The sequence below is a fragment of the Manacus candei genome, unplaced genomic scaffold, assembly GCF_025592945.1.
Source record: "Manacus candei isolate 608988 ecotype Guabito, Panama unplaced genomic scaffold, ASM2559294v1 h1tg000128l, whole genome shotgun sequence".
Classification (NCBI taxonomy): Eukaryota; Metazoa; Chordata; class Aves; order Passeriformes; family Pipridae; genus Manacus; species Manacus candei.
This window is the reverse complement of record NW_026138176.1, coordinates 58,450-175,186: the sequence shown is the minus strand read 5'-3', so window position 1 is coordinate 175,186 and position 116,737 is coordinate 58,450. Positions and strand designations below refer to the sequence as shown.

The following is a 116,737-nucleotide window of genomic DNA, read 5'->3' as shown; positions in this document are numbered from 1 at the left end:
AGGAGGAGCTGGAGCTCCGCAGGCCCCCCTGGCTGGGAGTTAATTCCCGCGGGATGGAGGTCAGGGATGCGCTTTTTTTGGGGGGAAAAAGATATAAAATCTGATAATAAAGGGCCTCGTGGTGGCTGGAAGAGCCGGAGCAGAGACTCCTCCGGCCCGGCCGCTCCTTGGGGCAGGGAATTCACCTGCCCTTCCCTTCGGAAGCACTTCCAAAAAAACAAGGGGAAGGCACTCAAATTAATTCTGTTTCTGGTGAACGGGCAGAGAAATTCCTTCCCCTCCATCCCCCCCTCGGGCCCCCACCGGAGCGGGGCCGGCTCCTTCCGTGGCCACCTTGGAACGAGGAGATCCGGCGGCCGCTTCCCAAGGGGGTCTGGAACCTGCCGGGAGGCTCCAGATGAACATCCCGGATAAATATCCCGCTGATTGTTGTTGTGGTTGGCACAGATGGGCCTTCACGGCCCGCCGGAGATCCCGGCCCGCCCCCGGTGCTCCGACGGCGACATCCCGGCTCAGCCCGTGCCAGACCTGGCTCAGCCCGTGCCAGGCCCGGCTCCGGAGCTCCGGGTGCTGATCCCAGCTCCACATCCTCAGGGCTGGAGGGATGTGATCCCCTCCAGCTCCTGGATCCGGCTGTTTCCCCTCCCGGGAAGGGAATGGGGTTGGGGATCTGCCGTGGCCCACGGGGGCACATCCGACGTGTCCCGACGCCGGAATGACGGACCCGAGGCCGGGGTTGGGGGCAGAGTCCGGGATAACGGGCCTGGCACTGGGATAACGGAGCCAATTCCAGGATAATGGACCCAAGGCTGGGGTTGGGGGCAGAGTCCGGGATAACGGGCCTGGCACTGGGATAACGGACCCAATTCCAGGATAACGGGCCTGGCACTGGGATAACGGAGCCAATTCCAGGATAATGGACCCAAGACTGGGATAACGGACCCAATTCCAGGATAATGGACCCAACACTGGGATAACGGGCCAAACTCTGGGATAATGGGCCTGGCACTGGGATAATGGAGCCAATTCCAGGGTGATGGACCCAAGGCTGGGATAATGGGCCAAACTCCAGGATAATGGGCCTGGCACTGGGATAACGGACCCAATTCCAGGATAATGGACCTGGCACTGGGATAATGGAGCCAATTCCAGGATGATGGACCTGAGAGCAGAATGATGGACCCGATGCTGGGATAATGGGCCAAACTCCAGGATAATGGACCCAATTCCAGGATGATGGACCCAAGGCTGGGATGATGGACCCAAGGCTGGGATGATGGACCCAAGAGCAGGATGATGGACCCAGCACTGGGATAAAGGGCCGGACACCGGGATAAAGGGCCTGCTGCTGGGATGATGGATCCAACACCAGGATTATGGGCCTAACACCGGGATAATGAGTCTGACGCCGGGCTGAGGGGCCCAACACCAGGATAATGAGTCTGACCCCGGGATGAGGGGCCCAACACTGGGATTACGGGTCTGACTCCAGGATTAGGGGCCTGACAGCGGGATAACGGGCCCAGCACGGAGCTGGCCGGGCCGTGGTGGCTTTGCCCCCGGCTTTTCCCAGGTTTTGGGGGTCCCCACGGCCTCTCCCAGCCCCCCTGGAGCCCCATCCCCGGCTGCTCCCGCTCCCGAGCGCGGGCACGGCGGCTTTTCCCTCTCCTGCCGTCAGCAAATTCCTCCCTGACCTCTCTCCCTGCTCCACAAACTCCCTCGTATTTCCCTCCTCCTCACATTCCTGGGAGCGGGGGCAGCTCTGCGGGGCCCTGGGGACCCTCCAGCGCCGAGGGAAGAGTTCGGGTGGGTCGGGAGCCGAGCCCGCGGCGATGCCCGGGAATATCCACCCCGGCCCCGGCTTCCCCCGCGGGCGCTTCCCAACCCGGGAATATCCACCCCGGCCCCGGCTTCCCCCGCGGGCGCTTCCCAGCCCGACCCGCGGGACTTGGGTTTAATAAACATCCTTTTATTTTCGTCCCTCCTTATTGCAAACCATCCATCTCGGCTCCTTCGGCCGGCAGGAAGCTCCCGGTGCTTCCAGGATCTGCCAGGGGGGGAATTTTAGAATCCCGGGAGTTGGGAGGTCCCCCCAGAGAAGGTCCAGCTGGAGGAAGGCTCCGAGGAAGAAGAGGGAGCCTAAAACACCCCCTCCGGAGCCCGGAGCCCCGCACGTGGCACACCAGGGACACTGGGAATGTGCCAACCTGCAACCGCTGGGATAAGGGAGGGAAAAAAACCATTTGGAAATCCCCGGGAGAGCCTAAAAAATCGGGAGAGGGGAGGAGGCTCGGCGGGCTCTGATCCCAAAAAATCGGGAGAGGGGAGGGCTCGGCGGCCTCTGATCCCGCCCCGGAGCCGCCGCTCCCCGACCCCCTTGGCAGGGCCGGGATGTGGAGCAGGGTCGGGATGGGGAGCGGGGCCGGGCCCGACTCCGGCGCCGCTTCCCGGTTTTTCCACGTTTCCTCCGAGTCCCTCCGGGCTGGAAATTCTATTTGAGATTAAATAATAAAAAAAAAAAAAAATAAAGGAATAAAATGAAAAAGAAAAGGAGGAGGGAGGGAAAAAGGAGAAGGGAAGCAAAAAGAAGCACTGAAAAACAAACCCCAAAGCCAAGCCCTGGCAGTGCAGAGCTGGAGGATCTCACACGGGCACACACACACGACACGCGTCAACACGCGTGTGGAGACGGGCACACATGACACACGGATGGGCACACACACCCCAACACACATGTGGACACCCCAACACACATGTCTGCAGCCCCACACACACGTGTGCACACACCAACACGCATGTGCACACCCCAACACGCTTGTGCACACCCCAACACGTATGTCCACACCCCAACACACACACACACACGTGCACACACCCACCACACACGCACGCCCGCACAACCCCACGCATGACACGTCCCCTCCCTCCCTCCCCTCCCTCCCCCCCGCACACGCAGAGCCCTCCCTCACCCCCTTCCCCTCCCTCCCTCCCTCCCCCCGCACACGCAGAGCCCTCCCTCACCCCCCACCCTTCTCACCCCCTTCCCCTCCCTCACCCCCCTCCCCTCCCTCCCTCCCTCCCTCCCTCCCGTCCCGCCCCCCTCCCGCCCCTCCCCTCCCGCGGCGCTCTCGGGGCTCGGCTCGGAGCGGAGCCGGCGGAGCTCGTGGCCCTTCCCGGCCCCTGCCCGGCCCCGGCCCGGCCCGGGCCATGCTTTAGCCGTGCCGGTGCCGGTACCGGGGCGAGGGGCCGAGCGGGGCGGCGACCACCCCCCGCGGGCCCTGCCCGGAGCGCGGCCGGCACGGGACGGGAGCATGCGGAGCCTCCTCCTCCTCCTCCTCTGCCTGCTGACTCTCGCCGGGACCCGCGGGCAAGGTGGGCACCGGGCACCGGGCACCGGGCACCGGGGAGGGGGCGCGGAGCGTCGGGGAGGGAGCGGGGATGGGGCGGCGGGTTCCGGAGCGCCGGGCACCGCCGGGCACCGCCGGGCATCGCGCACCGGGGAGCGGGCACCGGGTGCTGGGGACCGGGGATCGAGGGTCGGGGAGCGGGGATCGAGGGTCGGGGACCGGGGATCGGGGACCGGGGACCGGGCGGCGGCAACGCGGGGCCGCCCGGAGCGCGATTCCCAACTCCTCGGGCAGCGCTCCAGCCCAGCTCGGCTCGGTCCCGCCCGGCCCCGCCGGGATGAGCGCGGATCCGGCCGGGAGCGGATCCCGGGAGCCGGAGGGATCGGCCCCAAGAGCAGGAGGGATCAGACCCGGGGAGACGGAGGGATCGGATCCCGGGAACCGGAGGAATCAATCCCGGGAACCGGAGGGCTCAGACCCCGGGAACCGGAGGGATCGGATCCCGGGAGCCGGAGGGATCGGCCCCAAGAGCTGGAGTGATCAGACCCGGGGAGCTGGAGGGATCGTTCCCCGGGAACCGGAGGGATCAGACCCCGGGAACCGGAGGGATCAGACCCCCGGAACCGGCGGATCGCTCCTCTGGGGGCGATCCCGGGGGGTTTGGGGTCCCCTTCCCCCCGTTAGTGCCACCCCGGAGGGGCTCCCGCCCGGCCGCGCTGCCCCCGGGGCTGCTCCTCGTGGTCCCCCCTCCCGGCCCGGGGGGTCCCGATGGGATCGGGGCCGGTTCTCTCCCCCCCCCCCCCGGGGCCGGTCTGTTCCCCCGGGTCTGTCCTGTCGGATACTCCGCTCTGGGGTCAAGGTTTTATCTCCCCCCCCGGCTCCGATCCGGATCTCGGGCCCCCCATCCCGGTCCCGCGGGGTTCCCAGGCCGCAGAGTCGGGGGGTTGGGGGTCCGGGGGGGACACCCCGGGATCGGAGGGTGCCCGGCAGCGGGGCCTCGGCCCTGGGCACCCACCGTGGGGGGCGAGGGCGATGGGGGGACCCGGCCTGGCCATGGCGGGAAGCGAGGAGGGGGCTGCTGTCCGTCCGTCCGTCCGTCCGTCCATCTGCGGGGAGTGGAAGGGACATCTCCGGGGTGGGGGGGGGACAACCGGGACCCCCGGCTCTCGGAAGAGGCACCGTGGGGAGCGCGGGCCCCCTTTTTCCCCCCCACATTCCCCCCCCCAAGGGCTCCCAGCCGGAAAGAGGGGGAAGGAGGGGGGGGCACAACCCGATGCCCCCCTTCCCACGTCCCTGCGCGACCCCCCCGGTGCCCTCCCGGGGCAACTGAGGCGCCGGGAATGGCTCTGCCAAGGTCACGAGGAGGGAGAGGAGCGGGGGGGGGGGTCCGGCCCCGCTGTCCCCCCTCCTCCCCAGGGCCTTCCGTGCCCCCCCCGCAGCAGTTTGCGGGGTCCGAGCCGGGCACTGCCCCGCGCCCGCCCGGGCGGCCCCTGCGCGGCCTCCGGGCTCCTTCCCGAGCTGCAAAAATCCAATCTAATTTTTAATTAAGGGGGCGGCGTTGCTAAGATGCCAAGAGGAAGGCGGGAGGGGGGGGGGGGGAAGAAAAAAAACCCATAAAAAAAAAATCGAGTCGGCTCGGGGGGTTAAAAAGGAGCGTGCAAAGCCTCTTAGGGGCCGGGGGGGCAGGGCTTGGACCCCCCCCTCTCCCCGCGCTGGGCTGGGGGAAGCGCCGGGGGCTCCTCTGCCCTCCCGGGAACAAAAGCTGCCGCTCTCCCGCCCCGGTGCCATGTGGATCCCGGCGGCCGGAGGGGCCCCGGCGCTTCCCTGGATCCGCCCGGATGGATCCCTCGGGATGAGGAGGGGGGGGGGGTCGCACCCCTGGGTGACAAACCGGTGACCCCCCCGGTCCCTCCCACCCTCCAAGTTTCTCCGTGGCCTCCAAACCGAGGTGCCGGGGGGGTTCCCGCCGCTGTGGGAGGGGGGCAAAATTTGGGGTTCCTTCCCCCTGGAAGGTGTTGGGGGGTGACTTTTGGGTTCCTTCTCCGTCGAGCCGGGGCCGTGCTGGTGGGTCTGGAGGGGGGGTGGTTGGTTGGTGCCATTCATGTCCTTGCACACAAAGATGTTGAATGGGTTTCATCACTCTTCATTTCTCACTAAATAATTTTCTGTATCTTATCTAAATGAAACCCATTATTCTTCCCCCCGTTTCAATCACTCGCCGTGATTGCGCCTCAAATTGAAATATTTATTCATTTTCTGGGCGATTCTTTTTCTCTCTGTGCTGGTTTTTGGTGTTGTTTTTATTTTTTATCCCCCCCCCCCCCCACTTTCTTTTCCCAAAGCTGCAAAAACTGAAGCAGCAGAGGAGAGGTGGGGGCCGATGGGGACTCGTCCCGGGGGGGGGTCAGGGGGGGTTTGTGCCAGTCCCCTGAGGCTCCTGGGCCACCCCAGCGTGGCTCTGAGACCCGGCAAACTCGCTGCACGTCCCGTGGGAGCTGGGGTGGTGTGGGGGACGAGGTGGCACCGGTGTGGGAGACGAGGTGGCACCGGTGTGGGAGACGAGGTGGCACCGGGGGGTTCGAGGTCAGGGCTGGTCCCTGTGCTGGTGATGTCTGAGGGAGGGCTGGGATGGGGCTGGGATGGAGCTGGGATGGGGCTGGGATAGAGCGGGGATGGAGCTGGGATGGGGCTGGAATGGGGCTGGGATGGGGCTGGGATGGGGCTGGGATGGGGCTGGGATGGAGGGATGTGGCTCCTTGACCCCGAATTTCCTGCTGGAGCAGGAGGGATGGAGCTGGGATGGATCTGGGATAGAGCTGAGATGGGGCTGGAATGGGGCTGGGATGGATCTGGGATGGGGTTGGGATGGATCTGGGATGGAGGGATGTGGCCCCATGACCCCAAATTTCCTGCTGGGGTGGGAGGGACGGGGCTGGAGCAGGAGGGCTGGATCTGGGATGGGGCTGGGCTGGATCTGGGCTGGATCTGGGATGGAGGGATGTGGCCCCATGACCCCAAATTTCCTGCTGGGGTGGGAGGGACGGGGCTGGAGCAGGAGGGCTGGATCTGGGATGGGGCTGGGCTGGATCTGGGCTGGATCTGGGAGGGAGGGATGTGGCCCCGTGACCCCAGACCCGGCGCTGGCACGGGAGGGACGGTGCCAGGGCACGAGGCCACCCTGGCTGGCCCCGGGCCAGGCTGTTGATGCTCTCAGTGACTCCCGGAGGGGGAAGGAGGCGAAGGAAGGTCCTGCTGGTCTCAGCAGAGCCCAAGAGATGCCGGGAATGGCAGCGGGCACCTGCCCAGCCTCCCGCCGGCACCATCCGGGCTCCCCACGGGGCCAGTTTGGGGTGCCAGGAGGGGGTTTGGGGTGCCTGGACGGGGTTTGGGATGCCTGGATGGGGTTTGGGATGCCAGGACAGGGTTTGGGGTGCCAGGACAGGATTTGGGATGCCAGGATGGGGTCTGGGATGCCTGGATGGGATTTGGGATACCAGGATGGGGTTTGGGGTGCCTGGACGGGGTTTGGGGTGCCTGGATGGGGTTTGGGGTGCCTGGACGGGGTTTGGGGTGCCTGGACGGGGTTTGGGATGCCTGGATGGGATCTGGGATGCCAGGAGGGGGTCTGGGATGCCAGGATGGGGTCTGGGATGCCCGTGGGCTGCTGCAGGGTAAGAAGAGCCCCTGGGGGCTCAGGGAGGGAGGACAGCAGCCCTCAACCCCTCCCCAGGCCCGGGGGCTGTGCTGGAGCCAGGGGTGGTTTGGGGTCGTGCTCTGCCCGGGGGGGGTTCGGGGACCTTTGGCCGTGTCGGTGGCCCCGGAATTTTCCCGATCCAGGGGGGCTCCCCGGGCTCCCTGCGGGCTCTTGCCCGGGATGACCCCGCGGTGCACGTGGAGCCCTCGCTCTGGAGCTGCTCTCTGGGGTGAATTGATCCATCCCTGCCTCTGTTTTGACTCCATCTCTGGCTCCGGCCTGACCTCACCGTGTCCGTGGCGGCTTTTCCCTCTTCCCTGTGCCTTTCCCTGTTCCCTGTGCCTTTCCCTCTTCCCTGTCCTTTTCCCTGTTCCCTGTGCCTTTCCCTCTTCCCTGTGTTTTTCCCTGTGCCTTTCCCTCTTCCCTGTGCCTTTCCCTCTTCCCTGTGCCTTTCCCTGTTCCCTGTGCCTTTCCCTGTCCCCTGTGCTTTTCCCTGTTCCCTGTGCCAGCCACCCCCGTGTCCCCCCCCCCAGCAGGAACCCCACAGCCCCCAGGACCCCCAAAACCCCTGGGTGGGAGGGGCAGAGCCGTGACAGGTCCCTGCAGCCCCGGAGTCACCCTTGGAGAAACCATTTTGGCGACCGGAACCGGCGCTCGTGGCTTCAAGGGGGGATTTTCCGATGCTTTTCCCTCCTCCAGGGTGGGTTCCATCCCTTTCCCACCCTCCAGTTTTCCGTGGGGGAGCGAGGGACACGTGGCAGCCCCCTCCCAGGAGCTGGGGCCGGGGTCCAGGAGCTTTTTGGGGCCGGCAGGAAGGGCCCTGCCACGGCAGCCACGGGGCCGTGCCGGGACTTGCCCGGGCATCCTGTGCCAGGGCTGAATCACCCCCGGGGTGCCAGGGCCTGTTTCTCCGTCAGGGAGCCCCCAGAAGCTTCTCCCTGTTCCCTGCAGGGCCTGGAGCCATCCAGGCACCTCTGGCATCCCAAACACCCCCAGGTGACACCAGGGAGGTGACCCCGGGGGTCGTGGGGCATCTCTCTCCCACCTCCCAGAGCCCAGTGGCACTGGTTGTATCCCCATCCTTTCACTCAGGACTGGTTTAATCCCAGCTTTCCAGCTTTCCTCCTGGCCTAGATCCTACCTGGATCCTGCTGCCCGGCTCGCCGGGGTGCAAACCCATCCCGGGGATCCACGGCGTCCGTGGGTCCATCCCGGGGCCGTCCCTGCATCCCGGGGCCCCCCTGCCGCGTGGGCGACGCCGGGATTAGAGCTAACTCCCCATAAAGATTCCCCTAATTGCTCGCCTTACCTCAGGTTTTATCATCAAAGCATCCGTTATTCCCTCTCTAGCCTCCTTTTCTTTTTATTATCTCTTAATTAATCACTCCAGCTTTCACACTTAGCAGATAATTACAGTCTCCTGGGCACGAGGCTCATTTTCATAACCTCCTGCTCCCAGCCAGGAGCGGGCACGGGCGCGGGAGGAGGAGGAGGAGGAGGAGGAGGAGGAGGCGAGTGGGAGACACGGAGGGACCGTCCCGGCGCTGCCAGGGGCGGCCACGGGCACTTCCCTCGGCCCTCACCCTCTGCAGGGGCGAGTGGGCAGCGCTGGGAACCAGCCCAGGGGGTGAGGAGCCCCCCGGGGATCAGCCCAGGGGGTGAAGAGCCCCCCAGGATCATCCCACGGGGTGAGGAGCCCCCCAGTACCAGCCCAGGGGGTAAGGAGCCCCCCAGTACCAGCCTAAGGGGCAAGGAGCCCCCCAGGATCAGCCTATGGGGTGAGGAGCCCCCCAGGACCAGCCCAAGGGGTTGAGGAGCCCCCAGGACCAGCCCAGGGGGTGAGGAGCCCCCCAGTATCAGCCCAGGAGCAAGGAGCCCCCCAGGACCAGCCTATGGGGTGAGAAGCCCCCCAGGACCAGCCCAGGGGGCAAGGAGCCCCCAGGACCAGTTCATGGGGTTGAGGAGCCCCCCAGGACCAGCCCACATGGAGGATGATCCAAGAGGAGCCCCCCAGTACCAGTTCATGGGTTGAGGAGCCCCCCAGGACCAGCCCAGGGGGTGAAGAGCCCCCCAGGACCAGCCTATGGGGTGAGGAGCCCCCCAGGATCAGCCCAGGAGCAAGGAGCCCCCCAGGACCAGCCTATGGGGTGAGAAGCCCCCCAGTACCAGCCCAGGGGTGAGGAGCCCCCCAGTACCAGCCCAAGGGGTTGAGGAGCCCCCCAGGACCAGCCCAAGGGGTTGAGGAGCCCCCCAGGACCAGCCCACACGGAGGATGCTCCGAGAGGAGCCCCCCAGGACCAGCCCACATGGAGGATGATCCAAGAGGAGCCCCCCAGTACCAGCCCAAGGGGTTGAGGAGCCCCCCAGGACCAGCCCACACGGAGGATGCTCCGAGAGGCCCCCCTGGGTACCAACCCACGGGGAGGATGCCCGGGGAGAAGCCCCCCAGTCCCAGCCCAGGGGTGGGCGAGGAGCCCCCCTGGCACCCTCCGGGGCACAAGAACCCCCCCAGGAGTGAAGAAGCCCCCCCAGGAGTGAAGAAGCCCCCCCAGGCCCCGGCCCCCCCAGGGGGAGGCACGACCAGGAGCCAAAAGAGCGTTTTGGGGGGAAAAAAAAAATAAAAAAAGGGATGGTCTGGGAAAAAAAAACAACAACAAAAAAAAAAAAGCCGTGATCCGGATTGCAGGCTGGAGTTCTCCGGGGTGCATCCAGCGGGGCCGGGAGCTGGGAAAGCAGCTCCTTTTCCACCAACCCCCCCCTCCTTCCTCCTCCTCCTCCTCCTCCTCCTCCTCCTCCTCCCGGCGCAGTCGGTGACGCCAGGCCCCGGTGCCGCGCGAGGGGATGGAGGGATGGCAGGGAAGGAGGGATTTAAGGAGCGAAACCCGCTTGGGGAAGGGAAGGGAAGGCGCAGGGAAGGGAAAAAAAAGAAGGGGAGAGAGAGAGAGAGAGAGAGATTGAGAGAGGGAGAGAGAGGGAGAGAGAGGGAGAGAGGGAGAGAGAGGGAGAGAGAGGGAGAGAGAGGGAGAGAGAGGCCTTTTTCTGCAAGGGCTGGGACATAAAGGGCTGCCAGCGCTGCCATGGCAACGGGCGGATTATGATCCAAATGGAAATCAAAATAAGGGGGGGGGGGGGCTGGAGGAGAGGGAGAGGAGAAGCGAAAGAGTGGAGTAAAGGAGGAGGGGAGGGGAAAAAACAACTTTTATTTCCAATCGGAGAGCGGGTTGTGCGCGCCTTGGAGGGGTTGCCATGGGAACGGCGAGGGGGGGGGAAAGAGGGAACGGGGAAGGGTTTGTGGGTGTGCGAGGGGGGGGGGGGATGAAGGACCCCCCTCCCGGGCACGTGGGTGTGCAAAGGGGGGGTGAAGGACCCCCCTCCCGGGCACGTGGGTGTGCAAAGGGGGGGTGAAGGACCCCCCTCCCGGGCACGTGGGTGTGCAAAGGGGGGGAGAGGCAGAGGAGCGGGAGGGAGGAAGGATGAGGCCTCATCCTTGGGGGGTCTCCCCGGGGAAAACGCGGCGGGGTTGGGGGGCACGCGGGTTGCCCCCCATGCCCGGGGGGCTCACAGGTTGTGTGTACCCCCCCCGTGCCCGGGGGCGGGACACCCATCCCGTCCCTCCCGGCAGGGCAGGGGAGCAGCGCGGGGCTGGGAATGGGAACATCCCGGCCTCGGGAACATCCCGGCCTTGGGAATATCCCGGGGTCGGGAACGGCCCGGGGAGCCGCTTCCAGGACCCTTCTCGCTTCCTCCCTTTCCCCGTTTTTGATGGGGTTTAATTAATATATATATATAAATATATTTTTAAAAGCCCTTCCAAGTGGATTCGAGTTAAATTTCCAGTGGAAAAGGGGGATTTCCCGCCCGCCGCCGCTGCCAGACGGGGTTTGGGGCGGGCAAAGCTCCGTCGTGTGGCCCCGGGGGGGGCCGGGGGGGCTCGTGATGGGCTGGGGGGGCTCGTGATGGGCCGGGGGGGCTCAGGGAGGCTCAGGGAGGGGGTGGGAGAAGCTCCCCTGGGAAACTGAGGCACGGAGCGCTTCGCTTTCCCCACCGACACGGGCGATCCCGGGCTCTCCCGCTGCCCCCGATCCCCCCAAAAAATTTGGGGAGCGCCCAGAACAAGTCCCCAAAATCGAACACCCGCCCCCCCCGGCCCCTGGCGGGGAACGGAGGGTTAAAAGCTCTGCGTTTTCTTTCTCTCCCCTCGTCTTTCCAGAGGGAGCCTTGGCAGGAAATTCCTCAAATTCCAGGCGTGTGGGATCATTGCTGGGCTCCGACCGCAGGACGGGGAGCGGGAGAGCCGGGGCTGCTCCTCCTCAGCGGGACCCGCCGGGGAGGGAGGGCTCCGCGCCCCCAAAAACGAGGGCACCCCGCTCTGGGGGGGTCCCCCGTGAGCGCAGACCCCCCCCATTGAGAGAAGGGACCCCCCAGTCCCCGCTTTGGGGTGACCCGGCCGCTGTTCGGGATCGAACTTCCAGAGGGTGGCTTTCCAAGGAAGGGTCACCCCCAAATCCTAAATCTGCTCGGGGGGGGGGCCAAAAGGGGGTGAGGGGGGCGGCTCTCGGGGGGCTCCCACCCCCTCCCACCCCTCCAGCTCCGCGTTTGGGCGATGGCCGGGCAGGAAGGAGCCAAAATTCCTGCCGCGTTCTGCCTTGGGAAGCGGAGGGGGAAGGGAGAGCCCGGGATTGGGGGGACAACGAGGGGTCCCCCCGAGCTCGGGGTGGTCCCAGCAGCCGGAGGGGGACACCAGTTTGAAGCCCCCCCCCCCCCCTCCGAACCCGTTTCCTCCCGGATTAGGAGGGTTTATTTTTTTTTACGAAATCCTGTTTGCCAGGGGATGGAAATATGGAAACGAGCTGCCAACTCCACGGAAAGTGTGGAATTAGTGTGGAATTCGCCCTCCTCTCCTTAAAAACCCTCCTTTCCTCGGGAAGCTGAGGCTCGGGCGCTCCCTGTCCCTGCAGGGACGGCTCAGCCCAGCCCGGTATCCGCGGGGAAACCGAGGCACGGCGGGTCCATCCCGTCCCCTCTGGAAGCAGCCGGGGCCGGGGCTGCTCCTCTCCCTCATCCCCGGGCTCGCGGAAGGCTGGAATTGGAGCCTCCCTGTTTCCCCCAGCTGCTTGTCCCGGGCTTCAGGACCAATAATCCCATTATTAGGCGATGTCTCATTAAGGCATCTGTAACGAGGGCGCTCACCAGCAGCTCGGGGAGGGGGGAAGGATGCCAGAGCTCTTTCCATAGTCTTGTTTTTGGGGTTTTTTTTTTTATCCTCCCCCTCATTAACGATTTGGGATTTTTATTTTCCTTCTCCCCCCCCCCCCCCCCGCCCTTTTCCCAAAGAAAAATCTTCTCTCCCACCCCCCCTCCCCCCCCCCCACCGCGTGCAACACACAAACAAAAGTCTTAATTAGACATTGTTCCTACCAGGGATATTACACAAATTAATTAAACTCGAGCCAATAAACAGCGGCTGCTCCAGAATTCCGACAGCCCAAGGAATGAAGAGGGAATAACAAGGGGGGAGAGGCTGTGCCAGCTCCTGCCGGGGGGGGGGGCTCAGGCTGGGGGGGGGCTCTGGTTTTTTGGGGGGCTCTGGTCGATTTTGGGGGGGCTCTGGTGGGTTTTTGGGGGGGTTCCGAGCTGGGGATGTGGGATGAGGGGTTAGGATGTGCTGGGTGGGCACCCCCGGGCCGGGCAGAACCCCAGAGAGGGGGGTTATTTGGGGGGGGGGTGTGGGGGTGTGAGCGGGAGACCCCGGGAATCCCAGGCAGGAGCAACATCTGGAGCGTCCCAAACATCTGCACCCCCCAAACATCTGCAGTCCAGGCCTTTGTTTGGCAGCGTTGGGGGGGGGCAGGAGGGGGGGGAGGAGGAGCCCCCTGTGCCCCCCTCCAGCCCCCCGTGCCCCCCTCAGCCCCCCGAGCCCCCCTCAGCCCCCATTGCTCCCCACAAGCCCCCCGTGCCCCCCACAGCCCCTTGTGCCCCCCTCAGCCCCCCGTGCCCCCACCCCAGCCCCGCCGGGGCCCCGCGGAGCCCTTTTGTGTTTCTGCCTCGCTGCCCCCTTTCAGCACAAAAGGGGCCGCGATTCCACCGATTTGGGGCATCCCGGGGGCCTTCCCCGGCCCTGGGGGGGTGGGACCGGGACAAAGACCCTCCCCCAGACCCCCCCTTCCCATCACAGGGCCCTCAGACCCCTCCCCGGGGGGGAGTTTTTGGGGTCTAAGGTTCCCTCCCCCTGCCCGGACTCCCTCGGGCGTCCCTGGGGACATTCCCTGAGCTCCTTGGGGACATTCCCTGAGCTCCCTGGGGACATTCCCGGAGCTCCCACCAGTGTCCCCGGGGGGGGGTCCCACCCCCCTGTTTCGCTTCCCCCCCCCAAACCCATTGGCAGCTCATTTATTTGCTGCCAGTTTATGTTTTATTGGCACTTTCACATCTCTGAAAGTCCCATAATTATGAGGGGGGGGGATTTATGTGTTGGGAGTTCGTTTTTTTTAAATATTATTATTATTATTATTATTATTATTATTATTATTATTATTATTATTATTATTATTATTACTACTACTATTATTATTACTGGGTAGGGAATATTTCAGGCTCCTGGGGAAGCCAAACCAGAACCCAATTCCAGCCCTTCACTCCCCGGGTGTTTTATGGCCCTTCCCGGCCGGGTTTTAATTGAAAATGGGTTTGTGTCGTCCCCGCCTCGTGTGTTCTTCACCCCGACCACGACCTGGCTGCTCAGGTGGAAAATTGGGGGATGAGCTGGGAATGGGAATGGGAATGTTGGCGTCGGAGGGGGTGGACCTGACAGAAGGGGGGAGCCGGGGGGGGTCAGGGGAACAAAGTGTCAAGGAACGAGGGACAGGAGGAGGGGGAACGGCCTCAAGCTGTGCCAGGGGAGGGTCAGGTTGGACACCAGGAGGAATTTCCCCCTGGAAAGGGTGGTGAGGCCTTGGCAGGGGCTGCCCAGGGGGGTTTGGAGTGCCCAGCCCTGGAGGTGCCCAGGGCAGGACTGGCTGTGCCAAGGTGGGGATGGGTCACCCCTCCCACATTCGCGTGCCATGGAAGGGATGGAGACCCCCCCCCCCGGTGCCAGTGGGCACCAATCCCACATCCCAGTGGCACCGGGATGGAGCTCCAGAGTCCCTGTGGATCCCACGGAAGGGATGGACCCCCCTGCTCCGGGTGCCCCCCCATCCCACCTCCCCGGGGGTGGCACAGCCGAGGTGACCCCGGCCCGGGCCCGGGGAGTTGTTTTTGGGGAGGGGCAGTGCCCAGAGCGGGGTTTTGGGGGGGTGAGGAGAGGCGGCGGAGCCGGGGGAGGGGAACCAATCTCCTCCTCATTTGTTTTTATAATTTTGCCTTTTAAAAAATGAGAAAATAACTGGAGCATCCTTTCCCCGGAGAGCTTCGCTTCCACCGGCTCCGGGAGCGGGGAGAGGAGAGAGAGGGGGGGAGAGGAGCGGGGAGCGGGCCCCCCCAGCACCCCCGGGGACACCCCGGTGTCCCCAACCCCGGGGGAACCCGGACACGGCCGTGGGGAGATCCAGGGGCGGGTTTGGGGGGGCTCCTGTGCCCCCCACCCTCGGATTTCCCTCTCGGGAGGAGGGTTCGGGTTAAAACAACCCCGGTCCCGGTGGCACTTGGGGACGCTCTGAGGGGCCAAGTGACACCCCCGGGATGGAGGGGGGTGTCCAGGCTGGATGTGGCCCCATCCCGGTGCCTCCCGGGGCCCGGGCACTGGGAATTTGCCAGCCATGCGTTGGCATCATGTGATGGTGGTGAAATACTTTCCGTTGCTGCCGGGCCAGGGAGGAGCAGGGAGAGGGGCCGGGGAGGAGAGTCCGGAGGAGACGGGATGGGGATGGGATTGGGGTAGGGATGGGGCAGGGATGGGGATGGGGCAGGGATGGGGACGGGATGGGGACGGGATGGGGAGAGGGACAGGGATGGGGATGGGGAGAGGGATGGGGATGGGGACAGGGACAGGAATGGGGACAGGGATGAGGACAGAGATGAGGACAGGGACAGGGACAACAGGTCACTGAGGATGCTGGGATGGCAGGGATGGGGACAGGGATGGGGACAGCCAGTCTGTGAGGTTGCTGGCACACGGGGATGGGGACAGGGGTGGGGACAGGAATGGGGACAGGGATGAGGACAGGGATGGGGACAGGGATGGGGACAGCCAGTCTCTGGGGCTGCTGGGATGGCAGGGATGGGGACAGGGATGGGGACAGTCAGTCTCTGGGGCTGCTGGCACACGGGGATGGGGACAGGGACAACTGGCACAGTGGGGGCGTGGCCATTTCCCCCCAGATCGTGGATTCAGGCGGCAGGATTCAATTAATAAGGAATTAAAGGCTGGTAATATTTAATTAATGTCGATGCAGGAGGGATTATGGGAGAGAGGTTTTGGCCAAACGGGGTCGGTGGCTCTGCGGTGAGGAGGCCGCTGGGAGTGGGGGGGACACGGAGCCGGGACCCCCAAATGCCACCAGGATGGAACCCCGGCATCCAGCACCTCTGGGGTCACCATCCTGGTGGTCATGGAGAGACTGGAAATCCGGGATCACCATCCCAGCCTTCATGGAATGACTGGAAATCTGGGATCACCATCCCAGCCTTCATGGAATGACTGGAAATCTGGGATCACCATCCCAGCCTTCATGGAATGACTGGAAATCTGGGATCACCATCCCAGCCTTCATGGAATGACTGGAAGTCCGGGATCACCATCCCAGCCTTCATGGAATGACTGGAAATCTGGGATCACCATCCCAGCCTTCATGGAATGACTGGAAATCTGGGATCACCATCCCAGCCTCCATGGAATGACCGGCCGGGGTTGACAGGGCGGTGACCAAAGGTCGGGCTCGATGGGCTCAGAGGCCTTTTCCCAGCTTGGTGATCCCAGAATTCCATGATCCCAGGATTCCGTGATCCCAGGCCTCCTCCCGGAGCTGCTCCAGCGTTTCCATCCCTGTCAGAGCCACAAAGCCAAGGGGGAAAGAGGAGGGAATAGAATAGAAGAGGGCAGAGTGACTCCCAACGGGAGCAGGAGCTGCTCCTTCTTCCCGAGCTCCTTCCCGTGCTCCTTCCCGAGCTCCTTCCCGAGCTCCTTCCCGAGCTCCCGGCCCTGCCCCTCCCCGGGGCCGGCGCTGTCACCGCGGGGTTGGCGTGGAAAAGGAGGATCATGAATTGTTGATGGCAAGAGGGACCTTCCCGGGAAACATCAGCCCGGGAGCTGCTCTGGTGCATCCCCGCCGTGCCGGGGGGGGGGGGGGTGTTTGGGGAGGTCAGAGCATCCCAAAATTAAGGCTCCTCATCCCAACGGGTCCAATTAAGGTCCAGTTAAGGACCCTCGGGTTGTGCTGCCAACCCCGGGGCAGTACCCTCGGGGATGGACACGGGGGGGGGCTCAGCGGCCTCGTGTGTGTGTCCCCCCCTCACCCCGCAGCCCAGGCCGGGTTTTAGCGCTGAAAGCCCCGAATCGGCGGCTCCCAAAATAGCCCCTGACGGCGGCGGGAGCGGCGGGGGAGGGCGCTGGATGTGCCAGGGCTCATCACGTCTCGGCGCCGGCACATCCCGCCGGCGACACTCGGGCAGCGCCGCGGCAGCGCCCGGAGAGGGACGGGACCCCCCACCCGTCCCGGGCCTCGCTTTTCCCCCCCGGAGCCGCCGACAGCTCCACGAGGTTATTCCACGAGGTTGTTCCACGAGGTTATTTCGTGAGGTTATTCCACGAGGTTGTTCCACGAGGTTATTTCGTGAGGTTATTCCGTGAGATTATTCCACGAGGTTATTCCGTGAGGTTGTTCCGTGCGGTTGTTGCAGGGTGACGGGTGGCCCCGGGGGTGGTGGCAGCGCTGGGGACAGCGACAGCTCCGGGGACAGCGCCAGCTCCGGGGACAGCGACAGCTCCGGGGACAGCGCCAGCGCCCTGCCCTGTCTGCAGGACCCGGACCCGGCCTCATCCCGCCCTTCTCTCCCATCCTTCCGCTCCGCCGGGCAGGGCCCCAAGGAAGCCAAATCCTCTTTTCTCTCTCCCTCGGAATAAAACCAGCAGAGAGAGAGAGAGAGAGAGGGTATTTTTATTTTTTTTTTTTCCCTTCCCCTCCCTGCCTATTTTGTTGGGTTTTTTTTAATTTTTTCCCCCCGTATAAATAGAAACTTGGAAAGAGGGAAGAGGGAAAAAGAGGGGGGGGAAAGGCTTAAATTTAAAGGAGAAGAGGGAAGGGGGAGGAGGGAGAGAAAAAATAATAAAAAATTAAAAAAAAAAAAAAAAAAAAAAAAAAATAAAAAACCAAGGGGAGGAAAGAAAAAAAATCCTCCAGCGCGGAGAGAGATTTGGCTCCATCTGAAAGCTGTCAGCGCGAATAAAAAGCTTTTCTTTGAACCCGGAGTTTAATAGCGAGAGGAGAGGGAGGGGCCGCGGCTCCGGCCCCGGGGCTTAATCAGCCCCGCGCTGGATAAATACAGGGAGACAGCCCGGGAAGGGGCTGCGGAGCCGGGAGAGGGGGCACGGGGGGGCCGCGCCGAGCCACGGGAAGCCCTGCAGGGAACACGCGTGTTCCCTGGAACATGGAACATCCCGGGGGTGCAGGCGTGTTCTCTTGTACACACGTGTGTTCTCTGGAACATGGAACATCCCAGGGGTGCAGGCGTGTTCTCTTGCACATACGTGTGTTCCCTGGAACATGGAGCATCCCAGGGGTGCAGGCGTGTTCTCCTGCACACACGTGTGTTCTCTGGAACATGGAACATCCCAGGGGTGCAGGTGTGTTCTCCTGCGCACACGTGTGTTCCCTGGAACATCCCAGGGGCACAGGTGTGTTCTCCTGCACACATGTATGTTCCCTGGAACATCCCATGGGTTCCCATGTGCACACGTGTGTTCCCTGGAACATGGAACATCCCAGGGGCACAGGCGTGTTCCCATCGAGGGGAGGCACGGTGACAAGGGGGGGGACACGGTGACAAGGGGGGGCACGGTGGTGAGGGAGCAATGGTGGCAAGGGGGGGACACGGTGCCAAGGGGGACAGGATAGCAAGGGTGGCACCGTGCCAAGCAGGGCAGGGTGACGGGGGACGCAGCAACGAGGGGCGGGGGGCTGGCTCTCCTTTCCCGCTCCCCCCCCCCGCCCCGGGGACGCGGCCGTGCCCCCGGCGCGGTGTCGGGGGGGGCCCCGCGACACGAAAAGCCTTTCAGCGCTCGCCGCCAGCGCCGCTCGGCTCTGCCTCCCCCGCACCCGGCGCGGCCCCGCCAGACTAAACAGCCCCTTCGGCCCGGCAGGACGGGCACCGGGGGGGGCGCAGGGGCGGGGGGCGGCACCCGAACCCCCCCGTCCCGCTGCTTTTGGAGGGTGGGATGTGGCCCTGGAGCGCCGGCGGGTCCCGCGCTCCAAAAAACCGCTGGCGCCCACCCGGCTGGCACGGGGAAGGGGGGGGGCTTGGCACCCACCGGGGAGACCCCCGGGGCGCGGGTGGGCGGTGTTTGGGTGGCTGGGGACGCGGGCACGGGAGGGTCGCGCGCCCCGTGGGCACCGCGGGCATCCTCGCCCTCATCCCGCCCTTCCCGAGGAGATACCCGGGATCGGCAGCCGGGGGGAGCGGGGGGAGCATCCCTGGCAGTGCCGGCGGAGCGGGCGGCCCGTCGGCACCTTTATCTGCCCAAAAATACCCGCGCCGGGCCGTCCCAGCCCGGCGCTGTGCCAGCCCGGTGCCACCCCCGAGGGCTGCGGGTCCCCCCCTCCCCTCCCCGGCTCTCCCTGCTCCTCCTCCCACCTGTCTCGCCCCCCCCCTTTCCCTGCTCTGATCTTCCCTCCCACCTCCCTCTCTCCCGGCACCTTCCTCTTTGATCTCCCGCTCCGCTTTTTATTCCTTCCCCCCTTCCCTCCCCATCCCTGCTCCATCCCCCGCCTCTGGATCGCTCCTTCCCTTTATCTTCCCCCTTCCCTGGATCCCTGCTCGGTTTTCCCTCCCTCCCGGGGGGGGGCACGGGGCTGGCAGGCGTGGGCTGGGGAGGGGGGAGTGGCACCGGGTCCCCCCCGGCTGGGCTGGGGTGGGGACTGTCCCCAAATCGAGGGGTGCAGGTCCCCGGAGCACGAGGCCCCTTTGCTGCTGGGGGGCCCCATCCCGGGGATCCGGGGGTGTCCTGTCCCAGGGATCCCTGGGCACCCCATCCCAGGGATCCTGAGGTGCCACATCCTGAGGATCCTGGGGTACAGGTCCCAGGGATATGGGGATGTACCTGGGCACCCGATCCTAGGAATTCCAGGGTGCCTGATCCAGGGGTGTCCTATCCCAGAGATCCCTGGGCACCCCATCCCAGGGATCCTGAGGTGCCCTGCCCTGAGGATCCTGAGGTCCCAGAGATGCCGGGGTGCCGGGAATGCCATCCCATGCCATCCCATGCCATCCCATGCCATCCCATGCCATTCCAGGCCCACCCAGGCCAGGCAGGCAGAGCCCGTGTGGGGCCTGAGCCGCTCCGTTATCCCCCAAAGGGATTTGTTCCTCCCTCTCTCCCGCTCCAACGAGCCGTTAGAATATTCCAGAAAAAAAAAAAAAGGGGGCTTTTCGCCGGGAGAAGCGGCTCCTCCGGGGCGACGCCCCTCTCCCAGTGCCCCCCCGGGGGTCCCGCTGCCCCGGGGGCGTCACCACCACCCACGTGTCGGGCACAGCCCGTCCCTCCCTCCCTCCCTCCCTCCCTCCGTCCCCATCCCGGGGATCGATTCCCGCGGGGCCGCGTGATGGGACACAGGGATCGATCCCCGGGGCTGCTGCTGCTGCTGCCACACGGGCTCGGGGGCACCTCCGGCCTGGTTTGGGGGTCCCGCACCCCCGGCAGCCCCTCGGAAGCTCCCGGGGATGATGGAGCAGGGAATGCCGGCGTGCCCGGCGCCCCAACCCCAATCCCAACCCTTGGCACTGCCCGCAGTGGTGCAGACGCGGTTCGTGGAGGAGCCCGAGGACCAGACGGTGGTGGCGGGGCAGAGGATCGTCCTCTCCTGCGTCGTCCTCAACTACTCCGGGATCGTGCAATGGACCAAGGACGGGCTGGCCCTGGGCATGGGGCAGGGCCTCAAAGGTACCCGTGGCGGCTCCGGCAGGGCCGGGAATGTCTGGGAATGCCGGGAATGCCACCGTCAGGGGCCACGGGGGGCAGAGGGTGGCACTGCAGGGGACAGGGGTGGCACCACAGGGGGCAGAGGTTTCCCTCCACCCTGGTTCCCAGATCCCTGTGCAGCATTCCCGGCTTTGGGATGGTGCCCTGTGTCGGCTCCTTCCAGTCCCTGCGGGCACCGAGCATCCTGAGGGGAGCTGGGATCACCCTCGTGCCAGGGATCCCACGTGTGCCAGAGATCCCACGTGTGCCAGGGATCTCACAGTGCCAGGGATCCCACAGTGCCAGGGATCCCACATGTGCCAGGGATCCCATGTGTGTCAGGGATCCCACATGTGCCAGGGATCCCACAGCGCCAGGGATCCCACACGTGCCAGGGATCCCACAGCACCAGGGATCCCACACGTGCCAGGGATCCCACAGCGCCAGGGCCCCACTAACTGTCCCCATCCCCACCGGTGCCACCGGGCACCATCAAGGCCCCCCCTGGCACCGCCCAAACCACCCCCAGAGGGGCAGGAGCTGCTTCCCCCCGAACAGGGGGTTCCCTCACAGGTGGGCCCTGGAGAGTTGGGGTGTCCCCCTCCCCGTGTGACCCTCTGTGCCCCCCCAGCCTGGCCCCGGTACCGCATCGTGGGCACGGCGGACTCGGGGCAGTACAACCTGGAGATCAGCGACGCCGAGCTCTCCGATGACGCCGCCTACGAGTGCCAGGCCACCGAGGCCGCGCTGCGCTCGCGCCGGGCCAGGCTCACCGTGCTCAGTAAGGGCGCCCGTGGGTCCCCCCGGGGGCATCCTGGGTCCCCTCATTGCATCCTGGGTCCCCTCATTGCATCCCGTGTCCTCTGGGGTCATCCCCGGTCCCCTCACTGCATCCTGGGCCCCCCGGGGGCATCCCGGGTCCCCTTTCCACATCCTGGGTCCCCTCACCACATCCTGGGTCCCCTCACTGCATCCCGTGTCCCCTCATTGCACCCCGTGTCCCCCGGGGGCATCCTGGGTCCCCTCACCACACCCTGGGTCCCCTCACCACATCCTGGGTTCCCTCACTGCACCCTGTGTCCCCCACAGCCCCCCAAGTCCCCTCACCATCCCCTGTGTCCCCCACACCCTGTGTCCCCCACAGCCCCCCAAGTCCCCTCACCATCCCGTGTCCCCCACACCCCCCTGTGTCCCCCACAGCCCCCCGAGTCCCCTCACCATCCTTGTGGGTCTGTTCCCACTCTTGAATTTAGAGATTCTCCAGGTCAGGAGCGAGACTTCAGCTCTGGCTCCATGAGAGGATTAACCCTCAGCTCCCCGGGCGATCCCACCCCTGCCCCTGCTCCCCCCCCCTCCATCGGAGCACCCCCAATTTTCCAGTAGATCCCACCCCTGCCCCTGCTCCCCCTCCCTCCATCGGAGCACCCCCAATTTTCCAGCAGATCCCACCCCTGCCCCTGCTCCCCCTCCCTCCATCGGAGCACCCCCAATTTTCCAGCAGATCCCACCCCTGCCCCTGCTCCCCCTCCCTCCATCGGAGCACCCCCAATTTTCCAGCATCGCCTGGAGCGGGGTGGGATCCGTGGGCAGGAATCCCACACCCACCCGGCGTCCCCTGTGCCCTCCACAGTCCCCCCCGAGGACCCCACGATCGACGGAGCCCCCGAGATCCTGCTGCGGGCGGGGACCCCCTACAACCTGACGTGCCGGGCCCGCAGCGCCAAACCCGCCGCCACCATCGTGTGGTTCCGGGACGGGCTCCAGCAGGATGGAGCCGTCACCACCACGGTACGGGGACACTCCTGTCCCATGTCCGCCCCTCGGGGCGTCCCCAGAGCCGGCAGAGACCGTCCCATGTCCCCCCCAGGAGGTGCTGGCCGACGGCAAGAGGGAGACGACCACCAGCCTGCTGGCCATCAACCCCACCGACCTGGACATCGGCAGGGTCTTCTCCTGCCGCAGCTCCAACGAGGCCATCCCGGCCGGCAAGGAGACCTTCGTCAAGCTCAACGTCCACCGTGAGTCGGGATGGGGGCGGGGGGGGCACCAGGAGGGAGACAAAGGGGAGTTTTGGGGGGGTTTGGGCTCCGGGGGGGGACGGGGGATGTGCCCGCGGGGGATTCGCTGGGTCCCGGCTGAGGGAGGCGGGAGGAGGAGGCTGGGCTGGGAGTCAGGGTGGACAACGAGCTCCGGTGGTGGATTTGGAGCTCTGGGGATGGATGTGGAGCTCTGGGGATGGATGTGGAGCTCTGGTGGTGGACACTGACCTCCGGTGGTGGATATGGAGGTCTGGTGATGGATATGGAGCTCCAGTGGTGAACACTGACCTCCGGTGGTGAATACGGAGCTCCGGTGTTGGATATGGAGCTCTGCTGTTGAACACCGACCTCCAGTGGTGGATATGGAGCTCCGGTGTTGGATATGGAGCTCTGCTGTTGGATATGGAGCTCTGCTGTTGAACACCGACCTCCAGTGGCTGCCGCGGGAAGGCTCGGCCCCGCCGCACCGGCCTCGCCAAAGCGCCACGAGGGAGGGAGGGATGCAGAGAGGGACGGGCAGGGGTGGTGGGTACCCAGGCCAGGGACGGTGGGTATCCGTGCCAGGGGGAATCCCGGGTGCCAGGGACACTGGGGACCCACACTGGGAAGGGATTTGGGGTGCCCACCATGAGCACCCACCAGGGACGGGGGTGCTGGGTGCCCACAGGGATCACCAGCGCTTTGGGCACCTTCTGGGCCACCCTGAGCCCGTGGCAGCTCCGTCCTCCCTCCCCGCAGATCCCCCGACCGTCACCTTGTCCATCCAGCCCCAGACGGTGCAGGAGGGGGAGAGGGTCGTGTTCACCTGCCTGGCCACCGCCAACCCCGAGATCAAAGGCTACAGGTGAGAGTCCCCCCAGCCCCCGGAGGTCCTCGTGGGACCTGATGGGTCCTGGTGGGTCCTGGATCTGCCGGGAGGTGGGAAGGGGTCAAACAGGGCCCCTGAAGGTCCTCGTGGGACCTGGTGGGTCCTGGCTGTGCCAGGAGGTGGGAAGGGATCAAACAGGGCCCCTGAAGGTCCTTGTAGGATCTGGTGGGTCCTGGCTCTGCAGGGAGGTGGGAAGGGGTCAAACAGGGCCCCCGAAGGTCCTTGTGGGACCTGCTGGGTCCTGGCTGTGCCAGGAGGTGGGAAGGGATCAAACAGGGCCCCTGAAGGTCCTCATGGGACCTGGTGGGTTCTGGCTGTGCCAGGAGGTGGGAAGGGGTCAAACAGGGCCTCCGATCGTGCCCATCCTCGGCTCTGTGCCCCCCCCCAGGTGGGCCAAGGGGGGGGTGATCATCGAGGAGGCCAAGGAGAACAGGTACGACACGCAGGTGGACTACACCTTCTTCACGGAGCCCGTGTCCTGCGAGGTGCACAACGACATCGGCAGCACCAACGTCAGCACGCTGGTGGACGTGCACTGTGAGTGGGGGCAGACCCCTCCCCGCTCCCAGACACCCCCTCCCCGCTCGGCTCTGCCCCTCACTCCCTTCTCCCCCAGTCGCCCCCTCGCATCGTGGTGGACCCCAAGCCCACGGTGACCGACATCGGCTCCGACGTGACGCTGACGTGCGTGTGGTCGGGCAACCCCCCGCTGACCCTCACCTGGACCAAGAAGGAGTCCAACATGGTAGGGCCCCACGAGCTGAGCTGCTGGGGGGTGGCCCGGGGAGCCCCGTGACCCCTCCCTGATGCCCCCCTACCGCTGGCACCCCAGGTCCTGAGCAACAGCAACCAGCTGTACCTCAAGTCGGTGACGCAGGCGGACGCGGGGCAGTACGTCTGCAAAGCCATCGTGCCCCGCATCGGGGTGGGAGAGAGGGAGGTCACGCTCTTTGTCAACGGTGAGTGACCCCCACGGGACCAGGGACACCCCCCTTGTGCCCCCCCCCACACCTCCTGGGGGCTGTTGGGTCGAGCTCCCCGTGGTGGGTGGAGCAGGAACCCCCCAAAGCCGCTCCGTCACCCCCCTTCTCGGAGGGACAGAGCAAAACACCCCGAAGGTTCCCGAGCTCAGGTCGCTCCCTGAGCACCTTCCCGGGCAGGACAGGCCCCGGTGGGGGCTGTTCCCCACATTTTCCCCCCCCTGCAGGGCCCCCCATCATCTCGAGCGAGGCGGTGCAGTACGCCGTGCGCGGCGACCGCGGCAAGGTGGAGTGTTTCATCGGCAGCACCCCGCCCCCAGACCGCATCGTGAGTGCCACCAGCACCCCGGGGGCGAGGGGGGGGGGTCCCGGGGGCGCTGCTGAGCCCTCCAGGGGCTCACCCACCCATCCCTCCCCTCTGCCACCCCCTCCCCAAGGCGTGGGCGTGGAAGGAGAACATCCTGGAGGCGGGCACGCTGGAGAGGTACACGGTGGAGAGGACGAACACGGGCAGCGGGGTCCTGTCCACCCTCACCATCAACAACGTCATGGACGCCGACTTCCAGACCCGCTACAACTGCACGGCCTGGAACAGCTTCGGGCCGGGCACCGCCATCATCCAGCTGGAGGAGAGAGGTGGGAGCGCCGGGGGAAGAGCTGGGAAACCCCCAGCCCGGCCATTCCCATTCCCTGGGCCTTGATTTTTGGGGCCAGCCCTCCCTCCCGGGCCGGCTCCACCTCCTCCCCTTCCCTATCCCCACAGCCCCCTCGGGGCTGCTCCCAGGGGGTGTCCCGGTGGTCTCAGGGGACCGGGATGGGGGGTTTGGGGGATTTGGGGCTCGGAGCCGCTCCCGGGGGTGTCCCAGTGGTCTCAGGGGACCAGGATGGGGGGTTTGGGGGATTGGGAGCCCTCCATACGCACACTCATTCCCATCACACTCATTCCCATCACACTCATTCCCATCACACCCATTCCCATCACACTCATTCCCACGGGAAGGGCAGAGGTGGGAATCCCACCCAGACCCCTCCTCTCCGGGCTGTCACCTCGTCCCCAAGGTCAGGGACAGGGCGGGGGGGTCCCTTTTGTGAATGTACAGACAATAGGGGGGAAAAAAGGGGGGGCAGAGCCCGCCCAGCCCCTGCCCCGCATTCCCAGAGCGCTCCCAAGGATCCAAACCCCATCGGGATCGGGAGCTCCAGGGACTGGGAGACACCGGGACCCCCGAATCCACTGCCGGAGAGCCCCGCGAGGCCTCTGGGGTGTGGCACGGCTTTGGCGAGGCCTGGCCCCTCAGAGAACACCCCCCCTGTCTCCCACAGAGGTCCTGCCCGTGGGCATCATCGCGGGGGCCACCATCGGCGCCAGCATCCTCCTCGTCACCTTCCTCGTGGCGCTCGCCTGCTTCCTCTACCGGCGCCGCAAAGGAAGTGAGTGGGGGGTCCCGGGGGGTCCTGGGGGTCCCCAGCCACGTCAGAGGGCACCAGGGAGGTTGTGGCCCCCGGTGCCACCTCCGTGCCCGGTGCCACGTGTCCCCCCAGGCCGCAAGGACGTGACCCTGCGGAAACTGGACATCAAGGTGGAGACGGTGAACCGGGAGCCGCTGACGCTGCACTCGGACCGGGAGGAGGACACGGCCAGCGTGTCCACGGCCACCCGGGTCATGAAGGCCATCTACTCGGTGAGGGGCACCCCCCCCAGAGCCCACCCCACACCCCTGAGTGGGCTCAGTTCATCCCTCCCAGCTCGGCCTTCCCAGCTGAGGGAGCCGGCGAGAGACGCGGAGAGGGACTCGTGGCAAGAGCTTGGACAAAGGGGGAGTGGGCTCAGACTGAGGGAAAGGAGGGGTAGATGGGATTTGAGGAGGAAGTGAGGGTGGGGAGGGCATGGCACGGGTTGCCCAGAGGAGCTGTGGCTGCCCCTGGATCCCCGGGAGTGTCCAAGGCCAGGCTGGACGGGGCTTGGAGCAACCTGGGCTGGCAGGAGGTGTCCCTGCCCACGGGAGGTGTCCCTGCCCGTGGCAGGGGGTGGAACGAGGTGATCTTTAAGGTCCTCCCAGCCCAGACCGTCCCGTGACCCCTCAATTCTCCCCCCTGTCCCGCAGTCGTTCAAGGATGACGTGGACTTGAAGCAGGACCTTCGCTGCGACACCATCGACACCCGCGAGGAGTACGAGCTCAAGGTCTGCCCTGGGGGGGGCAGAAGGAGAGGGGCAGGTCCCAATTCTGCCCCAGGCTGGGAGGAGGAGGAGGGTGGCTTGGTCTGCTCAGCCTGGAGAGGAAGGGGAGACCTCGGGGGGCTGCGGCTTCCTCAGGAGGGGCAGCTCCGGTCCCTGCTCTGGTGGGATCAGGGACAGGAGCCAGGGAAGGGCTGGAGCTGTGCCAGGGCAGGGGTGGGATGGATCTCAGGAAAATTCTTCCCCCAGAGGGTGGTTGGCACTGACCAGGCTCCCCAGGGCAGTGGGCACGGCCCCAAGGCTGCCAGAGCTCCAGGAGGGTTTGGACAACGCTCTGAGGGACAGGGTGGGATCGTTGGGGTGTCTGTGCAGGGCCAGGGGTCGGATGGATGGTCCTGGTGGGTCCCTTCCAATCAGGATATTGCATGATTGATTCTATGAGATGCAGCTCCCAGGCCCTCCCACTCAGTCCCATCGAGTCCATCCACGGACTCAATCCCATCAATTCTGTCCATGGACTCAATCCCATCAGATCCATCCATGGATTCAGTCCCATCAGATCCCTCCATGGACTCAACCCCATCAGGTCCATCCATGGACTCAATGCCATCAATTCCATGGACTCAATCCCATCCAGTCCATCCATGGACTCAATCCCATCAAGTCCACTCATGGACTCAATCCCATCAAGTCCATCCACGGCCTGGGTGACCCCCTTTGAGCCCCTCCCCACCAGGACACCCCTCAACTCCCTGATTCCCACTCCCCTCAATGCTCCCCTCCAACAGGACCCCACCAACGGCTACTACAACGTCCGTGCCCACGAGGACCGCCCGTCCTCCCGCTCCGTCCTCTACGCCGACTACCGCGCGCCCGGCCCGGCGCGCTACGACGCCCGCCCTCCCTCCCGCCTCTCCCACTCCAGCGGCTACGCCCAGCTCAGCACCTACGCCCGGGGGGGCCCCGAATACGGCTCCGAGGCCCCCCCGGGCCCCGCCGGCCCCGCTCCCGGCACGGCCCCCGGCGGGGACACCGCCAGCCAACTGTCCTACGAGAACTACGCCGGCCACGCCGCCGCCTTCCCGGCCGGCCCCGGCTACGCCACCACGGCCGCCACGTACCGCCTGGGCTACGGGAACCCCCCCCCGGGCCTGGACAGGGGGCCCTACGACGCCTACGAGGCCATGGGGAAGTTCGCCAGCGCCGCCAGGTTCTCCTACACCTCCCAGCACTCGGACTACGGGCAGCGCTTCCAGCAGCGGATGCAGACGCACGTGTAGGGCCGCGGGGCCCCCAGGAATTTTTTTGGGGGGGGGGGGGGGTTGAGTGGGGGGAAGGGGGATAGTCCCACCCTGCAGGTACCTCACGACTGTCCCCTGATATTCAGGGGCTCATCCCCGACCCTCCTGCCCGGGTTTTTTCTCCCCCCCGACCCCCCCCCCCCCCCCCCCCCCCCGAGTGTCTTGGAGCTTCCACTCATTCCGTTCTTTTTTTTTTCCGGTACCTTCCTGGAGGAGGGAGAGGGTTGGGATGGGGGCAGGAAGGACCCACCCTGTGCCCCCCCCATTCCCATGCTCCCCCCCTCCCCTTCCCAGTTTTCCAGCCCCCCCCCCCCGAGCTCCACAGGGCCGGATCCTTCTCCCCAGCACCCCCCTGGAATCCCACGGGATGGAGGTCGGGGGGGCTCCGTGTCCGTGAATCCCTACGGACACACCAGGCTTGTTCCCGCCAGGAAAAGCCCCATCCCGGCCATTCCCATTCCCTGTGCCTTGATTTTTGGGGCCAGCCCTCCCTCCCGGGCCGGCTCCGCCCCCTCCCCTTCCCTATCCCCACAGCCCCCTCGGAGCCGCTCCCGGGGGTGTCCCGGTGGTCTCAGGGGGTGTTTGGGGGGATTTGGGGCTCTGAGCCGCTCCCGGGGGGTGTCCCGGTGGTCTCAGGGGACCGGGATGGGGGGTTTGGGGGATTTGGAGCCCTCCATACGCACACCCATTCCCATCACACTCGTTCCCACGGGAAGGGCAGGGATGGGAATCCCACCCAGCCCCCTCCTCTCCGGGCTGTCACCTCGTCCCCAAGGTCAGGGACAGGGCGGGGGGTCCCTTTTGTGAATGTACAGACAATAGAGGGGAAAAAAGGGGGGGCAGAGCCCGCCCAGCCCCCGGCCTGCATTCCCAGAGCGCTCCCAAGGAACGTTGGGAGCCGGGAGGATCCAAACCCCGTCGGGGTCGGGAGCTCCAGGGACTGGGAGACACCGGGACCCCCGAATTCACTGCCTGGAGCGACGTCTTCCCCCCCCCCAGGAGTGGGGGGACGAGGTGGGGGATCCTGGATGAGTTTGGAGGGAAGGCAAAGAATTCCCGGGTTATCCCAGCCCCGATTCCCAAAGTGGATTAGGATCAGGATTTAGGATTAGGTACGAAACATCCCCCCCACACACACCCTGGGGGGGGGGGTCTGTCTGTCCTGGGGATGGGGGGGACACATTTTACCACCCCCCTCCCATCCAGCCCCCCCAAATCCTGATCCCAGTGGGATGGATCCCGTGTCCCCACGGTTTGGGGGTGTCCCCGTGGTTTGGGGGTGTCCCCACGTGTTTGGGGTGCCCCGGTGACCCCCCCCCCGTGTCCCCCCAGGCTGGCAACGTGTACCTGGTGGACTATGGGGTGTGGGGGGGGGTCCCAGGGTTTGGGGGTCTCAGATTTGGGATTTCTGGATTTGGGGGTCCCCAGATTTGGGATCTCAGGGCTTGGGGGTCCCAGGGCTTGGGGGTCTCAGATTTGGGATCTCAGGGTTTGGGGGTCCCAGGGTTTGGGGGGTCTCAAATTTGGGATCTCAAGGTTTGGGGGTCCCCAGATTTGGGGGTCCCAAGGTTTGGGGGTCTCAGATTTGGGATCTCAGGGTTTGGAGGTCTCAGATTTGGGATCTCAGGGTTTGGGGGTCCCTGGATTTGGGATCTCAGGGTTTGGCATCTCAGAGTTTGGGGGTCCCAGGGTTTGGGGGTCCCCGGATTTGGGATCTCAGAGTTTGGGGGTCCCACCAGGAGCAGGTACGACACTGGGAGGGGCTGGGAAGGGTCTCCCGCCCCCCCCCCCCCTTTTCCCAGGATTTCCCCCCCTCTCCCACCCCCCCCAAAAAAGTACTGCCAGGCCAGGCCAGAAAAGCCTGGAAAGGTGCTGAGCCAGGACCATTCCCGAGGTGCCTGATCGACCCCCCCCATCCCAACAACCCCCCCCCCCCCCGGCTCTGAGGGTGGGGGTCCCTCTCCAGGTGCTGCCCCCCCACACCAATAGCAATATCCCACGGGAAGGGGGGATCCCTCCCCACCCACCCCCCCAAACTTCCCCCCCCAGGCACCGGGAAAGCTTTAAATTCCAAAATTCCCAAAATTCCAACCCCTTCCGGGGGGGGGGAGGGGCTGAAAACGGGGGGGCCCCCTCCCCCAGCACGGGCTGGTTCAGACCCTCTCCCCCCTCCCCAATTTCTCTGACCTCCCCCCCCTCCCCAACCTTCCCATTTTTTTTTTTACGTTCCGTTTTTACTTTTTTTTGGTTTCGTTTTGTTTTTTAAATATTCTGTACTATATTTTTAGTCTTAAACACGATATATTATATATATTTAATTTTTTTATATATATATATATATAAATATAAACGGTTAAAAAAAAAAATCAAAAAAACACCGAAATAAAAAGGGGGTTGAGGGTTTTTTTTTTTTATGTTCCTGTGGGAGCCTCGGGAAAGGGGGGGGGGGGGAACCTGCAGTGACCTCCCCCAAATTCCCACCTGGAGCGTTTATCCTGAGCCAGGAGGAGCAGGGGAGGCTTCCTGACCCTTCCAGGCTTTATTTGATATCCATATTTGGGGATTTTTTTCCCAGAATTCCCTGCAAACGGGGAGTTTTATTCCCCTTTTATTCCTCGGGGGGTTTGTTATGGATGAACCCAGGGAATTCCTGCTGCTCCCAGGGCTCATCCTTAACACCACAGAGGGGCTTTGTCATTCCTAAAGTGGGGCTTTGTCATTCCAAATGGCTCTCCTGGAGCTGGGATCCAGGGATGGAGGGACACAGAGGGAGGGATTTCTCCTTCTCCATCCATAACTCCTCTAATTCCAAAGGATCTGCTCCTCTCTCAAATCCCGGCCCCGGAGGAGCCTCTGCCTCAATTCCCAGGGAAACAAACCTCCCATCCCTGGCATCCAGATAATTTATTATCCCTGGGATGTGTCATGGATTATTCGTGGGATATATTCTAATTTATTCCCGGGATATATTCCAATTTATTCCCGGGATACGTTCTAATTTATTCCCCAGGAATATTCACCCTCCTCTCCCTCCCTGGCTTTTGTCCTTCCTCCCATTCCCTCCTTCTTCTTTCTCCCTTTCCCTTCCTTCTTTTTTCCCCTTCTTCTTCCTCCCCTTCCCTTCCCTTCCCTTCCCTTCCCTCCCCTCCCCTTCCCTTCCCTTTCCTTCCCTTCCCTTCCCAAACCTTCCCTTCCCAAACCTTCCCTTCCCAAATCTTCCCTTCCCAAATCTTCCCAAACCTTCCCTTCCCAAACCTTCCCTTCCCAAACCTTCCCTTCCCAAACCTTCCCTTCCCTTCCCAAACCTTCCCTTCCCTTCCCAAACCTTTCCTTCCCTTCCCAAACCTTCCCTTCCCTTCCCTTCCCAAACCTTCCCTTCCCAAACCTTCCCTTCCCAAACCTTCCCTTCCCTTCCCAAACCTTCCCTTCCTTTCCCTTCCCAAAGCTTCCCTTCCCTCCTCTCCTTCCTCCTCCCATTTTCCTTCCCGCCTTTTCCCCTCCTTCTTCCCAAACTCCGGGTGCTGGGCATGGCCGGAATTCCAACCCAGAGGCCCCGGGAGTGGGGATGGGACACAAAAAAGGCTGGAAAACCCCCCCCCTGATTCCCACCATTCCCACCTTCCAACCACCCGGAGCCGGCGGGAGCGGAGGCAGACGATGGAGTTTTATAGGAAAACAGGGAATAAAACCGGGAATAAAACGGAATAAAACAGGGAATAAAACCGGGAATAAAACAGGGAATAAAACCGGGAATAAAACCAAGGAATAAAACAGGGAATAAAACCGGCTCCAGGGGGGAGCTGGGCTGGTGTTTCCCGGGTCAAACGTGGGATGGGCAGTCCTGGGCCGCATTCCCGGGAATGCTGGGGGGGGGGGAGCAGCAGCCTGTGCCCCTCTCCACATCCTCGGGAGACACCAATAATTTATTGGAAATAAATACAGGGAATCGGGCCCCCAACGGCCTCGGGGGGGGGGGTGGGTCTGAACTGGGAGGGGAAAGCGCGGGAAGAGGCGGATTTTTGGGAAGGGCGAGATTTTGGGAAGGGCGAGGCTCTGCCGGGTCCGGGTGGGGGCTGGAGGTGGGAGGTGGGAGGCTCCCGACTCCTGGGGGGAAGGAGGGATTTCCTTTGGGAGGGAGAATCTTTGCCTTTGGAGAGTTTTCAAACCCAAAAGTGACGGATAAATCTCCCAGGGTTTATCCGGAGTGGGGGGGGCTCTGCTGGGACACCCGGGGACGGCGAATCCGCCTCGTCCACGCCAAAGGGGGGGGGGGATTATCCCAAAAGGAGGGGGGTTATCCCGACTTCCAGGCCCGGGAGCTGGGCTGGGATCCCGCAGGAACGCTTCCCAAACCTCCTTTCCTCGCGCCGGGAGCGCCCTGGGGCTCCGCCCGCCCTCGGCTGCTCCCGCAGCGGCTCCGGGAGGGTCCCGAGGCCGGAGCACGAGAGCCAAGCGGGGAAATCCGGAGCCAGCCGTGCCAAGGGGAAGAGTCCAAGCTCGGCCCGGCCCTGGGGAATCAGGTCTCCACCACCCGGATCAGAGGCAGCGGTTTGGGGCCCGTCAGCCTCTTGCTGCGGGGGGAAAAGGGGGGGGTTTTCAGCTGGATGAAGGAAAAAAATGTGGGAAAAGGGTCTTGGGGGGGCGTGGGGGGTCCCCCCCTTAGAAAGGGGTTTCGGCTGCCATGGGCTGTGCTGAGGGAGGGGTGAGGGAATGGAGACGTGGGAAAAAACGGGGTGTGCTTCCCAAGGGTGTCCTCAGATCCATTGGAGCACCCCTGCTATCCAAGAGCATCCTCAGATCCAGAGGAGCATCCCTGCTTCCCAAGAGCATCCCCAGATCCATTGGAGCATCCCCAATTCATGGAAAGCCTCCCTGCTTCCCAAGAGCATCCCCAGATCCATTGGAGCATCCCTGCTTCCAGAAGAGCACCCTCAAATCCAGAGAAGCCTCCCTGCTTCCCAAGAGCATCCCAAAATCCAAAGAAGCCTCCCTGCTATCCAAGAGCATCCCCAAATCCAGAGGAGCCTCCCTGCTTCCCAAGAGCATCCCCAGATTCATTAGAGCATCCCTCCTATCCAAGAGCATTCCTTGATCCATTAGAGCATCCCTGCTATCCAAGAGCACCCTCAGATCCAGAGGAGCATCCCCAGATCCAGAGGAGCCTCCCTCCTATCCAAGAGCATCCCCAAATCCAGAGGACCATCCCTGCTATCCAAGAGCATCCCCAATTCATGGAGAGCATCCCTGCTTCCCAAGAGCACCCCCAAGCCCAGAAGAGCATCCTTGCTATCCAAGAGCATCCCCAAATCCAGAGGACCATCCCTGCTACCCAAGAGCACCCCCCAGCCCAGAAGAGCCTCCCCAAACCCAGCACTGCCTCCCAGCCAGGCCGTGGACCCGCGGGGCAGCCCCTTCCCGGCCGGAATTCCGCGTCCCCCCCGTACCTGCTGACGTATTCCGACTTGGAGCGGGCCCTGGCGCTGTGCCCGCCCCGGCTGACCTGCTTCTCGATCAGGTGCTCGATCCGGTCGTGCATCTCCAGGTTCTGCAGGGGAAGGGGCAGGAATTGGGAGCAGGAGTTGGGAACAGGGAGGTTTTCCAGCCCCGGGGAGCGGGGAAGGGATTGTCCCTCCGGGCTGGGGACGGGTGGGGTCACACCTCCCATTCCAGGGGGGAATTTTGGGAGCACTTCACAATGCTGAGGGGCTGGAGCGTGTCCAGAGGGATGGAGCAGCTGGAGAAGGGGCTGGAGAACTCCTGAGGGAGCTGGGGGGGCTCATCCCAAAGAAAAGGAGGCTCAGGGGGGACCTTCTGGCTCTGGAATTCCCTGGCAGGAGGGGGGAGCCGGGGGGGGTCGGGCTCTGCTCCCAGGGAACAAGGGACAGGAGGAGGGGGAACGGCCTCAGGCTGTGCCAGGGGAGGGTCAGGTTAGAAATCAGGAGGAATTTCCCCATGGAAAGGGTGTTCAGGCATGGAAAGGAGCTCAGATCTGACCCCCCCCAGAACCCCCTGGGACCCACCTCAGCCTCCAGGTAGGAGACCCTCTCCTTCAGCTCCTGGATCGTGGAATCCTTGGCCTGGATCACCGTCTTGGAATTCTGGAGCTGCGAGGGGGCAAGTTCGGGAGGGCTCTTGGGAACCCCTTCCCATGGACTGAAGGGCTCTTGGGAACCCCTTCCCGTGGACTGAAGGGCTCTTGGGAACCCCTTCCCGTGGACTGAAGGGCTCTTGGGAACCCCTTCCCGTGGACTGAAGGGCTCTTGGGAACCCCTTCCCGTGGACTGAAGGGCTCTTGGGAACCCCTTCCCGTGGACTGAAGGGCTCTTGGGAACCCCTTCCCATGGACTGAAGGGCTCTTGGGAACCCCTTCCCGTGGACTGACAGGTTCTTGGGAACCCCTTCCCATGGACTGAAGGGCTCTTGGGAACCCCTTCCCATGGACTGACGGGGCCGGAGAAGCTCCCAGGGAGCTTTTCCCTGTTTTGGGAAGCCCCTTCCCGGCCCTCCCCTGGTCCCTCCCCCCTCACCTGCTCGATCATCTGCCGCACTTTGCGCTGCTGGCTCTTCAACATGTCATCCAGGTGGTGGATCTTCTCCCTCAGCGTGGCCACCTCCTTCTCCAGCTGGGCCACCCTGGGACAGGGGACACGGGGACAAACCTCGGGGAGCGGCCCCGGACGGGCGGGAACACCCACACCCCAAAAACATCCACCCCCAAAAACACCCACACCCCAAAAACACCCACCCCCAAAAACACCCACCCCAAAAACACCCACCCCAAAAACACCCACCCCAAAAACACCCACCCCCAAAAACACCCACCCCCAAAAACACCCACCCCCAAAAACACCCACCCCCAAAAACACCCACCCCCAAAAACACCCACCCCCAAAAACACCCACCCCCAAAAACTCAGCCTGTGGGAACAACCACACCCCAAAAACACCCACCCCAAAAACTGCAGCCTGTGGGAACACCCACACCCCAAAAACATCTACCCCCAAAAACACAGCCTGTGGGAACACCCACCCCCAAACTGCAGCCTGTGGGAACACCCACCCCAAAAACACCCACCCCAAAAACTGCAGCCCTGTGGGAACACCCACACCCCAAAACTGCAGCCTGTGAGAACACCTACCCCAAAAACACCCACCCCAAAAACACCCACCCCAAAAACACCCACCCCAAAAACACCCACCCCAAAAACACCCACCCCAAAAACACCCACCCCAAAAACACCCACCCCAAAAACACCCACCCCAAAAACACCCACCCCAAAAACTCAGCCCTGTGGGAACACCCACCCTAAAAACACCCATCCCAAAACTGCAGCCCTGTAGGAACAACCACCCCCAAAAAACACCCACCCCAAAAACACCCACCCCAAAACCTGCAGCCCTGTGGTCTCTCCTCTCCAACCTCGGGATTTTTTGGGGCTGAGCAGAAGGGCAGAGCCAGACAAACCCTACCCCAGGAGAGCCACAGAGCCTGGAACCCACAGGAAGAACAGGAAGAGCCACCCCACAAACCCCCGAGGGCTCCCAGGGAACAACCACCCCGGCCCCAACGAGCCCCTGGAGCAGCAGGGCCGGGCGGGGTCGGAGCCTCCCGGGGCTCCCAAACCTCCGGGATCTCCGGGAGCCAGGCAGAACTCCAGGGGGTTTATTTTTTGGGGGGGGGGGATGAATCACCCCCGGGGGTGCAGGGAGGGTGTTTGGCAAGGCCAGGCAGGGCCAGCACGCCCTGCCCTGCCCAGGAATGTGCCAGGGCACGGAGCTCTGTGTGGGGTGTGAGCCTGTGAGTGGCACCCCGACCCGGGGCGGCTCCGGCAGGATTCCCAAACTGGCAGAATTCCCGGGAGAGAGGAGCTGGCACAATTCCAGGGGGGCCTGGGGGGGACTCACCGTTCCTGCTGGGCCAGCTTGTCCCCTTCCAGGCTCCGCAGCCGCCCCAGCTCGGCCTCCCCGTCCCGCAGCTCGGCCAGCAGAGCCCGGCGCTCCTGGGGAGAGCCAGCGGGTGATCCCAAAGGGAAAACACCGGGATAGGCACGGCGGGGGGGGGGCAAAAACGGGAGCACAGACAGAGGGATGGACACAGAGGGATGGACAGAGGGATGGACAGAGGGATGGACGGACAGAGGGACGGATGGACACAGAGGGATGGACAGACAGAGGGATGGACATAGAGGGATGGACAGAGGGATGGACACAGAGGGATGGACGGAGGGATGGACGGAGGGATGGACAGAGGGATGGACGGAGGGATGGACAGAGGGATGGACAGAGGGATGGACGGAGGGATGGACGGAGGGATGGACGGAGGGATGGACGGAGGGATGGACACAGAGGGATGGACGGAGGGATGGACGGAGGGATGGACACAGAGGGATGGACGGACAGAGGGATGGACGGACGGAGGGACGGACGGACGGAGGGACGGACGGAGGGACGGACGGAGGGACGGACGGAGGGACGGACGGAGGGACGGACGGACAGAGGGATGGACGGACAGAGGGATGGACGGAGGGATGGACACAGAGGGATGGACACAGAGGGATGGACGGACAGAGGGATGGACGGACAGAGGGATGGACGGACAGAGGGATGGATGGACAGAGGGATGTCCCGCTGCTTTCCCTCCCTCCAAGGATATGGGATGAGCCCAGCCCCGGATCCATGACAGGGATGTGGGATATCCCCGTTTGGAGGGATCAGGGAAGGAGAGGATCACTGAGGTTGGGAAAGAGCTGCAAGATCACCCCCAGTCCCAGCTCTGATCACCCAATTCCACCTCTGATCAATCCCACCTCTGATCACCAAAACCCAGCTCTGATTCCCCAATCCCACCTCTGATCCCCAAATCCCAGCTCTGATTCCCCAATCCCACCTCTGATCTCCCACATTGTCACATTTAGGACTTGAATCGTGTCATGAGCTCCAAAAACAACAGGGTAATGCTGGAAGTTGTGGGAATGCCCCACGAGCAGAACTGTCTAGACGGCGCTGCCGCTTCCAGGAGACCTGGAAGAGCCTGCACGGACCAACCAGCCCTTCTGGACCTGGGAAAGGCCCCTTCCCATCCCAGCAGGGGGATCCCAGCAGCTGGATATCGGGTTAGACCTGGTTGGGAAGTCGAGCCCTGCGGGGAGAGTCTGGTTCCTGGGCTGGTTCCTGGGATGGTTCCCTGGGATGGTTCCCGAGTCTGGTTCCCTGGGCTGATTCCCTGGGCTGGTTCCCTGGGTTTGATTCCCTGGGTCTGGTTCCCTGGGATGGTTCCTGGGCTGGTTGCCTGGGATGGTTCCTGGGCTGGTTCCCTGGGCTGATTCCCTGGGATGGTTTCCTGGGATGGTTCCTGGGGCTGATACCCAGGTCTGGTTCCCTGGGCTGGTTCCTGGGGCTGGATCCTGGATCTGGATCCCTGGGTCTGATTCCTGGGCTGATACCCAGATCTGGTTCCCTGGGTCTGGTTCCCTGGGCTGATTCCTGGGTCTGATTCCTGGGTCTGATACCCAGGTCTGGTTCCCTGGGTTGATTCCTGGGCTGGTTCCCTGGTCTGATTCCTGGGCTGGTTCCCTGGTCTGATTCCTGGGCTGGTTCCCAGGCCTGGCTCCACTAATCCCACCCCCCTGAAGGCTCCTGGTACCTTTTCCATCCCGGTCAGGAGCCTCTGGAGCTCGTCCACCTGCCCCTCCTTCTGCTCCACGTCCCTCTCCGCTCTCCGGAGGGCAGAGCTCGCCCGCTCCGCTTCCTCCTGGTACTGGGCCACCTTCCTCTGGAAAAAAGGGGATGGGAAAGGCTTTACTTGGAATACCAGAGCCCTTGGGGGACGTTCCCAAGCCTCGGGGGGGCTCCCAGGGGTTTTGTTGAAGGCACCAACACCCCGACGGTGCCTTGGGGATGAGGAGCCCTTCGGAAGGTTCTCGGGCTTCAAAGCACTTCTCAAAGGGCAGGGAGCAGCTCCAGGAGCTCCAGGGGGTTCTCAGGCTCCTCTGGGACCACCTGCCCACGGGGCCACCAGCCCCAGGTTGGGATGTGGCCACTTCCTCCAGCCCCAGGACTTGGGAGAGCTCCGGGGGCTCAGAGGGGACAGGGACGGGGTCACCAGCCCCAGGGGTGACATTGGCCACCATCAGGAACTCAGAGGGGACAAGGGTGGGTCACCAGCCCCAGGGGTGACCTTGGCCACCATCAGGAGCTCAGAGGGGACAGGGATGGGGTCACCAGCCCCAGGGGTGACCTCACACCCCCACCAACATCTCAGCAGCTCAGAGGGGACCAAGGTGCCCCCGTGGGTCCCCCCAGCAGCTGCAGAGCGGGTCCAACACGTGGCAGGATCAAAGGACCCCTGGAACACCCCCCCTGGGGTGGAGATGTCACCCCCCGGGTGACCAAAGCCCCCGAAATGCCACCAAACCCACCCCACTTCCTACGGGGAAGGACAGACATCCCCAGGGTAGCCCCTGTCACCCCTCAAACCCACTTCCTGGGGATGCCCAGGACCAGTTTGGCCTGTGGGACGGGACTGGGAGCGGGGGAGTCACCGCTGTCACCCACCCTGGGGTGACACAGCCCGGCCCTGTGGGGTGACACAGCCCGGCCCTGCCCATCCGGGCCGTGAGCAGGCACCAAAAAACACCCCGAAGGGGACAATTAACCCCCTTAATTGGGGAGCAGGAAGGGAGGGGAGCAGCAGCAGCAGGAGGAGGAGGAGGTGGACACCTCCAGCAGCCCCGACGTGTCCCTCAGGGCTCCCGGGAAGCTTCGGGAAAGCACCAAAATCAGATTAAACCCCCCGTTTTTCGGTCACCTCGAAGGCTTTCCTCTCCAACTGATGGCGCTTCTCGGCCTCCTGCAGCCTCCTGAGGAGCCTCCTGGCCGTCTCCTGCAGCGTCCCCACGTCCTGGCTGGAGCAGTTCTCCTCCTCCTGGGCAGGGATGAGGCGGGAGGCACAGAAGGGTCCCCCACCCCGGCGTGGGTGACACCCCGGTGACAGCCCTGCCCCGCTCCCTCCTCGCCTCCCACGCTCCAGCTGCAGCTCCCAGCCCTCCTCGGCATCCCCGGGGCCTTCCCAGCCCTTGTTTGTGGAGGAGGAGGAGGAGGAGGCCACTTGGGCAACCTGAAACCCGAGAGCGGGCCCAGCCCCAAAAAAATCCCGGCCCCAAAAATCCCGGCCCCAAAAATCCCGGCCCCAAAAAAATCCCGGCCCCAAAAAAATCCCAGCCCCAAAAAAATCCCGGCCCCAAAAAAATCCCAGTCCCAAAAATCCCAGCCCCAAAAAAATCCCGGCCCCAAAAAAATCCCGGCCCCAAAAAAATCCCAGCCCCAAAAATCCCAGCCCCCAAAAAATCCCACCCTAAAATTCCAGCCCCAAAAATCCCAGCCCCCAAAAAATCCCACCCTAAAATTCCAGCCCCAAAAATCCCGGCCCCAAAAATCCCAGCCTCAAAAATCCCAGCCCCAAAAATCCCAGGCCAAAAAAATCCCAACCCCAAAAAAATCTCAGCCCAAAAATCCCAGCCCCAAAAATCCCAGCCCCAAAAAATCCCAGCCCAAAGACTCTGGCTTGGACTGGCTGATCCCCAAAGGTCTTTTTCCAAGCCCAAGGACTCCGTGGCTCCGTGACCTCCCCCTGGAAGAGCCCGAGGGACATCCAGGGAGGTTCCTGTTACCCCCTGGGGCTCAAAACCTCCGGGATGCTTTTTAAGGAGGGGTCAAACCCCCAAAAAGTGCATTTTTATCCATGGAATTGAGCCTCTCTCCATCTCCAACCCGACCCTGTTTGCTGGGGGATCAGGCTCAGCCTCAAAACCAGGATGAAAACCTCAAATTAAACTGACTTTTCCTAAACTCACGGAATATTTGGCGGGAAGGGGCTTTTCCCAGGTCACTGATCCCATCTCCCACCCGACCCTGAACATTCTTGAGGCTGAAATTCCCCAAATCCCCCCTTTTCCCCCCCTTACCTGCTCCTCCCAGGAGTCCCCCCGGAGCCTCTCGGGGCCCTTCCAGCTCCCGTTGTGCTGCTCCAGCACCACCTGCACAATTCCAAGGACACGGAGACGTCGGGATCCCGCATTCTGGCCGGGATAAAGGAGTTTCCCAGAGCTCCTGGAGCTCGTGGATCAACAACCAGCTGGATAGAGGCATTCCCAGGGATTTTCCCCCACCTGGATGCCAACAAAAACCGGTGCCACCACCTCGACTTTTAACTGGTTGGGCTCTTCCTCTCCTGTTTTCCACGGGCAAAAAAAATCGACTCTTCCAGCTGTTCCAAGTCGGGAAAATCCCAAAATCCCGCTCGACTCGTCCTAAACCGGCCCTTTTCAACCCAATTCCTGCTTCTCCAGCCCTTTTCAACCCAATTCCTGCTCCTCCAGCCCTTTTCAACCCAATTCCTGCTCCTCCAGCCCTTTTCAACCCAATTCCTGCTCCTCCAGCCCTTTTCAACCCAATTCCTGCTCCTCCAGCCCTTTTCAACCCAATTCCTGCTCCTCCAGCCCTTTTCAACCCAATTCCTGCTTCTCCAGCCCTTTTCAACCCAATTCCTGTGCTTGAAAACTCGGGATTGGAGGAGCTGAAGCCCCAAAAGCCCCGGGAATGGGAAGGCTCAGGGATAAAAAGCAGGTGAGATAAAGGCTGGGTGGCAACACCCCGGAGCAGCCCCGGGCAGGAACAGGCTGTTTTCTCTCGGATTAGGGAAAAAAAAAAATCCAGTTTTTTGGCAGAGGAGTCGGAAGGATGAGTAAAAAATCCGGAGACGCCCTCCCGGATCAACCCCCGGGGCTCAGAAAGGCTCTGACAGGACTTTAAATTGAATTTAAATTGATTTATTTCCCTCCTTTTCCCCCTCTTTTTTTAAGGCCAAACTGCCCAGCCCAGGACATTCTCCTCCTTCCAAATTTAAATTGATTTATTTCCCCTTTTTCCCACACATTTAAGGCCAAACTGCCCATCCCAGGACCTGCTCCCACATTCCAATTTAAATTGATTTATTTCCCCTTTTTCCCACACATTTAAGGCCAAACTGCCCATCCCAGGACCTGCTCCCACATTCCAATTTAAATTGATTTATTTCCCACGTTTTTAAGGTCGATCCCATCCCGGGACACTTCCCCCTCTTCCCAAAACCATTCCCAGTAGGAACTCAGGAAAGGGTTAAAATTCCCAGGGCCTCCTCCTCCTCCTCCAGTTCCCTTTGAGACATTCCAAGGAAACATTCCAAGGAAACTGCCCTTTAACCGTTGGGTGGGGCCCAGATCACCCTGGGGGGGAAAGGGCACCACAATTCCAGAGCAATTCCTGAACAATTCCCAAACAATTCCCAACAATTCCCGGCCAATTCCGCCCCGGAGCCGAGCAATTAGTCAGGCGGGGACTAATTGATGGCCTTGATTAGAGCGGGGCCTTGGAGAGGAGACAAACTGTTCCCAAGGGATGTTCCCAAGGGAATTGGGACATTCCGGACACCATCAGATGGGAATTACCTCGGGATGATCCCAAGGGAATTGGGGAATCTTGGATCCCCTCAGGTGGGAATTAGTTTGGGATGCTCCCAAGGGAATTGGGGCATCCTGGACACCCTGGGATGGGAATTACCTCGGGATGATCCCAAGGGAATCAGGGTATCCTGGGCACCATCAGATGGGAATTACCTCGGGATGATCCCAAGGGAATCGGGGAATCTTGGACCCCCTCAGGTGGGAATTAGCTTGGGATGCTCCTGAGGGAATTGGGGCATCCTGGACACCCTCAGATGGGAATTACCTCAGGAACTGGGGTATCCTGGACATCCTGGAATGGGAATTACCTCCTGGATGCTCCCAAGGGAAAAGGGGCATCTTGGACCCCCTGGGATGGGAATTACCCCAGGAATTGGGGCATCCTGGACACCCTCAGATGGGAATTACCTCCTGGATGCTCCCAAGGGAACAGGAGCATCCCAGACACCCTTTGGATGGGAATTCCCCCTCCTTTGCTGGGAATTCCCCCTCCTTTGCTGGGAATTACCTCCTGGATGTACCGGACTTCGCTCTTGAGCTGGGTCACCTTCTCCTCGTGGTTTGTGCTGCCCTCGCCTCGGGCCTTGAGATAAACCTGCCCAGAGAGGCCCAGACTGAGATAAAAACCCTCCCAGACCATCCCAAATCCACCCTGGGAATGGCACAAGGATCCCACCCCATCCCAAAGCACCTTCCCCGCGCGTTTTCCCTCAGGATTTAAAACATCCCCGGGGTTCTCAGAGCTGTTCCCCCTCCTGTGTGACCCCCAGACTTCGTTTCAAGCTTAAAGTTAAGCTTGATTTTAAGCTCCCTCAAAGTCTTTTTCCAGGTTGTCCATCACGTGGGGTTTAGTTTGAATTTTAGTTTTAATTTTAATTCAATTCCCCAAATCCACTCTCCATCCTCCCAAATCCACACTGAAAATCCACACTCCCTCCCCCCAAATCCACACTCCATCCCCCCCAAATCCACACTCCATCCCCCAAATCCACACTCCATCCCCCAAATCCACTCTCCATCCCCTCAAATCCACTCTCCATCCCCCAAATCCACACACTCCATCCTCCCAAATCCACTCTCCATCCCCCAAACCCACTCTCCATCCCCCAAACCCACTCTCCATCCCCCAAACCCACTCTCCATCGCCCCAAATCCCCACTCCACCCCCCCCACCCTCTTCCACCCCAACTCCTCTCCTCCCCACCCGACCCTGGGACCCTTTTTCCTGGATAAAACCCCTCTTTTCCCAGCCCCAACCCCCTCCCCATCCCCATCCCCTCGGGATCCACCCCGGCACCTTGATGATCTCCTCGTCCCCCTCGTTGGACTTGACGCACTCCGAGGCCAGGGAGTGCCCGTTGCTGGACCTGTTGGCCACCATGGCGAAGGCTTTGCCCACTGGCTGCAAAGGGGGGGGGAATTTCCCGATGAGTAAATCCCCCCAAAATCCCGGGAATCCCTCCCCGGGGCCGGGATTGCACCCACCTTCTGCTTGGCCTGCTCGCGCCGCTCGCCCGGCAGCTCCTGGGGCAGCGTCAGCCGCAGCACCCTCACGCTGTCCTGCGGCAGAAACCGGGCTCAGTCCCACCTCACGGGCGGTTCCGGGCTCAGCTTCGGCCTCCCCGGGGGTCTTTTGCCCAGTTTTAAATTTAAGGTTTAAGTTTAAAGCGTAAAATTGGAGTTTTGGGGCTCCCCGGAAGGCTTGGCCCGGGTTGGTCCGGACAGACCAGGAGCTCCTCCCTCACCTGGGATTGAGGGAGTGGGTCCTGATGGGATTAAAGGGGTGGACCCTGCTGGGATTAAAGGGGTGGGTAGTGATGGGATTGAACAAGCAAATCCTGCTGGGATCAGAGTGAATCCTGCTGGGATCAGAGTGAATCCTGCTGGGATTAAAGGAGTGGATCCTGCTGGAACTGAACAAACAAATCCTGCTGGGATTGAACAAGCAAATCCTGCTGGGATCAGAGTGAATATTGCTGGGATTTAAGGAGTGGATCCTGCTGGGATCAGAGTGAATATTGCTGGGATTTAAGGAGTGGATCCTGATGGAATTAGACAAGCAAATCCTGCCGGGATCAGAGTGAATACTTCTGGGAGTAAAGGAGTGGATCCTGATGGAATTAGACAAGCAAATCCTGCTGGGATTGAACAAGCAAATCCTGCTGGGGTCAGAGTGAATCCTGCTGGGATTTAAGGAGTGGATCCCACTGGGATCAAAGGAGTGATCCAGGACAAGGCCACGGATCCAACCCCTCGGGACTGGAGGATCCACTGAGCTGATCCAAGGCCGGGATCAGGGTTTGGAGTGACCTCCTCCCGTGGAAGGTGTCCCTGGCAGGGGGGGTGGGACTGGGAGGGCTTTAAGGCCCTTCCAACCCACCCCATTCCACGATCCCACAATCCCAGGAGGTGTGCCACGATCCCAAGAGGTGCTCCACACCCAGGGGGTTCACCCAAAAAACCTCGACGTCCTTCTCCCGGACGGATCCTCGGGAAGGATCCCGAATCCCGGAGCTGCTCCGTGGCCCGCGGGCTCTCCGGAGGCAGCTCCACGGATGGATCCCTCCCCTGGGATCCCGCCCGGGCCACGCCCTGGGCCACGCCCTGGGCCACGTCACCCTCCTCCCCAGGCCCCGGCGGGGTGTTCCCACCTCCTCCCGCTTCCAGAGGCTCTCTCCAAGTCCCAACAAGCCGAGTTTGTTGCCCAAATACTCCGTGTGAACTCCCACAGATCCTCGGGGATCCGCTCTCGTGGATCCCACGCCCACCCCGGGGCCAGATCCCCTAAAATCCCTCTGTTCCATCCCAGGAAAGCTCCGCTCGGGATCCGCTCCCGCCCGTCAACATCGATTGTTTAACCGGATGCTCCCCAGGGAGATTCTTCCTCCAGGGAATGTTTTCCTCGGCAAAGTTTGGAAAATTCCGCCAGGAAGCCTCGGGAGCAGCCGGATTCAGCAGGCTCTGGGGGTTTGGGGGGGGTATTTTGGGATTTGGGGGGGTTTTAGGGAAGGCAAAGGGCTCACGGCGGCGTCGGAATCCAACGGGATCCAGGGAAAGGCCTCCCCCAAACATCCTCACTGCCAGCTTTGTTTACAAGCACCAGGATCATTCCCAATCCCATCATTCCCAATCCCATCGAGCTGCCAAGGAATCCTCTCTCCCAGGGGAAGATCCACCCCGAGGAGGAGGAACGAGCACGGAGCGATTTCCATCCCTGCAGCCAAAACTTCCGCACGTGGACACTTCCCATCCCCCCAAAAAAAACACCATCACCACCAAACCTGCTCCTGGATGAAACCCACCACGGAGCCCAGAGCTAAACCAGCACTAAATCAGTGCTAAATGAGCACTAAACCAGCACTAAACCAGCACTAAACCAGCACTAAACCAGCACTAAACCAGCACTAAACCAGCACTAAACCAGCACTAAACCAGCACTAAACCTGCACTAAACCTGCACTAAACCAGCATTGGCACTTCCAAATCCCGGCTCCTCCAAGCAGGAAACCAGCCCATGCAAATCCCAGCTCCGTCAGGGAGGGTGGGACACGAGTTTCCCTGTTTTGAGGGACACTCCCTGGACCACCAGGGATGAAATCTGGCTTTTTTGGGGGGCGCAGGGAATGTTTTTTTAGGGAAGCTGAGGCAGGTGCAGGAGGCCAGGATGGAGCTGATCCCTTCCTGCCTCGGCTCCGGTGAGGAAGGATGGAGGAGAGGAGCAGAAACACCTAATTTGGGGATTTTTGGGGCTTTCCCAAAGTTTTAGTGGCTCCTCACCGGGGTGGGTTCAGGAGAAGCAGCTCCTCCAGGGCCAAGCTGGAGCTCTGAGGTCCCAAATCCTGCCGGGATCGGATCCACAGGGACTCCCTGCCCTGCTCCTGTCCCTGAAATCCAACTCCCACCTCCTGCTTCCAGCCCTGGAGCTGAGGGAGGTGGATTTGGGGCCTCCTCCATTATTTTCCAGGGAAAGCAGGAGGCTTTTCCAAGACAATGGAGAGCCCCACGCTCGGCTCCAGCTCGGAAAAAAACCCGCCTGGGACAGAAAATCCTTCTTTAACCCCCACCCCCAGCTGAGCATCCCGGGGGTTATTCCAGCCTGGCCCTCTGTGTTTACGGCTTTTCCTTGGGAATGAACCGGGATGGGAAGAGTTTGGCCGGGTCTGGGCTGCAGGGAAGCTCCAGCAGTTGGAGGTTTTTGGGCAGGAAGCTCGTCTGAGGAGTCATTCCCAAAATCCCCGGTGGCCCCGTGGGTCCAAACACCCCCGAGAGCCGAATCCCTGCGGAAACGAGGACAACCGGGAGGGGGATTTCAGGAATTCCGAAGCCAATTTTAAAACATTTTGCACCGTCCAACCCGTTCCGGAGGGAGGAGGCTCCGGGGAAGGGGGAACCACACGAACCCCAACCACATCCGAGGGCCCCGCGGCCGCCGATCCCGACGTTTTGCAACCCTCGGGAAGGTCCGTCCGTCTGTCTGTCTGTCTGTCTGTCCCGCCCGGGAACAGGCCTGACCTGAGCCAAGGTGTGTGTGTGGGGGGGGGTATCAGCGAGGATCAGCAGCCGGAATTTTGGGGATCGCCGGCGCTGGAGCCGCTTATCTGCCCCAACCCCATTAACCGACGAGCCCAAACGCCGCGATCGCTCCTTATAAGGCTGGAAAAGCCGCCGGGAATGAGGAGACTCTCCCCGAGGAGACTCAGAGCTGAGTCACCCCGCAGCCGGCATGGGGCAAAAAAAGGCGGCCCGACTCTTATTTTTTTGGGGAGGGATCCCTCCGGCCCCCCAAAAAAGCCTCGAGCCGAGCCGGGCCGGGCTCTCCCGGGCAGCGCCGGCGGCTTCGCCCCATTGCCGGGACTCCGGGGCGCCAGGACGGCGCGGGGCCGGTTTTTGGGGCGCCGCCAGCCCCACCCAGGGCCCGGCCCGGCCGCGGACGGCGCCGGGGAAAACCCGAGGAGACGAGGAAGAGAAAAGAAATCGGGACGATTCGCTCAAATTCCGGGGGGGGGGGAAGGAAGGAGCCGCTGCCCGGTTGTTCCCGTCGCCCCCCAACCCTTCCTTCCTAACCGAGGGGCGCGTTACCCCCCCCCCCCAAAGCCACGTTTTTGGGGGCGGCCCGATGGCTCCGCGGCACCATGTGCCGGCCGGCATTCCCGGGATCCCTCGGGAAGCGCCTTCCCGGGATCTGCGGGGCACGGGGGGAGCCCAAAGCCGACGCCGGGGGGTCCCTCGGGGGTCGCTCTGTGGATGGCGGGCGCGACCCCGACCCCCCCCCGGGGGAAGGCGCGGCCGCAGAGCCCCCCGGGGACAACCCGGAGCCCCCCCAGAGCCCCCCGGGGACCCCCCGAAGCTCCGCGGGGCGAGAGGGGAGGGTCGGGCAGCGCTCCCCGGGCCGGGGGGGCCCGTCCCCCTCCCCACGGCGGGGTCCCGGGGGGGGGGTCGCGGGACACGAGGGGTGACGGGGAGGGGTCCGGGGGGGTCCTCACCGGGCTCTCGCCGTGGGGCCGCACGTCCAGCACCGCGCACCAGCCCTTCAGCCCGTTCATGGCCCCGCCGAGACTGCCCGGGCGCGACCCACCGCCCGCCCGCCTATACGGGCCACGCCCGCCAGCAGGGGACACGCCCACCCGCGGGGCCACGCCCAGCGCCACGCCCAGCACAGGTACCCGCCGGGGAGGTGGCCACGCCCCAGGGTTGGGTCACGCCCACCCGGGGTGGCCACGCCCATCGCCTCCCCAGGTGACAAAGGCGGGTCCGGGTGCGCCAAAGCCGCGCGGAAACGGTGCCAAAACCGGGCTGAAACCGCGCCAAAACTGTGCCAGAGCCGCGCCAAAACTGTGCCAAGGCAAAGTCTGGCGACGCCAAAACCGTGCCCAGCTGTGCCAAAGCTGTGCCAAGCTCTGCCATGTCCTGATCAGCCAAACCCAGCCGTGCCAAAGCCACGTTCAGCCAGGCCCAGCCGTGCCAAATTCATCTCGAGCCGCGTCAAAGCTGTGCCAAAGCCCTGTCCGGCTGTTCCAAAGCTGTGCTGAGCCGCGGCAAAGCCGTGCCCGGCCGTGCCAGTGCTGTGCCAGCCATTCCAGAGCCGTGACAAAGCTGTGCTGAGCCACGTCAAAGCCATGCCAAAGCCGTGCCAAGCCAAACCCAGATGTGCCAAAGCCACACTGAGCCACGTCAAAGCCGTGCCCGGCCATGCCAGAGCCGTGCCAAGCCATGCTCAGACACACCCAGCCGTGCCAAAGCCGTGCCAAGCCAAACCCAGACGTACCCAGCCGTGCCAAAGCTGTGCCAGCCCACCCCAAGCCCCTCCACCCCCCCCCCCGTCCAGCCTCACCAAACGGAGCCGTGCGAGCCGTGGTGATGCCAAGGCCGTGCCAAACCGCGCCCAGCCGTGCCAGGGGGCCCCAAACCGTGCCAGGGACCAGCCCCCCGTGCCCAGGGGCCGTTTGGCACCGGGGGTCCCGCCCGGCGGGGTCGGCGGCCACATCCCTGCCCGTGTCCCTGCCCGTGTCCCCGTGCCGCGTGGGTGGCCCGGGAGTGTCACCCCGTCCCGGCCCTAATTGCCGCGGGTGGCCCGGGAGTGTCACCCTGTCCCTAATTGCATTCCCGCATTCCCGCGGGATGAGCTCAGCCAGCCCCGGGCTCGGCCGGGCCGGGGCCACGTTCCGGGGCCACGTTCCAGCCCCGTGCGGTCACCGGGGCCACGCTCCGGAGCCCCGGGGCCGGGACACGCCGGGGACAGCCCGGCCCCGGGCCCGGCGGGGTTTGGGAAGAGGGATTCCCTGTGGGATGGAGGATGTGGCTCCCTCGGGGCCGGTAAAGTCCAGAACTTGGCAAACTCCGGCCCTGGGAGTGCTGAAACTGTGCCAGCTGCTCCCTGTGGGCACCCCAGAGCCCCCCAAACCTCTGCAGTGCCCACGGGGGACACTGAGGCACGGGGGGGGACACCGAGGGCTGACCTGGAGGGGTTTGGGAAGTAGGATTCCCTGTGGGATGGAGGACGTGGCTCCCTCACAGTCAGGGCCACGGTGGGAGTTGGCACCCTGAGCCCCCCCCCCCCCCGAGCTCTGCAGGGCCCAGGGGGGAAACTGAGGCACGGGGGGACCCCGAGGCAGAGGGTGTGGCCCGGGGGTGACCCCGTCCCTGCCACGTGTGGCCGGGAGGAGCCGAGGGCAGGACTGGTCGTGCCGGTCCTGGCAGAACCACAAGGTCCTGGCAGAACCACAACGGGGCCGCCGCGGGCACGGCCCTGGGCGGGGGGGGGGGGGACGCGGTGACACGGCCAGCGCCGGGGGGTGGCACCGGTGGCACCGTGTCCTTCCCCGCCGGACGCATCCCGGGGGAACAGCCCCGGGATTTTGGGAAGGGAAACTGAGGCAGCAGCGCCGGGTTTGGCGGGGTGGGGTGTCCCCCCCCCCCCCCGGGTGCCAGCTCGGCCCCGCTCGAGGCCACGAGGGGAACTGCGGGAAGAACCTGCCAATCAGCCGCTAATTAGCGACTGGCAGGGCTCCCGCGCGCGTTAATTAGCGATAACGAGGGTTTATCTCCAGGCCAGAGGCAGCGGAACACGCGGCGCTCCCCCGGCGCTGAAATGGGAGGGTTTATTTAAAACAGCGCTCGGAGGGGCAAGGAGGGGCTGCATAGAAAAATAACCCGGGGGGGGGGTCCCCAGACACCCCCACGGGACCCTGAACCACCGACGGCGAGTGGGTCCCCCCCCCAGGGGACACCGGCGTGGCCAGCAGGTCCCCCCGGCCCCAAACCACGGGGCAAACACGCCCTGAGACCCGTGGGAAGATACAGAGCTGAGAACAGAGGCCGGGGGAGTCCCCAAGGGTTCCCAGGGGGTTCCCAGGGGGTTCCCAGGAGGTCCCCAGGAGGTTCCCAGGAGGTCCCCACCCTTCCTTCATTCCTTCATGTCCTCGGAAGTGTTTTTGTTTTCCTCGAGCAGCAGCAGCAGCATCCGAAGGGGGAACTGGCCCCACTCCAGGGGGAACTGGCCCCGCTCGGGTGTGTCAGCAGGAGCTGGTCTGGAGGTTGGGCTCGTTGAGCAGGGAGGCGATGGAGGACGGGCCGTAGGCGCTGTCGAACTCCTCGTCCGAGCTCAGCTGCTCGTCCTGCAGCGACGAGTCGGCGACCGCCGAGCGCGCGGCTTTGCGCCTGGGGACGGGAAACCCTCCCCCTGTCAGGGACCCAGGACCCCCTGTCAGGGACCCAGGACCTCCCTGGACCCCCCAGGACCCCCTACCAGGCCTCCTTCTCCAGCGCCTTGACGCGGTTCTGCAGCTGCTCGTTGAGCTCGTGCTGCTCCTCCAGCTCCCGCTGCGCCTTCTTCCGCGCGCCCTCCAGGCGCTCGATCTCCTCCTCCGCCTCGTCCACCTGCCGCTTCAGGGCCTTCACCCGCAGGCTCAGCTGCAATTCCATGGGATTAGGGCCGGGAAGGGTCCCCCAGAGCCCCCTCTGAGGGTCCCATCCCCACCCTACCTGGTCCTTCTGGTTGCTGACGTTCTGCCGCTCGTCGTCGATCTGGATGGTGAGCTCCTTCACCTTCCTCTCCAGCTTGCGGTTGGAGGAGAGCAGGACGTTCTTCTCCCTGTGGAAGAGACACAGAGGGGACTGTGGGACCCCCACCCAGGCAGGGAAGGCACCCCCTGAAACCCGGGGATCCCCAGGGTACCTCTCCTCGGCCTGCAGCTGGTCCTGCAGCTCCTCCAGCCGCGCTTCCAGCTGGGACACGGTGCTGCTGGGCCGGTGCTGCCCCTCCGAGCTGGCCAGGCGGTTCTTCAGCTCCTTGTTCTGCAAAATCACCCCCACACACACAAAATTATCCTTGTCACCCTCCCCACTCCTGCAAAATCCCCTCCCCAAAATTTTATCCCTGTCACCCCTCCCCACTTCTGCAAAATCCCCCCAAAATTTTGTCCCTGTCACCCCTCCCCACTTCTGCAAAATCCCCTCCCCAAAATTATATCCCTGCCACCCCTCCCCAGTTCTGCAAAATCCCCCCAAAATTTTCCCCCTGTCCCCCCCCCACCCCCGGGGCTCTGGGCTGGGCGGGGAAGGTCCCAGGCCTGGCTTATGTAAAGCTGGTGGTGAGTCAGGGCCCAGAAAGCCTTTTCCGAGGAGGAGCCGGGTTATATAACAGCAATTAACGTGTTGGCACCGGCCTGGGCACGAGGAGAGGCCGGAGGGGACTGGGATACACTGGGATACACTGGGATACACTGGGATACACTGGGAACACCGAGTGTGACAGCCCCCCGATGCTCGTCCCCCTTCACCTCCCCAATTCCTGCTCCTGAATCCCTTTGTGGGCCAAAAAATTCCCCTCCAGGTGTCAAGAGGAGCCCCCATGTTTTCCTTGGAAGTGGCAATCCCAGAGTGGGAACAATGGAAGTGGCAATTCCAGAGTGGGAACAATGGAAATGGCAATTCCAGAGTGGGAACAAGCCCAGCTCGGGGAGGTCGGTTCCCATCGATCCGGCTCGTTAGGAGCCGGCTCGTTAAGGGACGAAGGGCTGGGAGAGCACGGTGGGAATCACGAGGGAAAAGGGGGGAATTCCACGGGGAAAGGCGCCCTGGGAGGTGGCAGAGGGCTCCAGGGATGGGGAATGGGAGTGGTGGGATGGATCCGGAGCACGGGGCAGGAAGGATCTGGCAGCAGGAACTCCTCGGGAACGCGGCCTCGCTCCCAAGGGATGCTCCAGGAGGCTTTTCCCCGAGTGCCTCGCCGGGCAGAGGGCCCATCCCGCTGCCCCCGGGACACGGGGATGTGGTGGTGGATCCAGCTGGACCCGTCCCTGCCCCAGCTCATCCCTACCTGCCGCTCCAGGGACACCTTGTCGCATTCCAGGTCCTGCCGGCTGGAGCGTTCCTGGAGCAGCTCCGCCCGCAGCTGCTCGATCTGGGAACGAGGAACACGGCTCCGGGTTGGGATTCGGCCTTTGCCAGGGGGTGGTGGGACAACGGGAGCCGCCGGAATTCCCACCAGAATTCCCACCGGAATTCCCGCCGGGAAAGCGGCGCCGCAGAGCCCGGGCGGGCTCGGGTGTCCCATCCCACCAAAAACCTTTTGGGACACCAAAACCCTCCACCGAGAGGATTTTCGGGTCCTTCCCAAACCAAATCCCACGAGCAGCCCGGAGAGCTCCGGGGCTGGAGTTTCCCACCGGAGGGTTCCAACTGGTTGAACTGGGATTTGGGGACTCGGGGGGGGGGGCGGGAATGGGTTTGATCCAGGGATGGAACGAACCAGAACTGCCTCAGGCACGTCCAGGGGTTGCGGGAAAAGCATCCCCCGGGGTGTTTCCCGGATGGAAAAGTGGGAAACCCACCCCATTTTGGCCCCCTTGTCAGAGCCTAAGGGGAGGGAATTCCCTTTCCAAGCCCCAGGCTGGATCCCTGTGGGGCAGGAGGGGGAGGCCAATCCCGGGATCCTGGTGAATCCCAGGAGGCTCCATTGGGATCCTGGTGAATCCCAGGAGGCTCCAACAGCTCCAGCTTTGAGGGAATGACCAGGTGGGGTCAGATGGAGGGAAGAGTCCGGGATTTAAGAGGATTTCAGCCCCCAAATTCCCACCCCAACCCCAAATCTCGCCCCGTAAATTCCCGGGAATTTCTTTTGGGTTTTTTTTATCTTTCTTCCCTAAACTCACGTAATTCCCATTCATGCCCAGACTTTTCCAACACCACAATTCCCACTGTCATTCCCAGTGTATTTAGTGAGGGAGCTGCTCGTTAGGGAGTCGTTAGTGTGGTGTTGATTCCAGGATTCCCGAGTTCTCCCGGGTTCTCCCGGCTCCCACCTGGTCCCTGCTCCGGTTGACCCGCTCCGTCAGCAGCTCCACCGTGCTCCTCTCCTCGTCCAGCTCCACTTCCAGCCGCTTGGACTTCTCCTGCAAAAGATTTGGGACGAGAAAGGTCGGTCCCAGCCGCGGGAGGGGGGTGGGATGAACGATGGGAAGCGGGAAAGGCGCGGGAATTCCAGAGGAGACGGATCCGCTCCCCAAAGCCGGGAAGCTCCGGCGCATCCCGGGATTCGGGAGGGGATGGGAAATGCTGGGATATGACCCACCACCCCCGGGGGGGGAGAGGCCCCTACTGAGCCCTGGAGAGGCACCGGGAAAAGCCGGGAAGAGCCGGGAAGAGCGGCCGCGCTGGCAACCAATAAAATCGGGAATCTGATCCCATCCCAGCAATTCCAGGCGTTGGGAATGACAGGCAGGCTCTGCCCCTTGCTGTCAGCACCAGGCACTGCAGGGCCGGGGAGAGGGAGGGGTTTTTTTGGGAGAGGGAGGGGTTTTTTTGGAAGAGGGAGGGGTTTTTTTTGGGATGGCATTCCCACCTCCAGCGTTTTGAGGTGCCGGGATCGATCGTCCTGGGAGCGCTTCCGGGCGTCCATGTCCTGCTCCAGGTTGTGCAGGCGCTGCAGCAGCACCTCCTTATCCAGCAGGACGTTCTCCCGCTCGGCCTGGCTCTCCTGCAGAGCCTGCTTCAGCCGGGACACCTGCGGGAAGGGCCCTTCCAGCTGGGAAGTGTCTCAGGGAAGGGGCGTTTCCAGGTGGGAAGTGTCCCAAGGGAAGGGGCATTTCCAGGTGGGAAGTGTCCCCAGGGAAGGGCCTTTCCAGGTGGGAAGTGTCCCCAGGGAAGGGCCTTTCCAGGTGGGAAGTGTCCCAGGGAAGGGGCATTTCCAGGTGGGAAGTGTCCCCAGGAAGCAGGGAAGGGACTTTCCAGGTGGGAATTGTCCCCAGGGAAGAGGGAAGGGGCGTTTCCAGGTGGGAAGTGCCCCCAGGAAGCAGGGAAGGGCATTTCCAGGTGGGAAGTTTCCCCAGGAAGCAGGGAAGGGGCGTTTCCAGGTGGGAATGTCCCCAGGAAGCAGGGAAGGGGCGTTTCCAGGTGGGAAGTGTCCCCAGGGAAGAGGGAAGGGGTGTTTCCAGCTGGGAAGTGTCCCCAGGAAGAGGGAAGGGCCATCCCAGCCCCCCCGAACCTCGTCCTGCAGCCTCCCGAGGCTGAACTGCATCTTCTCCACCTCGGCCCCGCGGTCCTTGGCCTGCTTCTGGGAATCCGTGATCTCCCGCCGGGATTTCTCCCTGAACTCCTCCAGCTGCGCCCTCAGGGAGCTCAGGGAGCTCTGGGATTCCGCTGTCATCTGCTCCAGCTGCGGGAGGGGGGAGGCGGGTCGGGAATCCCAGCGGGAATCCCACCGGGAGCGGGTGGGAGGCTCCGGGGGGGGGAGAGAATCCCATGGGAATGGGGCAGGGCTTGGGATGATCCCAGGCACTGGGAGAGGGAAGGGAAGGGAAGGGAAGGGAAGGGAAGGGAAGGGAAGGGAAGGGAAGGGAAGGGAAGGGAAGGGAAGGGAAGGGAAGGGAAGGGAAGGGAAGGGAAGGGAAGGGAAGGGAAGGGAAGGGAAGGGAAGGGAAGGGAAGGGAAGGGAAGGGAAGGGAAGGGAAGGGAAGGGAAGGGAAGGGAAGGGAAGGGAAGGGAAGGGAGTTCCCAGCCCCGACCTCTCTGTTGAGCTTCTCGGTGGTGCGATCCAGGAGCCGTTTCTGCTCCTCCAGCTCGTTCTTGGAGCGCTTGAGCTGCTCCTTCTGCCGCTGCTCCTCCTGCAGGGACAGGCTCAGGTCCTGCTGCTCCTGGGCCAGCCGGGCCAGGCCCCTCTCGGCCTCCTCCAGCCGCGTCTCCAGGGCCCTCTTGGCCAACAGCAGCTCCTGCTCCCGCTCCGTGGCCTCTCCCAGCGACTCCTCCGCGTGCCTGCGCTCTGCCTGCGGGGAAGGAGCTCTTCCAACCCCTTCCCCGAGCTCGGGAAGAGCTCTGGGAAGCTCAGGGGGACGCTCCCAGTACCTCCAGTTTGGCGACCTTGTCCTTGAGCCGGGCCTGGGAGCCCTCCCAGTTCTCCCCCAGGCGCTCATACTCCTTCAGCTTCGTCTCCAGGCCCAGGAATCTCCTCCTCAGGTCGTCGTTCTGCTCCTGCACTTCCCTCAGGCTCGACTCCACCGCCCGCCTCGCCTGCTCCGACGCCTCCCGGGCGCTCTCCAGGGAGGCCTTTGCCTGGATGGGATCACCCAGGGGTTCACTTGGGCTGCAGCCACTGGGATGAGCCAACAGTTCCCAAAGCTTCCCCTTCCCTGGTGCCTGGGATCACCCAGGGGTTCACTTGGGCTGCATCCACTGGGATAAGCCAACAATTCCCAAACCTTCCCCTTCCCTGGTGCCTGGGATCATCCAGGGGTTCACTTGGGCTGTGTCCACCAGGATAAGCCAACAATTCCCAAAGCTTCCCCTTCCCTGGTGCCTGGGATCATCCAGGGGTTCACTTGGGCTGTGTCCATCGGGATAAGCCAACAGTTCCCAAAGATTCCCTTCCCTGGTGCCTTGGATCATCCAGGGGATTCACTTAGGCTGTGTCTACCAGGATAAGCCAACAGTTCCCAAACCTTCTCCTTTCCCAAACCTTCCCCTTCCCTGGTGCCTGGGATCATCCAGGGGTTCACTTGGGCTGCATCCACTGGGATAAGCCAACAATTCCCAAAGCTTCCCCTTTCCCAAACCTTCCCCTCCCCTGTGCCTGGGATCATCCATGGCAGGTCTGGGGGCTGCAGCTTTGTCCCACCACCCCGTGGCCACGAAACCTGGGAAGGACCGAAGGAATCCCACCTCTGGAATCCCTCTGGGCGTCTCTTCCCGGCTCTCACCTCGGCCGCCTCGTCCCGCTCCTGCCGGAGCCGCTGCAGGTCCCTTTGGAGCTGCTCCAGCTCCCCATCCCGGCCGGATTCCTTGTCCCTCAGGGCCCCCCTCAGCGCCAGCAGCTCCCGCTCCCGCTCCCGCAGCCGCTCCTCCCGCTCCTGCCGCTCCTCCGCCAGCTCCCGCCGCGCCTCCCGCGCCTCCCGCAGCTCCTGCCGCGGGATCAGGGGGGATCAGGGGGATCAGGGGGGATCAGGGGGGATCAGGGGGGATCAGGGGGGATCAGGGGGGATCAGAGATGCTGGGCATGGCCCCTGGGGTGGGGGGATCTCCTCCCTTCATCCCTCACCTTCCTGAGGGCCTCCAGCTCGCCGGGATCCACGGCGCTGCTCCGGGCCTGATCCGCCTCTTCGCGGGCGGCCTGGAAGCGCTCCCGGAGCTCCCGCAGCTCCTCCTCGAACTCCTCCCGCTCCAGCTTCGCCTGCAGCAGCCTGGGGAGGGGCAGGGTGGGGCCACCAGAGCCAGCCCCGTGGCCCAAAACCCCCCCCCAGGTCCCGGGGATGGCAGCGGGAATGGCATTGGGAATGGCATTGGGAATGGCAGCGGGAATGGCAGCGGGAATGGCATTGGGAAGGCTCCAAACCTGACACTCCAGAGGGTCCCCCATTGCAGGGGGAGAGGTGAGACCCCCCTGGGGATCCCCCTCCAGCCCTTGTCTGGAGGCTGGTTTGGGGAGAAACGGGGAAAAAAATTGGATACATTGGGGAATATTTGGGACAAAATGGGAAAAAAGTGGGGGGGAAATGAGGGAAATGGGGGAAAAATAAAAAGCGGGAGGGAAAGAGGAAAAAAATGGGGGGAATGGGGAAAAATGAGGGGGAAATGGAAAAAATGGGAGAAGTGGGGAAAAATGAGGGGGAAATGGAAAAAATGGGGGGGAAATGGGGAAAAAATGGGGGGGAAATGGGGAAAAAATGGGGGGGAAATGGGGAAAAAATGGGGGGGAAATGGGGAAAAATTGGAAGGAACGGGGAAAAAAAGGGGGAACTTCGGACAAGATGGGGGGAAATGGAAAAAAAATGGGGGAAATGGAAAAAAATGGAGGAAACGGTGGGAAAAAAAATAGGGGAAAACTGGGGAAGATTGGGAAAATGGGATTGTTCCTTTTCCCGGTGGCAGAGAACGGTGATGGATCAGTGGGAATTCAGGGAAGGGAGGAAGAGGAGGAGGAGGAGGAGGAGGAGAACCAGCCCCATCCCCACTCCCGACCCGTTTTAACGGGATTTAGAGTGAAATCACTGGACAATCCCAAGCAGCTGGACCTTCCCAAGGGCTCCTGGCGGCCTCTGGCTCAGCCACAGCCCCGACACTTACTCCTGCTTGGTGTTCCTGAGCTCGTCCTTGTTCTTCTGGAACATGTCCCGCCAGTGCCCCGTCTCCTCCGCGCTCTCCTCCAGCTCCCGCTGCAGGTTCCTCACCACCGCGCCCACCTTCTGCCTCTCCGACTCCAGGTCGGCTTTATCCTGCAGGGAAGCAGCACCACGGGATGCTCCAGCCACGCTGAGGTCCTGCCTGGCTGGGACAGGACCCGGGGGAGCCCCAAAAACTCCACAAACCATCCGGGATCCCCCTCCCGGCACCTCCATCCCGGAGCAGGTGGATTCTCTGATGGGGTGAGTTTGGGGTGGGACACAGACCCCAAACTGTTTAAAAGGGGGAATTCAGGGGCTCCCAGACCCTCCCCAGCACCTCCAGCCAGGGGAGCCCACAAAGGAGTCCAGGGAGCCCCAAAACCTCCACAAACCATCCGGGATCCCCCTCCCAGCACCTCCATCCCGGAGCAGGTGGATTCTCTGATGGGGTGAGTTTGGGGGCAGGACACAGACCCCAAACTGTTTAAAAGGGGGAATTCAGGGGCTCCCAGACCCTCCCCAGCACCTCCAGCCAGGGGAGCCCACAAAGGAGTCCAGGGAGCCCCAAAACCTCCACAAACCATCCGGGATCCCCCTCCCGGCACCTCCAGCCAGGGCAGGGGGATTCTCTGATGGGGTGAGTTTGGGGGCAGGACACAGACCCCAAACTGTTTAAAAGGGGGAATTCAGGGGCTCCCAGACCCTCCCCAGCACCTCCAGCCAGGGGAGCCCACAAAGGAGTCCAGGGAGCCCCAAAACCTCCACAAACCATCCGGGATCCCCCTCCCGGCACCTCCAGCCAGGGCAGGGGGATTCTCTGATGGGGTGAGTTTGGGGTGGGACACAGACCCTCTTTCCAGCTCTGGGCCGTTTAAAAGGGGGAATTTCGGGGCTCCCAGACCCTCCCCAGCACCTCCAGCCAGGGGAGGCACCAGCCAGGGCAGGTGGACAGATGGAATTCGGGGCAGGACACAAACCCTGTTTCCGGCTCATTGAAAGGGGGGGTTTGGGGACACCCACCCCCCTCCCCAGCCACCCCCAGCCCCCCAGACCTGCGAGATGCCCTCCATGCTCCTCCTCAGCTGGTCCATGTCGCTCTGGCACTGCTGCCTGACCCTCTCCAGCTCCTTGTCGTGGGTGGCCACCTCCTCCTTGAGGGCCCCCTTGAGCGCCGTCAGCTCCCGCTCCCGCAGCCGCAGCTGCTCCTCCTGCCTCTGCCGGGAGCTCAGGGCCTCCTCCAGCTCCTCCCGGGCCTCCAGCAGCTCCTGCAGGGACGGGGTGAGGCACGGGGTGGTGGCACAGCGGGACAGTCCCCCCCTGGGGCCACCAGCAGGCCCCTACCTTGTAGAGGGACTCGGTGTCTGGGGAAGCTCCGGAGCTCTGGCGCAGCCGCTCGAGCTCCCGGCGCGTGGCCAGGAGCTGCTCCTCGCAGTCCCCCAGCCGGCTCTCCACCTGCTCCTTGGAGGATTTCACCTCCTTCAGCCTGGGAAGAGGTGTGGGAATCCCTCGGGGACCTGCTGCCTGCCCTGGACCCCTGTCCACGGGCACCGACACCCGCGGGCAGCTGATCCCGGGATGACCCCACGTCAGCATTCCCACCCCTGGGACGGACAGACCCCCCCACAGATGTCCCAGCACCCTGGGGCAGCTCTTACTCCTGCAGACTCCTCTGTAGCTCCAGGTTTTTCTTCTCCAGAGCCCCCCGGAGCCGCTGGGTCTCCGCTTCAGCCTCGCGGAGCCGGGCGGGGCCCCCGGGCAGCTCCAGCTTCTGGCGGAGCTGTGGGACAAGGGGACAAGGGGACACCGGTGACACCCCCTCCTTGAGAGGGCCCCTGACCCCCCTCCCCGCCCCAGGAAGGACACCTGCACCCCAACATCCCCCAGAGCACCCAGCAGGGAAATCGGACTCAGCCTCAGAGCAGGGTCAGAGCAGGGACCTGCTGTGCCTCCCCTCCCCCAGGGGTGTAATTTGGGGACCCCAAAACCCCCCCCTCAACCTGCTCGGCCTCACCTTGGTCTCCTCATCGAGCTTCTCCTGCAGCTCCTCCACCTTCCTGGCCAGTTCCCTGTGCTGGGGTTGGGAACACGCCCCGTCCTTGGGGGGCACCTGGAGAGACACCCTGGGGTTCACTGGGCGGGTTTGGGGTCCTGCAACCCCCCCAGAACCACGGGGATCCCCCCCCGGGATGTCAGGACACGGTGCTGGGAAGGCAGGAGCCCCCAGGGGGGATTGGGGGATCCCTGGGAATGGGGCAGCCCCGGGATGGCCTCGACTCACCACCAGCTCCTGCATCTTCTCCAGCAGCCGGGAGGTTTTCCTCCTCAGGGAGGTCTCGCTCTCGCTGCTCCTGGGGGGGTTGGATTTGTGGGAAGCAGTTGGGAATGGTGGGAGGGGGCACGGAATGGGGGGTGCAAACACCCCAGTGCTTTGCTGTTCAGCTCCCCCCCCCCAAAATCCTGAGCTCAGGGACATCCCTGCTCCCAAACCACCCCCCTAAAATCCATCCCTGCTCCCAAAGCATCCCCCCAAAATCCTGAGCTCAGAGACATCCCTGTTCCCAAACCATCCCCCCAAAATCCTGAGCTTGAGGACACCTCTGCTCCCAAACCATCCCCCCAAAATCCTGAGCTTGAGGACATCCCTGCTCCCAAATCATCCCCCTAAAATCCTGAGCTCAGGGACATCCCTGCTCCCAAATCACCCCCCCAAAATCCACACTCCACCCCCCCAAATCCATCCCTGCTCCCAAACCACCCCCCAAAATCCATCCCTGCTCCCAAACCACCCCCCCCAGCATCCCAGCCCCGGCCAGGGGGACTTTGGGAAAGGGGCAGGGAACGATGGGGCACTCGGGGGGCACTCGGGGGGCTCTGAGGGGGCCCTGGGGGGCTCACCCCTCCTTCAGGATGCTGTAGATGAGCTCCTTGGGGTGTTCACTGCCGCCAGGCTGGGCCACCTCCCGCTGATCCCGCAGCAGGTCCGGGGTGGATTTGAGCTGCCGGGAGGGATGAAAAGCTCAGCTCCAGCCGGGATACGAGTGCCCCCCTCGTGCCCCCCTCGGTTAAGGGACCCCAGCGGGATCCAGAGCCCCCCCCCTCATACCTGCAGCTCTGCCCGGGCTTTGCTTTGCTCCTCCGTGGCCCGAACTCCCCGCTGGACCTTCATCCCCCCTCCCTCCATCCCCCCGGACCCACGCGGGGGGCTGCGGCTGCCGGCGGGTCCCGAGGGCTGGGGGCGAGTCCCGCGGCCGTCCGGGACATCCCGGTGGGACACGCGGCCGTCCAGGACATCCCGGTGGGACACGCGGCCGTCCAGGCTCTGGGATCGCTTCCTCTCTGCCGAGGGGATGCGGCCCCTCCTGACGGCCCTTCCCCGCTGCTGCTGCTGCCCCTTCCCGTCGAATTTGCTGATCAGGGAATCCACTGAGGACAGCGGCTTGGTGTCCACGTCCCCCCCGGCCGCCTCCGGGTCCGAGGACGGCTCCTCGCCCGCGGCCCCGGCGGGTTTGTGCCCCGGGGCGATGCTCGAGGCGCTGCCGCTCTTCCCACCGTTCGGGGCCCGGCGCTGCTGCTGCTGCTGCCGCCGCTGGATCCCGGGAATGCCGCGGGCCGGGGGCTCCTCCGCGGCGGCGCCGAGCAGGTCCCCGTGGGACTGTGTCCTCCGCAGCTCCTCGCCCGCCGCGGGCTGGGGGTCCCGCCGGGAGCCCCCCGGAGCCTCCTCGTCCGAGGTGCTGTAGGAGCCGTGCCGGCGCTGCCGCCCCGCGTAGGGGTTCTCAGGCAGGTCCGAGTCGGAGCTGACGGAGCCCGAGGGCCACGGGGGGGTCGGGTAGGACCCGTCGCTCTTGATCTGCACCCCGAAGGAGTCGCCGCCCTTGTCGCCGCTGTTGAGGACCACGAAGGGCTGCCCGGCGATGCCCTGGACCCGCACGGCCACGCCGTAGGAGCCGGGTTTGCCCCGCGTTTTCGGGGGTCTGCGGGGCTCCTGGAGGTCGTTGATGAAGCGGATCTGGACGCCGTAATCCACCGGGCTCTGCTTCTCCATCCCCGCCGGCCGCTCCATCGCCGCGGGCTCGGCGGTGCTGGGGGGACGCAGAGAGGGAGGGAGGGGAGGGGTGGGTGAGTATCCCCGAATCAGAGGAGGGTCCGGCGGCGCCTTCCCGGCGGGACGGGAGCCAGAGGACACGCGGTGCCAGCGCTGCGGCGTCCCCAGGACACAGGACGGGGACGAGGATTTGCTGTGCCAGCACCGGCAGCGCTTCGGCCGCTCGCGGGGGGGACTCTGGGGACGGAGAAACCCCCGCACCGCACCCGCAGCATCCCCGGCGGAGCCTTCACCCCCCTCCCCGCGCGTCCTGCCCTTGGCGGGGGGATGCGGGGGGATGCGGGGGGATGCGGGGGGATGCGGGGGGAAGCGGCGCTCCCGCGGGCTCCGCAGCCCGGGCTCGGCCGCCGCCGCCGCCGCATTCCCGGTTTTTTTTCCTGCGGAAACGCCGCCGCAGCCCTGGCCGCGGCTCCGGGGGCCCCTCAGCATCACCCCCAGCGCCCGGCGGGCCCCCTCGTCCCGTGGGGAGGGGACAGATATGAGCAGTGACATATTGGGAACAGCGTGATGGAACCCTCCCCCTCGGTCCCGGGGCGATGCCGGCCCGACAGGGAGCGGAGGAAGCGGGGGGGGCTGCCCTATGAGCACCGGAGAGGGGGGGATAAGTGATGGAAAAGCCCCAAATCGCCCCCCCCGGCACCGCGCGTCCCCCGCCCCGAGCCCCGGGAGCAGCCGCAGCTCCTTTCTCTCTGTGCCGCAAATAAACCGGGAGCTACACGAGCCCCGGTGCTGGAAAGCGGAGAAAAACCAAAAAGCAGCCCCCAAACCACACGCCGGGAGCCACACGCACACACACACATCCAGCTCGGAGACAGGGATGGAGCGGGGATGCGGATGGAGCAGCGGGATCCCAGCGCGGGGATGGCATCTCGTGTCCTTGCATCGCCCCCGAGCCCGGGACTCCTCCTGTGCCCACCCCGGGGAGGAAGACGGGGCTGGAGCCGCGGGACGCGGCGTTTTCCAGGGAGTCGGGTCGGGAGCAGAGCCGGGAAGGACGAGCTGTTGGCCGGCCCGGGCTCTGCCGGGTCCCCACCGCCCCTCTCTGCTCACAAACCCCGGCCGAACTCGGCAGGGGCAGCTCGGGCGGCTCCCCCGGGGTCTGGAATCAACACGAGCCCGTCGGGGGTCCCGAATCCCTCCCCAGCCCCAGGAGCTGCAGGTGAAGGATCCCTGGAGCCCCAAGAACGGCAGGTGAAGGATCCCTGGAGCCCCAAGAGCTGCAGGTGAAGGATCCCTGGAGCCCCAGGAGCTGCAGGTGAAGGATCCCTGGAGCCCCAGGAGCTGCAGGTGAAGGATCCCTGGAGCCCCAGGAACGGCAGGTGAAGGATCCCTGGAGCCCCAGGAGCTGCAGGTGAAGGATCCCTGGAGCCAGCACAGGGGTTGGGAGCAGAGTCCTTGTCTCTTAAGCTCATTATCCCTCGCCCGGTGTCGGAATAACGAGATCAGGAACTGACACCAGACTGGAAACCACCCCCCCCCCGAGCCCCTAAATCCCATCAGGGTCCCCTAAATCCCATCAGGAGCCCCTAAATCCCATCGGCGCCGTCCCTCCGGGAGCCGCCGCAGCCCCTCCGGGCGCGGGGGGTTGGGAGGAGCAGCACGGGCACCCACCTGCAGCCGGGAACCGAGGCCGGGGAAGCGGCTTTGGCACCGAATTCGGGATATTCCATGGCCGCCGGCGTCCAAAGTGCAGCCGGTGACGAGCCCCGGGCCCGGCCCCTCTCACCTGGATCTGGGTGGGAACGGCGAGCTCTGGGCGCAGCTCCCGGCTCGGGGAGACCTTTGGATGGGCGGCGAGGGCCGGCAGGGCATCATCATCCCAGGGCCGGGACGTGCCAGCACCACCGAGGGACAGGGCACCGTCCCCACCATCCGGCCTGGCACGGGCGGGGAGCAGGTGGTGGAAAACCGCGGGGGCTCGGACGCGGCCGGGGCTGGCACCGGGCTCGATCCCAGCCGGGCCGGGAAGAGGATCCTGCTTTTTTTGCCAAGCTCAGAAACCAGGGAGAGGCTTCGCCCTTCCCACCCCGGCTCTGCTCCCGTTCGGGGGGCTCTGGCAGCGTTTTGGGGTGTGGGGGGAGAGAGCCGGGAGGAAGCAGGTGAGCCAGGCCCGGCTGGGTAATCTCCCAGGAATGCCTCCCTCCTTCTGGAAAGGCTCCAAGCTCGCAGATAAAGGGGCTGGAGCCGGGATCACATTCCTGTGTGGGAAAGCAACACCCAAGCCGGGCTGGAAACACGGCCCCGGGAGGGGATTTCACCGCAAACCACAGGGAAGGAGCGGGGCTAAAAATAGGCCGGGTTTTGTCCCCGGGGCCACAAAACACCCGGGTCCTGCCCCGGGCCGGGCCGGCACAGGGATGGGGGTACCCGGGCACGGCCGGGGGCGGTGGGAGAGCCCGTCCCGCACCTCTGGAATCGCAGAGCCGGGATGGCCCGGGGCCAGCGGCGCTCTCGCAGCGCGGCACAATGAGCCCTTTGTGCCGCCGACAGTAACCCAGAAAGCTGTTTTGCAATTCGCGGGCGGGCGCTGGAAAAGGCCGGAGCTGGCCCGGCCTCTCCCCCCCACCCAGGGCCGCTGGGAAGGGCGGTGGGAGCAGGGTCGGGCTGGTCCTGAGCCGTGCCCAAGGCAGGGAATTGGACCAGGGGCCAAACCCAAAACCCGGCAGAAACCGCTGGATTATCCCAAACCACTTCCACACCGGCTGGTTTGGGCTCCTGGTACTGCTCAGGCTGTTTACATCACCCCAAACCAGCTGGTTTGGGCTCCTGGCACCACTGGGGCTGCTTCCATCACCCCAAACCACTTCCACACCGGCTGGTTTGGGCTCCTGGCACTGCTCAGGCTGTTTCCATCACCCCAAACCACTTCCACACCAGCCAGTTTGGGCTCCTGGCACTGCTCAGGCTGTTTCCATCACCCCAAACCAGCTGGTTTGGTCTCCTGGCACCACTGGGGCTGTTTCCATCACCCCAAACCACTCACAGCTGGTTTGGGCTCCTGGCACCACTGGGGCTGTTTCCATCACCCCAAACCACTTCCACACCAGCTGGTTTGGGCTCCTGGCACTGCTCAGGCTGTTTCCATCACCCCAAACCACTTCCACACCAGCTGGTTTGGTCTCCTGGCACCACTGGGGCTGTTTCCATCACCCCAAACCACTCACAGCTGGTTTGGGCTCCTGGCACCACTGGGGCTGTTTCCATCACCCCAAACCACTTCCACACCAGCTGGTTTGGGCTCCTGGCACTGCTCAGGCTGTTTCCATCACCCCAAACCACTTCCACACCAGCTGGTTTGGGCTCCTGGCACCACTGGGGCTGTTTCCATCACCCCAAACCACTTCCACACCGGCAGGTTTTTGGCACCGTTTGGGTTGTTTCCATCGAGGTTTTCCCAAAGCTCTGCCCCACCTCGGTCCAAGCTGAGCCAAAGTCGGGCAGCAAAGGCTGCTGGATTATCCCAAACCACTCCCAGCCCGGCTGGTTTTGGCTCCAGGCTGTTTTCCACCAGGACTTCCCCAAATTCCAGCCCCGTCCCAGCACCTCTGGCTCCCTGTGTTTGCCCACGGGCTCAAAGTCCAGGATTTTGGGCAGAGGCAGCTCCAGCCATGCCTGGCACCGACACCAACCGGCCCTTCCTGCTCTGCCACAGCCTCCAGAGCCCGAAATTCCCAATAAACACACGTGATCCAGGCCGGAGGAACCCGAAACCGGGGCACCTGCGTCACCCCAGGGCCGGGTGACAACGGGATCAGGGTGACAACGGGGTGACAACAATGGGATCATGGTGACAACGGGGTGACAACGGCGTGCTGGCACCGCCCCAGGGGCTGGGAGAGGGACATCCAGCTGGGATTGGGGCTGGGAGAGGGATATCCAACAGGGATTGGGGCTGGGAGAGGGATATCCAACAGGGATTGGGGCTGGGAGAGGGATATCCAACAGGGATTGGGGCTGGGAGAGGGATATCCAGCTGAGATAAGGGTTGGAAGAAGGGCATCCACACAAGATAAGGGTTGCCAGAGGGACATCCAGATGGGATAAGGGTTGTCAGAGGGACATCCAGTTGGGATTGGGGTGGGAGAGGGACATCCAGATGGGATTGGGGTGGGAGAGGGACATCCAGCCGGGACAAGGGCCGTCCCGCAGGCCATGTCCATGTCCCCCGGGGCTCCCTCTGACCCGATAAGAGCCGAATTCCTCCGCATCCCGCCGGCCGCAGGCAGAGCCCTCGGGTTAATCATCAACCCGGAGACTGGAAAATCCCGTTCCTGCCGCTCCCAGGGAAAACAAAAGCCTCGTCCCGTCCTTCAGGGGTCAGAGCCGTCACCGACCCGCCCCTCCCGGCGCAGGTCTCGGGTTCTCCGCGGCACCCACGCGATCGATTTACACTTTCCGAGCCTTTGGAAACCGGAGTTTCTTTGGGAGCCGGGAAGGGGAGCCGGGAACGGCCCCGGGGGGATAACGGGGAGCAGCCGCAGCTCCCCGGGGCCGCGGGGATCTGCTTTCACCCCAAATCCTGTCCCGGGGCGATGCCGCTCCCACCCCAAAAAGGTGCTGGGAGGAGGTCCCGTGGGACCCCCGCGGCGGGCGAGGGGCTGCGCTGGCAAACCCTTTATCGGGAGATGGAAACGCGGCTCCCCCCCCCCAAAAAAAAAACAAACCAGTTCGACCGGTCGGGGCGGTGGGAGGGGAGAGCGAACCACAAACAACCACAAACACCCTCCCGAACAAAAGCCGGCGGCGAAGGACGAGGACGGGGACACGCGAGCGAGTTCCTGGGGGGGTGGGTGGTGGGATCCGGGCACCCCCAAAGGATCCCGATGGATCAGGACGGCCCCCAAAGCCCTGGATTTTTCCATCTTATTTAAACGAGCTGCTAAAAATACGGCCCCGGGAGCGCGGCAAAGTAGGGCAGCTCCGCACGGCAAAGCTGCGGCTTTCGGGGGGGGTTGGAATGGAATTCCAGGGGGTCCCAGAATTCCAGGAGGGCTCCTGCCAGGTCCCAAAGGCTCTTCCCTCCCTCCCGGGATCCGCATCCGAGGAGAAGCAGCGGCGGGTCCCCTATAGAGGGAGGTGTAGGGGACCTCCCCAAAACCGGGAGCACCCGCAGGGACAATTCCCACAGGGAAAGGCGGGTCCCGCATGGAATGACAGTGCCTGGAAGGGACAGGGAACGGCGGGTCCTGCAGGGGCTGTAGGGTCCAGGGAGAGCTCACCTGGGGGGTCCCTATAGGGCGAGAAGACCCCTATGGGGGCAGCTATAGGGCAAGGACAGGGACAAGGTGGCACCTGTAGAGTCTCTACAGGGCACGGTGGCCCCAAAAGGAGGTTCCTGTCAGGCCCAGCCCCTGTAGGGTCTGCTGTAGGGCAGGACACACGTGGGATAACAGCCCCTATAGGGTCTGCTATAGGGCAGGACACACCCGGGATAACAGCCCCTATAGGGTCTGCTATAGGGCAGGACACACCCGGGATAACAGCCCCTGTAGGATCTGCTATAGGGCAGGACACACGTGAGCTCACAGCCCCTATAGGATCTGCTTTAGGGGCAGGACACACCCTGAGCTCACAGCCCCTATAGGATCTGCTATAGGACAGGTCACACCCTGAGCTCACAGCCCCTATAGGATCTGCTTTAGGGGCAGGACACACGTGGGAAAACAGCCCCTATAGGATCTGCTATAGGGCAGGACACACCCCTGAGCTCACAGCCCCTATAGGATCTGCTTTAGGGGCAGGACACACGTGGGAAAACAGCCCCTATAGGCTCTGCTATAGGGCAGGACACACCCCTGAGCTCACAGCTCCTGCAGGATCTGCTTTAGGGGCAGGACACACGTGGGATAACAGCCCCTATAAGCTCTGTTCTAGGACAGGTCACACCCTGAGCTCACAGCCCCTCTGGCACCAGCCCCTTCCACAGGACAGGGCACGTCCCAGGAAGGACAACCCCTCCAGCCTCCATGGGCTCTGCCCGGGGCAGGGCACACACCCCACAGAACAGACCCTGTGCCGAGGGGCAGCACCCCCTGCCATGGGGCAGGATCCCCTCCCATGGAGCGGGACCCTCTCCTGGACCAACAGGACCCCCCTGCCATGGGTCAGGACCCCCCTGCCATGGGTCAAGACACGCTCCCATGGGGCAGGACCCTCTTCTGGACCAACAGGACCCCCCTCCCATGGGTCAAGACCCCACTCCCATGGGTCAAGACCCCCTCCCATGGGTCAGAACCCCCCTCCCATGGGGCAGGACCCTCTCCCGAACCAACAGGACCCCCCTTCCATGGGTCAAGACCCCCTCCCATGGGTCAGGACCCTCTCCCGAACCAACAGGACCCCCCTTCCATGGGTCATGACCCCCTCTCCGCGGGTCAGGACCAGCTCCCGGTGGGTCAGCAGGGTCATGGCCCCCTGCCCAGGGTCAGGCCCCCCTCCCCTGTCCGTGACCCCCCCTGACCCCCCTCCCCGGTCCCCCCCCCACTCACCTCCCGCCGCTCCCGCCGCCGCCACCGCAACCTGTTACCTTCGCTCAGGCCCCGCCCACCCCGCGCCCATTGGTCCGCGCCGCGCCGGGCCCCGCCCCCTGGACGCGGCCACAGCCACCGACCCGCGCCTATGACCACGCCCCCCCGGCGTCACGTGGCTCACCTGGCGCGGGCGCCGCCACCTTGGGGAGGGACCCGCGGAAAGGGGAAGCGCCGCCACGCACAAGATGGCGCCAGGGCCACGCCCCCCTCCCTACGGCGGCCGGGAGCGGCCGCGCTTCTCCCGCCGCGCACGCGCAGAGGCGCCGTGACTAAGATGGAGGGGTTGAAGCCGCAATTGTCGTTGTCGGGCTCGTCGGCCCCGCCGTTTTGGGCCGGGGGTCCCGCCCCGGGGCAAACCTACATCCCCGGCGGCACCGGGATAGGGCCCTGCGCCGGGACACTGCCCTTCGCCCGCACGCTGTGAGAGCGGGCCGGGGGGGGCCGGGGATGGGGCTGGGGGGGGTCACTGGGATTCGGGGGGGAGCAAACTGGGGGGACTGGGGGGGCTGAGGGGGCTGGGGAGGGGATGGGGGGCTCTGGGGAAGGGGCTGAGGGAGATCGGGGGAAGGGGAGGGTCCCTGGGGGTTGGAGGGGGGCAGGCTGGGGGGGCTGGGGGGGATCTGAGGGTGGGAGGAAGGGGGAGATGGAAGGAGAAGGTCTGTGGAGGTTCCTGGGGTTCTGGGGGGAGATGAGGAGGGGGGAGATGGGGCTGGAGGGAGATGGGGAGGGGGGACATGGAAGGAGAAGGTCTGTGAAGGTTCCTGGGGTCTGGGCTGACTGGGATAACTGGGAGCAGGGATGAGGAGCATCCCAAAGCAGGGGAGTGCTGGGATGGTGCCAGGGGGGCTGGAGGAGCCCGGGGGGGTCTGAGGAGGGGTCTCAAGGAGGGGAGCTGTGGGGATGGTGCCAGGGGGGCTGCAGGAGCCCGGGGGGGTCTGAGGAGGGGTCTCAAGCAGGGGAGTTGTGGGGACGGTGCCAGGGGGGCTGGAGGAGCCCGGGGGGGTCTCATCCCCGCTGTCTGTGCCCCCCCAGGAGCCCGATGGTGACGGGCACGTCGGTGCTGGGGGTGAGCTTCGAGGGGGGGGTGATGCTGGCCGCGGACACCGTGGGCTCCTACGGGTCCCTGGCCCGGTTCCGGGGCATCTCCCGCCTGCTCAGGGTCAACGACTGCACCGTGCTGGGCGCCTCGGGGGACTACGCCGACTTCCAGTACCTGCAGCAGGTCATCGACCAGATGGTGTAAGGGAGTCGGGGATTTTGGGGGGGGAAACAGGGATTTGGGGGGGAAAAAAAGGGATTTGGGGGGGAAAAATAGGGATTTGGGGGGGAAAAATAGGGATTTGGGGGCGGTTGGGGGGGAAAAACAGGGATTTGGGGGGGGTTGGGGGGGGAAATAGAGGGGGTTGGGGGGGAAAATAGGGATTTTTTGGGGAAAAATAGGGATTTTGGGGGAAAAAAAGGGATTTTGGGGGGGAAAATAGGGATTTTTGGGAGGGTTGGGTGGAAAAATAGGGATTTTGGGGGGTCAGGGGGGGAAAATAGGGATTTTGGAGGGAGGAAATAGGGATTTTTTGGGGGGGAAAATAGGGATTTGGGGGGGTCGGGGGGGGAAAAATAGGGATTTTGGAGGGGGAAAATAGGGATTTTGGGGGGGGAAATAGGGATTTGGGGGGGTTGGGTGGGAAAAATAGGGCTTTGGGGCTGTCTCAGGTGGAGGGTGAGGCCACCAGGCCTGGTTTTGGTGGCCCATGGAGCCCACCCCGTGCCCCCCTCAGTGCCCAGCCGGGGCTCTCAGTCCCTCCTGGAGCACCAATTCCCGGTTTTTGGGGGTTTTTCCCCACTCAGGATCGACGAGGAGCTGCTGGGGGACGGGCACACCTACAGCCCCCGGGCCATCCACTCCTGGCTCACCAGGGTCATGTACAACCGGCGCTCCAAGATCAACCCCCTCTGGAACACCGTCGTCATCGGGGGCTGCTCCGGAGGCAGGGGGTGAGGGGGCCGGGCTGGGAGCCAGGGATCAGGGATCAGGGAACCAGGGAATCATGGAATTATAGAATCAGGGAGTCAGGGAATGAGGGATCAGGGAGTCAGGGAATGAGGGATCAGGGAATCAGGGAATGAGGGATCAGGGAATGAGGGATCAGGGAATGAGGGAATGAGGGATCAGGGAGTCAGGGAATCATGGAATTATAGAATCATGGAATTATAGAAGTATAGAATCATAGAATCATGGAATTATAGAATCAAAGAATTATAGAATTATAGAATCATAGAATTATAGAATCATAGAATCATGGAATTATAGAATCATAGAATCACAAAATCATAGAATCATAGAATCACAGAATCATGGAATCACATAATCATGGAATCAGGGAATCATGGAATCAGCTGGGTTGGAAGGGACCTCCGAGATCATCAAGTGGGAATGGGATCCTGTGGGAACACAGAGGGGTTGGGAACAGGGGAGGCTCAGGGGAGCAGGATCCTGCCGGGAGAGCAGGGTCTGGAATTCCCCCATCCCCGAAGGATCCAGAGCCTCCCAAACCTCTTCCCTGCCCTTTCCCAGAGCTCCCTTTCCCCCAGGATTGCCCCTTTTCCCACCTTGCTGCCCCTTTTCCCCTGGGATTGCCCCTTTTCCCACCTTGCTGCCCCTTTTCCCTGAGATTGCCCCTTTTCCCTGGGATTGCCCCTTTTCCCACCTTGCTGCATGATCTCCACGATCTGCACCACCCTGTCCATGTGTTTCCTGGCTGCAATCAGCCCCTGCAGCATCAGCATCTTGTAGTAGTTGAACATGTCCCCGTCCAGGCCCCCCATCACCTGTTGGGAGAGGGAGAAAAACCCGGGAATAGGGTGGGAATTCCATCCCAAAATCCCCCCATAGAATCCCAGAATGAGCTGGGTTGGAAGGGACCCCCCAGACCATCCAGCCCAACCCTTGATCCAACCCCGCCGTGGTTCCCAGCCCGTGGCACTGATGCCACATCCAGTCTGTCCTTAAACACCCCCAGGGCTGGAGAATCCCCCCCCTCCCTGGGCAGCCCATTCCAAGGGCTGAGCACCCTCTTCCTTCCCTGTGCCCTCAGGTTCCTGGGATACGTGGACATGCTGGGAGTGGCCTACGAGGCACCGACGTTGGCCACGGGTTTTGGGGCCTACCTGGCTCAGGTGGGCTCTGGGTTTATTTTATTTTACTTTAGGCTATTTTATGCTGTTATTTATTTTGTTTTTCGAAGTTTATATTTAACTGTGTTTTGTTGTCTCAATAATTAATTCCCGTGGTTTTATTTCACTCCTTTCCCCCTCCCCAGCCCCTGATGAGGGAGGTCCTGGAGAAGAAGCAGAGCCTGACCCAGGAGGAGGCCCGGGACCTCCTGGAGCGCTGCCTGCGGATCCTCTACTACAGGGACGCCAGATCCTTCAACAGGGTCCGTGGCCTTCCCCCCTGGAGACACCTCCCTGAGCCCAGGAACCCCTGGAGACACCTCCCTGAGCCCACAGACCCGGGGGAACCTCCTGGAGACACATCCTTGATCCCAGAAACCCGAGGGTCCCTCCTGGAGACACCTCCCTGAGCCCAGGAATCCCCCCTGGAGACACCTCCCTGATCCCAGGAATCCCTCCTGCAGACACATCCCTGATCCCCTCACATGGATACACCTCTCCTGATCCCAGGAATCCCCCCTGGAGACACCTCCCTGATCCCAAAAACCCAGGGGTCCCTCCTGGAGACACATCCCTGATCCCAGGAATCCCTCCTGCAGACACCTCCCTGATCTCAGGAATCCCCCCTGGAGACACCTCCCTGATCCCCTCACCTGGATACACCCATCCTGATCCCAGGAAAAATCCCTTTCCCAGCCCCACCTCCCTGATCCCAGGAGAAGGGGCAGGGTGGGAGATGAGGAGATCCCGAGGATCTCAGGATCCCCCTTTGGGGGGATTTCCTTGGAAAACTGTCCCGTCCCTGCAGCTCTGCCCTCCAGAGGCTCCAGTCCTTCCCCTTGGGAATCCTTCCCCACCATCCCCCCCATCAAACCCAAACCCTTTTTTGGGGGACAGTCCCCCTAATCGGGGCATCCCCAGGGCCCACCTGGCTCCGGGTGTGGAATTCCAGGCCCACCTGGCTCCAGGTGTGGAATTCCAAGGATTCATTCCCACGTTCTCTCCCCTCAGTATGAACTCGCCACCGTGACGGAGAAGGGGGTGCAGGTGGAGGGACCCCTGACCCTGGAAGCCAACTGGGACATCGCCCACGTGGTCAGGTAACGCTCCCGGGGTCGGGGGGACAAGCTGGGGACATCCAGGGGACATCCAGGTCTTCCAGGGGACATCCAGGTGTCCAGGGGACATCCAGGGGACATCCAGGGGACATCCAGGAGCCCCAGGAGACATCCAGGTGCTCCAGGGGACACCCATGAGCCCCAGGAGACATCCAGGTGTCCCAGGGGACATTCCAGGTGCTCCAGGGGACATTCAGGTGTTCCAGGGACATCCAGGTGCTCCAGGGGACATCCAGGTGTTCCAGGGGACATCCAGGTGTTCCAGGGGACATCCAGGAGCCCCAGGGCACATCCAGGTGTTCTAGGGGACATCCAGGTGTCCCAGGGGACATTCCAGGAGCCCCAGGGTGACATTCCAGGTGTTCCAGGGTGACATTCCAGGTGTAGGAATCGTCCTGACCTTCCCCATCCCTTTTCTTGCAGCGGCTTCGAGTGAACCCCGGGAGCTGCTCCAGGTCGTCGTGTCCTTTGTATCCCACCCTTTGTGTCCTCGTCCCTCTGGAATGTCCCATCCGTGGTTTTGGGAATAAAAAACAAGACCTTTTAAGACCTGGCTCTGTGTTTGTGCCGCGCTGGGGACCCTCCAAAAAAATTTGGGATCCTCCCAAACCTGGGACTTGAGGGGGAAGGGGGGTCTTGGAGTTCCAGGTGAAGCTGCAAGTCCTTGTTTTTGTTGGGATCTTGGGATTGCTGAGGTTGGAGAAGCCCCCCTGGGATCGTGGAGTCCGAGGCCACCCTTAAATCCTGTCCCCAGGGGCCACATCCCCACGTTCCTTGGGCATTCCAGGGTGGGGATTCCGGGATTTTCCCAAATATCCCACCCAAAACCCCCCCTGGAGCAGCCTCAGGCCAGCCCCGGGCTCCAGGATCAGCCCCCAAAATAGCCCAGATTTGCCCCAAATCAAGACTTACACAGAGCAGGTCCTGCCTTATTCCAGCTGGGAATCCAAGGGAATTCCAGGAAGGCACAAAGGCTCAATAATCCACCTTAAGGAGTCACCTGTGGATGGAAGGAAAACACGTCTGGGAAGAGATTTTTTTGTTAAAAATCACGTTTTTTGGGAGGTTCAAAATGACCTCAGGGAGAGGGAGTGGGTTTCCTGGGAGGGATGGGGCTGGATCCAGGAAAAAAACAGGGATAAAGGGCTGGATTGGGGCATTTTCAGGTTTTTTACAGGAAAGAAATGAAGAATAAAATAAATATTTGCTGAACCTTAAGTTTAAAAAAAGGAAATATTTCAGTAAAATAAGGAAACAGTAAAAGGAGACACTTCAAAATATGAAACTCTGTAAAATATGGAACTGTTTCGGTGGAATATCGAAATATTTCAGCAAAATAAGGACATAAATCAACATGAAAGTGGTATTTTTACCAGCACAGAGAACCACCAGCGAATACATTTCTTCAGGAAGAGTTTTATTGACATTTTTATCCAACTTTTATTTATTTAAAAAGAGAAGGGAAATCTCTCAGTGGGGAAAGAGTCAGTCGTGGCACTGAACCTTCCTGGAAAAAAAAAGGGGGGGGAAATTAAATTAAAACTTAAATTAAAACCCCATCTCTGGGTTCTCCAGGACACGGGAAGGACTCAGGAGGGCAGGAGGGGGTGGGAACAAACCCCTTTGGGAATTTTCCAAGAGTGGGGTCGGGGAATAAAAACACGTGTTTAGAAAAAAAACTCCATTTCCCTGGTTTTATTCAACGTTTCCACGGCTGTACAATTCCAAGCTGAACCATTTACAGGGCTGCACATGCTGCTTCCTGCTTTCCTTAGGGAAGAGAGAAGGGAAAGGGGAGGAGGGAAAGGCTCACAAAAAAAAATAAACCAACCTATGGAAACAGAAAGGTGCAGGTGCCTCCGGATTTCTGGGATCAGAAACCCAGGCAGAGTTAAAAAAACCCCTCCAAACATGCAAATCGTAGAAAAACCTCGAAGCTGGCAGTGAAAAATAAAAACAAACAGCTCTTTGTTTGTCGTGGTTGTTTGTGAAAGTCACAGTTTGGTTCCCAAATCCCATTTTTTCTTTGTTTTTTTTCCCTAATCCTAAGGGACCGGATGGATCTAAAAGCGGGTCTGTCACTATTGGGAATTCAAGGGCAACGTTTTGTGGGCGCTGGGAGGGAGATCCCAGAGCAATTTGGGGTTTTTCTCCTCGTCCCAGTGCCCTCTGTGGGGAATTCTTTGGAGCAAAGGTGGGGGCCGGGTGGTTTTCCAGGGAAAAATCACCGGGAAAAACGAGAGGGGTTTTTTTTTTGGGGGGGGGGGTTCTGCCCCTAAAAAGCTGCTCCCGACCCCAAATCTGCTGGCACTGAACAGGAAAACCAGGGTGGTTTCACCCCCTGGCCAAATTCATAACCAAAAAAACCCCCAAAAAGACCCAAAGCAACCCCAAAGATCTCCCTGGGCCAATCCGAAGGTTCCCAGGAATTCCACAGGAATGGAACTTCCCCGGGGTCGAGTGTCACAAAACCAAGGATCAAAAAAGAACCTGGTTTGGGGGTTTTTTTGTTTTAAAAACAACCCCTAAAAAGTTTTGAGAACTGGTTTTTCCAGAGCTACATATGCTTTTTTTTTTTTTTTTTTTTCCTCTCCTTCCTTTTTTTCCCCCCTGAAATGGTCACAAATTGACAAATGTCCAATTGGGAATAAAAAAAAAATCCACATTTCTGCACGATAAAAAACCCAGAAACTCTTGATACAAGTGAGGTAAAACAGCCACCCACGAGATATTTTTCAGGAAAAATACCAAAAACGGTGATTTTTTTTTTTTTCCTTCTTTAAAAAACCCCAAAAAAAAACAACCCCAAAAAAAAAAACCAACAAAAAAAACACACCAAAAAAATCCAAACAAACAAAAAAAAGAAACAAAAAAAAAAACCAAAAAAGGGGGAAAAAAAGAAACGAAAAGCACGAAAAAACTCCCGAAATGAACCAGCAGAAATGGCTATTTTTTTTTTCTGTTTGTTTGTTTGTTTGTTTGTTTTGTTTGAATCTCGAGCGATCGCCTACGAAAACTCCTAAAACCCCACAAATCCACAGGGAAGTGTCATGGTCTCAATCCAACGTTTATTCTCAAAAAAATAACCCCCTTTTTTTTTTTTTTTCTGTTCTTTTTGTGCCTCTCCTGGCTCAGATCTCCTCCTCCAGCAGCCCCAGCTCGGCGTCCTCGAAGCCGTAGAAGGACTCGGTCTCGCTCTCTCCCTCGAAGAGCCGGTGGAGGATCTCGGGATCCGCCGCTTCCTCGGGATGGGTCTCCCCCTCCTGGGGCTCGGGGGGCTCCTCCTCGCCCCGGCCCAGCTTGAGCTGCTCCTCCAGCGAGGCGATGAGCTCCTCCTGCATGTCCCCGTTGCGCGCCGGCGAGTTGGCCGTGCCGTCGGGGCCGGGCAGGACGCTGGCCACCAGGAAGGATTGCTGCACCAGCTCCGGCGAGTCCCCGATGACCTCCAGCGCCTCGGCCAGCCAGCACAAGACCAGCTGCAGGAGGATGTCCGAGTCGCACGAGGAGTCCTCCGCCATCTCCTTGGCCTGCTCCTTCCACTTTTTGTGCAAGAAGTTTTTCACGGTCCTCTTGACGCAAACGTCCAGGGGCTGGATTTTGGAGCTGCAGCCGGCGGGCACCACGGCGGGCAGGGTGCTGGAGGAGCTGAGCACGGCCAGCACCTCCTCGCTCAGGTGGGTCCGGTGGCAGTCCAGCACCAGCATGCCCTTGCCGCTCTGGCAGGCCACGTGCTCGTGCCACACGCGCGACGCCCACAGCTCCATCACCTCGTCGTCGCTGTAGCCGCCCTCGCGGGCCTCCAGCAGGATGGACTCGGGCACGTTGGCGGGCGCCCGCACGTGGCCCCGGTAGAGCACCAGGGCGGGCAGCACGGTGCCGTCGGCCAGGATGGCCAGCACCACGTCGCACCAGGGCTCGCCGTTGCCCACGGTCTGCAGGGCGCTCTCCCTGCGGTCGTCGCCGCCGCCGCCCAGCACCTCGGCGTCCAGGAACAGGGAGATCTCGTCCACGGCGGCGATCATGGACAGCGGCAGGTCCTGCGTGTGGATCTGGCGCTGCACGAACTCGATGAAGGAGCCGGCGCTGTCCTCCACGCCCTTGGGCAGCGGCTGGGCCACGGCCCGGCGCGTGTGGGTGCTCAGGTGGTGCCTCAGCATGAACCTCACGGCCCACTCGTAGGAGATCTTGAAGCCCCCGTCCAGCGAGCGCCCGATCTTGGTGGCCTTCTGGAAGAGGGTCTCCTCGTTGACGGGCAGCTGCTGCTCCCGCTGGGTCAGCACCCACTCCGCCAGCTTCTCCTCGGCCTCCAGGCTCAGGTACTTCCCCTCCAGGTTCTCCTCCTGGGACGCCTGCGGGGGCAGAGGGAAAGATTCCTGCCTTGGAGTGGGAAAGGCGGCAAAAAAAACCTCAGGGAACAAAAAAGGAAGGGTTTGGTCGGCGTGTAGGGTGCGGCCTCAGGCTGAGCTCTTTGGGGGGAAAAGACATTTCCCTTTGGAATGGGATGGGGTGGGATGGATGGGATGGGATGGGATGAAGAGGACATTTCCCTGTGGAATGGGATGGGATGAAGAGGACACTTCCCTTTGGGATGGGATGGGATGAAGAGGACACTTCCCTGTGGGATGGGATGGGATGAGGAGGACACTTCCCTGTGGAATGGGATGGGATAGGAGGACACTTCCCTTTGGGATGGGATGGGATGAAGAGGACACTTCCCTGTGGAATGGGATGGAGAGGACATTTCCCTTTGGGATGGGATGAAGAGGACATTTCCCTGTGGGATGGGCTGGGCTGGGAGGACACTTCCCTTTGGGATGGGATGGGATGAGGAGGACATTTCCCTGTGGGATGGGCTGGGCTGGGAGGACATTTCCCTGTGGAATGGGATGGGATGAGGACATTTCCCTGTGGAATGGGCTGGGCTGGGAGGCCATTCCCCCCCTCCTACCTGGACCCTGCGGAGCCAGCGGCGGATGCGGCGCGGGGGGTTCCTGAAGTGCTCGGCCGCCTGCTCGGTGTCGGAGCAGAGGGCGAAAAGCACCACCCGCAGCTTCTTCACCGACAGCTGCTCCTTCCTGCTGCCCTCGGGCTCCCTCGGGGGCTGCTCGGCCTCCCCCAGGCCGGGATCACCGGGATTCTCCTCCTCCTGCCGCGCCGGGGCGGGATCGGGGTCGGGGTCGGGGTCGGCGTCGCCTCGGGAAGGAGCCGCGGGCTGGGCTGGGACGGAGCTGGGAGGGCTGGGGGGCTGCGGGCTCGGGGCCTGGCCCTGGAGGTGCCTGGGAGGGAGGGAAACACGGAATTCCTGGGAAATCCCTCCTGGGAAATCCTTCCTGGGATTCCCAGGCAAGTCCTGGGAAATCCGGGAAAAACCCGGCCCCGAGCCGGGAGGGGGAAAATGGGAGTTCACAGGAAGGGTTTACCTGGAATGTGAGATCCAAGGGGGGCCTGGAAGGGAAACACAAACGGTTGGAGCTCAGTAAATAAAATACTGAAGCAAATAAACACCAAATCGGGGCAATTAACGCAAAATAAACACGAAATGAGTGCAAATAAACACTGAATCAGTGCAAATAAACATGAAATCAGTGCAAATTAACACCAAATCGGTGCAAATAAACACGAAATTGGTGCAAATAAACACCAAATCGGTGCAGGGGTTTTTTTTCAGGTTTTTTGCAGGGTTTATTCAGGTTTTTTGCAGAGTTTTTTCAGAGTTCATTCAGGTGTTTTTTTCAGGTTTTTTTCAGAGTTTATTCAGGTTTTTTTTCAGGGTTTATTCAGTTTATTCAGGGTTTTTTCCAGTTTTTTTTTCAGGGTTTATTCAGCTTTTTTTCCAGTTTTTTTTTCAGGGTTTATTCAGCTTTTTTTTCAGGGTTTATTCAGAGTTTATTCACGTTTTTTTTCAGGTTTTTTTCCCGGTTTATTCAGGGTTTATTCTGGGTTTCTCCAGGGTTTATTCGGGGTTTGTTCAGGTTTTTTTCAGTTTATTCAGGGTTTTTTTCAGGGTTTATGCAGCTTTTTTTTCAGGGTTTTTTCAGAGTTTATTCAGGGTTTTTTCCAGGTTTCTTTCCCAGTTTATCCCGGGTTTATTCCGGGTTTCTCCAGGGTTTATTGGGGTTTGTTCAGGGTCTCTGGCAGCTGCCCATCCCTCGGGGTGTCACCTCGGGGTGTCCCTGGGACACAAAGATATCCCTGAGGAGCAGAGGGAGTGTTGGAGCCCTTGGCATTGTGGATCCATGGGAAGATCCCAAAGATCCCAGAGATCCCAAAGATCCCAGAGATCCCGGGGTTTAACTGCCCCTCTCCATGACAATAAAGGCCCATTCAGGTCCCACCCAAACCCACACAAAGGTCTGTGAATGGAGGGATTATGTCCCGAATAATCCCTTTTTTTTTGGTTTTCCCAGGTTTTCTGGGGGTTCTCACCTTGGAGGATGATGTTGCTGGACTCGTGGGAGGGGTTGAAGACGAGGTGCTTGGCCATGGAGTCCCCCTCGGAGGTGACAAAGAGGCAGGAGGAACAGGAGAGCTTCACCCCGCTGGGGGGGAACAGGGGAGGGGAGAAAAAGGGGGGGGAGAGAAATAAAAATACAGCATTAAAAATAGGGAAATAAAAATACACCACAATAAAAAACAGAAATAAATAAAAATACACCGTAATAGAAAAGAGAAATAAATAAAAATATACCAGAATAAAAAAGAGAAATAAATAAAAATATACCAGAATAAAAAAGAGAAATAAAAATATACCAGAATAGAAAAGAGAAATAAAAATACACCAGAATAGAAAAGAGAAATAAAAATACACCAGAATAGAAAAGAGAAATGAAAATACACCAGAATAGAAAAGAGAAATGAAAATACACCGTAATTAAAAAGAGAAATGAAAATACACCATAATAGAAAAGAGAAATAAAAAAAAATACACCATAATAGAAAAGAGAAATAAATAAAAATAGACCGTAATTAAAAAGAGAAATAAAAATACACCAGAATAGAAAAGAGAAATAAAAATACATAATAGAAAAGAGAAATAAAAATACACCAGAATAAAAAAGAGGAATAAAAATACAGCCATAATTAAAAAACAGAAATAAAAATACAGCCATAAAAATATACCCCTTTTCTCATTAATAATTAAACATGTCACCCCCCGAAAAATGAACCCCCTCTGGAATCCAACAAGATCCCAAGATTTACCCCTCCCAAAATCCCTAAAGCCATAAGTTAATTATTATTAATTATTATTAATAAGTTAATTTATTTTCCTGTGTGGTAAAAAAATAAATAAATAAAACCAAAATAACCAACAGCTCCTTCCAGGTGCTGGAGATCAGAAAAGGGAGTGAGTGAGTGCCCAGGGGATTCCCAGGGGGATTAAAGGAATTAAACCCGGGTTTAACAAAGCCCAGCTCTGCATTACCAGGCAGTGTAGTTCTTGAACAAAGCCAAGTATTTGGGGCTCTTCCGAGGGACGTGGTTGCTGCAAGAGAAAAAAAAAAGAGTTTAGGGAGTCATAATTGCTCTGACAAAGACAAAAAAAAGAGTTTAGAAAGTCATAATTGCTCTGGACAAAGACAAAAAAAAGAGTTTAGAAAGTCATAATTGCTCTGGACAATGATAAAAAAGAGTCCACAAAAGTCACAATTGCTCTGGACAAAGACAAAAAACAAGAGATTAGAAAGTCACAATTGCTCTGGACAAAGACAAAAAAAGAGTTTAGAAAGTCACAATTGCTCTGGACAAAGACAAAAAAAGAGTTTAGAGAGTCATAATTGCTCTGGACAAAAAACCACACAAAAGTCACAATTGCTCTGGACAAAGTGGCTGTAAAACCACCTCAACCCCACATTTCCAGGCCCAACCCCCGGGTTAATGACATTTAATGACATTTTGTCTGCTTGTCTTGTGTCCCAGGAGGTTAAACCCGGGCCTAAGTGCTAAAAACCGGCACCAAATCCTATCAAAACACCCGGATCTGGCAATAATTCCGGGGGATTTTTGGGAATGCCGGACTTCTTCTCCTCTTTGAAAAAACAGTGACCCCCAGAGCCGCTCGGGGAGGTGGAACTGCCCCCAAATCCCGGTTTTATTCCCGTTTTCCCCCTCACTTGATCATGTGGTTGGCGTAGGCCCGGGAGCAGCAGGTGCTGTAGCGACACAGGGAGCAGTGCACGTAGGTCGGGAAGTGGTTGGGGAAGTCTGGGATCTCAAAGCTGCATTCCAGGCACGTCTGCCTGCCCAGGACACTCCTGCAAGAGGGGAGGGAGAGCTCTGTTAGCCTTGGGATCGTGGAATTAGGGCCATTGTTGGGGGGAAAAGTGGATTTAAGGCCTTGTGTCGGTGTTTCCCGCTCCCTGGAAATCGTTTGGAAGTGGGTAATAAATGGGGAAATGACAAGAAATAATAATTCCAGGTACGTCTGTCTGCCCAGGACGCTCCTGCAAGAGGGGAGGGAGAGCTTTGTTAGCCTTGGGATCGTGGGATGTGCATGGAATTATGGCCATTGTTGGGAGAAAAGCGGATTTAAGGGTTTGAGGAACTCCCTCGTTCCTCGGTGTTGGTGTTTCCCACTCCCTATAAATCATTTGGAAGTGGGTAATAAATGGGAAAATGACAAGAAATAACAATCCTGAGGACGAGGCAGCAGCTACAGGAGAGGGATTTTGTACAAGGGGTGGAGTGACAGGACAAGGGGGGCAGGGTCAGGCTGAAACAGGGAAATTTAGGGTGGATGTGGGGAAGAAATCCTTCCCTGGGAGGGTGGGGAGGCCCTGGCACAGGTTATTCCATGGATTCCCCAGCCCTGGGAGTGTCCAAGGCCAGGAGCAGGTCTAGTGGATGATCTTTCAGTCCCTTCCCACCCAAACCATTCCGTGACCCTTCGGGGTGGGCAGGACTCCCTCCCCTGCTGGAATTCCACTGTCAGCTCACTCTGGATTTCAGCCTCACCTCAAGAGCTTTCCCAGCACAATCCTGGTTCTGTGGGAAGCCAAACTCATGGAATAAACCCCTCCTTGGCACAGGATCAGGTGCTCCCCACCCCCCTTGGCACCGGAACAACCCACGGCAGCCCCTCGGAAACCTTCAAAAATTCAGAATTCAGCCCCAAAAAGGAGCTCTCACATTTTTTTGACGGCTCTTTTCTGGACGTTCCTCTGGACAGGAGGGTACAGGAAGATGGGCTGGGGGTCTGAGGAGGAGGACAGAGGAGCTGTGTCCTGTCCCAGGCCCTGGGACATGTCGTTGGAAGAGACCGGCAACGTCCGCGGTTGTCCCCTGGAAGCCCTGATTGTCACCTGGAGGGAGCAGAGACACCAAAAAAAGGGGCAGGAATGAGCTGGGAATGGTCAACCCGGAGAGGAGAAGGTTTTGTGGAGACCTCAGAGCCCCTTCAGGTCCTGGAAGGGAACAGGGAAGGTGGAGAGGGGCTGTTCATCAGGAACTGGGGTGACAGGACAAGGGGGGTGGGTTCACACTGAAATAGGGAAATTTAGGGTGGATATTGGGAAGAAATCCTTCCCTGGGAGGGTGGGGAGGCACTTTGGAGGTTATTCCATGGATGTTCTACCCCTGGAAGTGTCCAAGGGCAGGTTAGAGCAACCTGGGCTCATGGAAGGTGTCCCTGCCCATGGTCTGGATGATCCCTCAGGTCCTTTCCCACCCAAACCACTCTGGGATCCTCTGCAGCCAAATTCAGGCTCAGGAGCTCCAGGGACACAGGATTTGAGCAACCTGGGCCAGTGGAAGGTGCCCCTGCCCATGGTCTGGATGATCCCTCAGCTCCTTTCCCACCCAAACCACTCTGGAATCCTCTGCAGCCAAATTCAGGCTCAGGAGCTCCAGGGACACGACTCAGCCCCCCCCAGGACACAGGATCTGAGCCCCAAAAGTGCCTGTTTGTCCCTAAAAAATTACAGAGCACGTCCAGACAGCTCAGGCAGCTCCTCCAGAGGTGAGTTCAACCTCTGCCACCTCCTCTCTCTCACTCCCTCCCTCCCTGAATCACCCAATTAACCAATTACACTGTGGTTTAGGCAAAACCAGCCTGGTTTTTACAACACCAGTGAACACAAAACACTCCAGAGGTGTTCCCTGAGGGAGCCCAGAGCCTGGGATTCCTCAGCAAACCCGGGATTCCTCACCTTGGTGCCAGGTTTTAACCCTTCCAGCTGCTTGGGCTTGCGGAAGGTTTTGTGGTGCTGCAGCTTGTGCTCGATTTTGTCCTTGGCAAAGAGGAACTGGAGCCTGCACTTGTTGCAGTGATAAACACTCTTCTTCTAAAGCAAAGGGGGAAGAAATGCAGCTGAGAGGAAGAGGAGTTTCCCCCCCACACACACACACACAGCAGGGTTTGGGTTTAAAAATGAAAGAAAATAAAAGCTCCAAACCCCCCCAGGTTCCCCCTCTTGGAAAGCAAAGGTGGCCCCGTTTTCCTCCTGCACGGCCCTGGTTGGTGGGTTGGTTTAAATTGGTTTAAGTTTTTAATTAAAATCGTGATGTTCTGCAGAGACACCACACCTGGAAGTGCCACAGAACAGGTCCTGGGGCAACATTCCCTCAGGAGCTGCCTCTCAGGGGAGTCCAGCAGAGGATTTTGGGGCAAATCATTTCAGGCACTTTTAGAATTCCCAAATTCTCCCTACCAAGATCTCATTTTCCACCCCCAGACAGGTGATTCCTGGTGTACCTGGTGCCTCATTCCCTCAAGAGCTGCCTTCCCTTTGCCCCTCAGGAGAGTCCAGGAGAGGATCTGGGGGGCAAATTCCTAAATTCCACCTACCAAGAGCTCATTTTCCACCCCTAGACAGGTGATTCCTGGGGTACCTTTTGCCTCATTCCCTCAAGAGCTGCCTTCTCTTTGCCTCTCAGGGGAGTCCAGCAGAGCATTTTGGGGCAAATCATGTGGTAAAATCCCTGAATTCCCAAATTCCACCTACCAGGAGCTCATTTTCCCTCCCCAGCCAGGAGACTCGTGGTGTACCTGGTGCCTCATGAAGTGCTGCTGGAAAGCATTGCCATTTTTGAAGACCTTGAGGCAGTAGGGGCAGAGCAGGTGCCGGGTGTCCTCGTGGATCATCCGGAAGTGACTGTCCACCTCCGAGTAGAGGGAGGAGCGGTACTGGCACACCTGGGAAAATGGGGGGAAAATCCCAATTAATGGAGAAATAATGCAGGGATTTGGCTCCTGCTCCTCGCCAGGATGTGGAGATCCCAACAGCACATTCCCAGGAATACCAGGAATGCTGGGATAGCCTGAGCTGGGCACACAGGGCTCGTCCAAGCCCAGCTCCTGGGAGCTTGGAATTAGATCCTGGTTCGGGAATTAAGAGTTCAGGAGTTCAGGAATTAGATCCTGGTTATTCCTGGGAGGTGGTGAATCAAACAACTGCTCAGAGGAGTCTGGAGAGATTTCAACCCCCCTTTTGTGAAAGGGAAGTGACAATTCCAGCTCCAAATCCAAGGGAGAAAGGGAAAAGTTAAGAAGGGAGAGAGAGCCAGTCAGTGCAGAGCAGTGGGAATTCATTAGGGAGAATTCATTAATGGGATTCATTAAGAATTCATTAATGGGATTCATTAATGGAATTCATTAAGGAGAATTCATTGAGGGAGAATTTGGAGCAAAATCTGGTTGAACACAACTTGGTTTGGAAGTTTCTTCCCCTGTTTTTAATTCATGGAGCTCTCCTGGCCTGGGGCAAAAAACACAACTGGGCTCCCCAGGACCCCTAATTGGGATGGAAAATCCCAGATTTCCTCTTTTTCTCTGCTATGTGAGAGTGAAATCCAGCTCCCAAACCCCTTTTTCCCCACCTGGCACACGTAGGGCATCTCCCCAGGCTTGTGGGTGTCCTTCATGTGCTGCAGGAACATGGGCTCGCTCTCGAAGGCCCACTCACAGATCTTGCACTTGGCTGCAAAAAGAAGAGGGAAAAGCAGGTCAAAATTGGGGGGAAAAAGTCAAATTTCAGGTTTCTTTGGTCAGATATATTATCAGTGTTCTCCTGTGGAAAAAGGGGACAAATCCTTCTTTGGGATCCACTGGATTTGGGAATACCAGGAGTAACACAAAAGACCTGTGATTGTGTGGGAACATCTCTAAGATTTCCTTAAGACAAAATTTAAAAATTAAAAGGAAATTTCAACATTCTGAGCAGAACTGGCAAACCACAAAACCAAGGCTCAAATGATTTTAAATTATCCAATGACTAAACGGAGCAGGAAATCAAAGAGTGACTTTCTGCCCCAAACTGAAGTGGGTTTTGACTTTGTGACACTCGTGGGGCTCCACTTCACCTGCTGATGTTTTGAGTCAGGGGAGAGCAAAACCAGCAGCATCTGGAGAGGGTTTGGGTGTTTTTTCCAGCAAAACAGAACAATTCCCTGCATTAAAATGGAGTAAAACTGAGCCCATCACCCAGGGATGTTCTCACCTGGGCCACCCTAAGAACTGGTTCTACTTGTCGGCTTTAAAGACAAGCCCCAAGTTTTTTGGGGATTTCCTGCAAGATTTGTGATTTACCACCAGATAAACCCCCAGTTTAAGGTTGCAAAGGCTCACTGGTGGACTCGTAGGGGCTGTGGACGTTCTCCAGGTGGCACTGGAGCTGGAAGGGGGTGGAGAACTGCCTGTAGCAGTGCTGGCAGATGGTGTGCACGTCCACCTCGCCGTTCTGCTGGTCCAGCTCCACGTGGTGCTTCATGTGGTTCATGAACCTGCAAGAGGGAGGGACACAAATCCAGATTTTCTGCACCTCTGACCCCAAACCCCTCGGTCTGAGCCCTTCTTGACCCCGATTTGGTGCCTCCTTGCTGGCAAAACACAGCTCAGCACGGTGGGATCAAAGAGGGGCTCGCCCAGAAAACGCCATTTCAGCAGAATATTTCCTCTTCCTGGTGAAAAATCGATGCAGAAAGATGAGGAGGAGAATTATTGTCCTTCAGGAATTATTATTTCTGGTCATCCAGCCATGAGCAAAGGAGACTGACCCGGAAAATGGGGCTGCTCAGGTTGGTTTCTATTCACCCCCCAAAGCTCTGCAGCACCACTGGTGCTCCCAGTTCAACTCCAACCCTCCAAACTGGGGCTGCCCAGGCTGGTTTTTACCCACTGTAACTCTGCAGCACCACTGGTGCTCCCAGTTCAACTCTAACCCTCCAAACTGGGACTGTTCAGGCTGCTTTTATTATATATACCCCCTGTAACTCTGCAGGTCATTCCTAACCCTGGGAACTGGGGCTGTTCAGGCTGGTTCCTATTCCCACCCCATAACTCTGCAGCACCACTGGTGCTCCCAGCTCCACTCTAACCCTCCAAACTGGGGCTGCCCAGGCTGGTTTTTACCCACTGTAACTCTGCAGCACCACTGGTGCTCCCAGTTCAACTCTAACCCTCCAAACTGGGGCTGTTCAGGCTGGTTCCTATTCCCACCCCACAACTCTGCAGCACCACTGGTGCTCCCAGCTCCACTCCAACCCTCCAACCCGTGGCTGCCCAGGCCCTGTGCCCCCTCCTTGTGCCCCTTCTGCTCACCTGATGTTGTTCTTGAGCCTCTTGGTGCAGTGTGGGCAGCGGAAGGACGTGGGCACCTTGGGGAAGGGCAGCAGCTGGGCGCCCTTGCCCCCGTCCCGGCCGTAGTAGAAATCATCCACCAGCATGATGAGCTTGCTCTGGGCAGAGTCTGGGCCCCCCTCGCCCCCCTCAGGGCCCTTGGCACAGGGGGACAGGGCTGGCACCGCCGGGCACGGGGCAGGGGGGGCTCCTGCCGGGGGTTTCTCTGGGGAAGGGGGTTTGGGGGACTGCAGGGGGGGCTCTGAATCCAGGGATTTCCTCTTCTTCAGGAACTCCACCATCTCGGGGCAGCAGTACTGAGAGGGGGGAAGAGCACAGGGGGTTAATCAGCAGGGAACTGTGCCCAGGGAGAGAGAAAACCACCCCAGTGTGGAACTGAGTCTAGAAATGAGTGAGCCCCGTGTTAAATTGTGTCTGGAAATCATTAACTCCCACACTGAGCTGGATCTAGAACTGCTAAGCCACCCTTAAACTGAATCTAGAACTACTAACCCCCCTAAACTGAACCTAGAACTGCTAATCTCCCCCTAAACTGAATCTAGAATTAAGTCCCACACATTAAACTGTATCTAGAACTGCTAATCCCCCCTAAACTGAATCTTAAACTGCTAATCCTCCTTAAACTGAACCTAGAACTAATTAAACCCCACGCATCAAACTGAATCTAGAAACCATTAAATCCCTCACATGGAACTGTGTCCAGGAATAATTAAGGTGTAAATCTACCCCAGAAAATCCCTTGGGAATGGCCACTCACACACATGTGTCCTCTCAAAGCCTCAGTGACCCGGAACTGGGCGTCGCAGCGGGGACAAACCTTCCTGCCACCGTCTTGCAGGTCGAAGGTGGGAATAGGGGATGAGCTGACTGTGACAAGAGAAACCCCAAAATGAAACAAGCAGGGTGAAATCCCCACAGTTTTTAAAACATTTGTTTAAAATGGAATGCCCCTTAAACCAGCTTTGGGCTCCCAGTGCCATGAAATGTCCTCTAAATCCAGTTTGGGTTCCCAAGGCCATCAAATGTCCTTTAAACCCAGTTTGGGCTCCCAAGGCCATGAAATGTCCTTTAAATCCAGTTTGGGCTCCCAAGGCCATCAAATGTCCTTTAAACCCAGTTTGGGCTCCCAAGGCCATGAAATGTCCTTTAAATCCAGTTTGGGCTCCCAAGGCCATCAAATGTCCTTTAAATCCAGTTTGGGCTCCCAAGGCCATGAAATGTCCTTTAAATCACCTTTTGGCTCCCAAGGCCATGAAATGTCCTTTAAACCCAGCTTGGATTCCCAATGCCCTGCAATGCCCCTCGATTTTGGGCTCCCACCCCCTCTGGAAGGGGTTTTCTTTGGGAGGGGCCGCCCGTTACCTTTGAGGGAGGAGGAGGAGGACGAGGATTCCGACACGCTGGACCTCTGGGACCCGGGGCTGCTGTTGGACACCACGAGGGGGCCGGGGCTCTGCCCCAGGGAGGGGACAGTGTTGAGGGTGTTCACCAGCTTGGCCACCTCGTTGCTGTTCTCCCCCGTCACCCCGGGCCTCTTCACGGTCACGAAGCTGGCGATGCTCACTGGGAGGGAGGGACAACACAATTCCAGCCGGGAATCCGCTGGGAACCCCGACCCCTCTGAGCCTTCCCAGGAGCTGGCTGAGCTGGGATTATCCCACTGGGAATGGGGAGGCTCAGGGGGGACCTTCTCAGTCCCTACAGCCCCTGGCAGGACATGGGAGCCAGGCCAGGCTGTGCTTAAACTGTATCTGGAACTAATTAAGCTCCACACATCAAACTGTATCTAGAACTGCTAATCCCCCTTAAACTCAATCCAGAACTAATTAAGCCCCATATATTAAACTGTATCTAGAACTAATTAAGCTCCACACATTAAACTGTACCTAGCACTGCTAATCCTCCTTAAACTGAATCTAGAACCAATTAAGACCCATATATTAAACTGTATCTAGAACTAATGAAGCTCCACACATTAAACTGTATCTAGAACTAATTAAGCTCCATATATTAAACTGTATCTAAAACTAATTAAGCCCCATATATTAAACTGTATCTAGAACTAATTAAGATCCACACATTAAACTGTACCTAGTACTGCTAATCCTCCTTAAACTGAATCTAGAACTAACTAAGCCCCACACATTAAGCTGTTAATGGGGAGCAGCAGCAGGAGCAGAGGGAAGGGCAGGTTCAGACTGGACCTGCCTGGAAAGGGCTGTCCAGCCCAGGGAGGGGGGTTCTGGAGGGGCAGGACTTACTCTGCTGCGGGGCCTGGGCCTGGGGCACGGTGCTGCGCAGGGTCAGCGTGGCCGGGATCACCGTGGTGAAGGTGTTGGCGGCGGGTCTGACGGGCAGGGGGGCCCCTGCCCTCACCTGGGCCACGGGGGAGAACACCTGGGGCACCCCCACGGCCGGCTTCACAAACTGGGTACCTGGGGCTGCAAAGAGCAGGGATCACAGAGACAGGCCTGCACCAGGAACCTCAGCCCAGGCCCAGATCAGAGATCACAGAGACAGGCCTGCACCAGGAACCTCAGCCCAGGCCCAGATCAGTGATCACAGAGACAGGCCTGCACCAGGAACCTCAGCCCAGGCCTAGACCAGGGATCCCAGCCCAGGCCTAGATCAGTGATCCCAGGCCTGCACCAGGAACCTCAGCCCAGGCCTAGATCAGAAATCCCAGCCCAGGCCTGCATCAAGAATCCCATCCCAGACTTGGATCAACTCATTCCATCCCAGGCCTGGATCAATTAATCCAATCCCAGTCCTTGCTTAGGAAAAACACAACCCTCCTCCCACCACTGCTGAGCTCCCAGAATTCCCAGTGGGAGTTTTCCTTTCCCTTCCCAAGCAGACTCAGCCTGACTTTGGATGCAGATCCCTGCATTCCCAGCTTTTCCCAGGGATGGAAACTCAGGGGATCCTCCAGCTCCAAATTCATTTGGACAGGAGGCTTTGGAGACTCATTTTTGGGGACAGTGGCCACGAGTTTGGTCCTTCAGAGGTTCCACAGCAGAAAGGAGTGTTATTAAAAATTCCCATCCCAGAGCTGAACCTCCCCCTGGGAAACACGAGTTGGAAATGTCATTTTTGGTGGGTTTAGCCCTAAAAAGGAGCCCTTACCTGGCACGAGGGTGATGGGTCTCACTGTCTGCCCTTGCTGGACGTTGAGCACGATCCCCACCTGGTTCATGGTGTTCTGGACGGGCCTCACGTTCCTCACGGGAAACCCCTGGGATCCAACAGCCCCCTTACCACACAGAGCATTCCCAATCCCAAGTTTTACACCCCAAAAAGCCAATAAAGGGATAAAAACAACCCACCCCACAGTGTCAGCACCCAGAGGAGAGTTGGGCTGTGAGGTGCCTTCCTTACACTTGGCAATATCCCACAAACAGCCTCTGCTCATCCCTCTTCCCAAAGCACCCAAAAACCTTCTCCCTGAAAAATCCTCCTCCTTCAAAAACCTCCTTTTTTCCCCAAAACCTCCTCTTTCAACACTCTCCTTTTTCCCAAAACCTCCTCCTTCAAAAACCTCCTTTTTCCCAAAACCTCCTCCTTCAAAACTCTCCTTTTTCCTAAAACTTCCTCCTCCAAAAACCTCCTTTTTCCCAAAACCTCCTCCTTCAACACTCTCCTTTTTTCCAAAACTTCCTCCTTCAAAAACTTCCTTTTCCCCAAAATCTCCTCCTTCAAAAATTTCCTTTTTCCCCAAAATCTCCTCCTTCAAAAATTTCCTTTTTCCCCAAACCTTCTCCTTCAAAAATCTCCTTTTCCCCAAAACCTCCTCCTTCAAAAATCTCCTTTTCCCCAAAACCTCCTCCTTCAAAAATTTCATTTTTCCCCAAACCTTCTCCTTCAAAGATCTTCTTTTTCCCCAAACCTCCTCCCTCCCAAACCCCTCCTTGTTGACCAACTTGGTCCAACCAACCCAAGCATTGGCCAACCCCAAACCCCCCGAGGGTTCTTGGCGCGACGTCCCTCAAACCACACGAGGAACCTGGATCATTCCCGCTGGTTTTCCCGGGATTTCCCAGCTCCTGGAGCTCACCTGGGTGGTGATGAAGATGGGCTGGCTGGTCACGGGGGGGGTGGGCACGTGGTTGGCGTTCTGCATGATCTGCACCGGCCGCAGCAGGGGCTGGGTCACCACGGCCCCCAGCGCGGGCGTGGGGCTCTGGGTCAGCAGCAGGGACTGGCCCCCGGGAGGGACCACGGCATTCCCGCCTGGAAAACAGGGATAGAACACAGGGAATGAGCTCCTGGAGGTACCACGGCATTCCCGCCTGGAAAACACAGGGATAGAACACAGGGAATGAGTTGGGAGCAGGGATTGTCCTCCTGGAGGGACCACGGCATTCCCGCCTGGAAAACACAGGGAGACAGCACAGGGAATGAGCTGGGGGCAAGGATTGTCCTCCTGGAGGTATCACGGCATTCCCGCCTGGAAAACACAGGGAGACAGCACAGGGAATGAGCTGGGGGCAAGGATTGTCCTCCTGGAGGTATCACGGCATTCCCGCCTGGAAAACAGAGGGATACAACACAGGGAATGGGATAAGGTGGGTCAGCAGCAGGGACTGTGCTCCTGGAGGTACCATGGCATTCCTGTCTGGAAAACACAGGGATACAGCACATGCTGGGGGAAGCTTGGGATGACTCCAGACGGGATTTTGGGAACATTCCGCCCATTCCCAACTCCAGCTGGGACGAGACTCCCCCATCTCCGGGCATGGATGTGACCCTTGGTCATCCCAAATCCCCCCTGGGATCAGGGCAAGGAGGATTCCCTCGGTCACAGCCATTCCCATTCCCACTGAACTCCTGGAAGAGGAGCAATTCCCAAGGAATGAATCACCTGGGGCAGTTTTATCCACGGAGTTATAATCCTCCACCACGGAGTCCTCGATGACATCGCTGATCTTCTGCCACGGCTCCAGCTCCTCCTCCTCACATTCCATGAAAAGATCCGTGTCCGCCATCCTGGGAAAAAGGGTGGGAAAAGCGGGATTAGAAAAAACCGGGATTAGAAATCCGGGATGGGTTTGGTCAGGCAGAGGAATCCTTCCCGAGGAGGAACGCTGGGAAAAGGGCTGGGAAGGGCTGGAAGGGACGTGGCCAGCCCTGGATGGGGCACAAGGGAGCCTCTGGAATTCCCTGGATTGGCACTGGCAGGGAAATGGGAGCCTCCAGGTGTTCCCAGTCACGTTCCCACTGGAATGAAGCTCTGCCTTGCAGCTTAAACCCACCTTCCAAACCATTTTTCCGGGATAACTCAGCCCAAAACCCTGTTCCCAGACATTCCCATTCCAAAGGGGCTCATCCATCCACGTCCAAACCCTTTGCTGGCTCCATCCCTTGGGATAACTCAGCCCAAAACCCTGTTCCCAGACATTCCCATTCCATCCATCCACGTCCAAACCCTTTGCTGGCTCCATCCCTTGGGATAACTCAGCTTAAAATCCTGTTCCCAGACATTCCCAGTCCAGGGAATTCCACAGGGGCTCATCCATCCACGTCCAAACCCTTTGCTGGCTCCATCCCTTGGGATAACTCAGCCCAAAACCCTGTTCCCAGACATTCCCATTCCATCCATCCACATCCAAACCCTTTCCTGGCTCCACCACTTGCATCCAGACGTTCTGGGTGGCAAAAAAGTGTTAATTTTTGTCTGAAAGCCACAAAAAAAAAGCTGATGGGAAAAGCCTGGAGAAAAACCAGCCCAAATAAACAGCTTGGCAGGGGGGAAAAGCAGGAAAATCGTCCAATTTGGGCACAAAAACGGGTGGTTTTTAATGGTTTTTATTTAATTTTACCCACTCGCTGTCAAAAACCAGGAATTAAGAGCTGGATTAAGTAATGAGCTTAAATAATATAAGATTTATTATCTGGGGCTGCCCTTTTTATCCCCACACAGCCAGGATTGTGGCCAAATTGATGCTGAAAACCTGCTCTAATTCCAGGTTTTTTAAATGGATCTGGGATTTCCAGGAGTGGCTTCAACCCCTCTTCGTTCTGCTTTTGAAGCACAAGAAAATATTCATTTTTAAGAACACAAAATGCTCTTTCACACCATCCAGGATTCCAAATTTTCTGTATTTCCAGCACAGAATCTTCCCTAATTCAAATATTTTTGACCTGGATGAAATTGGGGTTTTTTTTCCCTTTATGGAGGTTTTTGTTGGTTTTTTTGTTTGGTTTTTTTTAAGGAGGTCCAAAGCCCCCAAAGCCCAACCCAGCTCCCAAAAAACTTCCTCCTTCCCGGGATTAGTTGGTCCAACTTCCTTTTGGGGAACCCAAAGGAGCTGCTGGAATTGGGGAAGCCAAAACTGCCAACTTTGAACCCAAAAATCCCTTTTTTAGGGGCTTTTTAAGTGACCTTCTCCCTCCTCTATCCCACCTTCCCAGCTCCCAGGAAACTGGGATCCACTGGGAATCAGCCACAGGGATCCAGGGGTATAGGGATATATGGATACAGGGATACATGGATAGAGGGATACAGGGATATAGGGATACAGGGATAAGGAAGGAGTTGCTCAAATGTGCCCACTGAAGAAAAAATACAGGCCTAAAATTAGCCTGAAAATGTTACCCTGAAAATTCCTTAAAATCAGCCTTAAAATCCCTTAAAATCAGCCTTAAAATCCCTTAAAATCAGCCTTAAAATACCTTAAAATCAGCCTGAAAATCCCTTAAAATCAGCCTGAAAATCCCTTAAAATCAGCCTGAAAATCCCTTAAAATCAGCCTGAAAATTCATTAAAATCAGCCTGAAAATTCATTAAAATCAGCCTGAAAATTCCTTAAACGAGGAAAAATGTAAAAAGAATAAAATCTAACAAATAACAGCTGAATATCAAATAATTACAAACAACAAATAATGTGGGAATGAGAGTGGGAAGGGAAAAAAAAAGACATATATTATCTTTAGGTGTTATTATCTCTGTGTATAAATGCAGGGGTGTATTATTAGAGATGTAATTCTATAGAAATATAATATATATATAAATATTTGTGTGAGTTATTGGTGCAAGACATGATACAGATTAATATATATTAATATATATTCATATACAAATGTATATATTAATATATATTCATATATAATTCATATATTAATATATATTCATATATAAATGTATATATTAATATATACATTAAGGGGAGTTATTTGTGCAAGACAATACATGTTGATATATATGTAGGTATATATTATATATTAATAACTATAATACATTATTATATATTAATAACTATATAATATGTTATATATTAATAATTGTAATATATTATATATTATATAATATATGTTATATATTATTTATATATTTTTATATTATATGTAATTATATATAACATTATATTGTATTATAAATTTTATATATTTTATTATATTGATAATTATATAATATACTATACATTAATAATTATATATTATAAATTATGTATTATATATTGTTTTATATATTTTTATATTATATATAATTATATATAATATTCTATTGTATTATATATTTTATATATTAATATTATACTAATATATTAATGTGTATATGTATATATATTAATATATAAACACATTCCATGATCCAGGTGAGCTGGGAAAGTAGAGCTGAGTTTGGGATGAAGATGGGATGGAGATTATATTATTATTAATATTATTATTATTATTATTATTATCCTGTTGCTGCTGTTTCCCAGGAATCTCCACTCCCACCTCTCCTCCCCCCTTTCCAGCTGGATTTATTCCCTTCCCCTGGATCAGAATTCCAGAGGCAAATCCACTGACACTGAGACCATCCCAGGGGGGAGGAAAACCTGAAATCCTCTGGAAAAACGGATTTCCCGACCCCAAATCCAAAAAAAAACAATTTAAAGCTTTTCCAAAGGGGATGCACAGCTCCAGGTGGATTCCCTGCCCCAAATCCCGGCGGATCCAGGTGGGAATGGATCCAAGTGGCAGCAGGGAGCACAACAGGCTAATGTTTGATTTATCCTTAAAGGGAAAAATGAGGGAAGAGAATCTGGGAATGCTTTGGGTGGGAAGGGCCCCCCGGGATCATCCAGTCCCAGGAAAAGAGGGAACAGAATCCTGGGAATGCTTTGGGTGGGAAGGGCCCCCCGGGATCATCCAGTCCCACCAACCCGGCCCTGGGCACTTCCAGGGCTGGGGAATCCCTGGAGAAACAATTCCATGGGTTTCCAGGGGGGAGTTCCTGACCGAGCACCCGGAGCTCCTGGAAGTTCCCATCCAGAGGTTCCACGGGGCCCGGAACCGGAGGGAAACCCCCTGGAATACACCTGGAATACACTTGGAATACACTGGAATGCACCTGGAATGCACCTGGAATACATCTGGAATACATCTGGAATGCACATGGAATATACATGGAATGCCCCTAGAATACACCTGGAATAAACCTGGAATAAACCTGGAATAAACCTGGAATAAACCTGGAATAAACCTGGAATAAACCTGGAATAAACCTGGAATAAACCTGGAATAAACCTGGAATAAACCTGGAATGCCCCTGCAATACACCTGGAATGCACCTGAAACACACCTTGAATGCCCCTGGAATACACCTGGAATGCATCTGGAATGTCAATGGAATACACCTGGAATATACCTGGAATGCACATGGAATACACCTGGAACACCCCTGGGACACCCCTGGAATGCACCTGGAATGGCCCTGGAATACACCTGGAATATACCGGGAACACCCCTGGAACGCCCCTGCCCAGGGAGAAGCCGCTCCCGGGTCCCACCAGGATTCCAGGGAAGGGGAAACCCCCCTGGGAAAACCCCAATCCCCCAAACCCACGGACAAGCAGGAACGTGTCCAAGCCCCCACAAACCACAGCCCCAAAAAAGCCACTTTTAGCACCAAAACCTGACCTTTCCTCACCCCCTCTCCCCTCCACCCTGTCCCTCTCCCCAGAATTCCCATCTTTTTGCCTTATTTTCTCCCTGATTTCTGATAAAGCCTCTTTAACAGCCAGGAAAAAACATCTTTATTTTTTAAAAGGAGCCTCCAAAACCCCCCCCACGAGGGTTAAAAGCAAACAAACAAAAGGTTTCCACGCTCTGCCTTAAATAATAATCACAAACATTAAAAATAAATCAAGATAAAAAGCTTTTTTTAGTGGCTTTCAGTGACTAATTGGCCCAGCCCCGAATCTGATGCAATTTAGGGGATGAAAATACACTTTTGGCTGAGGGTTTTTTTGCCTGTTTATGTGGCTTTTCCTCGGGGGGGGGAAAGGTGAGCTGAGTTCAACATTCCGAGGGAATCCAGGAATTCACCCTCTGTGGTGCTGAAATCGCTCCCAAAAGGCACCAAAAGGTTTCCCAGGAATGCCACCCATTCCAAATCCTGTCTTATTAAAGGGCTTGATGCCTCTAATTAAAATGTCTTATTGCACATTTAATTAGGATGATTGTTATCTGTCTCCCAGCTGAGGAAAACAAACCGATTTCTGAGTTTTTGGGGTTATTTTGGGGGCGTTTTTGGGGGAGGAAACTTCGAGTTTCTGGCTCTGGGATGGGGCACCAAAAAAACCCACCCACATTTTCCCACCCATTCCAACATTTCCACACAGGCAGAGCTTGGAGAGGCAACTGAGAGAGAATTCCCTGGGCTGGGAAACGCTGCAGGAGGTTTCCAAGCTAATAATTACGGGATTGAAGGCAAAGATGTGCAGGGAAAAAATTGACTGGAGCTCCGGGAACACAGGGAAAAGCAGAGCAGGGAACGTGCCCCATTCCTGCATCCCGGAGAAGTACTTCCCAAAAGGAGGCATCCCAGCTGGAAAAGGATGCCCTGAGGGGCGGCCTGGGCTCCCCAACACCCCAAAAAACCGTCAGGATGGCACCAAAAATCTGATTTTTAGTAGCCAGGAGCAACAGCCTCAGGGGGTGAGATCCCAGTCCTTTCTCCAGGAGATCCTGCTGAACAGAATTCCTGATCCTGCTGAACAGAATTCCTGATCCTGCTGAACGGAATTCCCGAGCTTCCCGGGGAGGCAGCGCCGGGAGAAGGCAGGGAAGGATCCCAGGTTTGGCAGGGGCAGGGATGGGGGCAGGTGAGGGAGGAAGGAGAGGGCGGGTGAGTTCAGGGGAGCAAATAAAGAGCAGCTTTTCCTTCTTCTTGGAGAGGGTTGGGATGAGGGAGGGGAGGGAGCCGGGAGGGAGGGAGGGAGGGAGGGAGAGCCCTCCTGTCACCTGGGGATGGCACTGGAGGGACCAGGCAGGACAAGGAGAACCTGGGGATCAAGGGAGATGATCAGGAGAGGGGTGGGATGGTGATCCCAGATCCCTGGGGATGAGGGGTGGGATGGCAATCCCAGAGGATGAGGGGTGGGATGGCAATCTCAGAGGATGAGGGGTGGGATGGCAATCTCAGAGGATGAGGGGTGGGATGGCAATCCCAGATCCCTGAGGGGTAGGATGGCAATCCCTGATCCCAGAGGATGAAGGTTGGGATGGCAATCCCAGATCCCTGAGGGGTGGGATGGCAATCGAGAGGATGAGGAGTGGGATGGCACTTCAGGATCAGGAGAAGAGGGGTGGGATGGCAATCCCAGAATCCCAGATCCCAGAGGATGAGGGGTGGGATGCCAATCCCAGGACCAGGAGGAGAGGGGTGGGATGGCAATCCCAGAGGATGAGGGTCGGGATGCCAATCCCAGCTCCCCGAGGGGCTCACACAAGGCGCTGTTGAGGGGGAACCGCTCTGCGAAGGTGGAGAGCGAGCAGGCCAAGGAGGGGGAGGGATGTCACTCACGAGCTGATCGGAGACCCCCCCCCTCACCCTTATGCTCCCCTAAAAAAGGGGGGGGGAGGAAAGGCCGTTCCTCCAGAGACCCCCACAAAACCCACGCTCGGCGTATTGTGGCGGCTAAGAAAGGCGGCGAAAAATAATCCCCGTGCCCAACATGGCCGCCCACCAGCGCCAGCGCCGGCAAAACGAGGAGGGGGCGGCAGCACCGGGGGAGGCGGACGGAGGGGCGTGGAGGGGACGGGGACGCGGCCTCTCCCCCCTTTCGCCACCCGGGAACGGCGATCCCGGGGGGGACGGGGGGGGTTGGAGAAGCGACCCCCGAGCGTGAGGGGATGGAGGGGGGGGGGGCAGCGCGCGCGGAGGGAGCCCCCGCGGCGCTGCCGCATCACCGCCGCCCCCCTCCCCTCAGGGGCGGCCGCTTCACCCGCGCGCGCGCGCCCCCCGCCCGCCCGCCCGTGAGGGGCGTGCGCGCGGATCCCTCCGCGTCCCCTCAGAGCGCCCGGCGGGGCCCGGCGGGAGCGGCCGCGGCTCCTCCCCGGCACCGCGAGCCCTCCTCCCTCCTCCCTCATCCTCCTCCTCCTCCTCCTCCTCCTCCTCCTCCTCCCGCCGCCGCCGCCGCCGCCGCTTTGTGTACGGAGCGCTCCGGCCCTGCCGCCCCCCTCCCCTCACCCCCCCCCCCCCTCCCCTTCATTCCCTTCTTCTCCTCCATTCCCGGGCGGTTCGAGCCGGTTCCACAATCAGCGAGCCCGAACAGCCCCCCCCCCTCCCCACAACCCCCCCCCCTCTCCAATCCCGCCGCCCCCCCCTCACAGCGCACCCCCCCATCCCCGCCTCACCTCCCTCAGCGCCGCCGCCGCTCCTCCCTAAGGGGCTCCGCCGCTCTCCGGGCGAGGCGACCCGCAGGGCGCGGGGGCAGGTGGCATGAGCCCCCCCCCCCGGGATGCTGAAGGATGGAGAAGGAGGAGGAGGATGATGATGATGAGGAGGAGGAATTATCCCTGTTCTGCTCGCCCTCTGTACGTTCTGGCGGGGGGCGGCTCCGTGCTTTGGCGTGTCCCGTGTTTCCCGCGCCCCCCCCCCCCCCCCTTCGAGCTCACGGGGAGGGCAAAGAAAAAAGGGCGCCGGGCCCGGCGGGCTGATACACGCGCGCGGCGCCCGCAGCCGCACCACACACACACACACCACACATACACACACACACAAAAAAGGGGACCTGGCCGGCGGAGGGATACGGTGACGTCATTTCCTCCTGCGCGCGGTGACGTCACGAGGGGGGCGGCCCTGAGGGGGCCGAGGGGGGGAAATGGCGCCTGGCGGGGCGCGACCCCCGCGCCGCCCTCACCGGCCTCCCGCCGCTGCCTCGGGGCGCCGCGGGGCATGCGGGGCCTCAGATCCCTCTGGGAGTGAGGGGAGCGGCGCCGAGGAGCCGCCCGCACCCCCGAGCCTGGGCCCGGGGTGTCCCGGAGCCGGGCCTGAGCCGCCCGCCACCCCCTGAGGGCTGTGAGGGGCTGTGAGGAGGGGTCAGCCCTCAGGTGAGGAGGAGGAGGAGGAGGTTGGCCTTAAGGTGCTCCCTGTCAAAACTCCCTCGCCTAGGGCAGGTGTTGCCTTCACCTGGTCTGGCCTTACCTGGATCCCTGGAACCTGCTGCCTTCAGGAGCAGGATTACCCCTCATTTGCAGCCTTTCAGCGCCTTCTCAGCACCTTTATGAGCTCAGAAGGGGCTCAGAAAAAGGGAGAGTGACTGTGGCACTGGCAGGGGGTGACAGGACAGTGGGTTCAGTTATTATTATTGTTATTGTTATTAATTTGGGATAAATTTGAAGTTATCTACTGACAAATTTAAATGTAATTAACATTCTTTAAATCCAGGCTTTGAAAGCATCCACATAACCCAGCCTTTAATTCCCCACATGCAGTTCTGAGCTCCCCATCCTTTCGCCCAAAGAACACGTTTCTTTATGGAAATAAATATTTCTGCCCCTTCCTAAAATTCTTTTCCCGGGCTCCTCGGGAAGCGAAAGCAAAATGTTGTTGCTTCACCTCAAAAAAAAAAAACATAAATTGGGGAATCCTCCATTAAATATTTTTCCTTGATGCTCTGCACAAATGGGTCACTGTGCTGCCTGAGGATGCTCATTAATTGGTTCTGTGCTCAATTTAATCCTCAAATATGTCATAACTCCTTCCCATGGATTAGGAAAAAACTGGATTTTCATCAGTTTAGAGCCATTTCAGGATTACAATTCATTCTTTTCACGGTGCTTTTATACAAAAAGATGAGTCTAATAAAGAGGAGGGCCCCAACATTCCCTGTTTTATGCCAATATCAACTCCAGGACATGAGTTAAAATGGACATTTCTCCATTCTGCCTGTAGGTGAAAGACTGACTGTCACTGTTGGCAGCTCCAGTGTGCAATTTAAAGGTTGAAAACAAAGATTTTTTTCCCATTATATCCACCCTGGAAGGATCTGAATCCGAGATCTGCCACAGAATCCACCAAACCAGGTGAGCATGAGCTTGAAATGAAGAACACTTGAAATCCTGGGCTTTAAAGCCTGGATTTGTTCCCCACTGCTCATGAAATGCAGTGGAATTTGGGGTGGGATGGGTATTGTGGATCCTGTGCTTTTTTTTTCAGGGATAAACCCAAATTCTCCATCCTGTGCAGCACTTAATGAACTGAAAATCAGGGTGGTGAGACTTGCAGGGAAGGTTTGCTGTGTCAACAAGGATCCAGGCAGGTTTGCTCTGAGCCAGCTCAGATTTTATCTCCAGGAATAATTTGGATTTTGGATGCCAGGGGAAAAGTCTGGGGCCAAAACCCAGCGGGTTTGGCCTCCTCCACACTCTGGTTGTGCTGCTATAAATAGAATTTTGCATTCTAATTGCCTCCCTGGGGAGGAGGAATGCCAAGGTGTTGATGAAAGGATTCTCCTCCGCTAAAGGAATCTCGGGGATGACACTTGGATGGGATTAATTCCCAAACGCTGGATGCACAAAAGGCTTTGGGAATCGTTGGAGCTGTGCCCGAGGGGGGGTGAGGGAAATCCCCCCAAAAAAAGTGATAAATGCACGTGGTTCTCTTGCTAAAAAATACCAATAATAACTTTAAACCTCTCCAGCAATAAAAGGACGATCCCAGTCGTGTTTTCTGCTCTTCCTGGTGGTTCCTGGGAAGTGGGACAGGGGGGTGAAATGTGGGATCCCCTCCTGAAAACGCTTCTGGAAGTGAGAGAGGAAACATTTCCCCGGGAAAACCGAGCGCATTCCTTGGAAAAACTCCCCGGGAAACAGCGGAGTAATTCTCATCAGGGCCAGTTGAGCCGATCCCAGCTGGAATCGAGAGCGAAATCCCGATTTTCCAGCCCTCGGGGCAGCGGCCGAACTTGAAAGGATCTTCTCCGAGAGGGAATTCCCGGGTGTTTTTTTTTCCAGCGGGCGAGTTTTCTTTTCCGGAGCTGCCCCGCTCGGTGCGTTACTGTTGCAGTAACTGGGATCCGGGCTGGCATTCCCGGAGTTTTTGAGCAGAATCCCGAGTTTTTGGGCAGAATCCCGAGTTTTTGAGCAGAAAAGCTGCGAGATTCCCAGGAAAAGGAGGAGGCGCAGGTGGAACGCGCGGCAGCGGCGGGGCACAGAAGTTCCCTCCGCTCTTCCCGAGGGGACTCCAGGTTGGATTTTTGTCCTTCCCGAGGGGACTCCAGGTTGGACTTTTGTCCTTCCCGAGGGGACTCCAGGTTGGACTTTTGTCCTTCCCGAGCTCCGGCCGCGGCTCCTTCCCTGGATCCTCCCCTTGGCCGCTCCCCCGGGCCCGCCCGCCCCTTCAGAGCCCTCTCGGCTCCACCAAATCCCTCTCCGGGCGGCCCAACTTCCATTCCCAGCCTCTCCACCATGGGTAAGAGCTCCAGCCCCGCATCCAGGCGCGGATCCCGCCGGGATTTGGGATCGGGGTGGGGGGTTCAGCCTTTCCCGTTCCTTTTTCATCGAACCCTCCGCGGGTTTGGAACGAGGAGCTCCGATCCCACCCCCGAACGCCTGTTGGGCTCTAATTAAGTGTTTAAAACCCAAATAAACGCTCGCTGATCGCGGGCACGGAACGCTGAGGGAGATTTTGGGGGAGGGAGGACCTGAATTGACCTTTTTTGCTTCTATTTGATGGGTATTTTTAAGGACAGACCCCCCCGATTTCCATTTTGGCTCCGGGGACAGGAAGCAGAGGGAGGGACTAAAGAGTTTGGACGATCGATTGTGAAATGTTGTGCGGTTTGCCAGGAATTCTGTCACCTTGGGGCTGCAAAACAGGGAAGGGTTGGAGGGTTTGGGTAAAAAACATGGTTCTGCCCGGGTTAAAAACCATCGATTGGGTAGAAAACCAGCGATTCTGGCTGGGCAGGAATGTGTATCCTGGTGGGAATGTTGGTGCTTAGCAAAGCACCAAGATATAAATGTTCCATCGTAAAAAAAAAATCCTGAAAAAAACCAAAAAATCCCCACTCCTGCAGCATTTCTGTGCAGGGAAAGCCCAGAGGCTTCCCAGGAATAACCACGGGGGTTGTTCCCCTTGGGAATTCTGTTGGGAATTCTGTCTCCTCAGTGCCCAGCAGCTCCCTCAAATACTGGACACCCTTTTCCCACATCCCAGACCTCTGGCACAGACAAAAGTGCTCTGAAAAGGGGAGGCTGAACTCCTGGAAGGCCCCAACTTCCCATTTTTCCTGAGGATGGAGCATCACCCCATGGATGTTTCCAGGAGCTGGAATGACCCTGGAGCCAGCAATTAAAAAACCTGGAGTTCAAATTCCTCCCCCTCTCCGTGCAAACCCCACAGTCCTCTTACAGATGTTGAAATAATTGGATTTTTTTCCTCTCTCTCCAATCAGCAAAATGTGGAGCCTGTGGGCCAGGATATGCAAGTCCTCTGGATGCCATGAAAGGCAAGTTCTGGGACAGCTTTCCCAAAAATCCAGGCCAGCAGCAGTGGAATTGTTTTGGAATTAGGGGAAGGCAAGGTGGATGCCTCCCTGAGAGGCATGTGTGAAATATAGAAAGTATATGAAATATATAATGTGAAATATTTAAAGTATATGAATGTATAAAGTATGTGAAATATATGAAATATATAAAATATATAAAGTATATTAAATATATGAAGTGTGTGAAATGTATAAAGTATGTGAAATATATAAAGTATATTAAATATATGAAGTATGTGAAATATAGAAAGTATATGAAATATAGAAAGTATATGAAATATAAAAAGTGTGTGAAATAAAGTATATGAAATATATAAAAATATGTGAAATATATAAAGTATGTGAAATATATAAAATATATGAAATATATAAAGTATATGAAATATGTAAAGGATATGAAATATATAATGTGAAATATATAAAGTATATGAAATATTTAAAACATATAAAACATACAGAATATATAAAATATATAAAACATATAAAATATATAAAATATATAAAACATATAAATATATAAAATATATAAAATACATAAAATATATAAAATACAAAGGCCTCCTTTATAAAAAGCAAAAAGCAAAGGCAACCCTCAGCTTTACCTCCTGGGAAGAATCCCAACTCCCAGACAGGTGAAACCCTCACGGTTTTTTTTTGTAAAACTGAGGTTTTTTGGTGCCTCTGTGCCCCCAGGTCCCCGGGAGGAGCTGCTCTACCTGCCCTGCATCTACAGGAACACGGGCATCCAAAAACCTGACTACCTGGCCACGGTGGATGTGGACCCCAAATCCCCCCACTACTGCCAGGTACCTGCTGGGGGGGGAATATTTGGATCCCTTGACAAGTAAATATTTGTGTAGGGAAAGCCACAAAAACCTCTGCTTTAAATTTTCTTACTCCAAAATTAACATTTCTCCTTTTTCTCGAGGCCCTTCCAGGGCGTTTTTAATATTTCTCTTTTTTTTTGTGTGTGTGTGAACGTTCAGCCCTGGAAGGTTTGGGAGTTCCTTGGGACATCTCACCCCCCCACACAGCAGGAATCACAACCTAATCCCTGGATTTCACCGATTCCTGCCTGACAAACAGCCCTTTCCTCCTCCTTTTGTGCCTTCCCACTGGGACACAACGACCCATTTCCTTGCCATTGAGACCCTTTTCTTTGCCTGGGGGAAAAAACCCCAAAGCAGGCTGGGTTTGGAGCCAGGATTTCCAGGATTTCCAGGATTTCCAAGTGATCCGTGGAGGCAGGCTGGGTTTGGAGCCCTGATTTCCAGGCTTTCCCTCATTTCCAGGCCTTCCCTGATTTCCAGGTGATCCACCCTGGGTTTGGAGCCCTGATTTCCCTGATTTCCAGGTGATCCATGGAAGCAGGCTGGGTTTGGAGCCCTGATTTCCAGGATTTCCAGGATTTCCCTGATCCACCCTGGCTTTGGAGCCCTGATTTCCCTGCTTTCCCTGTTTTCCAGGTGACCCACCCTGGCTCTGGAGCCCTGATCTCCCTGCTCTCCCTGTTTTCCAGGTGATCCACCGCCTGCCCATGCCCAACCTGCAGGATGAGCTGCACCATTCGGGCTGGAACACCTGCAGCAGCTGCTTTGGGGACTCCAGGAAAAGCAGGAATCTCCTCATCCTTCCAGCCCTCATCTCCTCCAGGATCTACGTGGTGGATGTGGGAACAGACCCCAGGGCTCCCAGGCTCCACAAGGTTCACATCACAGTTTTATTTCTCTTTTTTTTTTTTTTAATACCCAAGAGATTCCAAGGATTCCAGCTTCCAGAACATTCATGGAAACCTCTGTCCAGCATTAATTAGGGACTCCTGGGAGCTTTTATTGATAAACTCCACACAAAACTATTGTCCCAAAGAAACACAAGTAAATGTGGTGGATTTTAAATTAATTTAAAATTAATTTAAAAAGTTCCCAACCTACCTCTGCAGTATTTCAGTCAAAATTACTGTTTTTGACTACAAGAGGCACATTCTGCTGACTATGTTTTCCAGGGCTAAATTCAAATTTCTGTTGGATTTTCCATGATCAAACCCAGAAGGGACACCCCCCCTTTGATTTGTAACCCTTGGTTCCCAAACACGTGCTTTTTTGAACAGCAAAAAATTAAGGAAACATTTTAAATATGTCAAAATGAACATTTCTTTACATCTCTTTTTTTCGTGGAAATGATTGAAATTTCCCCAAAATAAACCCTCTGCTGCCCCAGGGTTCGTTTGGCAGAGACACAGACCTGGCAGAGAGAGGTTTGAGTCTGAATTCCTGGTTTTCCCACGTGGAATTCTTTGGGTTTTCCTGTCTGTGCCTCCCCGTTCCAGGTGGTGGAGCCGACGGAATTGTTCGGGAAGGGGAACGCGGCCAACCCTCACACCTCCCACTGCCTGGGCTCGGGGGACATCCTGATCAGCTGCCTGGGGGACCCTGCTGGCAATGGCAAAGGTGCTGAGCCCCCCCTCTGGCTCCAGGGAAAGATTCCTGGCCCTCCTTGCTCCAGGAAAGGATTCCTGGCCCTCCTTGCTCCAGGAAAGGATTCCTGGCCCTCCTCACTCCAGGAAAGGATTCCTGGCCCTCCTTGCTCCAGAGAAAGGATTCCTGGCCCTCCTTGCTCCAGGAAAGGATTCCTGGCCCTCCTCACTCCAGGAAAGGATTCCTGGCCCTCCTCACTCCAGGAAAGGATTCCTGGCCCTCCTTGCTCCAGAGAAAGGATTCCTGGCCCTCCTTGCTCCAGGGAAAGAATTCCTGGCCCTCCTTGCTCCAGGGAAAGATTCCTGTCCCTCCTCACTCCAGGAAAGGATTCCTGTCCCTCCTTGCTCCAGGGAAAGGATTCCTGTCCCTCCTTGCTCCAGGGAAAGGATTCCTGGATCCTTCTCCCCAGGCCCGGGCTGCAAAAGCAGAACTTTTAAAATCTTTATTTTAAGAGCCCAGAACAATCCCAGACATCGTTTATCCACCTCTAAATACACTTTTCAGGTTGTTCCAGGTTGCATTTCTTATTTTAAAACTTCAGGAGGGTTCTTGCCTGTAAATTTTGTTACTTTTTCCACCTGATGGCTGGAAGGAATTAGGAGAAATATGGGAGGAAAGGAATCCTCCTCCTTTTCCCAGGGGTTTTCCTACTGGGTCAGAGGCAAACATGTCCCTCAGTAGGTGATTATTGGGAGTAGGATTTATCAGGATTGAGTAGGAATTATCAGAATTCAAGGATACTGGTGGCAATCCAAGAAAACCAGAGGTGACTCCTCCAGGAGTCCAGCAAACTGGACCTTAAAAAAATTCATTGTCATGTGATAAAAGCCTCTAAAAACCCAGGGTTTGTTTGCTTTAGGCCACAAGAGCAAAACCAGAATCACAAAACATTCACTGAAGTACAAAAGCAAAGCCAGGATCACAAAATATTCCTTGAAGGACAAAAAGCAAAGCCAGAATCACAAAATATTCCTTGAAGGACAAAAAACAGAACCAGGATCACAAAATATTCCTTGAAGGACAAAAAACAAAGCCAGGATCACAAAATATTCTTCCAGTGTAGGGTTGCATATCAGAAAACAGCTATTTAAATTATTTCTCCTCTTTAAAGCTTTGTGAATGTCTCCCAACACTTCTTTTTGGGGTCTGTGCCAGGGAGCTTTATCCTGCTGGACGGAGAGACCTTCGAGGTGAAAGGAAACTGGGAAAAGGGGGAGAAGGTCCCTTCCCTGGGCTACGACTTCTGGTACCAACCCCGGCACAACGTCCTGCTGAGCACGGAGTGGGGGGTCCCAAAGGCCCTGAGGGACGGGTTCGACCCCGCTGACGTGGAGAAAGGTGAGGAAAACCCCTTAAAAATGAAATTATTCCTTCAAAATGAAATTATTCCCTCAAATCCTCCGTTAAATGAACGTTTCCCGTGCCGGTTCCTGCCCCACCCTGATCTCCCAGGGCTCTACGGGCGCCACATCAACGTGTGGGACTGGAGCAGCCACAGGCTGCTGCAGGCCCTGGATTTGGGGAAGGGCTCCATCCCTCTGGAGATCCGGTTCCTGCACGAGCCGGCGGCGGGCGAGGGCTTCGTGGGCTGTGCCCTGAGCGGGGCCGTGCAGCGCTTCCACAGGACACAGGTGGGGGACCTGGGGGCCTCTGCATCCCACAGGGAATCCCATCCCCGGGGATGGGAGCCTGGAAAGGGGTTGGGTTGGGTTGGGGGAGCCTCTGCATCCCACAGGGATGGGATCAGGGAGCCTCTGCATCCCACAGGGATGGGAGCAGGGAGGGGTTGGGTTGGGGGAGCCTCTGCATCCCACAGGGATGGGATCAGGAACCTCTGCATCCCACAGGGATGAGATCCTGGAAAGGGGTTGAGTTGGATTGGGGGAGCCTCTGCATCCCACAGGGATGGGATCAGGAGCCTCTGCATCCCACAGGGATGGGATCAGGGAGGGGTTGGGTTGGGGGAGCCTCTGCATCCCACAGGGATGGGAGCAGGAGCCTCTGCATCCCACAGGGATGGGATTCTGGAAGGGGTTGGGTTGGGTTGGGGGAGCCTCTGCATCCCACAGGGATGGGGTCAGGGAGGGGTTGGGTTGGGTTGGGTTGGGAGAGCCTCTGCATTCCCACAGGGATGGGCTCACCAGGGATGGGATCCTGGAAGGTGCTCCCTGCTGGCCTTTGGAAGTGTAGGGGAGACCTGAAGGTAGAGGAGGGAGGGACAGGGGAGTGTAGCCTGGAGACCCCAGAGCACTTTGAGATACTGTTCCATAGGAAAACCAGTAACATTCCCTCTGGGAATACTGTTACCACCCTCAGCAACACTCCCTGTGTGAATCCCCCCCTGTGCAGCCCCTGGTAAATAAATCCCACTGCCCAGTTCTCCTCCCTCTGCCCAGCCCAGCTGAGCCCTCTGGAGCTCAGCAAAGCAACCACCAGGAGCTGGACCTTGAGGACCCTCGTGGGTCCCTTCCAGCTCGGGATATTCCAGGATTTAGTGGCTCCTGAGATAAGAATTCCGTGTTCCCTCCTGCAGAAAGGGGACTGGGCAGCGGAGAAGGTGATCGAAGTGCCCAGCAAGAAGGTGCAAGGATGGCTCCTCCCGGACATGCCTGGTTGGTGGGACCGTGTTGGGAAAGAAATGGGATGTTCTCCTCATCAGTTCCCTGCTCCAGAGCAGCTTTTGGCCTCATTTTGTCCTCAAATGGCAAAAAAAAGACCAAATTTAGGGGGGGGAGGTTCTGAGGTGACCGGATGAGGTTGTGCTCTGCTCCCACGCTGCTCCAATGCTTGGGGTCACTTTCTCCAGAAGAATCCTTGGGAGTTTGGGCCTGAGGGTGTCCAGGAATATATCCTGGGAATGCTTGGAGCATCCTGAACCTGCTTGGAGCAGGCCCTGGGATTCCAGGGTGGGTTGTGTCCCTCCTGCTCTCATGACTTTGAGCTTCTGTGAGCAGAGCTTTGGCAGAGAACAGGACTGGGGCTGGTTTGGTGCTGATCCTGCTGGCTCAGCCCTGGGATTCCCTCCTGCAGGCCTCATCACTGACATCCTGATCTCCCTGGACGACAGGTTCCTGTACTTCAGCAACTGGCTGCACGGGGACGTGCGGCAGTACGACATCTCCGACCCCCGGCGGCCCCGCCTCGTGGGGCAGGTGAGGACAGACCCCCCCTGCCCACCTGGGGGTCAGCTCAGGAGGGGGGTCCTCCTTTCTCCAAGGGGAGAAAGGCCCCACTTTGCTTTGGCTCCGGGGTTTTAGCCCCGTTCCCTGCCTGTTCTCTGCCTGTTCTCCCCCCTTCCCTGCCCACAGGTCTTCCTGGGGGGCAGCATTGCCAGGGGGGGCCCTGTGACTGTGCTGGAGGACAAGGAGCTGCAGTGTCAGCCAGAGCCCTTTGTCATCCAGGTCAGTGTTCCCAGCTGATTCTAATCCACTGGAAGGTGCCCAATATTTAAAGGTAATTACACCTTGATGGCCCGGGCAGGTGCCACGTCCGTGCCAGGGCCTCACCACCCTCACAGGGAAGAATGTATCCCTGATATCCAACCTCAATCTTCCCTTCTCAGCCTAAAAAAAAAAGTCATGGAATCGTTAAGGTTGGCAAAGCCCTCTAAAGTTCAACCACTGACCTGACATTTCCCACTGAGCTGCCTGTGGAAGGTCTCAGGGTGTGGGAGGACTGAAGGGGGTCTGACTAAAACCTGTTGGCCACCAAAGCTGGGCAGTGGTGGAACTACCACCCCTGGAAGCGTTGGGGAAACGTGTGGATGTGGCACCTGGGCACGTGGTTTGGTGGTGCTGGGGGAACAGCTGGGCTTGGTGATCTCAGAGGGCTTTTCCAACCTTAATAATTCCGTGATTTTGTGAAAACAACTCCGGGAAGCTCCACATCCTTCACCCTTACCTTTTCACCTGGTTAACTGTGTGAATTAAGTGGAACTCACCTGCAGTGACTCCAAGGCTCCTGTTAAGAAGGAAAAAGACTCCCAGTAAAAACTGTTCCCTCCCCAAAGCCGTGGATTTGACGTTCCTGCCCCGAGAATTTCGGATCTCTCCGAGCAGGGCTGTTTCCTTTCTCCTTGTGGCCACATCTCCTTTATCCAGCTTGGCTTGAGCCCCTCGTCCTCCCCAAATTTCAGGGCAAGAAGGTTCCAGGTGGGCCTCAGATGCTGCAGCTGAGCCTGGATGGGAAGAGGTTGTACGTCACCAACTCCCTGTACAGCGGCTGGGACAAGCAGTTCTACCCCGACCTGCTCCGGTAAGGAGCCCTGGGCTCGGTTATTAACCAATTAACAAGGCAATTAACGCCCCAGCCCCTTCCCCCAGCGCCTGTTTGCTCGTGCCTTTGGCAGGGAAGGCTCTGTCCTGCTGCAGATCGACGTGGACACCGAGAGAGGGGGGCTGGCAGTGAACCCAAACTTCCTGGTGGATTTTGGGAAGGAGCCGGACGGGCCGGCGCTGGCCCACGAGATGAGATACCCTGGGGGGGACTGCACCTCGGACATCTGGCTCTGACCATCCTCCTGGGGCTGCTCCATCCCCTCCCAGAGCTTCCCAAACCTTCCCTTCGTCACCAGGAGGATCAGGGCCCCTGGAGCTTTGCCCGCTGTCTGAATTCAGATTTCTCTTCCTGAGCTCTCACTTCCATCTCACTCCTGTGTCCCTGCATCAATGCCACAAAAAATCAGCAATAAAATCACCCTTCAGCTCAGCTGGAGGTACTTTTTTTCTTTTGGTCTTTCAGGCATTTTGGCATTTTGTGTCTCAGAGGCCACAGCTGTGAGGTCACTGTCGTTTGTCTGACAAATGTGTGTCCTTTTTCTTTGGGGTTCCGATGGAACTGCGAGTCTGCCCTTGGAAAAGGCACCTGCTCTGCCCGTGGCCAGGGGAGGGCAGGCTGCACCCTCTCCATCAGAACTGCTCCAAGGACTGCCTCTTCCTCCACCTGGAATTTCAGGTCCTGCTTTTCCCTGGACCACAAACTACCTGACAAGGATTCCACGTCCTCAGCAGCACCTGGAGAGCAGGAGGAGGGTCTGCAACTCCCACAGTTCCCTCTGGATTTGGGGAAACACTGAGGGGGAAGGAGAACTGAGAATTCCCAAGGGACTGAGGTCAGTTTGCCAACACATGAAGTGTAGGAAGAGAACTTGGGGTGAAAGCCCTGAATTCACTGTGCCCTGAGTGTGTTCAGACTGGGCTGTCCATGGGTAAACTGGTCAAGCTGGAAGCAGCATCCTGACATCCAGGAGCGAGGCAACCACTTCCCAAACACAAGGGATTGCCCTGGGCTGGCTCCCAAACCCATTAGAATACATCAAAGGGACAGAAATCCCATAAAAACAACCGGCTGGGAGAATCCACACCAGAAAAAGAACCAAGCAAAGACAATTCCTACCAGAAACTTGCAGGAGGACAAAGAGGGTCCCTGCCCAACCAGGGTCCTGTCTGAGGGGTTTTCCCAAGCCTGATCTTCTCCCAGACCCCTGCTGGGGCTTGTTTTCCCTGCCCTCCATGGCAAAGGAGACACAAGGAGGCCCAGCTGATGCAACCAAGGGTTTTATTGGCATTGAAAGCAGGACAAGAGCAAACCAGTGTCAGCAAACGGGCCCCTCTTCCCAACCCAGCCCTGGCAGCTCCTCCAGCTGGGACAGGAGCCGCTGGGACGGGGGCCAGGAGGGCAAACCCCTTGGGAAGGGCCCGTCCAGAGGGGGAACTGGGTGGAACCGGGCACTGCCCTTTGTGCCCAGGAGCTCGGGAGCCTCCCGGGGAGCTGAGCCCCTTCCCGGGGCCCCTGGGGCTGTGGGAACAGCAGGGCAGGGCTGGGACAGGAGTGTGGCACTGCCGGGACCTGCCCCGGGGCTGGGGCTGCACCCCCTGCACGGAGCCAGCCAGGGGATGGAGCCTGGAGCTTCCCAGGGATCACTCCTGGAATCTGCCTGGGATGGAGCCTGGAATCTGGAGTCTGCCTGGGATGGAGCCTGGAGCTTCCCAGGGATCACTCCTGGAGCCTGCCTGGGATCACTCCTGGAGCCTGCCTGGGATCACTCCTGGAGCCTGGAATCTGGAGCCAGCAAGGGGATGGAGCCTGGAGTCTGCCTGGAATAGAGCCTGGAGCCTGCCCGGGATGGAGCCTGGATTCTGCCCCAGGATCACTCCTGGATCCTGCCCGGGCTGGTCCCGCCCTGGCCAGCTGGGAATGGGAACTGGGCTCGTGTGTCTGCACTGGTTTGGCCGCACAAGGCTGGGGGGGGGTTCGAGCTCCCTGAGCTCGGGGGGAGGGAATTGGGAGTGGAGGGAGGAGCGGGGACCCCAAAGCCCCTCACCCGGGACCCCAAAGCTCTCAGCTGGGACCCCAAATCCCATCACCTGGGACCCCAAAGCTCTCAGCCGGGACCTCAAAGACCATTACCTGGGACCCAAAAACCCATCAGCTGGGACCCCAAAGCCTCTCAGCCGGGACCCCAAAGCCCCTCAGCCGGGACCCCAAAGGGACCCCAAAGCCCCTCAGCCGGGACCCCAAAGGGACCCCAAAGCCCCTCAGCCGCCGCCCTGTCCCAGCAGGGGCACTGCAGGGGGAGGGAAGGGCGGAGCCGGCCCGGGCTCCCTCCTAGGGCAGGATCTCGGAGGTGGCATCGCCGCCGGGGAAGCGAATGTCGTGGGCCAGGCAGGGCCCGTTGGGCTCCTTGCCAAAATCCACCAGGAAGTTCTTGTTGACGGCCAGGCCTCCCTTCTCCGTGTCCACGTCGATCTGCAGCATCACGGAGCCCTCCCTGGGGGGCACGAGGGGCAGCTCTGGGCACGGCCCATCCCGCCCCGGGGGGCTCCAGGGAACGGCCCCGGCACCAGGAGCCGAGGCTCAGCTCCGCTCCCGGCCCTCAGTGCCCCCCGGACACGAGCCCAGCGCCGGGCAGGATGTGCCCCGGGCCGCAGGTGCCCCGGGCAGGACGTGCCAGGCCAGGCTGGCACCGCCCCGGGCCGGAGATCCTCGTGTGCTGGGCTCCATCCCGAGCTCTGCGGGATCCCGGGAGATGCTCTGGCACAGCCCCGACCCCCAGAGCCCGGGGGGCACCGCCCCTCTCCCCCTGGGCCCCCCTCTGCCCCCCCGGCCCTGCAGAGCCTCCCCCATGCCCAGGAGCCCCTTTTGCCCCCCCGTTTGCCCACCTGACCATGGTGGGGTAGAACTGCTTGTCCCACGTGCTGTAGAAGGAGTTGGTGACGTAGAGCCGGCGCCCGTCCAGGCTCAGCTGCAGCTTGCTGGGGCCGCCGTAAATCCGCTTGCACTGGGGGGAACTGGGAGTTACTGGGGCTGGGGGGGGCACGAGCGGGGCAGGGGCAGCAGAAGGAGCAGGAGAAGGAGCTGAACAGGAGGAAGAAAAGGAACAGGGCAGGGACAGAAAAGGAGCAGAACAGGAGAAGGAGAAGGAGCAGAGAAGGAGCAGGACAAGGAGCTGAACAAGAGGAAGAAAAGGAGCAGAGCAGGAGCAGAGGAGAAAGAGAAGAAGCAGAGGAGGAGCAGGAGCAGATCATGAGCAGAGCAGGAGCAGAGAAGGAGCAGAGCAGGAGGAAGAGAAGGAGCATGGTAGGAGCAGGAACAGGAGCAGATGAGGCTCAGGACAGAGCGGTGCCTCCCCTGCCAGGTCTCCAGCACTCACCTTGATCACCAGGGGCTCGGGTTGGCACTTGAGCTCCTCGTCCCTACACACGGTCACGGGGCCCCCTCGCAGGATGCTGCCCCCCACGAACACCTGCAGGGGGGCAGTGGCACACACGTGTCCCTGGCGTGTCCCTGGCGTGTCCCCGGCGTGTCCCCACCCCCCCGGCCCCCCGTGCCCCCCTCACCTGCCCCACCAGCCGGGGCTTGCAGTTCTTGGAGAGCTCGTACTGCCGGATGTCCCCGTGGATCCAGTTGCTGAGGTACAGGAACCTGTCGTCCGGGGAGATGAGCAGGTCCACGGTGAAGGCTGCGACAGGGACACGGCTCAGGGACAGCCCCAGCACGGGGCAGGGGCTCGGGGCTCAGCCAGGCCTGGGGCTCAGCCAGGCTTTGCCAGCCTGCACTGCCCAGGGCTCGGGGAGGGAGAAGGAAGGCCCCGAGGGGGTCCCACCAACCTGGCATCTTGGGCATGATCCAGCCCGACACCTCCTTGGGCGGGATGCGAATCACCTCCTCCACGGCCCAGTTGTCTCTCTGCACACAAACACGGCCCCCTGAGCCCCCCCCGTGCCCCCCAGCCCGGGGGCTCCCCTCTGTCCCCCTGAGGGGCCCAGCCCAGCCCCGGCCCCTCCGCACAGCCCCCTCCTGCCCGGGGTGCCCGTGCCCACCTCGCACTTGTAGAAGCGGTAGGTGACCCCGCTGAGGGCACAGGCCACGTAGCCCTCGGCGGCGTCGGGGTTGTGCAGGAATCTCACGCTCAGGGGCAGCGAGTCCTCGCCCAGGTCGAAGCACTGGGTGAGGCTGCGGCACGACAAGTTCCACACGTTCAGGCGGCGCCCGAAGACCCCTGAGGGGCGGCCAAGGGGGCTCAGCACGGGGCGGGGGGGCGGCCCGAGCCCCCCCAGCCCTCCCCAGAACGCAGGAAAAGGCCGCGGGAGCCGCGGGAGAGGCCGCACGGCCCCCGGGGAAAAGGGGCCCGGGGGGGAAATCCGCCTGCCCCCCGCGCCCCCCGCACCCCCCGGGCCTCGGGCAGCGCCGCCCCCGCCCCGCCGGCCCCGGGCCCGCACCTTTCTTCAGGTCGTCGGGGTTGAAGCCCCGGCCCGCCCGTCTGGGCACCGCCCCGGCAGAGCTGACCAGCACGTTGTGCCGCGGCTGCAGCCAGAAGTCGTAGCCCGTCGGGGGGGCCTCGCACTCGTTCTCCCAGTTGCCCTTCAGCTCCAGGCTCTCCCCGTCCAGCACCACGAAGCCACCTGGGACACACCGGGGGGGTGGGATCCGTCCACGCTCCGCTTTTCCCCACGGGAAGCGCAGCTCTGGGAACGGGGGCGGGACAAGGTACCTTTGCCGTTGCCCGCGGGGTCTCCCGTGTTGGCGATGAGCACGTCCCCGTTGGGCAGGCTGTGGGTCACCGCCAGGTAGCCCTTGTTGCACTTCCAGAACACGTCCACCGGCTCGATCGTCTGCCAAAGCCACACACCCCCCCTTCAGCCCCCACTGCTCCGCTCCTCCCTCGCCCCCACGGGACCCTCGGCCTTGGCAAACCCCTCTGAGGCCTCCAGTCCAACCCTGGGCCATCCCAGGCTCCTGCCATCCCTGCTGCTCCCGCAGTTCTCCCTCCCACAGCCCCCCTGGCTGGGGCTGCTCCTCCCCAGGAGGGCACAGAAGCCCCTGAGCTGCCCCTGCAGCAACTCCCAGCTCAGAGCAGCTCCCGGGACCCCCCCCTCTTTGGGGGGCAGGCAGGGGGTGCTGGGCACTCCCAGGGCTTCCCCGTGGGCACAAAGGACGGGGGAAGCCCTCCTTGGAGCGGCAAGGACAGAGCCCAGAGGGAAACTGTGCCGGCTCTGCCAGGCCAGGCTGCGAGAGAAGCTGAGCAGAGAGCCCTCGGTGCCCGGGCAGCGCCCCAGAAGCCCCAGTTGCCAACTCCCTGCCAGCGGGCTGGCGTCCCCCCGGGCATACCTTGCACAGCTTGGGGGCCCGGCACTGGGAGCCCACATCCACCACGTAAATGCGGGAGGAAATCAGACAGGGCAGCACCAGCTTGTTCCTCCTGGCGGTGCCCGTGTCAAAGCAGCCGCAGCCAGAGCTCCACCCCGAGCAGTGCAGCTCGTCCTTGAGGTTGGGCATGGGCAGCCGGTGGATCACCTGCGGCAGCCAAGGCACAGTTAGGGGGGAGGCACCGCACCAGCCCTGCTGCTGCCAGGGCCTGGGGCTCTCGGGGGCCTCCCTGGCCAGGGGCTGGCACTGCCCGGGCACAGCCGGGGGGACAACGCTGCTCCCTGCCCTGGGCACTGCTCTGCCAGAGGGGGATTGAGCCCAGCACTCCTCAGCCCATCCCACTGCAATCCAGGAGAACACACCCGGGGAGAAGGGATGTTCCTCCTCCTGACAGAGCCGGGGCTTTGCTCTGCAAACTCCTCCCCAGGAGGGACTTTAAAATGCACTGGGATTGTTCAGGAGCCTGTTCTGGCTTGGGAGGGACTTTTCCTTCAGGGCACTTGTAGCCATGGGCTGCTCGGGTGATCTCTGCACCCTGGATGTGTGACTGTGCCTTGGCAGCCTCCAGGGGCAGGGGAATGCCCGTGTGCCAGCTGGGATGGGCACAGGGCAGCCCGAGGGAACACCCCTGACATCTCAGCACGAGAGAAACCTGCTGGAATCTGCTCCAGGACACCTGAACCCCCTGGGACACCCCCACGTTCCCCTCCTGCCAGGTGATCCCCAGCTCGTGCTCCAGGGCTCACAACCACGCCAGGATCCTCTGGAAGGGAGTTGGGAAGTGACTCAGAGCTGATACAGAGATGGAGACGAGCCAGGAGCACACGGGAGAGTGGGAAGAGAGCAGGAAGGTGGGACTGTGAGCAGAAAACCCCCCTGGCTGGTGCAGGACACCAGGGAGGGGAGAGAAGACAGGACAGAGGTTTCCCAGGTGACTCCTACCAGGGGACAAGCAGCAGGATGAGGCAGAAGCAGGAAGATGAGGAGGTGCAAGGCAGGGGCAGAGGGGCCAACGAGAAACCTGCTTTTCCCCCAGCACAGCAGAGAGAATGTCCCGACCCTGGAGACCTTTGAAGCAGAAGAACCAGGAGCAAATCACCAACCCAGCAAGAGCAGAGAGGAACAGGTACCTGGCCATAGCAGGGAGACCTGGGGTTGAGGTCCACGGTGGCCAGGAAATCAGGCTGGTCGATGCAGGTGGATCTGTAGGTGCAGGTCACGTAGGCAACCTCCTCCCGAGGGGCTGGCACACAAAACTTGGCTTAAAACACACCCCCAGGGCCGGCAGAGAGGACAGCAAGAGCTGCAGCCAAAACTCCCAGCCGGCCCCGAACTGATGCTCTGGACCCTCCCCCGACCCCTCCCCGGCCCCGGGGCTGCCCCAGAGAGGGGAGCACGGCCGAGGGGTCCCAGAGTTTCCCCCCCTGGGGAAGGGGCTCCCGGGGGTCCCACAGACACCAAATCCTCGCCCACGGCCCCCTCGCCACCCCCTGCCCGGGACTTGCCTTTGGCCACGTCGGGGCAGCACGTGGGGTACTCGTAGCACTGAGCTCTGCATCGGTCTGGGGGGAGAGCAGAGAACGGGAGCCTGGGCTGGGCCCGCGCCTCCGGGGGCTCCTCTGCCAAGGGGGCCCAGCCCGGCCACCTTCCCCCGGCCCGGCTGGCCCCGGGCACCGCCGGGACACGGCCCGGCCCCGGGACAGGGATCCTCCTCCCTGCGGGGCCGGCGGGGACATCCCCGGGCCGGGCCCGCTCGGGCCCCTCCCGCCCCCTCCGAGCCCTCCCCGAGCCCTCCCCGCTGCAGAGACGGGCACGGAGCTGCCCCACAGCCGGGGATCCATGGAAGGGCCAGCCTGGCACGTTCCCTGGGATCCCGGGTGCCCCGAGGATGCCCCGACCCCGGGCACGGAGCCGCAGCCCCGGGGAAGCGGCTCCCGAGGCCAAAGGGAAGCCCCACCTTGGGCAGCGCCGGCCCCGAGGGCCGAGGATCGGTGCCACCTCCCCGTCCCTGCAGGGCACAGCCCCCCGTGCCCCTCGGTACCACCTTCCCGTCCCTGCAGGGGCACAGCCCCCCGTGCCCCTCGGTACCACCTTCCCGGCCCTGCAGGGGCACAGCCCCCCGTGCCAGGGGGGGACCGGGCAGTGCCCAGGCGGGGCTGGAGCCGCTCGTGGGGGCTGCAGGGGGGTCTCTTACCCATGACTGGAGCCTGGGGGTGCCTGTGCTGGCGGCGGAGGGGCCGGGGCTGGAGCTGCAGCTGCTTCTCCCGCTGGAGCGGCTTGTGCCGGGCCGGGAGCTGCGGGGGGATTTATATCCCCGGCCCGGGCCGGGGGCAGCGGGGAAGCCGCCAAGGGAGGGGCCGGGGCTGCCCAGCGCTTGGGAGGGGCCGCCCCAGCCCCGCCGCTTCTTTCCGCCTCCCCACGCCCCATCTGGGGCCAGATCTGCTGCCCCGGCAGGTCTTTGCCCCGCACACGAACCTCCCGCATCAGATCCCGGCGGTTTTACCCCCCCGGGAACGGCTTCTCCCACCTGCCCTGCCCTGCCCGGCCCCGGCCCCGGCCCCGGGTCCTGCCCCCCCAAATCCCGACCCGCGGGATGCGCAGCCCGGCGGGATCAGCCCCGGGATCAGCCCCGGGATCAGCCCCGGGATCAGCCCCGCGGGATCCGGGCACGCCGAGCCCCCCGAGGGCACCTCCGGGCTCTGCACCCGCAACTCCCCCCGGGGGCCCGAAGGCTCCGGGGGCTGCCGGGGCTCCAGAGGGGCAGCTCCAGAGGGGCCTCTGCCCACGGACGGGGCCCGGGGACACGGGCACGGGCTCGGGCAGCGCCCTTGGCTGCACCCAAAGGGCTGGGAAGCAGCCGGGGGGAGTTGGAGCCTCGGCAAACACAACCCGGGCCCCTGCCCAGGCTCAGGGCACGGCTCTGCCTCCCAGGCTGGCCTTGCCCCGGGGGAAGGTCGGCCCAGCTGTGGACAAGGGGAGCCTGTGGGGTCTGGGGGGCTCAGCAGGGCCGGGGCAGCCCCTGCTCGCCGTGCCCAGCTCTGCCCCAGCCCAGCCCAGGGCTGGCACCGGGGGCTTGGGGGACCCCAAACCGGGCTGAACTGGCCCCAAACCCCCCGGGAAGGGCACAGACCCCTTCAAGGGCCCGAGGGTGGCACAAGTGGCCCCCCCCCCTCCTGAGGCCCCTCCATCCTGGCTGCCACCAGCTGCCCAATTCCAGCAGGAAGGAACACTCAGGGCCCTGGAACGTGCATCAGATCTTGGGGAAGAGCTCCCCAATCAGTGGGCACATCCCAGGCCCAGCTAATTGCTGCCCAGGAATGCAGGAACATCCCAGGGGGCCATTAGAGAGCCCTGGGCAGGTCCCACCACCGGCAGGGTGGGCACAGCTCAGCCCCCTGCCCGGGGCTGCCAGCCCTGGCTCTGCTGCCACAGCAGCCCCTGGCCCGTGGCCCAGGGGCACAGGGCAGCAGCCCAGCCCTCCCCGGGCCCTCCTGCACACCCAAAGGGCTGCCCTTGGCACCCCTCGGGGCCTGGGGGCACAAAACCAGGGCCAAAGGGGGCACAGGGACCAGCCCCAGCCCCACACAGACACTCCCAGACCACCAGGCCATGGACAACGGGGGGTCCAGGCACGTCCAGGGCCCCCCGAGGGCAGCAGAAGGGCTTCCACAATCCCAGGGATGGAAAAGGGCAAATCCTGGGCAGAGGGGGCTCAAAGCCTGCTGGGCTGGGCAACAACTGCACTTCTGGGAAGAGCAACCCCGTGGGAAGACGTCGGATCCTCCTTCCAGCTCAGACACCCCAGGGAGGCCCCTCTGGAGGCCTTTCCATGGCTCAGGGACCCTCTGGGTGAGCTCAGTGTTCCCCCGGGCCGGGCACAGCCCGGCACAGCAACCCGGGAACTGCCCAGGACCCCCACAGGCCGTGCCTGCCCCAGCCCTGGCAGTGCCCAAGGCCAGGGGAAGGTGTCCCTGCCACCCCCCAGAGCCTGCATTCCCTTCCCACCAAACCACTGCCGGGCTGGCAACCAGGGCAACCCCTGCCCGGGGGGATCCAAGGAAGCGTCTCCACCTCCAGCCCAGGGAATCCTGGAGGGCTTTGGCTTGGAAGGGACATTAAAGCCCAGCCAGTGCCACCCTGCCATGCCAGGGACACCTTCCCCTGGCCCTGCCTGCCCTGGCAGCCCGTTGGCAGAGGGAAACCCTTCCCTGGCTCCCCAGGGCAGGAGCTTGTCCCGGGCTCCCCCAGAGGTG

The 116,737-nt window shown here is 59.9% G+C and overlaps 7 protein-coding genes and 1 long non-coding RNA gene across 15 annotated transcripts; 4 read left to right on the top strand and 4 right to left on the bottom strand.

Moving 5' to 3' along the window:
- The first annotated feature begins 3,138 nt into the window (after window positions 1-3,138).
- KIRREL1 (kirre like nephrin family adhesion molecule 1) lies at window positions 3,139-29,828 on the top strand. Its single transcript, XM_051771134.1, has 16 exons — window positions 3,139-3,372; window positions 19,985-20,134; window positions 20,784-20,933; window positions 21,783-21,940; window positions 22,020-22,170; window positions 22,930-23,035; window positions 23,448-23,599; window positions 23,680-23,804; window positions 23,892-24,018; window positions 24,267-24,367; window positions 24,477-24,675; window positions 25,363-25,470; window positions 25,582-25,721; window positions 26,145-26,222; window positions 27,005-29,022; window positions 29,070-29,828. Exons 1-15 carry the CDS (start codon window positions 3,312-3,314, stop codon window positions 27,494-27,496), a joined length of 2,298 nt encoding a protein of 765 aa, XP_051627094.1. The 5' UTR covers window positions 3,139-3,311; the 3' UTR covers window positions 27,497-29,022; window positions 29,070-29,828.
- A 1,692-nt stretch (window positions 29,829-31,520) lies between these two features.
- On the bottom strand, window positions 31,521-46,592 carry TUFT1 (tuftelin 1). 3 transcript variants are annotated; one of them, XM_051771014.1, is made up of 12 exons: window positions 46,499-46,592; window positions 42,501-42,575; window positions 42,313-42,417; window positions 41,524-41,610; window positions 39,480-39,551; window positions 38,324-38,440; window positions 37,160-37,288; window positions 35,422-35,516; window positions 34,045-34,150; window positions 33,538-33,621; window positions 32,962-33,062; window positions 31,521-32,088 (listed from the first exon to the last, which is right to left on the bottom strand). In XM_051771014.1, exons 1-12 carry the CDS (start codon window positions 46,556-46,558, stop codon window positions 32,034-32,036), a joined length of 1,086 nt encoding a protein of 361 aa, XP_051626974.1. In that variant the 5' UTR covers window positions 46,559-46,592; the 3' UTR covers window positions 31,521-32,033. The 3 variants fall into 3 exon arrangements, with proteins under 3 accessions (XP_051626974.1, XP_051626972.1, XP_051626973.1); XM_051771012.1 differs by lacking the exons at window positions 31,521-32,088; window positions 32,962-33,062; window positions 33,538-33,621; window positions 34,045-34,150 and adding exons at window positions 36,404-36,713; window positions 36,794-36,907 and having other exon boundaries at window positions 35,459-35,516; window positions 36,960-37,288; XM_051771013.1 differs by lacking the exons at window positions 31,521-32,088; window positions 32,962-33,062; window positions 33,538-33,621; window positions 34,045-34,150 and adding exons at window positions 36,404-36,713; window positions 36,794-36,817 and having other exon boundaries at window positions 35,463-35,516; window positions 37,026-37,288.
- Window positions 46,593-48,266: 1,674 nt separating this feature from the next.
- On the bottom strand, window positions 48,267-66,752 carry CGN (cingulin). Of its 3 annotated transcripts, none has more exons than XM_051770998.1 (21): window positions 66,698-66,752; window positions 59,211-60,186; window positions 59,003-59,103; window positions 58,386-58,455; window positions 58,119-58,214; window positions 57,763-57,884; window positions 57,449-57,590; window positions 57,160-57,372; window positions 56,070-56,218; window positions 55,045-55,186; window positions 54,707-54,907; window positions 53,856-54,062; window positions 53,519-53,776; window positions 52,999-53,169; window positions 52,357-52,518; window positions 51,818-51,907; window positions 50,833-50,916; window positions 49,690-49,808; window positions 49,497-49,605; window positions 49,261-49,424; window positions 48,267-49,172 (listed from the first exon to the last, which is right to left on the bottom strand). In XM_051770998.1, exons 2-21 carry the CDS (start codon window positions 60,165-60,167, stop codon window positions 49,028-49,030), a joined length of 3,702 nt encoding a protein of 1,233 aa, XP_051626958.1. In that variant the 5' UTR covers window positions 60,168-60,186; window positions 66,698-66,752; the 3' UTR covers window positions 48,267-49,027. The 3 variants fall into 3 exon arrangements, with proteins under 3 accessions (XP_051626958.1, XP_051626956.1, XP_051626957.1); XM_051770997.1 differs by lacking the exon at window positions 66,698-66,752 and adding an exon at window positions 61,821-61,925 and having other exon boundaries at window positions 48,269-49,172; XM_051770996.1 differs by lacking the exon at window positions 66,698-66,752 and having other exon boundaries at window positions 59,211-60,843.
- Window positions 52,560-53,031, top strand: LOC127462411 (uncharacterized). Its single transcript, XR_007900441.1, has 3 exons — window positions 52,560-52,639; window positions 52,673-52,867; window positions 52,908-53,031. It is a non-coding gene; the product is annotated as an uncharacterized LOC127462411 (long non-coding RNA).
- Window positions 66,753-66,812: 60 nt separating the features above from the next.
- PSMB4 (proteasome 20S subunit beta 4) lies at window positions 66,813-71,575 on the top strand. 3 transcript variants are annotated; one of them, XR_007900440.1, is made up of 8 exons: window positions 66,813-67,159; window positions 67,772-67,978; window positions 68,585-68,731; window positions 69,832-69,913; window positions 70,057-70,173; window positions 70,922-71,063; window positions 71,274-71,324; window positions 71,388-71,575. XR_007900440.1 is itself a non-coding variant. In XM_051771004.1 (7 exons), the coding sequence occupies exons 1-7, from the start codon at window positions 66,828-66,830 to the stop codon at window positions 71,462-71,464; spliced, it is 987 nt and encodes a 328-aa protein (XP_051626964.1). In that variant the 5' UTR covers window positions 66,813-66,827; the 3' UTR covers window positions 71,465-71,575. The 3 variants fall into 3 exon arrangements, 1 of the variants encoding a protein (XP_051626964.1); XR_007900439.1 differs by having other exon boundaries at window positions 71,274-71,344; XM_051771004.1 differs by lacking the exon at window positions 71,274-71,324 and having other exon boundaries at window positions 70,922-71,010; window positions 71,452-71,575.
- A 2,298-nt stretch (window positions 71,576-73,873) lies between these two features.
- POGZ (pogo transposable element derived with ZNF domain) lies at window positions 73,874-96,635 on the bottom strand. Of its 2 annotated transcripts, none has more exons than XM_051771000.1 (19): window positions 96,227-96,635; window positions 89,463-89,587; window positions 88,656-88,831; window positions 87,728-87,836; window positions 86,863-87,042; window positions 85,964-86,164; window positions 85,359-85,468; window positions 84,563-84,897; window positions 83,591-83,745; window positions 82,843-82,943; window positions 82,013-82,159; window positions 81,174-81,305; window positions 80,155-80,327; window positions 79,140-79,280; window positions 78,452-78,511; window positions 77,455-77,567; window positions 76,449-76,473; window positions 75,977-76,304; window positions 73,874-75,377 (listed from the first exon to the last, which is right to left on the bottom strand). In XM_051771000.1, the coding sequence occupies exons 2-19, from the start codon at window positions 89,584-89,586 to the stop codon at window positions 74,160-74,162; spliced, it is 3,828 nt and encodes a 1,275-aa protein (XP_051626960.1). In that variant the 5' UTR covers window position 89,587; window positions 96,227-96,635; the 3' UTR covers window positions 73,874-74,159. The 2 variants fall into 2 exon arrangements, with proteins under 2 accessions (XP_051626960.1, XP_051626959.1); XM_051770999.1 differs by having other exon boundaries at window positions 73,875-75,377; window positions 81,174-81,308.
- A 2,201-nt stretch (window positions 96,636-98,836) lies between these two features.
- On the top strand, window positions 98,837-107,570 carry LOC127462406 (methanethiol oxidase-like). Its single transcript, XM_051771001.1, has 13 exons — window positions 98,837-99,060; window positions 99,127-99,284; window positions 100,270-100,323; window positions 101,056-101,168; window positions 101,882-102,067; window positions 102,689-102,809; window positions 103,992-104,174; window positions 104,289-104,467; window positions 105,370-105,448; window positions 105,867-105,988; window positions 106,145-106,237; window positions 106,972-107,090; window positions 107,185-107,570. Exons 2-13 carry the CDS (start codon window positions 99,281-99,283, stop codon window positions 107,345-107,347), a joined length of 1,416 nt encoding a protein of 471 aa, XP_051626961.1. The 5' UTR covers window positions 98,837-99,060; window positions 99,127-99,280; the 3' UTR covers window positions 107,348-107,570.
- A 1,759-nt stretch (window positions 107,571-109,329) lies between these two features.
- Window positions 109,330-112,613, bottom strand: LOC127462407 (methanethiol oxidase-like). Its single transcript, XM_051771003.1, has 9 exons — window positions 112,446-112,613; window positions 111,829-111,949; window positions 111,557-111,739; window positions 111,158-111,336; window positions 110,945-111,023; window positions 110,675-110,796; window positions 110,488-110,580; window positions 109,997-110,115; window positions 109,330-109,605 (listed from the first exon to the last, which is right to left on the bottom strand). The coding sequence occupies exons 1-9, from the start codon at window positions 112,611-112,613 to the stop codon at window positions 109,443-109,445; spliced, it is 1,227 nt and encodes a 408-aa protein (XP_051626963.1). The 3' UTR covers window positions 109,330-109,442.
- Window positions 112,614-116,737: the final 4,124 nt, after the last annotated feature.

Excerpts from the sequence above, each read along its gene's own strand:
- KIRREL1 (XM_051771134.1), top strand. The coding sequence starts at position 3,312 with ATGCGGAGCCTCCTCCTCCTCCTCCTCTGCCTGCTGACTCTCGCCGGG. Across the intron at positions 23,805-23,891 it reads CCAAGAAGGAGTCCAACATG|GTCCTGAGCAACAGCAACCA; the intron begins GTAGGGCCCCAC and ends CTGGCACCCCAG. Across the intron at positions 24,019-24,266 it reads GGTCACGCTCTTTGTCAACG|GGCCCCCCATCATCTCGAGC; the intron begins GTGAGTGACCCC and ends CCCCCCCTGCAG.
- TUFT1 (XM_051771012.1), bottom strand. The coding sequence starts at position 46,558 with ATGAACGGGCTGAAGGGCTGGTGCGCGGTGCTGGACGTGCGGCCCCAC. Across the intron at positions 42,418-42,500 it reads GCGAGCAGGCCAAGCAGAAG|CCAGTGGGCAAAGCCTTCGC; the intron begins GTGGGTGCAATC and ends CCCCCTTTGCAG. Across the intron at positions 38,441-39,479 it reads GGGACTCCTGGGAGGAGCAG|GAGGAGGAGAACTGCTCCAG; the intron begins GTAAGGGGGGGA and ends ATCCCTGCCCAG.
- CGN (XM_051770996.1), bottom strand. The coding sequence starts at position 60,701 with ATGTCACTGCTCATATCTGTCCCCTCCCCACGGGACGAGGGGGCCCGC. Across the intron at positions 53,170-53,518 it reads CCGAGAAGCTCAACAGAGAG|CTGGAGCAGATGACAGCGGA; the intron begins GTCGGGGCTGGG and ends CCCCTCCCGCAG. Across the intron at positions 49,606-49,689 it reads CAGCTGCAGGCCGAGGAGAG|GGAGAAGAACGTCCTGCTCT; the intron begins GTACCCTGGGGA and ends TCTCTTCCACAG.
- PSMB4 (XM_051771004.1), top strand. The coding sequence starts at position 66,828 with ATGACCACGCCCCCCCGGCGTCACGTGGCTCACCTGGCGCGGGCGCCG. Across the intron at positions 68,732-69,831 it reads GGCTGCTCCGGAGGCAGGGG|GTTCCTGGGATACGTGGACA; the intron begins GTGAGGGGGCCG and ends CTGTGCCCTCAG. Across the intron at positions 70,174-70,921 it reads ACGCCAGATCCTTCAACAGG|TATGAACTCGCCACCGTGAC; the intron begins GTCCGTGGCCTT and ends CTCTCCCCTCAG.
- POGZ (XM_051770999.1), bottom strand. The coding sequence starts at position 89,586 with ATGGCGGACACGGATCTTTTCATGGAATGTGAGGAGGAGGAGCTGGAG. Across the intron at positions 87,837-88,655 it reads CCATCTTCATCACCACCCAG|GGGTTTCCCGTGAGGAACGT; the intron begins GTGAGCTCCAGG and ends GTTGGATCCCAG. Across the intron at positions 86,165-86,862 it reads GGCCCAGGCCCCGCAGCAGA|TGAGCATCGCCAGCTTCGTG; the intron begins GTAAGTCCTGCC and ends CCTCCCTCCCAG.
- LOC127462406 (XM_051771001.1), top strand. Across the intron at positions 104,468-105,369 it reads AGCGCTTCCACAGGACACAG|AAAGGGGACTGGGCAGCGGA; the intron begins GTGGGGGACCTG and ends TCCCTCCTGCAG. Across the intron at positions 106,238-106,971 it reads CAGAGCCCTTTGTCATCCAG|GGCAAGAAGGTTCCAGGTGG; the intron begins GTCAGTGTTCCC and ends CCCAAATTTCAG.
- LOC127462407 (XM_051771003.1), bottom strand. The coding sequence starts at position 112,613 with ATGCCCAACCTCAAGGACGAGCTGCACTGCTCGGGGTGGAGCTCTGGC. Across the intron at positions 111,740-111,828 it reads CCCCGCGGGCAACGGCAAAG|GTGGCTTCGTGGTGCTGGAC; the intron begins GTACCTTGTCCC and ends GGTGTGTCCCAG. Across the intron at positions 111,024-111,157 it reads ACCGCTTCTACAAGTGCGAG|AGAGACAACTGGGCCGTGGA; the intron begins GTGGGCACGGGC and ends GTTTGTGTGCAG.